Genomic DNA, 144,179 nt, shown 5'->3' on the forward strand with positions numbered 1-144,179 from the left:
CATTGTCAAAGGGAGATATTGTATAATGCTTTGTATGTTTGTCGAGGTATGATACGAAATTGTTGATTTCGAATGTCTCGGCTGGGTGTAACTAGTAATTAAATTTTTATTCAAACTGTTTTTTTGCAATTCATATGATTTAAAATTGAATGAATTATTAATAAGTCGAGTATTGAAATAAATATTCTGTTTTCAAAATTGTTCTGATGTGACGTATTCTGTGTATGTTTATATAAATACTTGATAATTCCTTTTTCTCATTACACCTATTAAACTAAGGGTGTTTTATACAAATTTTGTTCAAAAGATTAAGTACATAAAATCAAATTATATTTTCTCATATACCGTGGTGGTTTAATATCTTCTCAAGTGTTTTTATTATATATTTGTGCAAGCATGACATATGAAGACCATAATTATTGATTTCACTCAGAAAAGTAAAAACGTATGAAAGCCATCCAACTTCGGCTTGGATAAACATAAATATCTTATTTCAAACTTAACATTTTTACCTTTCAAGTTGCAATTTCTCAGTTTTAGGATCACATGTACATTTATCTTTTCTAACTTAACATTTCTCTATTCCAAGGTGATATGTTTTCAGTTCTATATTGACATTTTTCAGCAACATGACATTTCCCGATGCCGGCTAACTATTTCTTAGATCCAAGTTTTCATTTCTCATTTCTAATGTGGATGAACCATGTTCTGAATTATTAACTTATCATGTGCAACGGAGGAATATTTCATGTTCAAACTCTGAACTGTATATTTTAGCAATTCATAACAATAACACGGATAGAACAAGAAATATTTTTTAAATGTTCCTACAGTGTTTTAAAAAATTGACAAATACACAGAATATCAAGACAATTTTAAACAAGAGGAAGTCCATAATAACTGACACAATTAAACACTAAAAATCAAGAGAGAAAAAATGCCAAACTGTGTATTCCTGACCTGATATAGGCATTTCCTAAAGGGGAGAGATCCGTTTGCGCCAAAAATACATCCTTTTGTGCCACAACCTTTTTTACCCAAATGCTACGTTTGCGCCACATGTTTTGAAATTACATGGTATCATTTGCGCCAAAAAAACAACAACATACAAGAAGAAGAAAAATGACTTCCCGACTCCTTTTTTCGGACTTGCAACTGGCGGTTACATGTACCACGGCAACTGTTTCCTTTTTTGAAACATATCTTCTTCTTACTGCTGCTGCATGTGTACTTCCCAATTTAATGTATGAAGTAGATTGTAACTTTATTTTATTGTCCAAAAACACAAACATTGAAGATTGAAATGCATATTAAAACAGTTCATGATAATTCCTAATAATAAAAAAGGCCATACGCATTGTGAGAACAAAGCACTGTGTCATCAACATATGTTAGTAAAACATAATCAGCAAAAGCTTCTATGTTCTTTCGATTAGTATATCTTTATTGAATATTTAACAAAGCAATATTTTTTTATTCTCACTCTTTACATTGACTGTCTAATGCATTTTAAGTAATTTTTCTTCAGATGATCATCTTCATGGTGAAATATCTCCGAACATATGATACTTTTTAAGCCAAAAATATATGTTGATCGTTAATATTTATGATAGATATATGTACAGGTAAATTGGCGCAAATGAGTTCCGAATATTGGCGCAATTGATACATTTGGGAAACAAAATTCGGCGCAAATGATATCCCTGAAAAACACAATTGACACAAAAGTACTGCTGCCAAAAGTGATTGATGACACGTGGTTTTAATGTTAGTTAAACCCCTACTTGTATGACAGTAGTTTATAGTTAAGTCATATATAAAGCAACATTTGCACACAATTTCAGATTACGGAAAATTCGATGTCATGATTTGGTTCAGTAGTATTCTGGTTTAGTTTATGTTCGACATGGTTTAGTTATGTGATTTCTGTATGATGGAAGAATAACGATAAAAATAATAATTAATTGTAGTTTTATTAAAATACTGTTAAAAATTATTTTGCATATATTTATTTTCGCGTTTAACCCATTCTAATCAATTTTGAGGCAATAATAAATTGCTGTTTTGTTACCATGCGAGTAGACCTGAGTTTCACTTATCAACGTTGATCTTCTACCAGCGAAAATACATCGCTCTAGAAAATAAGTTGTTTACAGTAAATTTAGAATATCATTATTATAGTTATCATTATAGAACACGCATGTACAAAGAAAGCAGAGGAGAGTATACTTATGCATTTCAATAGCAAAAATTAAAATAAAAAAAAATACGAATATTCATTAAAAGTAGTTTTATTTGGAATACAAAAGAACTTAAGGAAGCACATATCAATATGTAATACGTAGATGCAGTATGATTGCCAATCAGACATCTATCTAACCGAGACCAAACGACGTCCTTGTATTTCTTAAATTGCGTTTTAAATCAAATAAACACTAGAAAATATCGTCCTGTAAATATTTGATTTCATTCCATGTTATTTCGTTATTGATTGTTGCTAATTTTATTGATAGTTCATGGCCAAATATTGCATTATTGAAACAAGACTCGTCGTTATCATCGGCAAGTTTTCGGACAATTTTCAAGAGATCTTCAACTTGATCTTGCTTGTCAATTTTGTTGTCAAACAAAATAAACCGACGACTTGATATATTTAACAATTCACTGAGTTCTTTACTACTTTCTATTTTTCTTTTTGTTTCAGTTCTGTCTTTGTCTATCATATGAGTCTTTGTAAAAACTACTATCCCATATTTTGATATAGATTCCAAACATCTGAGATTACATATGAAAATACGGCTTTCTTTGTTAATTCCATCTAATTGGAAAACAATAATAATAACATGTGGACCTGGTTTTAAAAGATCTATGCCCTTGCTTATCGCTTAGAACCGTTCAATTGCAGAGGTTCCAGTTTCTTCCACAACCAAACCTGGAGCATCTACAATGTTCAATATACTACCGAAGCGTTTGCAAGTTCCTGATTGACAGGTTTTAGTAGTACCATCAAAGGATATGCCTGTTTCAAATCGGTTTTCTCCTAAGATCGTATTGGCGGTGGAACTAACACCAGAAGATGGTAAACCATGAACTATCATTCTGTATTCAGGCGAATCTAAAATAGATTAAATAAAAGCGTTTTTTTTTATTATTAAATACCTTAAAATTTAAAACATATGCTCCATATATAGTAATGTAGCAATGCATATATAGGTCGTTTAAATCCTTTCATTTTACTGGCAAAATTATGCATGCATTGCATTGAACATATCCTTATACCTTCAAAGAACTTGACAGCTTAGTACAAGAACAAACATTATATCATATTAAACTATATGCAATACCTTTTCTATCTTGTTAGAAAATGAAGTGAATGGTATATAAGGAAATAAACGGTATATATAATAATAATCTGTGATAGTTAATTCTAAAAATTGATATACTGATATACTGGCTAGATATGTGAAAATCTATTCAATCTGTCTTCGTGTGTAACCATTGAAATTTTCTAACCTTGTATTGACGTGCGTTTCTCGAAAGAAAGTGTTAGGTTGAACTTATGATAGTTCGTATGCGACAAATGATCGTCTCGGTAATTCCAATTAAATTCATGCATTGTCGTGTATTCACATGCTGACTGATCAGGTAATTATCGTAAACTTGAGTTGTTTTTCATAGAGAGAACCTGGTATGTTGTAATAATTGAATTTTTCTTTTAGTTTTCATAACGGATTCTTTAAAATTCCCCGTACTTGTTTTACACCATTATATAACTGTGATCATACTGCATATATGTTTTTATATCTTTAAGATATTGTTTTGACACATTCTATTTAATTTGTGCTCATTCTGTCTTTTGTGCCTATCGAAATTGTTAATGCGGTTCATTTTAATTCTTCGTTTTCTTTTTTATGCTTATCGTATTTGTTCATTTAATTCATTTTAATTCTTTACTTTTTGTTCATGTTCCCGAAACGTATCTTATCGAGGGTCATTTCAATATATTCAAGATTTACAACCGATTTTGTCCATTTAACAGCACAACACATCACCTTTGAAAATTATTATAAGCGCAAATTTCAGAAATTTGATAAGGTATTTTTTTCATGCCTTGTTGTTAGGAAGAAAGTGATCGTGGTTTTGCGTAAATAAAATGCTCTGCTAACAAAACATAAACCCTCACCTCACTGCAAGTTTAACAAGACACCTAGCACCGGCTTAAGTGGTATTGTATTATAAAGACGATACTTTCTCAAAAAGTCAAAGTAGAAAAGTATATTAAATATTATAATATCTTACCGTTCTACCCACATTCGGCTTATAATTACATTGTTTACAACTCATCTAAAATGCATTAATTGGTACATGTAACATAAATATTAATGAGCGCGATGTCGAACAAAAATATGACAAAATTATAATAAGTCTAGAATGATCCTCTGGCTCTATATAGACACACATTAAACTTGAACTATTTCTATATAATATTACATTCATCTTTGCAAGTATAACAAGTAAGGCGTCAAAAGAGAAAAAAAACTGGATATTCAGAATATGACTTTTAAATGTACTCAGTCTGGTAAATAAATAGAAAACTGTAACAACAGATTGTCTTTTAGTTGTGATTTTACTAGAAAATGACATTTAACATAAATACAGAATCACAAAAATATCAAATAAATTGATGTTTTTAAAAGATTTCATACACAACTAACAACAGTACACATAAACTTTTATTATCTTAAAATACAATATGTATGTGTGATCTTACATTATGTATCTATATAATTGTCCGATAACATGCATATTATTTTATTAATACATTTTTTCCGAATACGTTGTTTGTCTTATTTAGACATTTTTACAATAGAGAAAAACACTTACACTAAAAATACACACACATTGTTTATATATAACAAATGCTGTACCTGTGGGTAATGTACAAGGTTATTTAAATACGCATACTGCGTATAAAAATCAAGTTTGAAAAGAAGTCGTTTGACTGATTGAAGATAACATTTTAATAAATTGCATACAATTGATAGATAGAAAGAAACAAATTTACCGCTAAATAGTTAGTCGTAATAACCTGAGAGTGAATATTCTCAGATGTACTTTTCGTCTATTAATATTTGAAATCTGTTAAAATGTCAGTCAAAGGTAAAAAAAAAAGGCGGGGATTTAACAGTCGAATAACCATCACTGAGTACAACCTTACATGCGTTTTTTCCCCGTTGTATAACAGAACCGTTATCAACCTATATTATAATTTTAAGTGTTAGAACTTAGCTATAAGTCAAATAATCTGCGTGAATTCACATTTTGTCTTGCAAACAACTTTGATTCTGTCATGTCCTGGCAATGCTTTGTCGTATTATGCAATTTATTGAGCTTTGTCATAAACGAGTCAGAAAAAGAAATAGCAATATGATTAATGCGGTTACTTCCAAAAGGGAAAAGTGTAGAAAATCTCCCAATTTGTGTGCAGCATACATGTACAAATAAAATGAATTCAATTTAGACGACAATTCTCATGAAAAATTACTATTTAATTTGTAGTAGTTTACAGTCATTGATTGAGGGAGTAATAAGTTGATTTCAACTACATATTGTTCGATCCGGGATTCTTTTTCTCGCTCTTTTTGGTGAGTCCAAAAAAGGATTTATACGATTAGTCACCAAATGGTACGTTGAACTTGTTATTCGGAATCAACGGTATTGTTTAAATGCTTGAAGTCGAAGGTTAAATAGTCCAGCTGTTTTGGAATTTTCTATTATATGTAAGAAATTGTCAGTGTTTAACAGATATCTGTCTTCTTTTCTTTAAATTTTGTATGCATTAATTTGTTATTCACATGTTCATTTCTGTCATAGTTAATGTATGAAATAAATTATATGTTACATATTATGACCTCTTGTAACACATTGTTAATGTGTGTGAGTCCTTTTCTAATACATTTTGTAAATCTTGAAATCTTGAATCAATATGCTTTTTGTTCTTAAAAAAAGCAAACAATACCAAATTTACAAAATTGACACGAAAAAGCAACAAAATTTTATGAAAGTTAACTTTCTTATATTACATCAACCTTTTTTTGTAAGTTAATTTTATTCATGAAAATGAGTAAAAATTGATGAAAAATGGAAAAATCATTAAAAATTGGGTACTTTCAAGTGACCGTGAAAAAAAACAGAAATACAGCATCATAGTTTTTTTACAGTCATACGACAATGTACGAGTCATGTAAAACTCAAAATTCAGGTTGAGAAACACAATTAAGTTTTTAATTCTTAAATCAAATTTAATTGGATTGGACAGTCGGTTTTAAATTGTTTAATATTAGGTGAGTTATGTTGAAGGTGTGTATTAAGATGAGCCCGAGAAGTCTACACACTGATAAACACACACATTTGTATCACTTAACTTCATGTATTTATGTCTCTTTCTTATTTCTGGCAAAAAAACCGACAGACAATAGCATCACTGATTCAATTGGAAGCTATTACACTGTGAACATGGTGAATGGCAATAGAAAACAAGGCAAGGTTTTCATTTGAACACTCTTCTTCTGTTGTTAACTGTATAAGCATAAGAAATAAAAAAACCCAGCTTAATCTTAAATGTTCATTCGCTTATGTTGTTACAATCGCTATATAGAACATTCATTAACTTAACTATTTTGTAAATCTTTTATAGTGCACTACCAATTACTAACCATGGTAATACATTTTTTCATATTAACAAAACCAAGAAAAGTATCAGTATAAGATACATCCATAACGCATGTAAAATTTATATAAAAATCATATAATTATTAAACAACAAAAAGAGCAAAATATATATTGTATCAAAATGGAAAAATATTTTTTTTAATCAAAGTATATGAACCACTGAAAGGTGTATATAATTCATGTTTACGGAAACATTCTTTTTTTCTTTCTTTTTTTGCAGGTCATATTCTTTAAAAAAAATGTTACACGTGATTGATTGTTTCTCATTTTATATACAGTTGCCATATTATATTCATATTTGGAACGAGCAAAGATTCACAATTAAGAAAAGATGTAGATTTTGCACAGCGAGTTGATTAAGGCTACAGGCCAGATTTTTTAAAGGATGGTTGAAAGTGTTCTCCAAATACAGAGAGAAATGGGCGTATCGCCAAAACTCTACTAGGTGTTATACCATAAAAACTTATCACATTGCAAAATTTGGGGTACTTTGCTAATTTGCATAGCGGCCATTTTGTTTTACCATGACTGCAGCCATTAAAATAGGATTATATATGCCCCTTCAATACAAATGCCATATACCAAATCCTTTGCTGTATCAATAGTTTGTCCGCATATAGGTGAATTGTTCATGTTTTTAGGGTTCTGTTCGTGTACCAATGAACATTGTCTACTTTGAAAGCTTTCGGCCTTTTTAGCATGAAAATCGGAAGCGTAACTGTAGAATAATTGCTGTATAAAATAGCGAAAAATCGTAGAAAAGCAAGGTTCAAAACAGAAATCAAGATACAAGAAGATATTTTTTATGGTTTGTCCGCATATGAGGAAACACCTTGTAGGTTGTAATAGTTGAATAACTTTTAACTTTCTTAAGTTTTCGGCCAAATTCTTTTAAAAGCATGATGATTTCAACCTTCCCATTTCGCAAAAAGTCAAATTTGTAGCATTTCCTTTAGAATTACACAACATTTTTTTTAATGCCCGCCAAAGGAAGTTTTGAAAGACACATTAGTTTAAGATCCATGACGGAAAAGAACTGGATAATCCGCAAATTTGAGAAATTTTATATTTTTAATCTAAGACTAAGGGAAGTAATCTAATCAAAAAGGACAAAGGCACGTGGTGCAAATCATATGAATAAAGTACCCTTGATTTTGACATATGTTACGTCACATCCGGTTTCAAAAGGATCGAAAAAATGATCCTTTGAATTCACAGTTGTAAGATTCTGAAGCTAACCTTGCATTTCATTGCAGAAAAAAACATTCTAAGTCAGAAACATATATCTTGGGTGTAACAAAGCATCATTCCTTTTCATTTGTTGTTTTTATTAAATAGTTTTAGAAACTTCAGGTGACTTTGTGCTAGTAAACAGGAAAAAGGGGGTTAACATGTTATTGATTTATTTCCGGTGATTGTTGTTATCTTATATGCCAAAAAATAATTTTCTGATGTAGCAACGGACAGGATAAATCTTTACACGTGACACTAACTGGACATCTGAGTTAACGTCATCATTTAAACCAGACATAACAGCATATTTGTGAATCAAACACAACCACACTGACATCCTTTTGAAATATCAGTGAAAATTATTATATATACTTTGAATTTCATTTGTCATGAATTTGTACATGAATTACACGATAATTTTACTTCCCAATACGTTATCATATAAAGATGTATTTTATTAATTGGGGAATGGGAGGTAATTCAGATTAAATTTATATAACTTTTCAGAAGTCGATGACCTTTTTTTCGGTATACAACACGAGTTTCAAGAAATCGGCCAAAAAATGGGAACGAATATTGTTCCAATTGTTCGATTGCCGATTTTTTTCTTCCATACTAATTTAGTATATTACTCTGCACAAAACAGTTTAAAAAATTACAGAAATTTTTAAATTCAAAAGTTGAGGATAGATTTATTCATGTGTAGTTGAGATGCACTCAAATATCAATGTCATATTTTGATATGACATATCGCTATTTTACGAAATTTTCTCTTGATCTTTCTGACTAAAAAAAATTCTTTCTCATCCCAGCAGAGTGTGATACGTGCCTGTTGTCAATGCAATTAAAATTGACAACGTCGTCATAGGTAAAATAGCGATAAACAGATTATCATTGCTCATCTCAACTCGATTGCTTTTATAACGTTCACCCTTCCGGCTCAAGCGAGAAAATCAATCTCATTGAGATGATCAACGATAATTTAAAAGTACATGTATCTTTAAAATCCAATCTTCACTTCTTTTTTATACTTGATTCTTTAAAAAGTTGTCTTCACCTACTCCACTGAAAACTAAGCTTTTGTTCTGTTCCATCTCTAATTTTATACATAAATCAAAAATATTACTCAGCTATGTCGAAAAATTTATAATTAAATTATTCTACAGATAAGAATAATAAACTCATCATAGATACCAGGACTAAATTTTGTATATACGCCAGACGCGCGTTTCATCTACAAAAAACTCATCAGTGACGCTCGAATAAACTATTGATGTCAGCTGGTAATATTAAAAAAATGCAACATGCTTCACTGTAATGTATTTTCAGTCCTGTCAATATTAACGTCAGTAAGTTAATTTCGATTGTTATCTCCACTCTTTCTTTTAAAAAAGAGACTGATGTAATATTGGGACATTCCTGAACAAATTAAATTGGGGACCTTCAAAACTCATAATTCAAAGGAAAAATGACAATAATGTGGCAAAAGACAAAAAACATTTATATATTTGTTCCCAATTTTAATTGTACATAGCATTGCAGTACGATTTTTCCACTTTTGGATCTCATTCGAATTGATGTGGGCCAACCCATCTATTTAACGCTGACTCCTCGTATGATTCAAAGAAGGTGTATTGACCATGACGGCAAGTAGAGTATCATCAAAATTAGAAAAAAAGAGAAAATATGAAGACATTCATCCGTCTAGTAAACTTAAACAGTTTCCTAGGTTGTTATAATGATTTTGCAGTGTTAGAGTGTTTAGAATATGATCAACTATTATGCACAAAAATTCTGCAGAGAGGAAGTTTAATAGAAACTATAGTTAGTTTATATGCCAAAAAAATGACTGGAGGGGCAAAGTAGAATAGTCTAAGGACTAAGACTTCGCTTGAAAAGAAATTCCGTCGTATAAATTTGATTTTGAATTATTTGAAAAATAACGTCACTCTGTAGAAGAAAATCATTTCGACTCTGAAAAAATCAAATAAAAAAAATGACTAGCTCTCTTGCGCCTCTTTTTCAAAGGTAACGAGTACGAAAAAGTAGACAATGATTCGTTGTGGTCGTATGCTATCGAATAGTACTTTTTATCCTGTTGTTGTATTTTATGTTTAAATATTTAAATGTGTACATGTATATGTTGGAATAACTGTGCACCACTTATTGCAGACCTGTTCCTGTATTGTTACGAGTTACAATTTTTGGCTTAAATCAGCACAAATCAATAGAAACAATATCTGATACAAAAATTTAACAACACTTTTAGATATAAGGATGACTTCAGTATGTACACTGAAAAGATTTACAACAAAACAAAAAGTATCCGGATGAACTGACTGAAAATAAAGCTTATACTAACAAAGAACACTGCCCTTTTCTTAATCTTGATATCTATATCTTTAACGGGAAGCTTAATACCAAACTTCACGATAAAAAAATGACTTTTCATTTCCTATTGTTAATTATTTATTTTTAAATGGTGATGATGACGATCCCTTGTTATTATCTTATCGTGTTTATATATCTTAACTTGTTCGATTAGCTCGTGTATGTAACAACATACATGTATTTGTTTTCACGAAAGCAATCTCTGTATTACTGAAAAATTATTACACTAGGGTTTTCCATATCACAAACTTGTCAAATAATTTACCAAATATTATCATCGGGACAAAGACATCATTCGGACATATTAATCAACGTGCAGACATCTTATACGTTCAGGTATTTCACATCATTTGTTATCGTTATATTCTATACAAAGCACACAAATGTCGTCATTCACCTCAAAAGCTAACAAAATCTTTAAACAGGCTTATTCATAAGGATATATTTACGATACTGTTGTAAGGTCATTAAAGACTTTTTTTTTAATTAATATTGATTCACATGGTCTTTGCATCGGAAGTAAACCCATCCATTCCAAAACCAGTTGTTTGCATGATACGGGTTATGCTCTTCTCGTATACTTTTTGATAGTATGATAATAAAACCATAATGGGAGGGATTATGCTTGATTTTCATATGATGACGATATAATCTTTCAATCAGATTAATTGAGGTCTGGAGCTGGCACGATAGTAACTGCTTAGTTTCTTCTGTTACCTATTCTAAAATCGGTCTTTGACTTCATTTAAACTGAGTTTCACTGTGCGTATTGCTGAGTGTTTGTTTATTCTAGATTGGATAGAGGTATAGGGAAGGGTTGAGATATCACAAAACATGTTTAACCACGTCTCATTTTTGCGCCTGTCCCAAGTAAGGAACCTCTGGCCTATGTTAGTCTAGTATGTTGTTTTTTTTAAATTGGTTCATTGATATGTTTTGGAGTTTAGTGTTTCATCAATTTTCTCTGAAACAGTATACATTTTCTCGTTGTGTTGAGACCAATTGATAGCCTTGAGCTGTGTTATGCTTTTTGGTTGAATTGTTTTCTCTTTGACACATTCCTCGTTTCCATTCTCGATTTTATGGAATATATGTATCATATATTTACTTAAAACATGTATGGCTTGTCTTGTATATTTTATATTTGACGTGAAATGTAACTTCGATAAATACCAGCCCGAGACATCTGAAGAATGTTGATTGCATAAGAATGTTAATAAACACTCAAATTTCAAAGCAAACTATCTTTAAGCAATTACAATATGACCAAAGAACAAAATATGAAAATAAGTTTACATTTAATGATTGAACTAAGACAATTATCTACTCATTGTCATTTTGACCAAATGAATTAAAAGGTGAAAAAATAAAACATCTCAAGATCAATGTAGTCTATTTGTCAAAAGGTTACGATTCAAACATTATTAACGAAAAAATGCAACTAAAGACATAAATTGAAGAAAAAAACGCCAGACGAACACAGCGACGCCTTTTCAGGCTTCTTCATGGGGATAGATACAATTAAAGTAATATAGAGGTATTTCACATAAATATGTACGCTTAATCAGCAAGCTATCATGGACATTATTACCAAAACCAAAGACAAAACAAAACAACTTACAATATTCTCTGAAATATATCCAATTAAATTATTTGTTGTAACATTTATGAAAATCTATCCAAAGCACCAGGTCGAGGATCAGAAAAAATGACGAGTATGCTGGCATGGTCTGATCTGGGACATACATTTCCACGAATTTTAGAAGATATTTCAATTAACATTTGGTTTAGTTGTATGTTAACTCAAAGATTTACCCTTTTTCGTCTCAATGTTTGAAAATTTGATTGACTCTGGGTATTTAACGCCACATTTAAATACAGTAGGCAATACCGTGATGACCGTTGTTCAATGGTGGTTGAAGCCGGAGTGCCGGGAGAGAACCAATGACCATCGTCAGGTAAAAAGTAATCCTAGTCAATAAAGATCAGTGTCAAATGCGCCTACAACTTGTGAGGTTTGAAGTCACTATTTCAGTGTTGACAGGCTACTGACGCAGTAGATGAACTACTTACACTACTCAATATATAAATTAAGAGTAAGTATAATTATATAAATATGAAATAAATACAAACAAAGAGCATTTTTTAAAAAGAAATACTGAGTTGCTTGATTAATTAAGTTATTATAGAAATCACATCATCGATTCTGTTGACAAATTACAATAGAAAAGATTTTATCTTTTTGCATAAAATAATTATGAAAAGTTTAAGCTATATTTTGATTTCCATGTAACATCTATTTTTCGATTCCTAACAGATTAATAAAAGTACTTCAGTACAACAGCCACCCAAACACTCAAATAATCGTTGACATACAGAGGACAACATACATGTACAGTATCTAACTATAAAACACGTGCATGTCTGTATCTATAGACACAGCAATGTTTTTCATGAGGACGATTATGTAATTTGGTTATCCAGTTGAGGAAGATCTAATTAATTTGTGTTGGTAATCCAGTTCGGGAAATTTTAAGTTCCAAAAAGTGATTCTCAATTATAATAACCTTTTTTAGTTCATAATTTCACGGTTATCGACCTGTATGTGACGGGTACGTTTTTATACTGTTAAATTCGCTGATTATAACATGAAAGTGGCTTCCCAGATTTTTTATGAATGGGGAACCTTCATGTGCTTTTAGTCATAATCTTGGTTGAAAAGTATGTTGCAAGTTTCAGAGATGATCGGAAAAGAATAACCTTAAACAGATTGCCTTCAATGGTCAGTGACACACAAAAATCAAAGAAAGTTGAAGAAGGGTTTCGTTGTTTATCTTTTGAAATGGTATTAACGTATTATAATTTTGTATATTGACAACTGTTTGATCTGTTAAAGTATTATTGCATGTTACCTAAACACCATAACAATATCTTCTAAGGAATGTATCATGGATTATGTAAAGATATTTAAAGCTTGGTTCTGTATATTTACGTTATTGATTAAAATCTATTTAAGTTCATCATACGTTTGAACTGTCAAAACTGTATTTGATTATGGATTTTAATGATCTTCCATTTTCAACAGATCAAATGAATTTTTATATATACCAGGGAACACAACTTTTACATATTGTTGAGCTTGTACGAGAATCAAAATGTGCACTACAAGCATGTATGTGAAGTTAGCAGCCGGTTCGTTATTCGATATTCGATATTCAATATCCAACCGGCTGCTAACAGTCGGTTGGATATTCAAAATTTAGTTGAAAATCATAAAAAAATAAATACCTAATAACATTAAATGCATGATTTTTATAGTTAAGAGGACTGATAAGATACGTAGGAAATGGTTCCATGACCTCGTCAAGCTATCGTAAATTCTCGTTGTTCTCGAATATAAACCCTTTTCTAACTTGCACATTTGTCTGTGTGTAATATAGATTTTTGTCAATGAAAAAACCCAAAGATGTACTTTTATACATGATATTTCTTAGAACATAAAGAAAAACCGATAACTCTGGAAACAGTTAGGAATATAAATAGAAATATTTATGAAAAGCCACAAAAAGAAATATATACTAGTGAAAACCCACATGAGACCTAAATAAAGGTGATACCCCCCTGGTCTTTCAATGTCCATAAAATTCAACTAATTCATAGACTCCATATATTTAAAGGTTGTATTAGAAGGATTTTCCAGAATAATGTCATATTCGATATCTACGGAGGGCTTAGATTGTCACTTGGCTCTCACCATTGCCCTGTGTCCTTTGTCTTAAAATTTTGACAATTTTTAGCTGAAAAGTGACAATCTAAGCCCTCAGTAGATATCGAAGATGACAATATTCTCAAAAATCGTTTTGATACAATCTTGATATATATTCAGAAGACTTTAAAAGAACAGGGGGTCTGACCGTCATTTAAGCGGTCTCAGGTCGGTTTTCGCTATAGATTTTGAATATCCAACAGGCACTTTGAAACTTACGCAAAGATAGACTACAGGAAGTGTACACAAATGTCTTTTAGTCTCGTTTGTATCTACCTATTAACTTACTGTCTGCTTAATATTAGACAGATTGAGAGATCAGGGGCTCTCTCCATTGCCCTGTGCCCTTTGTCTTAAAATTTTGACAATTTTAAGCTAAAAGTGACAATCTAAGCCCTCTGTAGGTATCGAAGATGACAGTATTCTCAAAAATCCTTTTAATACAATCATTATATAGACAGAGTTTATGCATTCGTCCAATTTTATGTTTATTGAAAGAACAGGGGGATTTGATCGTCATTTAAGTGGTCTCAGGTAGGTTTTTGCTATATATTTTGAATATTCAACTGGCACTTTGGGCCATCCGTAAACATAGAAAACAAAAAGTTTACCCAAATTTCTTTTAGTCTCGTTTGTATCTACCTATTGAACGACTGTCTGCTTAATATTAGAAAGATTGAGACACCAGGGGGCTCTCTCCATTGCCCTGTGCCCTTTGTCCTGATATTGTGACATTTTTTAGCTGAAAAGTGACAATATAAGCCCTCCGTAGATATCGAAGATGACAATATTCTCGGAACAAATTCGTTTTGATACAATCGTTATATATACAGAGTCTATGAATTTGTCCAATTTTATGTATATTGAAAGAACAGGGAGGGGGGGGGGGGGGTCTTATCGTCATTTAAGCGGTCTAAGTTAGGAGAACACTATATATTTCTGTTTTTGGGGCTTTCCATATTTATTTCTATTTCTTTTTCTAAATGTTTCTAAAGTCATCTGTTTTTTGATTTAAGAAATATAAGTTATAAAATAACATTTTTTAAGTCGTTTTTTTTTTTATAAAATTCTATATATCATAAAGACAAATATGCAATATATTTAAACATTTATAAGTGTTTATATTTGTGGACAGCGAGAGTGTAAGACTACTTGATGGGGTCATTTCCTACGTATCTTTTTCCTACTTTCAACTATGAAAATCATGCTTTTAATGTTATCAAATATTACATTTTTTTTATGATTTTCAAATAAATTTGAACATCCAACCGACTGCTAGCAGACGGTTTAAAATTGAATATCGAATATCGAATAACAAACCGGCTGCTAACTTCACATCCATACTACAAGCATCATATCGCACAATAAATACAATTCATTCGACTCATGTAAATGCATGATTCATCGTAAATCAATTCAACTAAAGTGCACATATATATGGTACTATAGGGACATTAAAAACAAATATATTTAAACATAATTTTACATATGATATATGATAAATAAAATATGTTGGCGTAAAGAAAATAGAGTGAGATTATAGTAACAGGGCAACAAAAAACTGTTCATCAATGATAAATATACAACGTCATTGCAAAAGAAAAATACGAACGGACAAAAAGATTCCCGTAAAAAACATTTAAACAATTAAAGATTAATCAACCCCTAAACAACCGGATTTTTTTTTAACGAAACACAAAAACGAAACAAAATACAGAACACAAAACCGCAATGAAGCTTTTGACTACCAGAAGTTTCTGCTCAAATGGTAATACCCGCCATGTTTTTAATTACATCATTGAAAGACAATCGGAGTCTGACAATCGAGGCTAATGTTGACAAAACATTTGAATTACAGTTACGTAACAAACTTTTCATCAGCAGCAATTCAAAGCGATGTAAAAGTTTGAGGAATAGTCTCCAAGTATATTAATTGGCTCTTATTTATTTTTAAGTATTTAAGACAATTTGGCATACATTCTAAAAGTTGCAAAAAACATACTTTGTGTATTTGTACTGCTAAATGTATATTACTATTTTTTTGTTCAGTCAGTACACGTATGAATTATGTAGAAGAACTTTCTTTTTCTTTATTGATGCAATCATACGACATGTACGATTACCTTTTAAATGACGTTGCGATTTCTCAAAAAAAAGTATCTATCACTTTTTAACGAAAGCGATAAGACCCTTAATTGTTAAGCTAATGCATGAAAATAGTTGAATGGTGATTTAAATCGTAAAATCACGTAAGGGAATAAACTGAACAACAGGTAAGAAAGAACATTATTTCGTTTATAGAATCAAACAGAATACTTTTAACACAATTGACGCTCAAGAATCTAAGAATACAAATACCAACCCAAAGAAACATAATATATAAGAATGCATCAGTACACAAACATAAACATAATATTGAAATTCGTTGATTAAAATTGACACTAGAAAATGTAAAATAACACAAAGACCCAGGTTCAGACAATATGTTAAAGTAATTAGAGAATTGATAAGAAGCTGTGGATTCGTAAATGATAATCAAGTTGATTATTGTTTCCAAATCCACGACTTCTTATCAATTATCTAGCTTAATCAATTTCTAGTTATAGACTGTGTGTTTTACGTTTTGACAATACATCAACGGAATTAAAACTCTAATTTCGTTTTTTGTCTTTTTTATTCTTTAATTGCTAGAAATGATTATATCCCAACGGCTCAAACTATATTTAGACATTTGACAAGTTAATATAATTTTAATATAACTTAAGTTGGGTGTTAGTTCCCCTTTTTCAGTCCGAATTTCATATTGGTAAATACATATTTCATTAAATGTTTAATCATTAGAAATGATTAAAATTGAATAGATTTTGCTATTTATGATTTGTTAAAGGGGCACTAGCTGTCAAATTCATGGTCGCCGATTTGACTCAAATTCTCAGTTTTGATTTATAACAATGTAAAACATTTATCCAAACTATCAAAAGTCTAAAATAAACAGTTTACATAGCATGGGGTAGATAGTATATAGGTTCGTTTCGTGTGTATTTTAGTCCAGACCCCATCTAATTAACTATCGATTTGACCTCAGATGACCATATAAGCGATGTAAACATAAATAAAGATATGAATAGATTAAACCAACACGTGCAATTGGATTTTTATAGGTCTGTTTGATTTTATTTTATAGATTGAAAATAGATGTTTCTCATGGTTTTAACCGTATAAGAATGATTTTATGTACATCGAATTAGTAATCAAATGATTTACCGTAGTTTCACTTTCATTGTTGACATTCTTTTTCTTTAAATAACCAGTACACGTACAATGCATGTGTTGTCAATCTCTAGCTAGGGGTTAAATTTAAGTTCGCATGAATACGGATTTAAAGAGGTCGACTCATTCACTTGCAAGTGAATGACTAATTATCAATGTTTCTTAGCGTAATTTGACAAAATTGAACCTTTTTGGCTGCAAAAAGCGAATTGTTATTTCACTATTTTACTTTCATTATTGATTGAACAGAAAAAAATCAAACTTTAGATTTTTTATATATCTCGTTGCTAGTGCCCCTTTAAATAAGATATATAATGATATACAGAATTAATATGTCTTGTTTTTGAAAGTTTAAAAATTCTAATTGCCGAAATTCAGAACTTTTGAAATTTATATATAAAATGTATGGTATTGAGTAGCATGTAGTCTTTAGCGACCTTGACTGGCTTTACAGTCCTTGCCGTGACGGTCGACGAGCAGACCGTGCAAGGGCTGTAAAGCAAGTCAAGGTCGTTAAAAATTTCCATCATCAGCATATTATACTATAAAGGTGTCTACGGGCTTGCTATCATTCAAAGTCGTCCTAATCCAAATATGACAGATTATCGAAATTGCTAAATGCCTACCAATTCATGAAGCTCCTGTTATGATGCTCTCCATAATAAATAAAAGACTGTGCTGAAGGTTTTATTTTAACAATTATATATTAATTTTCTTTAAACTGTTTCAGTTTCATTTAGTTTTGATTATTTTAGCGTTATAACATTTGGAATCCATCATAAGTCAATTAACTAGTATTATCTGTGGTACTCATATCCGAATCCAAAACAGCATTGCTCGGCTACAGATGTTTAATTATGTTCATTTTATAATAATATAATCATGCTGTTCATAGCCGTGATCGTCTAGGCCTTGGTCATGTTGGTAACGAAAGTCGTAACGTTAAATTAACAGTACGAAGTTCAAACCTTGTACCCTAAATAAAATGTTTGCATCTTAATGTTTTTCTCGACCAAAATATTGTTTTAATTTTAGAGGTATTATATACATTGATTTATATCAGCACTCGTGGTATAGTGGTATCATTCATAGACTGAAGAATCTACTGATCCACGATGAACATACGCGCAAGTTCAAACTCGTTTATGAGACGATCAAACATCGTTTTTATTTTACTAAGTTAAAAGTTTAAAGTTATAAAATTAGTTAACTTAAGATAACACAGAGGTAAGTGGATTCTTAAGATATAATCTACAATTAGAACAATTGACTGACGTCAGAGAAATGGGTGAAGCTAAAGGAATTCAGAGTGTATAAAGTGTGTCGTTTTTGTTTGGATGATGAGCTCCCTGAAAGGAAGTTACAATTATTCGAAAAATACCTATATGGCCTAAATACACGAATGCGTTAACCCAAACATAACACACATTTCTTTGCAGATGTGTAAATACGATTATACAGATTATTCGTTGAAAGACCTTCAAATTTCTGAAACCATATACTTTTTCCACGAAAGATAAAGAGATAAGATTTTTATATGTTTACCGAATACATTTTGTTAGTAAATCGATTCTCCTATTTGCACATCAAATAATGGGGGAAAAGGAAAACAGGTAAGAGACTTCAGTAAATTAAGACTTGTCAAAATACTTTCAACACGCTTGATGCTGATATAAAATATTGAATCACAAATGCAAGCAGCACTAAAAACGTCAATTCAAAGAAAACATTTTAATATTCAAATAATCAAATGATCGTAAAATTCCCTGACTATTCGCCATGTTCACTGCGAGCACGCAGCATTTTTTGTTGACAAATATTGGGGGAAAAGGCATCCATAATTACCATTCCATTATATAAACTGTAGACAGTTTAATATTTATTACAAAATAGAATCTGCAATTGTAACTCAGAGAAACAGAAAACAAATAGATTATTTCGAATATTCATTACTATATCTGTAAGTGACATAGACGAAAATTAAAAACGATGTTGTTTGACTGAAATTGAACAGATTCTCAAAAAAAAATATTTCTATTTTGTTATTTTCTTTAGAAAAAGGCAGATCATCAAAAAGTCTCGGTTCAAAGATTCTGGTGTTAATAAATACCTTAGACCTATTAAAAATAATTTGAGTTTTACATATACATGTATATACTTTAGCGTGATACAAGGGATATACTGTGCTGGTTCTGGCTTACATTGTGTTACTTCTGGTTTCAAATGATTATAGGTAACTTCACACTGATTCTAAAACGAAATGGCTTCTGGTTACTTTCATATGAAATAAACGCAAATAGGGCTTCTTCCGGCTTATACAAGGTAACTTGCGATTAACGTTTCATTTGATAGATTGATGGATGACAGTATTTTAGTTGAATATGGCAAAGCTTTTCGGATTTTCGGTTCCTCAATGCTCATCATCTTCGTACTTTATTTTGTGTTTTAAATGTATTGATTCTAGTAATACAGGTGAAAATCTTACAGAAGAAATGCAAATTTGGCGTACATATTTAACCCGACTCGTATGTATATTGTATTAGTGTTGCGTCATGTCGCAACTTACTTTTTGACAGAAACATAATGTCGATTACTTTTACTTTTTATATAGAAGGGAGATAATACGAAACTTCCATTCAAAAAAAGTTACTTCCGGTTTTGCATGATTTTACAATAGTGAAATATATATGGCTTTTATGTACTTTTTCCAAAATAAATAAAATAGTTAGGAACTTCCGGCTACGAAATATCACTGTTTGGTGCAATATGATAGATTTTTTTTACACTGATACCAAAGTCACACCCTTTTAAGGTGCTTACACCTGAACTAAGTGCAACACAAAGCTACTTTAAAACACCTTTTTATTGTCAATTTTGTTTTTCCCCAGCGCAATGCAAATGATCGTATGCCTTATCATATACCATTGTATACCAGTAGGAAGGTTTAGTAGAGTCAACATTTATAGATCGTCAGATATGCCTTTGATTTTAATTTCAAATTCAAGGTTTAAGGTCATAGATATTCTATGTATCTATAATAAGCTGTTTTGAAGTTGACTGTACATGTTATACTGACAGACAGCTTATTCAAAATATATACGGGTTGCAAACTTTTATGAAATATCACCAAGTATACATATACACCATATATAGATACAAAGATTAACATTGTGTACATCATTCGCGCGTTTCGTCAACAAAAGATTTAACGGTGACGTTTAAATAAAAAAGTTTAAAAAAGGCAAATAAATTACGAAATTGAAGAGTATTGAAGACCTTAATTTCGAACGAATTTCCCAAATATAGCTTATGAAATCTTCTCAAGTAAGAGGTTTAGCTAGCTTTAAAATCAGGTTTAATCCACCATTTTCTACATAAAAAATGCCTGTACCAAGTCAGGAATATAACAGTTGTTGTCCATCCGTTTGATGTGTTTGAGTTTTTTTATTGTGCTATTTGATTAGGGACTTTCCGTTTTTGAATTTTCCTCGGAGTTCAGTATTTCTGTGATTTTACTTTTTCCATGTGTAGCAAATTCTTATTATTTCGACAAGATCAATGTTTTCTAAACAATCATTTCATGATAATAACAATATCAATGATAAATAATGACAACACAGACGTGCTGACTACTATGCTAGTGATACCCTAGGGGAATACGCTTCCACCAGCAATATTGGCATTGACTAAATAAACTCATCATGTAGTACCAGCATTACCATTTTTTCCCAATCGCGCGTTTTTTCTACAAAAGACTCATCAGTGACGCTCTACTGAAACTAGGTTTTACCAAAAACAGCAAATATAATGTACTAAACAATGTATTTTTGAAGTATAAATTTATAAGCGTTAGAAAGCACTTCCACGAATACAAAGTAAGGTTGCTACAAGGTATAATTAACAATCAGGCACAATTCCTCTGTCGATAAATCTAACGAATTGAAGACGAGAAGAGGTACCAAGCAAAATTGATTACATGACCTTGACGTTTTCCTTTTAGTTTACGAAGGACCCCACATTTCTAGTGTAAAACCATTCAAACGGGAAAACCAACGGTCTAATCTATATGAACAAATGAGAAACGAGAAACACTTATGAACCACATCAACAAACGACAACTACTGAACTTCAGATTCCTGACTAAGGACAGGTGCAAACAATTGCAGCGGGTTTAAACGTTTTAATGGTATCAAACCTTCACCCTTATCTGAAACAATAGTGAAACATCACAACATATAAAGACATACTATGAAACATCAATTGAAATGGCTATAGGTATACATATATATGAATATTTGTCAGAAAAAAGTGAGTGTGCTCAATTTTTAGAAATTTCAGACTTTAAGTCTAACAAGGGGCATTTAAATATGTATAAAAAGACATTACAATTGATGTTTTTAAAAAAGTCTTCCTAGATATATAAAGAACAAAATACATGTAACTTGTTGAAACATTCACGTGCACATCATGGTAAATGTTCAAGACAAAGTACACTCCTTCAACCTTAGCTTCCCATTCTTTATTTGGAATATTCCGTAAATCTGTAAAATGAGAGAAAGCGAAAACAATGACAACCAACCCACAAACCATTACAACTTCAAAAGACGCCATCATTTTTTTTTATCTAAAGTACAACAATTGTATCATGGAGCTTTACTTTGTATAGGTGACCATCAGCAAATAGTTAACGTTCTGCGATGATTTCGTTTCACCTCTTAATCTGGCATGTTTTTGTGAGTTTTCAATTTCTTTTATTGAACTTAATTTATACAAAATACAGACCTTACAATTTGATTCAGGCATTTGCTATTTCAGAGAAACATACTGTAGTAAGCATTCATTTTCATTGGGTTAAATGTGTTCGGTTTGATCTCAAAATTTGATTTCACGGGGATTATTTTTGAAAGATAAAAGACTTATTCATGTTATTATACCTTACATATATTTTATTACAAACAATTCTATTGAGTATCACGTTATTATTTGACCTGGAACAATTCAGTTAATTTTCTTTCAATTGCAAGGAAGGACGAATAACCCTAAAAATTTACACCAGTGGGGAATAACCCTATTATTTACCGGCGAATAACCTTTTTAGTTTCTTGATTTGTACTCATGAAAATGACGTCACAGACTTACATAAAAAAATAGCAACGTTCAAGTTACAGGAAGTCCATGGATCAAGAGAAGAGGAAAATAAGGCTTTGGACGTGCATCTTGTCACATCTCTAATAAACGGTCCTTTTCAGGGCCATCAATATTATCTTACATAAAGAATCTACCTTTGTTGTACATACGAGAATTCTAAAACACAAATGACGTATTTTTGAACGTCAACTTGTGTTTGTAACTGACTCAAGTAAGGTTAAGTGCTTTTACAATGATTCAAAATGCCCTTCCACTGTTAGCTCGGTATAATAAAACAATTGTGGCCCCTTAGAAGCGATGAATATCCAAGATTGTCAAACCTGAAAAGTAATTTTATTCGGGCTGCGCCCTCAGTGAAATAACCTTCTCGTGTTGACAATTTTGGATATTCACCTTTTCACCGGAGGACTTTTAATATCAATATTAACTTATCATTGAACTTTTACTATTACTTAATATATATAACAAATATAACAAAGTAAAATAAATAAAATACTAAACTCCAAGGAAAATTCGAAACGAAAAATCCTTTAACAAATGGCAAAATTAAAAAGCTCAAACACACCAAACGAATGGAAAACAACTGTCATAATCCTGACTTGGTACAGGCATTTCCTTATGACTACCCATGAAAGAAACAACATTAAAATCCCAACCTAAATTTCTTGTTTACAGTATTCTAGTTTACTATAACGAACTGCACATGAATGTTTATCAGACTGTGGTTTTTGAACTTAGGTTAACACAAATACACATAACATAATCTTTCATGTTGGTAGATTTTACTAGACAGAAAATAATACAGTACAATGGTTTAGTGAAGAGGACGTTGTGCTATTTATATCTAAATCTTAAGCTTCAATTTGAAGTCTTGTATTTTAATGCATTCAATAAAAAAAAGAACACACCAAATAATAGACACCAACAACACAAGCAATAATAAAAACTACGATAGATTAATATTTTCCATTCCTATTTTTTCCGCCATCCAACAAAACTTTTGAAAAGGCACATGATGAAAGCAGGGTCATACACATGTACTATACTCTGTAACTTGTAAAACTGGGGATTCTTAACAACCAACAGACAAATATAAGTTGATATTGAGATTTTCACAGCTATTATTATTTGATTGAGAGTGAATGATATTCTTCATTACATGCACATACACACGATGACGAATAAGATATATATATATATATATATATCTTATACATGCATTCCGTGTGCACTTTGTGATTATTCTATGTTTTGTGATATACACGCATTATCGGTTTCATATTTCTTTCTTTTTAGAATATAGCAATTCTGTTCTAGATAATTGCACTATTGAACTGTATCATGGACGGGAATAAGCACTTGTCAGCCAGAAGATTATCATTTGTTATTCTCATTTCCGGTAAGTTTTATAATACAACTGTTTAATGTTGCATTTCTGTAAATATAGACAATGCAGTTTCCCATATGGACGTCAAGTTGGTTACCTATTCCCTATTCCCTATTCGTTACCTATTCCCTATTCCCTATTCGTTACCTATTCGTTACCTATTCCCTATTCCCTATTCGTTACCTATTCGTTACCTATTCCATATTCCCTATTCGTTACCTATTCGTTACCTATTCCCTATTCCCTATTCGTTACCTATTCGTTACCTATTCGTTACCTATTCCCTATTCGTTACCTATTCGTTACCTATTCGTTACCTATTCCCTATTCCCAATTCGTTACCTATTCGTTACCTATTCCCTATTCGTTACCTATTCGTTACCTATTCCCTAGCTATTCCCTTTGGAACTTAAAAATGGCTGCCATCACCATGGAAACAGAAAAATGGTGAAAAAATATAATTTTGGAGTTAGGTGAATTGTTTGAGATTGCTTAAGCTTAAAATCTTTAGATTTTAATACAGTGTAGGTGCCCACTATATACTGCTTTGGGATGATTTGGGGAATCATTGGAACTGCTATGTTGCCACGGATACTACACCAAAAATTTCCAAAACATGGAAATGCTCCAAATTTTTTTAAACTTCACAGTAACGATGAGCAACATTAGTAGATAGGGAATTTGGCGTTGGAATTTCCAAAATGTCTGCCGTTACCATGGAAACAATGCAAAACACGTCAAAATGCTCCAAAAACTTCAGGGTTTGGTGAATAATTTTGGTATGCCTTAATTTAGAATCATCTAATTTTTATACAATATAGTTTTTAACTATTTACAGCTTTTGAATGATTTTGACAATCATTGGAACTATAATGTTACCATGGATACAGCAGCAAAAATTTCAAAAAATTTCAAAATGCTTTAAACTTAATGAAACTTCACAATAATGTTGACTGTCATGTGTTGAAGCAGAATTTGGCGTTGGAATTTCCAAAATGGCTGCTGTTGCCATGGAAACATAAAAAATTTCAAAAATTTCAAAATGCTTCAAATGTTCTGAAAATTTGTAGAAAAATGAATTGCCATGCATATATGTAAAATCACTGTTTAAAATTTTTAAAATGGCTGCCACTTAGTGGCAATGGGGGAAGGGTGACATCCGCTTTTGCTTGCAATGGCAAATCTAGTTATTCTTCTTCTTCCTCTTCTTCCTCTTCTTCCTCTTCTTCTTCCGCCACTTTAAAAATGAACTTGTCCGCAGCATTTCTCCAAAACTACTTGTCAGATTTACTTAGGGTTTCATAAAATGTTAGACTAATATGTCTAGGTGAGCCACCAATCGTTCATTTGTGCATTGGGGTCTATTAAGGGGTATTTGGGGGGGGGGGGGGGGGGAGAAAGAAGGGAGGGATTTACTATAGAACCCTATGGGATTTTATTTTCTAAAATTTTCAAATGAATATAACTTGAAAACTGTAAGTCATAGGTACATGCAGTCTTCAGAAATGACTAAAGGACAATAAAACAAATCACATGAAATATAGGAGAGTCCCTGGGGGTCATCCCTACACCCTTCAATTCGAGAATATGCTTTTAACTTGTAAACGGTCCAGATCCCCACCCCTAAACCACATATATTCTTGTATGGGACAATAAAACTAATCAAATGAAATTAAATAAAAGTTCCTGAGGGTCACCCCCACCCCGTTCAATTTGAGAATGTACTATTATCTTGTAAACGGTCCAGGACCCCAACCCCTAAACCATATATATTCTTGAATAAGACGATAAAACAAATCAAATGAAATTAAATGAAGTCCCCGGGGGTCATCCCCACCCCGTTCAATTTTAGAATGTGCTATTATCTTGTAAACGGTCCAGATCCCCATCCCTAAACCATATATATTCTTGTAGGGGACAATAAAACTAATCAAATGAAATTAAATGGAAGTTCCTGGGGGTCACCCCCACCCCCTTCAATTTGAGAATGTACTATTATCTTGTAAATGGTCCAGATCCCCACCCCTAAACCATATATTTTCTTGTAGGGGACAATAAAACAAATGAAATGAAATAAAAGGAAAGTCCCTAGGGGGTCACCCAACCCCCTCTTGTTTGAAAACTTATAAACAGTCAACATCCCCACCCCTAAACTATATATATTCTTGTAAGGGACAATAAAACTAATCAAATTAAATTAAACGGAAGTTCCTGGGGGGTCACCTCCACCCCGTTCAATTTGAGAATGTACTATTATCTTATAAATGGTCCAGATTCCCACCCCTAAACCATATATTTTCTTGTAGGGGACAATAAAACAAATGAAATGAAATAAAAGGAAAGTCCCTAGGGGGTCAGCCCACCCCCTCTTGTTTGAAAACTTGTAAACGGTCAACATCCCCACCCCTAAACTATATATATTCTTGTAAGGGACAATAAAACTAATCAAATGAAATTAAATGGAAGTTACTTGGGGTCACCCCCACCCCGTTCAATTTGAGAATGTACTATTATCTTGTAAATGGTCCAGATCCCCACCCCTAAACCATATATGTTCTTGTAGGGGACAATAAAACAAATAAAATGAGATAAAAGGGAAGTCCTGAGGGGGTCATCCCACTCCCTCTTATTTGAAACCGATCCTTTTACTTTATGTTCGATACTCATTTGTTCCTTATTTGATTTTTATATGTTCTACTTTTTAACTGCTTTATGTCCGTATGTTTGAAGATGGATCTTGGTTCGAAGGGATGAAATCACCGTGTTAGCGCTTGCATAAAAAAAAAGATGTGGTATGATTGCCAATGAGACAACAACCCACAATAGACCAAAATGACACAGAAACTATCAACTATAGGTCAATGTACGGCCTTCAACAATGAGCATAGCCCAAACCGTGTAGTCACCTATAAAAGGCACAGATATGACAATTTCAAACAATTTAAACAACAAAACTAAGCCGTATTTCATATACAAAAAAAATAAACGGAAAACAAATATGTAACACAAAAACAAACGATAACTACTTAATTTCAGGCTCTTGTCTAGGGACAGGCACATACTAACATAATGTGGTGGGTTTAAACATGTAAGCAGGGTGTACATCGTTTCGGAGCATGCTATTACCTTGTTTAATTCGTTCCATCACTCGCTTATAATTCGCTTATAATACGTGTATCATACGTTGCACCTTTTAAAACATGATTTTCAATTGTTTTGTTGTCTCTGGTGGAAGATTTGGGTTCTTAGAGGTGATATAACTCTTTAAGCGCATATGTACCTGTTCCAGCGCTCGGATAATACCCTGTTAAATATTCGTTACTTATTCGCTTTTAATACGTTTGTTGTACGTTGCACCTTTTAGAAAAGGACTTTCAATTGTGTTCATATCTCTGGTGGTAATAATGTGTTCTTATAGATGAAATATCCCTATTAGCGCGTATGTACCCGTTCCAGCGCTCGGATAATACCCTGTTACTTATTCGTTCCTTATTCGCTTTTAATGCGCGGGGTAAGTATACGTTGCACCTAAAATAAATCGTTTTTTAATTGTGTTCATGTCTCTAGTGGTAACAATGTGTTCTTAGAGACGAAATGACCCTATCAGGGCGCATGTACCCGTTCCAGCGCTCGGTTAATACCCTGTTACCTATTCGTTACCTATTCGTTACCTATTCACTTATAATACGTTTGTTGTACGTTGCACCTTTTAGAAAAGGATTTTCACTTGTGTTCATGTCTCTGGTGGTAACAATGTGTAATTAGAGATGAAATGACCCTATTAGCGCACATGTACCCGTTCCAGCGCTCGGTTAATACCCTGTTACCTATTCGTTACCTATTCGTTACCTATTCGTTACTAATTCGCTTTTAATACGTTTGTTGTACGTTGCACCTTTAAGAAAAGGATTTTCAATTGTGTTCATATCTCTTGTGGTAATAATGTGTTTTTATAAATGAAATACCCCTATTAGCGCATATTACCCGTTCCAGCGCTTGAATAATACCCGCTTACTTATTCGTTCCTTATTCGCTTTTAATGAGCAGGGTATACGTTGCACCTTGAAATAAATCGTTTTTTAATTGTGTTCGTGTCTCTGGTGGTAACAATGTCTTCTGAGAGATGAAATGACCCTATTAGTGCGCATGTACCCATTCCAGCGCTCGGTTAATAACCTGTTACCTATTCGTTACCTATTCACTTATAATACGTTTGTTGTACGTTGTACCTTTTAGAAAAGGATTTTCAATTGTGTTCATGTCTCTGGTGGTAACAATGTGTTCTTAGAGATGAAATGACCCTATTAGCGCATATGTACCCGTTCCAGCGCTCGGTTAATACCCTGTTACCTATTCGTTACCTATTCGTTACTTATTCGCTTTAAATACGTTTGTTGTACGTTGCACCTTTTAGAAAAGGATTTTCACTTGTGTTCATGTCTCTGGTGGTAACAATATGTAATTAGAGATGAAATGACCCTATTAGCGTGCATGTACCCGATCCAGCGCTCAGTTAATACCCTGTTACCTATTCGTTACCTATTCACTTATAATACGTTGGTTGTACGTTGCTCCTTTTAGAAAAGGATTTTCACTTGTGTTCATGTCTCTGGTGGTAACAATGTGTAATAAGGGATGAAATGACCCTTTTAGCGTGCATGTACCCATTCCAGCGCTCGGTTAATACCCTGTTACCTATTCGTTACCTATTCACTTATAATACGTTTGTTGTACGTTGCACCTTTTAGAAAAGGATTTTCAATTGTGTTCATGTCTCTGGTGGTAATAATGTGTTCTTAGAGATGAAATGACCCTATTAGCCCATATGTACCCGTTCCAGCGCTCGGTTAATACCTTGTTACCTATTCGTTACCTATTCGTTACTTATTCGCTTTAAATACGTTTGTTGTACGTTGCACCTTTAAAAAAAAGGATTTTCACTTGTGTTCATGTCTCTGGTGGTAACAATGTGTAATAAGGGATGAAATGACCCTATTAGCGTGCATGTATCCGTTCCAGCGCTCAGTTAATACCCTGTTACCTATTCGTTACCTATTCGTTACCTATTCACTTATAATACGTTTGTTGAACGTTGCACCTTTTAGAAAAGGATTTTTAATTGTGTTCATGTCTCTGGTGGTAACAATGTGTTCTTAGAGATTAAATGACCCTATTAGCGCGCATGTACCCGTTCCAGCGCTCAGTTAATACCCTGTTACCTATTCGTTACCTATTCGTTACTTATTCGCTTTTCATACGTTTGTTGTACGTTGCACCTTTTAGAAAAGGATTTTCAATTGTGTCCATGTCTCTGGTGGTAACAATGTCTTCTCAGAGATAAAATGACTCTATTAGCGTGCATGTACCCGTTCCAGCGAGCGGATAATACCCTGTTACTTATTCGTTCCTTATTCGCTTTTAATGCAAAGGGTAAGTATACGTTGCACCTTGAAATAAATCGTTTTTTTAATTGTGTTCATGTCTCTGGTGGTAACAATATGTTCTTAGAGACGAAATGACCCTATTAGAGCGCATGTACCCGTTCCAGCGCTCGGTTAATACCCTGTTACCTATTCGTTACCTATTCACTTATAATAGGTTTGTTGTACGTTGCACCTTTTAGAAAAGGATTTTCACTTGTGTTCATGTCTCTGGTGGTAACCATGTGTTCTTAGAGATTAAATGACCCTATTACCGCACATGTACCCGTTCCAGCGCTCGGTTAATATCCTTTTACCTATTCGTTACCTATTCGTTACTTATTCGCTTTAAATACGTTTATTGTACGTTGCACCTTTGAGAAAAGGATTTTCACTTGTGTTCATGTCTCTGGTGGTAACAATGTGTAATTAGAGATGAAGTGACCCTATTTGCGTGCATGTACCCGTTCCAGCGCTCGGTTAATATCCTGTTACCTGTTCGTTGCCTATTCGTTACCTATTCGTTACCTTTTCACTTATAATACGTTTGTTGTACGTTGCACCTTTTAGAAAAGGATTTTCACTTGTGGTCATGTCTCTGGTGGTACAAATGTGTTCTTAGAGATGAAATGACCCTATTAGCGCATATGTACCCGTTCCAGCGCTCGGTTAATACCCTGTTACCTATTCGTTACCTATTCGTTACTTATTCGCTTTAAATACGTTTGTTGTACGTTGCACCTTTTAGAAAAGGATTTTCAATTGTGTTCATGTCTCTGGTGGTAACAATGTGTTCTTAGAGATGAAATGACCCTATTAGCCCATATGTACTCGTTCCAGCGCTCGGTTAATACCCTGTTACCTATTCGTTACCTATTCGTTACCTATTCACTTATAATACGTTTGTTGTACGTTGTACCTTTTAGAAAAAGATTTTTAATTGTGTCCATGTCTCTGGTGGTAACAATGTGTTCTTAGAGATTAAATGACCCTATTAGCGCGCATGTACCCGTTCCAGCGCTCGGTTAATACCCTGTTATCTATTCGTTACCTATTCGTTACTTATTCGCTTTTCATACGTTTGTTGTACGTTGCACCTTTTAGAAAAGGATTTTCAATTGTGTCCATGTCTCTGGTGGTAACAATGTCTTCTCAGAGATAAAATGACTCTATTAGCGTGCATGTACCCGTTCCAGCGCGCGGATAATACCCTTTTACTTATTCGTTCCTTATTAGCTTTTAATGCAAGGGGTAAGTATACCTTGCACCTTGAAATAAATCGTTTTTTTAATTGTGTTCATGTCTCTGGTGGTAACAATATGTTCTTAGAGACGAAATGACCCTATGAGAGCGCATGTACCCGTTCCAGCGCTCGGTTAATACCCTGTTACCTCTTCGTTACCTATTCACTTATAATACGTTTGTTGTACGTTGCACCTTTTAGAAAAGAATTTTCACTTGTGTTCATGTCTCTGGTGGTAACCATGTGTTTTTAGAGATGAAATGACCCTATTAGCGCATATGTACCTGTTCCAGCGCTCGGTTAATACCCTTTTACCTATTCGTTACTTATTCGCTTTAAATACGTTTGTTGTACGTTGCACCTTTGAGAAAAGGATTTTCACTTGTGTTCATGTCTCTGGTGGTAACAATGTGTTCTTAGAGATGAAATGACCCTATTAGCGCATATGTACCCGTTCCAGAGCTCGGTTAATACCCTGTTACCTATTCGTTACCTATTCCTTACTTATTCGCTTTAAATACGTTTGTTGTAAGTTACACCTTTTAGAAAAGGATTTTCACTTGTGTTCATGTCTCTGGTGGTAACAATGTGTAATAAGAGATGAAGTGACCCTATTAGCGTGCATGTACCCGTTCCAGCGCTCGGTTAATATCCTGTTACCTGTTCGTTGCGTATTCATTACCTATTCGTTACCTATTCACTTATAATACGTTTGTTGTACGTTGCACCTTTTAGAAAAGGATTTTCACTTGTGGTCATGTCTCTGGTGGTAACAATATGTAATTAGAGATGAAATGACCCTATTAGCGTGCATGTATCCGTTCCAGCGCTCGGTTAATACCCTGTTACCTATTCGTTACCTATTCGTTACCTATTCACTTATAATACGTTTGTTGTACGTTGCACCTTTTAGAAAAGGATTTTCAATTGTGTTCATGTCTCTGGTGGTAACAATGTGTTCTTAGAGATGAAATGATCCTATTAACCGGTATGTACCCGTTCAAGCGCTTGGTTAATACCCTGTTACCTATTCGTTACCTATTCGTTACCTATTCACTTATAATACGTTTGTTGTACGTTGCACCTTTTAGAAAAGGATTTTCAATTGTGTTCATGTCTCTGGTGGTAACAATGTGTTCTTAGAGATGAAATGACCCTATTAGCGCATATGTACCCGTTCCAGAGCTCGATTAATACCCTGTTACCTATTCGTTACTTATTCGCTTTAAATACGTTTGTTGTACGTTGCACCTTTTAGAAAAGGATTTTCACTTGTGTTCATGTCTCTGGTGGTAACAATGTGTAATTAGAGATGAAATTACCCTATTAGCGTGCATATACCCATTCCAGCGCTCGGTTAATACCCTGTTACCTATTCGTTACCTATTCGTTACTTATTCGCTTTTAATACGTTTGTTGTACGTTGCACCTTTAAGAAACGGATTTTCAATTGTGTTCATATCTCTTGTGGTAATAATGTGTTCTTATAGATGAAATACAGCTTTTAGCGCATATTACCCCTTCCAGCGCTCGGATAATACCCGGTTACTTATTCGTTCCTTATTCGCTTTTAATGCGCAGGGTATACGTTGCACCTTGAAATTAATCGTTTTTTAATTGTGTTCGTGTCTCTGGTGGTAACAATGTGTTCTTAGAGATAAAATGACCCTATTAGCGCATATGTACCCGTTCCAGCGCTCGGTTAAAACGCTGTTACCTATTCGTTACTTATTCGCTTTAAATATGTTTGTTGTACGTTGCACTTTTAGAAAAGGATTTTCACTTGTGTTCATGTCTCTGGTGGTAACAATGTGTAATTAGAGATGAAATGACCCTATAAGCGTGCATGTACCCGTTCCAGCGCTCGGTTAATACCCTCTTACCTATTCGTTACCTATTCGTTACCTATTCACTTATAATATGTTTGTTGTACGTTGCACCTTTTAGAAAAGGATTTTCAATTGTGTCCATGTCTCTGGTGGTAACAATGTGTTCTTAGAGATGAAATGACCCTATTAGCGCGCATGTACCCGTTCCACCGCTCGGTTAATACCCTGTTACCTATTCGTTACCTATTCGTTACCTATACATTTATAATACGTCTGTTGTACGTTGCACCTTTCAGAAAAAGGATTTTCAATTTTGTCCATGTCTCTGGTGGTAACAATGTCATCTTAGAGATGAAATGACTTGATTACCGTGCATGTACCCGTTCAAGCGCTCGGTTAATACCCTGTTACCTATTCGTTACCTATTCGTTACTTATTCGCTTTAAATACGTTTGTTGTACGTTGCACCTTTTAGAAAAGAATTTTCACTTGTGCTCATGTCTCTGGTGGTAACAATGTGTAATTAGAGATGAAATGACCCTATTAGCGCGCATGTACCCGTTCCAGCGCTCGGTTAATACCCTGTTACCTATTCGTTACCTATTCGTTACCTATTCACTTATAATATGTTTGTTGTACGTTGCACCTTTTAGAAAAAGATTTTCAATTGTGTTCATATCTCTGGTGGTAACAATGTGTTCTTAGAGATGAAATGACCCTATTAGCGCGCATGTACCCGTTCCACAATTGAAAATCCTTTTCTAAAAGGTGCAACGTACAACAAACGTATGAAAAGCGAATAAGTAACGAATAGGTAACGAATAGGTAACAGGGTATTAACCGAGCGCTGGAACGGGTACATGCGCGCTAATAGGGTCATTTAATCTCTAAGAACACATTGTTACCACCAGAGACATAAACACAATTGAAAATCCTTTTCTAAAAGGTGCAACGTACAACAAACGTATTATAAGTGAATAAGTAACGAATAGGTAACAGGGTATTAACCGAGCGCTGGAACGGGTACATGCGCGCTAAAAGGGTCATTTCATCTCTTACAACACATTGTTACCACCAGAGACATGGACACAATTGAAAATCCTTTTCTAAAAGGTGCAACGTACAAAAAACGTATTATAAGTGAATAGGTAACGAATAGGTAACAGGGTATTAACCGAGTGCTGGAAAGGGTACATGCGCGCTAATAGGGTCATTTCATCTCTAATTACACATTGTTACCACCAGAGACATGAACACAAGTGAAAATCCTTTTGTAAAAGGTGCAACATACAACAAACGTATTTAAAGCGAATAAGTAACGAATAGGTAACGAATAGGTAACAGGGTATTAACTGAGCGCTGGAACGGGTACATATTCGCTAATAGGGTCATTTCATCTCTAAGAACATATTGTTACCACCAGAGACATGAACACAATTGAAAATCCTTTTCTAAAAGATGCAACGTACAACAAACGTATTATAATTGAATAGGTAACAAATAGGTAATGAATAGGTAACAGGATATTAACCGAGCGCTGGAACGGATACATGCACGCTAATAGGGTCATTTCATCCCTTATTACACATTGTTACCACCAGAGACATGAACACAAGTGAAAATCCTTTTCTAAAAGGTGCAACGTACAACAAACGTATCTAAAGCGAATAAGTAACGAATAGGTAACGAATAGGTAACAGGGTATTAACCGAGCGCTGGAACGGGTCCATATGCGCTAATAGGGTTCTTTCATCTCTAAGAACATATTGTTACCACCAGAGACATAAACACAATTGAAAATCCTTTTCTAAAAGGTGCAACGTACAACAAACGTATTATAAGTGAATAGGTAACGAATAGGTAAAGAATAGGTAACAGGATATTAACCGAGCGCTGGAACGGGTACATATGGGCTAATAGGGTCATTTCATCTCTAAGAAGACATTGTTACCACCAGAGACACGAACACAACTGAAAATCCTTTTCTAAAAGGTGCAACGTACAACAAACGTATTATAAGTGAATAGGTAACGAATAGGTAAAGAATAGGTAACAGGGTATTAACCGAGCGCTGGAACGGATACATGCACGCTAATAGGGTCATTTCATCTCTAATTACATATTGTTACAACCAGAGACATGAACACAAGTGAAAATCCTTTTCTAAAAGGTGCAACGTACAACAAACGTATTTAAAGCGAATAAGTAACGAATAGGTAACGAATAGGTAACAGGGCATCAACCGAGCGCTGGAACGGGTACATATGCGCTAATAGGGTCATTTCATCTCTAAGAACACATTGTTACCACCAGAGACATGAACACAATTGAGAATCCTTTTCTAAAAGGTGCAACGTACAACAAACGTATTATAAGTGAGTAAGTAACGAATAGGTAACGAATAGGTAACAGGGTATTAACCGAGCGCTGAAACGGGTACATGCGCGCTAATAGGGTCATTTCATCTCTAAGAACATATTGTTACCACCAGAGACATAGACACAATTGAAACTCCGTTTCTAAAAGGTGCAACGTACAACAAACGTATTTAAAGCGAATAAGTAACGAATAGGTAACGAATAGGTAACAGGGTTTAAACCGAGCGCTGGAACGGGTACATATGCGCTAATAGGGTCATTTCATCTCTAAGAACACATTGTTACCACCAGAGACATGAACACAATTGAAAATCCTTTTCTAAAAGGTGCAACGTACAACAAACGTATTATAAGTGAATAAGTAACGAATAGGTAACGAATAGGTAACGAATAGGTAACAGGGTATTAACCGAGCGCTGGAACGGGTACATGCACGCTAATAGGATCATTTCATCTCTAATTACACATTAGTACCACCAGAGACATGAACACAAGTGAAAATCTTTTTTCTAAAAGGTGCAACGTACAACAAACGTATTATAAGTGAATAGGTAACGAATAGGTAATAGGGTATTAACCGAGCGCTGGAACGGGTACATGCGCGCTAATAGGGTCATTTCATCTCTAATTACACATTGTTACCACCAGAGACATGAACACAAGTGAAAATCCTTTTCTAAAAGGTGCAACATACAACAAACGTATTTAAAGCGAATAAGTAACGAATAGGTAACAGGGTATTAACCGAGCGCTGGAACGGGTACATATGCGCTAATAAGGTCATTTCATCTCTAAGAACATATTGTTACCACCAGAGACATGAACACAATTGAAAATCCTTTCCTAAAAGGTGCAACGTACAACAAACGTATTATAAGTGAATAGGTAACGAATAGGTAAAGAATAGGTAACAGGATATTAACCGAGCGCTGGAACGGATACATGCACGCTAATAGGGTCATTTCATCCCTTATTACGCATTGTTACCACCAAAGACATGAACACAAGTGAAAATCCTTTTCTTCAAGGTGCAACGTACAACAAACGTATTTAAAGCGAATAAGTAACGAATAGGTAACGAATAGGTAACAGGGTATTAACCGAGCGCTGGAACGGGTACATCACGCTAATAGGGTCATTTCATCTCTAATTACACATTGGTACCACCAGAGACATGAACACAAGTGAAAATCTTTTTCTAAAAGCTGCAACGTACAACAAACGTATTTAAAGCGAATAAGTAACGAATAGGTAACGAATAGGTAACAGGGTTTAAACCGAGCGCTGGAACGGGTACATATGCGCTAATAGGGTCATTTCATCTCTAAGAACACATTGTTACCACCAGAGACATGAACACAATTGAAAATCCTTTTCTAAAAGGTGCAACGTACAACAAACGTATTATAAGTGAATAAGTAACGAATAGGTAACAGGGTATTAACCGAGCGCTGGAACGGGTACATGCACGCTAATAGGGTCATTTCATCTCTAATTACACATTGTTACCACCAGAGACATGAACACAAGTGAAAATCCTTTTCTTCAAGGTGCAACGTACAACAAACGTATTTAAAGCGAATAAGTAACGAATAGGTAACGAATAGGTAACAGGGTATTAACCGAGCGTTGGAACGGGTACATATGCGCTAATAGGGTCATTTCATCTCTAAGAACACATTGTTACCACCAGAGATATGAACACAATTGAAAATCCTTTTCTAAAAGGTGCAACGTACAACAAACGTATTAAAAGCGAATAAGTAACGAATATTTAACAGGGTATTATCCGAGCGCTGGAACAGGTACATATGCGCTTATAGAGTTATATCACCTCTAAGAACCCAAATCTACCACCAGAGACAACAAAACAATTGAAAATCATGTTTTAAAAGGTGCAATGTATGATACACGTATTATAAGCGAATTATAAGCGAGTGATGGAACGAATTAAACAAGGTAATAGCATGCTCCGAAACGATGTACACCCTGCTAACATGTTTAACCCCACCACATTATGTTAGTATGTGCCTGTCCCTAGACAAGAGCCTGAAATTAAGTAGTTATCGTTTGTTTTTGTGTTACATATTTGTTTTCCGTTTAATTTTTTGTATATGAAATACGGCCGTTAGTTTTGTTGTTTGAATTGTTTGAAATTGTCATATCTGGGCCTTTTATAGGTGACTACACGGTTTGGGCTATGCTCATTGTTGAAGGCCGTACATTGACCTATAGTTGATAGTTTCTGTGTCATTTTGGTCTATTGTGGGTTGTTGTCTCATTGGCAATCATACCACATCTTTTTTTTTATGCAAGCGCTAACACGGTGATTGCATCCCTTCGAACCAAGATCCATCTTCAAACATACGGACATAAAGCAGTTAAAAAGTAGAACGTATAAAAATCAAATAAGGAACAAATGAGTATCGAACATAAAGTAAAAGGATCGGTTTCAAACAAGAGGGGGTAGGATGACCCCCTCAGGACTTCCCTTTTATCTCGTTTTATTTGTTTTATTGTCCCCTACAAGAACATATATAGTTTAGGGGTGGGGATCTGGACCATTTACAAGATAATAGTACATTCTCAAATTGAACGGGGTGGGGGTGGCCCCAAGGAACTTCCATTTAATTTCATTTGATTAGTTTTATTGTCCCTTACAAGAATATATATAGTTTAGGGGTGGGTATCTGAACCATTTACAAGATAATAGTACATTCTCAAATTGAAGGGGGTGGGGTGACCCCCAGGAACTTCCATTTAATTTCATTTGATTAGTTTTATTGTCACCTACAAGAATATATATGGTTTAGGGGTGGGGATCTGGACCGTTTACAAGATAATAGCACATTCTAAAATTGAACGGGGTGGGGATGACCCCCGGGGACTTCCATTTAATTCATTTGATTTGTTTTATCGTCCTATCCAAGAATATATATGGTTTAGGGGTGGGGATCTGGACCGTTTACAAGATAATAGTACATTCTCAAATTGAACGGGGTGGGGGTGACCCCCAGGAACTTTTATTTAATTTCATTTGATTAGTTTTATTGTCCCATACAAGAATATATATGGTTTAGGGGTGGGGATCTGCACCGTTTACAAGTTAAAAGCATATTCTCGAATTGAAGGGTGTAGGGATGACCCCCAGGGACTCCCCTATATTTCATGTGATTTGTTTTATTGTCATTTAATCATTTCTGAAGACTGCATGTATCTATGACTTACAGTTTTCAAGTTATATGCATTTGAAAATTTTAGAAAATAAAATCCCATAGGGTTCTATAGTAAATCCCTCCCTTCTTTCTGCCCCCCAAAATACCCCTTAATAGACCCCAATGCACAATTGAACGATTGAGGGCTCACCTAGACATATTAGTCTAACATTTTATGAAACCCTAAGTAAATCTGACAAGTAATTTTGGAGAAATGCAGCGGACAAGTTCATTTTTAAAGTGGCGTAAGAAGAAGAGGAAGAAGAGGAAGAAGAAGAATAACTAGATTTGCCATTGCAAGCAATAGCGGATGTCACCCTTCCCCCCATTGCCACTAAGTGGCAGCCATTTCAAAAATTTTAAACAGTGATTTTACATATATGCATGGCAATTCATCTTTCTACAAATTTTCAGAACATTTGAAGCATTTTGAAATTTTTGAATTTTTTTATGTTTCCATGGCAACAGCAGCCATTTTGGAAATTCCAACGCCAAATTCTGCTTCAACACATGACAGTCAACATTATTGTGAAGTTTCATTAAGTTTAAAGCATTTTGAAATTTTTTGAAATTTTTGCTGCTGTATCCATGGTAACATTATAGTTCCAATGATTGTCATAATCATTCAAAAGCTGTAAATAGTTAAAAACTATGTTGTATGAAAATTAAATGATTCTAAATTAAGGCATACCAAAATTATTCACCAAACCCTGAAGTTTTTGGAGCATTTTGACGTGTTTTGCATTGTTTCCATGGTAACGGCAGACATTTTGGAAATTCCAACGCAAAATTCCCTATCTACTAATGTTGCTCATCGTTACTGTGAAGTTTCAAAAAATTTGGAGCATTTCCATATTTTGGAAATTTTTGGTGTAGTATCCGTGGCAACATAGCAGTTCCAATGATTCCCAAAATCATCCCAAAGCAGTATATAGTGGGCACCTACACTGTATTAAAATCTAAAGATTTTAAGCTTAAGCAATCTCAAACAATTCACCTAACTCCAAAATTATATTTTTTCACCATTTTTCTGTTTCCATGGTGATGGCAGCCATTTTTAAGTTCCAAAGGGAATGGGGAATAGGTAACGAATAGGGAATAGGGAATATGTAACGAATAGGTAACGAATAGGGAATAGGGAATAGGTAACGTATAGGGAATAGGGAATAGGTAACGAATAGGTAACGAATAAGGAATAGGGAATAGGTAACGAATAGGTAACGAATAGGGAATAGGGAATAGGTAACGAATAGGTAACGAATAGGGAATAGGGAATAGGTAACGAATAGGTAACGAATAGGGAATAGGTAACGAATAGGTAACGAATAAGGAATAGGGAATAGGTAACGAATAGGTAACGAATAGGGAATAGGGAATAGGTAACGAATAGGTAACGAATAGGGATTAGGGAATAGGTAACGAATAGGTAACGAATAGGGAATAGGGAATAGGTAACGAATAGGTAACGAATAGGGAATAGGGAATAGGTAACGAATAGGTAACGAATAGGGAATAGGGAATAGGTTACGAATAGGGAATAGGGAATAGGTAACCAACTTGACGTCCATGTTTCCCATAGAAACTCCCTTTGTGGCTAAAACTGTGACACTTTTTTGAAGTTTCGTGAACAATTATATCCTAGAATGGAAAGTTGATATGCACTACTATTTTATTCATAAGTCAAAACATAGGGCTGTGCGGCTTATTTTAAACACATTTATATGCCCTGAACTTGTTGGAGTTTAAACTTATAATAAAATTATGTACTACCCATACCTTTACCTTGTGCCTACTTCAGAATTCATTTTTCACCAAAATAGTATGTTTTTATACTGGTAACAGTCCCAAGTTATGTCTCTATGAGATGAAATATAGAGATCATATCTGGGAACCAGTATGTTAACATATCATATTATCTATGAATATTATATATCTCCCAAAAAGAGGCTTTGTTTGAGAAACAGCTGTATTTACATAGTGCAACCTATACTTACATTTATTCAAATAGAAAACTCTTTAAAACACCTTTTTCTCGCAACAATACTTATTTATCAGAATTATAGCCTTAAAAAAATCACTGCATATACTCTAAGATTCCCTTTACTGTTTATTTTATACCCCCACCCCTGTGTCAATGTTTTAAAGATTTGAAAACAAGACGTTAATTATTGCCAGCTTACCCTATGTGTATGTTTTCTGAAATGAAATGTCTAGAACCTGTTTGAAACTATTCTGATAACAAATTGAAAGCATTTCAGAATACTATACATGTTATGTTTAGTAGTAATTAATCATTCCAACATTCAAGATTATAGAAAGTATATCCATTACTGCCTCTGTCTCCAGTCCACATCTTACTGTATGCCTATTTGTCAAGGAAAGTTCACAATTTCTGCCTCAAATTGTCAGTTTATAATTCTTGTCACTACAGTATCATCTTTTATCATATATCGAACATTATTTAGCTAATATATGTCGAACTAGAAGTGTTTAAACAAAGCCATATTTGCAAAAGTTGTTGGTATGAAGGTACCAGTCTGGTGTATGAATTCACTAAAAGTTTCATAGAAATGACTGCTATAATCTGATTTTTGCATAACTTCCAAGCAGTTATTGTTTTCTATACAAAATACCTTAAAAATAATAAAATCATTGCATTTTCAAGTTAACTTATCTGTTTTATGAACCAAGGGTTAGTAATTTTTCTCTGTTTTTTTTTTTGCCCCTGGGGCCTCAAATTTCCGAAATTATTCAACTGTCTCTAGCAATGTGGAATATTTAGTACATATTCAGGGTAGAACACACTATTGTAAGTTTTATGGAGGTATTTTTGTATTTCTAGCTTGTAATTTTTTATGCCGTGGTCGCAAAAAAGAACACTAAGGTGTTACGGCTAGCTTTTAGGTTGTCGACAGCAAAAATACAACCCACAAATAATATTCATGAAAGATCAATGAGTTTCAATGATTGCGAAGAGTAAATATAAGCACTTCTAAACAATTTGAATTACAAATATGTATATATTATGAATTTATTTTGAAATCAGGGCTTTAATTAAACTATGCATACTGTAAACTGTGAATTTATGCTGAGTCATCATAGTTACATGTAAGGTCTAGGATTTTCTCAATCTTCATGAAATATTTATAAAACTCACTATTTGAGTTTATTTCTTTAAAATCTCTTAGATATACACCAGATTTTGTAAAATTCTGTATGTTCTTTTTTTTAACCAAATAAAGGTTGCATTTCTGAAAATAAAGACAATGCATATTTCCATAGGAACTCCCTTTGTGGCTAAAACTGTGACACTTTTAATATGAAGTTTCGAGAACAATTATATCTTAGAATGGAAAGTTGATATGCACTACTATTTTATTCAAAGGTCAAAACATAGGGCTGTGCAGATTATTTTAAACACATTTATATGCCCTGAACTTGTTAGAGTTTAAACTTATACTCAAATTATGTACTACCCCTACCTTTACTTTTTGCCTACTTCAGATTTTATTTTTCACCGCAATACTAGTAGTTTGTTTTTATACTGGTAACAGTCCCAAGTTATATCTCTATGAGATGAAACATAGAGATCATATATGGGTACCAGTATGTCAACATATCTAATCATCTATGAATATTATATAAGAGGTGTGGTTTGAAAAAGCAGCTGTATTTACAAAGTGCAACCTATAGCTATATTTCTACTTGCTTGGTATAACGTACCATCTCTCTCTCTCTCTCTCTCTCTCTCTCTCTCTCCAATTGAGATCTATAATGTATTTTAGAGTACTACATGTAATTTTTTGTGAAATTTGTGAGTAAAAATAAGTATCATCTTAAAAAGAATTTCAGTAAAAAAGAAAATGTATGAAAAATATTTGACAGAGATAGACTGTGTTCCAAATCATTGTTCATAATGAAATACGTTTTTATGTTTCAGTGATATTTTTAGTGAAGGTAACAGGACAAAGTAAGTATTTGAAAATATCGAAATAACCCTTTTCCTCACGGCACTGTTAAAGAATAAGCATTGGTTTTCTGGTTTAATAGCACACACTTCTGTGAAGGGCATTACTCTTCTTAAGGTATACAGTAGCAAGCTTTATACATGCTATATATATAAACCAAATTAAAAGAGGTATAACAAACCATAATTACATACCATTTAAGTTTTATTATAATCTGCTATTTTGATTGGCTGACAAAAATCACGAGAAACTCCAATATCATATGTGTGCCTTTTTCCCCCAACACCTGTTACTCATAATAGAGAAATTCTGAGCTGATATTTTTCATGAAAGGAGGTAGGATTTGATGTAATGACACAGACACTCGGAACAATATATTTTGTTTTTGTCAATGTTCACTTAGTGTATGCATCTTTGATCAGTTTCTTTTTTATAGATAAAAACAAAAACTGGATCGATGCCACTGCTACTTGAGGTGTCCTGTTCGAGGGTATTTCAGTAGTCAGCACTTCTGTGTTGGTAGGAATCATCACTGAAATCTAACTAGTTACAAGAAAATTAAGGAATTAAGATTTGCTACCCCAGGAAAAGATTTATACTGTAAACTATCTTATTGTCGCGGATATGTTATTTCGCGTTTAGTCCTTTCTAGTCCACCTCGCTGCGATTTAATATTGCGGTTTTCAATATGTTTGACGTAATTCATTACGGTAAGATCCAAGTTTTATATATTTGCAACAAGTTGTATTCGCGTTATTTTTTTACTCGAGAAAGTTGCAAAAAACAAATAGCTCGCGTACATAAGCTCTGTTTGTCAAAACCTTTCGGAATTGTTGGTCCCCAATGCTGACCAAATCCGTACTTCATTTGGCCTATTAATTGTTTTACATCGAGCGTTATTGATATCAAATTTGCTCTTCATCTCCATAAGTTAAATGACATTTGAAGTTTTTATCACTAACTTATAACTCTTTTGTAGAAGAAACCTGCGTCTGGTGTACACAATTATATGCCTGGTAACTTATAAGTTGATGAGTTTTGTCGTATGATATTTTAAATAAAAATTAATCATTCGTTTCTGACTTATTCAATTGAGAAATTTTGGTTTTCAACATGTTTAACTGTCATGTAAAACGCATTGATGTTTGCGTTTCTCATAACTAAGGCTGTAAGTTTGCAACATGTAATTGATTGTTTTTTAAAAGTTAAGCCATAAATATAAATTAACTGTTTATATCTGTACATGTAAAACATGATTTTGCATTTTTTTCTAGGTTGCCAGAACAAAGTGGATATTGTCATCCTACTTGATTCCTCAGGATCGGTTGGTTTAGAAAATTTCAATAAGATGAAGCAATTTCTTGTGAAGTCTATCAATGGATTTTCAGTCGGGCCAAATTCGATTCAAATTGGTCTGGTAACATTTTCACCTGTCAGAACACATTTCAATTTAAATACGTTTTCGAGCTCTTCCGACGTTGAGAATGCAATCAATAATGTCCCTTATAATAGTGGTCCCACTCAAACGTATCTGGCCTTGAGTTACATTGGTAATAGCTTTAAAACATCAGCAGGAGACAGACCTAATGCACAAGATCTGTTAGTAGTGATAACTGACGGGCAGTCTGGAAATACCTTTTCAACAATACAAGAGGCTAACAAATTGAAACGACGACATGTAAAAATCATGGCAATAGGAATTGGCAGTAACATTTATAGGAACGAACTTATTGGTATGGCATCTGATTCATCGCTTGTGTTTGAGGTCAAAGATTTCGATGCTTTGTCTAGATTTACTAATGATATAAATTCAATATCCTGCTTAGCTGGTGAGTTACTACATTACTGTCAGACGGTATTTTCAATCCAACTGACACAAAATCGCATCGTAGATATTGGTTTAGATTATGATTCTGATTTCACACATAAACAGTCCCTGTATCAGTAGTAAATTACAATTGTATTTTTGATATGTCATAACATAAGCGATAAGTTTATTTTTGAAAGGAAATATAATGGTTACGAGTTGGTTCGTAAACAAGACACTTGTGGACGAATGCCCTTTTTTTTATAGCTAGGAACCAACGCTAATTCATTTTGTCTTTTATTTAACCTATTAATATGACGTCTTTTAAAAATTATAGTTCTTCTCTTATTATCAATCTTTTTTATCAGTGACCTCAAATAACCACATTATAGTTTTGAAAGATAAATGATTTGATTGTTGGTTGCTTAACGTTCAGTGACAAATATGTCATGCATATTCAGTACGAGAACAGGTTAACAATAAATACAATAGGTAGGTCTTGTCATAATAGAGGCCATTTGGGATGATGGTCGAGGAAATTTGGACTGCCACTCGAAAATGAGGGTAAATTGGATAGGAACAGACATGTTGCCTTGCAACAGGCCATTTTCGGGCCCTCAAAGAGGTGTTGCAAGGGTTCTTAACGTGCAAAGAGCGTGGCACTCTCTTTACACGAGACATCGGATTTAACATCCCAATTCTGATCGAACGTGACTGCGTACTTAATATTTTCCGCACAGCCAAACGGACGCCCCGTTCGGCCAGCGTTTTACTGCCGGTCGGGAGAAGACCAAGTGACCATATTTTGTTTCCCCAGTCACCCTTGGGGGGAGATCAATGAAATTGTAACGTATTGTTATTTTTTCTTTTTTGTATGCACTAGAACAAACCCATAATTACATTTATACCATTAGAAATATATAAAAAATAAAGTCGTGCTCACTGTAAGTATACTTTTCTGAAATAACCATTTAATGGTTATGAATCATAAAGTTATCCTTAACTTTAAAAATGAGGTAAAGTCGAACTTATTCTAAGTATCCAATGTATGTTGTTGAGTTAGAACACAACAAAACTCAGAAGAAAACAAAATTATCTTAATCTGGTTTCAAACTATAAATCAGCGAATTGGTATTAAATTTAAAAAAAAAATGAGGAAATGGTTTTAAAACAATATGAAAGACATTAATATAAAATATATCAAAATAAAATCCAAAAAAAAAAAAAACTATTTTATATTAAATTTAAGATAAATGAAACAGTTAGAGTCTATATTTGAAATACATGTATAGAACAGTATTATCCGTATTTCTGTTTAAAGTAAAAACAATTCTTTTATTGAAATTTTCAAGATGACCCCATATACGTGCTTATCGAGTTATTTATATTCATATCCATACGATGTTAATTCATTTTTGCAGGAGGAATTATTACTTCAACTGAAATGATCACGGTGAACACATTGAATGTTCCGTCAACTTCGACTCATAAAACCACGATTGATATTACAACCTCAACAACAGTCACCAGTTCAACCCCTGCTACATATTTAACACCAACTACTAGACCAATGATATCTCATACCTCTCCGACAACTCCCACAACTAAGACAATGCCTATAATTCTACCTATCACATCAATGTTTACTAAAATGACTGCCATGGGTAGGTAATATGTTAAATATACAATGTATACTTATCATTCTGATGCAAATAATTTCTTAAATTTTGTATTGGTTAATATGTTTCCTTTGTATTGATATTTCTTTTTAAACGTTATAAATGTTAAATTATGAAATATCTGACTTGAACTACAATTTTCAATAAAAAAAAGTTTATATTACTGTAAGGCAACATATTTTTAAAGATACTTTTATCGTTATTTGGCCTTTCTTAGGGCTTTCGGGCAACTTATATTGTTGTGGTTTTGTCTTCTTTGTGGTATATTCATATAAGATCTAAGTAAATATTTTCGCGATTATTTATTAGTTTGCGAATTAATAAATACTATTAATTGGCATGAGAACACTATTTGGTTTACATGACTATAACCAGCTCGGAAATGTTTAAAACTGAAAATGAAAAGACATCCAATAGTCATTTATCTGTATGATGTAATGTCATTAACTATCTATACAGATGTAATATATGAAGTCAATTTGAAATGCATATATCTTTTAGAACTACCTGTTGTCATTGTTTCTCATTCCCGTTATTCAACTAAATATGGAAAACCAGTTTCCATTGACTGCAAGGTGATATCGTCTAGGTATCCACTTCTAGATGTATTTTGGGAAAAATTTGACGGCGGTATTATCACAAAAATTAACAATGAAACCGCAGGCATAGAAGGTGTTACAGTAGCTAATCCTTCGTTGACAATTAAGCACCCAATGGCAAACAGCACGTACACATGTAAAGCAAGAAATACAATGGGAACTCAAAACAGTACTGATGTTCAACTGATTGTCATTGGAGGTAATATAAGATATAAATAAGGTTTAAAATATTTCTTTAAGCATGTGATTGTCTTATTCTCCAAAATACATTACCTTGCTGTATAAAATTTGCCCCGAGGTCCAAACATCGAAACAAGATGTTAAGGTTTCATGCTTGTTTAGATCTTTGTTTTTTCGGTAAATGTATCCGACCATTCTTAGATACGGTCTTATCTAAAGTAATATTTTGTTAACGTTTGTTTGTGCCCTGTCAAAATACAGGTTTTATAAAGGTATGTGCATTTTAGAGTATTTTTTTACTGGCCACACCTTTTGCATAAAACCGATGAAGATTAGAAATAGCCTGTACTCTAGAGAGCTGTAATGCTGAAAAAAGATAAAAAAAATTTATGCAATTCCAATTGCAAATACCGATACATATATGGAAGATTTTTTGTACACTTATGAATTGAAAAACGGAAGTAACTTGAAAACCGTGATGTAGTTTTTTTTCAATTTTCTAAAAGTTGTTCTATATTTGCTAAGCGGAAACATGCCTACGGGATCAGTGACCTGTTAATGATATGAATAAATCGTAACGTTTGGGTTTTCGGCTAAAATCAAGCAACCTGATTATGCAGTAAAATCAAAATGAAAAATCCTGAATGTGTAGTTCATTGTAATGCATTATGATTGCTTTTAAGAATCATATTTTAAGTTCATGAACCATTTATGAACTGAGTTTTTCTGATTTCTTTTTTTGCATGTTTAATTCATGGACTTTTCCAGTTTCAATATAGCCAGACCTTATGTTAGAACATAGAATTTTAAATAAATAAGTATATGAAAACTTCTTTTTTTCCTTTAATCTTAAGCATAGTATCATTAAAGGCTCTCATCTAGAATTAGGGGATTCAGTTAATGCCCTAAAGTTACAAGCCCAGATGCACCCCTTCACCTTGCAAAAAATATAGTCCATAATCCCGATTTCAAAAAAGTGATAACATGTATACAGAGTCAAGGATGTTTATACATTTTCTAAATTGAATATACATATTAAGCTATCAAACTGTACAAATCACAGGATTAACTTTCTCTTTATATGTAAAAATATTAAAATAATATTAATTCACCCGAAGTGTTCCTTGTCCGAAATCGCTTCACACCATCAATTCTATTATAACAACAGTTATTCGAGATCAAGGTAACGGAAGTACGTTGTATTACATTTATAGCACACTAAGCACTTCAATTGGATCATATCGGAATACTTCATTTCGAAGCAAAAGGTGAGTCAAAAACAAAGCCTCATTACATAGAGTTAAAGAAAAAAATTCTGCCTGTTTATAATTGTTCATATACGTTTAGCAACGTTCGTAGAAAGAATTTTGAGATCGGCACCACCAATTGTCTAGTCTTTTAAATTTAAGGTTTACATGATCTTTCACAAATCATATGCAAGTGAGCATTACATGGCTTTAAAATAATTTATTTATTTGAACTTACAATGTAGTAGAACGAAATCTTATTTATTCATTCAACACTTTATGCCTTGTTTAAAAGGCGTAATCATTTACTTTTATTGTTTAACGAATAGGTTCGCCTACAGTAACCGTGCAATCGTCGAGATATTCAACAATTTATGGCAGTCCAGTCGTACTAAACTGTACAGTGCACTCATTTTTACCTTTATCAGTGGTATATTGGAAAGTATTTTATGATCATGAGAAGGACATAGCTCGATTTATACATAAGGGAGATTTTCTAACAGCTGGAATTACAACAGATGAGCCATCTTTAACATTAGAGTCGCCGATGATTCATGACGCTGGAGAGTATTATTGTTACGCTAGAAACGAAGCTGGATCAACTCTCAGCACAGCAATATCGTTAAAAGTCCATGGTGGTGAGATCATGAATTTATTTTTAAACATTGCAAGATCTGTAAATGGAAAATGACATTAGGAGCGCCAGACTTATTTACATTTGTCAACTGAAATAGAAAGGTTCAGACCCTACAGGTACCACAAGTCGAGCAGGATCTACTTACCCTTCTGCAGCATCTGCGATCACCGCCAGTTTTTGTTGGGGTTCGTGTTGCTCAGTCCTTGTTTTTTATATTAAGTTGCGTTGTTAGTTTATTTCCGACTTACGAGGTTGATTGTCTCTCTGATATATTTAGCCTCTCTTTAAGAGGTAATATTTCGTTCTTTACTTTTGTTTCATGAATAGAAGTATTTAAATATAATAACTAAAACTGTAGAATGTATTGTTTAGCAGACAATGTACTAGTATGATTGTCAATAAGACAAATATTACCGAAAGATAAAATGACTTGATTTTAGGTAATACAATTGAATTAAATATAAGCTTGACAGACTCAACAGAAAAATACAACCACAGGGACTTCAGTTCCCGACTTAAGACAGGAACATAATTGTTAGGACGGGTTAAACATTTTGTTTATCTTAAATCTCCTTTAACCTTGGAAAATGGGGAACAAGACTATATCAAAATAAACTGTAAAACTCAGTTGATCAAATTGGTTCTAAGCACAAACACAAATAACAAAAAGACAAGAACCACATAGTATCAATCCATAGAACACTCAGTTCATAGTACAATTTCAACTAATAACTATACCATAATTTTAAAATATCGATCAGTACATCAAAAACAAATCTAGTGTAAAGGTACCATAATCAGTGTGAATAAATATGGCTTTATGCTATGACAAAATGGGAGAAAGGAGGAATATACGCATTGATCTTGTTGATACTTGAATGCCATATATGTCATAGTTACGAAATGACATAGAAGTTTACAAATATGGGTGACGCACCTTACCGTATAGGTAATCGCAAGGAATGTCTAGAAACCGAGACGTCGAGATGTGTCATCACAATATTAACTTTAAATTTAAGTATACTCGGTTGAGTCCATATTTTGCAAGTGTTTAACTTAATGTTTAAATTGTATATTGATAAGCCAATGTGTTGTGCTGATAAACATACTGCACGTTTTGTTTAGGTAAAAAAAACATAAACCATGTGAATTGTACCGATGTTACTCCTACAAATTTGCTTTTCAACAATATACCGTTATACGTCTCTTTGGTGATTCCCACGACCAATAGCCAAACATCAGGTCTCATGTAACCGCTCACTTCCAAGCTTATTTCGCCATCTCTAACTCCTGTCACCCCTTCGCTCCATTAAACGCACCGATGTCAGAAAAGTCTATAATTCAATTTGCTTTGTTCGTTCAGGTAAATAACAACTCAATAAATGAACTTCATTAATGCAATAGGCTTTAAAGAACTAATGTCATGTTGAAGGTCTTTTATAGCTGAATATTAAGTATACATTCTACTCATTGACGACGTCCGTACAACAACCTATAATTACTTACATCCACGTCACTTGGACTTTAGTGGATAGTTGTCTTATTTGCAATCAAACCACATATTCTTTATTTGATATTCATTCAACGCAGGGAAATCATGGAAAACAGTACAGAATCATTGCAGCTTATATGTCTAATATTTCTGAAGACTGATGATAGTCCACTAATTTGGTATTTTGGTTTACGATTTTATCTAATCCACGATTCCATTTAATTTTTAAATCTAGTTACAAGAAGTTGTTATGATATCTTTTAAATCATTGAAATGTCTATTTGAAAGGCGTTCCAGAAGTCTTCATCGGATCAGTTATTTACACTGTTAAATATGGCCAAGGAGTTATTTTGAATTGTACAGTAGTATCAAGTCCTCCTCATTCGGAAGTTTTTTGGGAAAAGAAAAGAACATTAAATGATGGTATAACCATTATCAGACAAGGTGAATCAGGAACCAGCGGCAGTACCACTAGCATACCGGCTCTTACAATCAAAGCCACGAGAACTACAGATCCAGGACATTATTATTGTGGCGCAAAAAATATGGTAGGAACCGGATTAAGTCAAGGAACAGTTCTGAAAGTTATAGGAGGTAAGGTAAAACAGTAACATTAACCACAGCACTGCAGATGAAATATTATTACGGTCTCTTATTCACAATAAAGCTCTAGTTTTCTGAAGATGAACATTGATATGATAAAAGGTATCAACTATTGAAGTGATGTTCCTTCCCAGCACTCCGCCTTCTTCCATAATTAAAACTGACAACCACGAAATATAAAAATAGGGCTGAAAGTGACGTTAATCACCAATCAATCAATCAATGTATATCAAATTATGTAAAATTTATGTAAGAAAAGAAAAAAAAAAAGACTCTGTAATTCGTAATATCTAAATAGAAATATAATCATTTTTATTTATGTAATGAGTAAAAATTAAGTAATAATTATTGCAGTACATGTAATTTATAAATTGTGTAAACAGAAAGAAGAGTCATTTCACAAACCTGTATTTGATATAGAATATGTTTCAATGGATTTAATACTTATTTACAATATATCAATTATTTGTTTTTGAATAATGAGCTGGTAAAAGCTCCAACTTTAACAAATAGATGTTTACACTTGTGTTGGAAAGTTTTAGTGTGAATTCCCATGGGGGTTAATGCATACCTGGTAGGATAGGCTTTCGCTATTAATGCATCTGGTCTAGGTTCTTTTGAAATTCGTGCAATTCCCTCAGCTTAAGTTAATAGTCCTAGCTTGGGGTTTATTAAGGAATTCGTTAAGGGCAATACTGGCATTTTAAAGATAAATATAGTTTTGAATGTAATTAGGATCACTTGTTCTAATTCCCGGATTAATTCGAAAATGATTGTTGTCATGGCGTTGTCAGTTTATATTTGACTAATGAGTTTGAATGTCACTTTGGTTTCTTTAGTCTCTCTTTTGCTAATACAAATCACACACTAAATAGATTCCATATTTCTGATAAACTACATTATTTTACAAAATGAAACCCATTTAAAAGATGGTATTTTTTTTTAAAGGACTTCATTCTCAACATGGATACTGGACTCGCATTATGTCAATTTTTCATTTTCCATTTAGACGTAGCTTGAGCATAATATTGAATTAAAATTGGATCCGTTCCATGACGCAGAATTTAAAATGTAAGGTCAAAACTACAAAGGTAGCATAAGGTTACAAAAAAAAAACTCAATTCATATCAAAATGAAATGAATGAAATTTTTAAGAAAAAGAAAAACAACTTACTTTTTATATTTCATGTGTTTCATTTTACAGGTATTAATACAATATTGCAATACATGACATATGTAAAAAAAATTATTGCAGGTGTTCCACAAGTGCAAATACATTCCAGAAATTACAGTTCTATCTATGGGGAAAAAATAACACTTCAGTGTTCTGTACAATCAGATCCAACTCATTCCAACGTTTATTGGCAGTATTCAAAGGATGGGACAAATCCATGGAATCTGAATAAGAAAGCTACAGGAACACAAGGCATTTCCATACAAAATCCTTCCTTGACTATTGTGTCAACAAACTTCGCTCACACAGGTTATTACACCTGCTACGCTTCAAATGAGATAGGTTTCGGAAAAAGTGAAGATACATTTTTAAAAGTCACAGGAGGTAATTATAATTAAGGCATGCCTCTTAACAATGTTCTTTGTTGGATTAATTCTGTACACTCCATTGCAATATGAGGAAACACAATTTCGGTTAAAACAAGCATACAAAAAAAACCAAAATGAACATGAATTAAAATTTGAAGAGGCTATTGTGATAAAATGGAATTCAGCAATTCATGGAATGTTTATCACTACAACCGAAATAAGTAGATAATAATGTAAAACATTCTTTATTGAAAGCAAGGTCAAATATACTTGACAAATAATGAATATACTTTATGGTTTCCAATACTATTTTGAATCAGAACATCTGTGTCATATTGAGGGTTAAGATGTCATAATGAGTCTTAAGAAAAAAGTACACCAAAACTGAATTCGAAGGTAAATTCAAATAGGGGAAGTCAATTAAACTAGACAAAATCAAACGCCCGACTATATCAACCTTAGAAACTAATGGAAAACAACTGTAATATTGCTTGTATACATGGTATAAAAAGTATTCTATTATATTGTCAAACTATAAAAGGTAAAGCAAACCAGGCAGCAGTACCATAGCTATAAAAGAGGGACGAAAGATACCAAAGGGACAGTCAAACGCATAAATCTAAAACAAACTGACAACGCCATGGCTAAAAATGAAAAAGACAAACAGAAAAACAATAGTACACATGACACAACATAGAAAACTAAAGAATAAACAACACGAACCCCACCAAAAACTAGGGGTGATCTCAGGTGCTCCGGAAGGGTAAGCAGATCCTGCTCCACATGCGGCACCCGTCGTGTTGCTTATGTGATAACAAATCCGATAAATAGTCTAATTCGGTAGGTCACATTCAGGAAAGGGAAGGGGATTGTAGTTACGACGTAAGGAACATATCCGATATCATTTGTGATACGGTTATTCCATAACGGTCAACCAACTCGTGATGGCGTCCGTAAAATTTACGAAGGGATGATTTCAACTTTACCATTTGGAACTCTTGGTTTAATAGTTTCCTTGTGAGCAGCAAGCCTCTATCAAGAAAATCATGATAGGAAATGCAAGCACGGGAATATCGTATCAATTGGGAGATATATACCCCGTATGCAGGTGCTGCTGGAATGTTGCTACTTAGAAATGGAAAGTTCACAATTATAACTATTTGAATAGCAGCTGATGCCGTTGTAGTTTAAAATCTGTTGAAAATTGAATCCATCTAAGTAACATTACAGACATTATTCTAAGATCTTGCTTCATTATTTAAATGATATCCGCTTAGAATGAATTAGAACAAATGATTCATAACATTAACATGGATCGTATCTTAATTCCCTAGCTATAGAAAAGCACTACTGCATGATTAAAACAGTAAGAATTCAAATCCCGTTTGTTTTCAGATTTCTTCAGGAACTACCAAACTTTAACATCAAATACTTGTAGCTTTGCAAATATTTTGTAAGGTTTAAAGTAAATTTTAAAACAAAATCACTGTCTAAAGGATTAGCGCTGTATACGTAGATAACGTTAAAGATATCAAATACGTCACTACAAACTATTGCATATCAAACTTATCAAAATTATTCAAATATTTTGGATTTCCCCTGTTTACACAATATCTAAAACGGGATTAACAATCGTCTGTGAAAACCACGCTACAGACACATTTTTTAAATTTATTGTCAAGCATGAACGACAGTCTTATCCTTTTTCACACTTTGCGTATGCAAATGGTATATACATTGATCTCGGTATCAAAGGTAAAATTACACATTGTCATTTTGAAAGATCATTAATTTTCCCTGCCGTATGATGTATCTAACATGTCTTACATACAACTGAACATCGAATCTTCGGATTTGTATATGCGATAAAAGAGCTCATAGCGACAGAAAATCTTATCATACACGTACACCCATAGAGTGGAATACAACTACATATTTTATCACGCATTTATGACTATTTGAGGTTACCAAGTTTGCATACTAATTGATATTTACCATTATCGTTTACTTTAGATTTTTATTGCAAAATTAGTCCAATGTTTTAATCGTGTATTTTGGTAGATATGTTTACAATTAAGACTCATGATTACGTTGTCTTTAACCGGCAACATAGAATATTAGGAAAATAGTTCAGCGAAAATGAAAAACCCTAAAAAATAATTTTAAAACAATAAATTAAAAACAAAATAATAATAATTGGTTCTGGTCATTTTTAGCTGAATACACATTATTGTTTCTGATTGTTGTTGTAATTGTTACAAGGAACTATAGGTATAAGCTAAGGACAATCATGTTATTGAGACTACGATGGCCATTATCTCATATAATTTCTTCTTATTTTTATATGAATGACTCCAAGCGAAGTATCTTAACAGTTCCAAATTTTATTCCAGCGCATGTCACTGACAAAAATGGAGACTCCTCATAATTTCGAACTTATCAACTATCCAACACATAAGATAAGGTCGGATATTGATGTATGAGGCCGTTTCATTTTTATATTTGTTTATAAGTGAAGTTTTCTGTATTTTTTTCTTCTATATTATGCAAATATATTTTCAAGGCATTCCAGAAGTCCATATAGAATCAGTTAATTACACTGTTAAATATGGACAAAGAGTAACTTTGAATTGTACAGTAGTATCCAGTCCTCATCTTTCAGAAGTTTTTTGGGAAAAGAAAGGACAATTTAATGACGGTATAACCATAATCAGACACGGTGAATCCGGAACAAGCGGCAGTACCACTAGCATCCCATCACTCACAATCCATACTTCAAGAATAAATGATAGAGGACATTATATGTGTGTCGCTAAGAATATAGTAGGAACTGGATTAAGCCAAGAAACGATTCTGGAAGTAGTAGGAGGTAAGGGAAAAAGTAAAAATGCAGATAAAATATCTGTACGCTTACATCGCTTATTCTCAATGTGGCTCAAGTTTTCTGAAGATAAACGTGTATCAATAGACAACTGTAAAATAAGATATTATTGCGTTCTCTTATTATTGCGATTTTTCATTTTAGACTAAAATGCGATTTAAATTTCTACATCCGTTTCTACATGTTATGTTTGCTTTACAAGTTTGATGTAGGTGCATTGTCTATGATTTTATGCATTTTATATACGTGTGTCACTTAAAAGAGAGCCGAAGGATATCAAAGGAGCTTTCAAACTCAAAAGTAAAAACAATTTCGACAACGCCATGGCTAAAAACAAAAAAGACAAACAGATATTAACAGCTAACACAACACAAAATAGAAAACCAATTATCAAATGAAGCTCTAAATATTTGTAAACTTTAATTAATGACAAATTCTCACAAAACAGTCGATTGTGGTAATTGAAAATACATGCGGCTCTTTTTTTGTGCATAACTATATGCATTCCAACGAAAACAATTCCACAGAACAAAAGATTGATAAGTTTAAAGCTTCAATATATTTTTTTGCCTAGGGCGACACTTTTTTCTTGAAATGGGCAATATTTTCATCGAAAAGAAAAATACCAGTACACACTTTTATGTCCAGGCGTGTTAAAGTCTTAAAACCGTATACAGCTTAAATATTAGATAATCATCTTAATTCAGATTATATTTATATATTAAGGCTAAAGGTTGATATAGTAGGTGTGCTTGAATACCATGTTTGACCTAAAAGTATTTGACGACATACTTTACTGGTGGAAATTTGTGGTGCATAACTTAAAAAAAATCATTGTTTGTGTGTGTGTTATGTAGGGTTATTAGTCTTCAACTTCTTCTAAGTTTTAGTCTGCCCCTTCAACGAATTATTTAATTATAATTATGAATTTCGAAAATTTCTCCTGGCAACCGATTAGATAGTAGTTTAAAGTTGACTAAATGCCCAAAACTACATTATATAATGCTTTATAGGTAATAGGTTAATTCGTCTTTTAAAATTTAACTGTCATGTAATGATCGTAATGATGCTCTGTGGATAAATGTATCGGTATTTGATAGACTAAATTGTTAGCGATGGCTTCCAATTTTAGGTGGCATAATGGGGATATGATTTTGACTAAAAATAAAGTAGAATCCTGACTGTGATAACATCATGTAAATAAGTTGCCTTTAAATCAAAGCTTCCGAACAGGGAATTTAATCAATCAAAATAATTTCATAAGCATTCCTCACTGTGACCTTGAGATAAAAAAAAACAGCAGTAAAGCGCTTTTCCTTTGCTTTGTATATTTTTTGTATGTACTGAATTTGTGTCATGGATGGATACCCCGTATCCTTTGGTTTCTACTATTTGGTTTCCTAATGCTTTATTATATGATCTTCTGTAGTTTTTAAGTTATAGCGTTGTTATTCTTGAAATTTAAGGCCAGTCAGTGTACTGAAATTTTGACAAGACGCAAACCACTTGTTCTTGTTCTGTTTCTCCATATGCCGAAAAAAAAGGCTCTAAAATCTCTATATAACATGCAAACCAATTGAATGACCTTCACAAGTAAGCACAGAAAGGTAACAAAAATATCCAAGTAAGAATTTTGATCGGACATGTTCAGGAAAATATGTACATCTCTCAAGTTTAAAGAAAAAATATTACATATATTGAATTTTATGATTATACAAATAAAATATTATGCATATAAATATATTGTAATTGCTTAATGTTTCAAAGGAGAATATTAAATGTCATGAATTATTCTAGTTCCAAAGCACTAATTACTAAGTTGGTGATACCCTCGGGAACGAACAGTCCATTCTCGTAAGTTTTGACCAAGTGTATGTAGATGAACAAAAAGCACAACTGATGATATAAATTCATTTGGTTTCATCCGAATAGAAGTCACTGTTTCGAAACTACTATGACTAAAATTACTTTCTTCAATTGTCCCTTCATCAATTTATAATCTATCAACTAAACTAAGGTTCCAAATCGCTTAAACAAAGGTAACTTTAAATGGATTTAAATGTATTATATGAAGGTTCATTTTGATCATGAAGCCCGTTAATTTGACATCATTAGTTTTCATAGTTTTATCTTGCACAGTTCCTTTACAAGATGAAGTCAAATCTATTTCGGACGCATAAAACTTTTCAAGTGTTGTTTTCACTTTTTTCACATCTTTTTTCTTATTGAACGATCATACAATAGAAAGCCAGCAATTTATAAATGCATATGCTTACGCAGAAACAAAAGTAGCAATATTAACAAAAAGGACCTTCAGAATATCACAACCAGTATATTAATCTTTTCGTCATCTTATACTGAAGGAGATTGGAACTTTAGTTCATTACAGAGATGGGTCCGATTACTTTCTTTGTAATAAATTATATTACAATTACTTTTTCCATTGTACGATTAAATTACATTAATGATAACATCATTTCTCAAAGTAGCTGATTAAATTAATGATTACATTGGCAAGTTATCATCTGATTACAAAGAATTTCAAAATAACCCAGATATAACACCTGTACAACTTAAAAATTTTTTTTTTTGTTTATGATTTTTTACATTGTTATCAGAATGTAATCAAAAAGTAATCAGGATTACAAGGTATTTTGAAAAGTAATTGATTAAATTAAATAACTTGTAATCAGATTTTTGACTGATAAATGATTACAATGATTACTTGAAAAACTTGGAGCGATTACAGCTGATTAATGATTACAATTACAAGTTCTAGGCTTAAATTTTCTAGACTAAAACTGTTTGAAACATATTATGGAGAAAGCTTTAGAGGGAGGTTAGAACTGATCCTCATTGTACGCTACAGCTTATATTTGTTTCAAAAAGTATCATTATAAGATTGCAAGAAACCTGACATCTGTTAATCATTATTCTAGGTGTCCCTCAAGTGCGAATAGACTCCAGCAATTACAGTTCTGTTTTTGGAGAGCATAACACTTTATTGTTCTGTACAATCAGAACCGCCTCATTCCAAAGTTTACTGGCAGTATTCAAAAGATGGAACAAATCCATTGCATCTGAATAATCAAGCTATAGGAACACAAGGCATTACCGTGCAAAATCCATCCTTGACAATTGTGTCAACAAATTTCGCTCACACAGGTTATTACACCTGCTACGCATCAAACGAAATAGGTTATGGAAAAAGTAAAGATACATTTTTAAAAGTGACCGGAGGTAATTATGATTAAGGAATGTCTCTTATTGGTGTTCTCCGTTTGCTAATATCTCAACTATATATGTAACGTACAAATGTAAGCCGAAACCATACCTTTACAACAAAGTTGAAGAGACGTCATCTATCCTACTAGGGCATCTCGTGGGGGAGTCATATATATATCAGTTTGTGTTAAAAGGTGACATCCCCCTTGAGAAGTAAAACTGCAGGGTGTATGGTCAACCCTTTACGTGACACCACGCCGAAGTTATGGTAAACACTGTATGATATATGGTTAGTTTTACCAGAGTAGCTATTACTGTCTATTGACATATACAGGACGCCTCATATACACCTGTTGTAGAAAACGTTTCAATATCTGTACAACATAAAATCTTTGAAATTAAAAAAATCGACATTGGCTTAACAAGAAGAAAAAAGGAAAAAAAAAAACAGAAATGATTCAATCTGAAAAAAAAATTCCGAGAACAAATTTCCGTCATCAGTATGATGTTAAGGAAGTCTTATATATAAAAACAATATTTTAATTGTAATATAAGTTATTTGAAAAAGAAAAACAACGTTAAAAGAAAAGTAACTTTATAATTCCTAACTTTGAAACTTCACGTTAATCAAACATCTACATTAAATAAAATAGTTCTGTATGCAAGTATCCACCATAATAAACAACAGATTCAGTTGCTATGGTTAGCCCTGCAAGATTTGAACTACATATGTCAACGTTTTCCACTTTTTTAAATATAAAATCTTTTCCGAGTGAACTTTTTCCCCCAGACCAAGCTGTGTTTATGCAATGATGATTATAGTCGATAGCGATCTACCTAGAAATGTATTTATGGGATGTCAAATATCCTGAATATGTACAGAGAGAAAAGTTTGGATTACAGTCATAGTCATTATAAACGCGATTCATATTTTGTTAAATATCCGTTCGATCTGACTCACCAACATACTGCTTACCACATTTATACCAAAGGAGATACAAAATTGATGCAAAAGATTTAAAAGGGACATTCAAAATCATAAGTCGAAAACAAACTGACAACGCCACGGCAAAAAAAAGACAAACAACAGTACATAAAACACAACATAGAAAACTAAAGACTGAGCAACACAAAACAGACCAGAAAACAGGGTGATCTCAGGTGATCTAGAATAGAAGCAAATCCTGCTCCACATATGGCAACCGTCGTGTTAAATATGCTAGTACAAAGCCGCTGATAAGTCTAATTCGGAAGGTCATATTCGGAGAAAAGGAGACAGGATTGTAGTAACGACAATTGGAACAAATTCGTTCTTAGCAGTGACACGGATATATTCCATAACGATCAACCAACTTGTGATGGCGTCCGTAAATTTGACGAAGGTTTATTTTCAACTTCACCACTTTGAACTCTTGATTTATATCTTTCTTGTTAGCAGCAGACCTCTATCAAGGAAATCATGAAGGTTAGGCGTCTCTATGTGACTTTGCCGCGACTTCAATCGCAACTTTTTTTTTATCTTGGAACAATTTACATAACGGAAGAGGCAAATTTTAATGTGCATGGCAATTTATTGAAGTTTAATACAGCTGTCAGCACAATAAACATTTCACCATAAACGGTTATATTAATTAAAAAATATTTTAATAAAAAAAATAATATTAACTGAAATGGATTGGATAGGATGTAAACGTCTATACATATCCTATCTAATACAAATCAACAATCAACATAAAGCAAATATACATGTGTAAAAACACACATTAATTCTAATGGAATTGACTACAATTATATGTAGCATTTCACACAAGGGATATTCAACAATGACCATTATATAATAATGATGGATACATGAATGTTTTTTGGGAAAATTTTAACAAGAGATGACATGAATCTTATTAACAATGACTAGATAATATATAAAATAAAAATCATAATAAGTGAGATAATTAATAACATGTATCTAAATTAATTGCTAGATACTGTCCTTGTTGTTAGGTTGTGTGTTTGTTACTATCTCAACCACGGAAAATATTTAACCATTTGAGATTTACATTATTCGACAATCTAACTATCTTAGTTGAACAATATTTAGTTATTATCAAATTTTCATATAATCAATATCTAGAGTGAAAAAGAAATACAAATAAAGGTTGACCGCTCACAAATATGTTTAACCCTGCCATATTCGTTATATTAAAGGTCGCCAATAATTGTTTACATCCACTTCATCTGAACTCTCGTGTATAGTTGTCTGATTGGCAATCAAACCACATTTTCTTACTTGTATTATAAATAGACTTGTTTTCATAAAATAAATGACCTTGTAATATATATCAAAGTTCAAATCATATTGACATTGAATGTAATTGCCTATGTTTTATTTTTATAACTGTTATAGACGAACCGAGAGTGACAACTGGTATGATTGAATATACAGTTGACTATGGGAAAGAAGTAAAATTGGACTGTGAAATTCTTTCCACTCCATTACATAACGAAGTATATTGGGTCAAAACGATCACAAGTAATGACACTAGGAAAATAACGTCTAGTTCACGAATGATAAACATCACTCCTAATGGTTCAACACTCAATATAAAGGAGGCTAGATCATCCGATGCAGCTAAGTATAGATGTGTTGCAGTAAACTCTGTTGGAGAAGGCTATAGTAGCGAAATAACTCTTATAGTAAGAGGAGGTAAATGCATTATGCTATACATTTGAAAAAAATTGTACTCACAAAATACTTAAGGACTGCAAATTAATATTTTCCATAAAAAATACAAGTTCTGGTCTAAAAGTCTTTTGCATGACAACTGATTATTAAACTTTTTTTTTTTTAAATGGCATGATTTTAAAAACGTTACATTTCAAATCATTGAGAAAAACCAAAATTGGGACAAATGCAATACAAGGAAGGCAAGAAAGAAAGAGATATTTGATGAACCAGTTACGGACTCTTGAACTTGATGGACTCAATACATGCAATAAGAGAGACGAAAAAAAAAAATTTAAAGGCAATTCAAAACAATAATCTTGAAATTCATACAATTTATACAATATCAATAAATATGTTATTCTTTTATTCCAACTGTGTGTAGTTTAAGCACAAACATATTTTTTGTCATGCAATCGATGAAGCTAGTTTTTCTAGCGAAATATTGGGTATATCTATTTAGAAACTAATTGAACTTAATAAATGTATCAATTAGCGTGTTTAAGGTGGCTCGGGCCTATTCGAAGTTTCTATCAGAAGTGCCGTTTTTTTTTTGTTATTTTATTCTTAACAGAAAGTGAATGAAATTAGTCAAAAAAAAAATAGGGGGTCACGTACCATTTAAGCTCAATATTTTACTTTCAAACAGGTATATAAGGCAGCAACCATTTGATTTTTCTGGGGGGGGGGGGGTGGGGGCTATGGGTTTTTTTTGGAAAAAAAAGTTTGTTTCCAGTTTTTGGAGAAAAAAAATTTGTTTTGAATTCTGAGAAAAAAAATTGTTTGTTACCCCCTAAGCTGCCACTATATGTAATGCTAAAATTGAAAGAAAAAAATTGTTTTCGACTTGTCGCGAAAAAAATAGATTGTTTTTCGCCGCAGGCGAAAAAAAAAGTTTGTACAGACAAAAAAACCATAGCCCCCCCCCCCCCCCAGAAAATCAAATGGTTGTTGCCTAATAGGGACCATTTTTGAATGAAATGATAGGGAAAACAGAGGTATTGACATTTTTTTTATCGGAATTTAAAAAAAAAAGTTCTATGACACTTGGTCCAAAACTGTAATATATAAAACTGAAATATAGATTCAAAGAATGAGCAAAAAAATAACATAGGTCACCGATAAGGAAAAAAAAATATTTTGCATTAAAACTCAAATTTTGGCGGGAAAATTGTAAAAATGGGTGAAATGTCAGTATTTAGCCTTTAACATATACACATAATAACGAAAATATTTTTTTAGTGACAAAACTACAATAATTTAACGTTTCTAATCATTCAAAATATTTAAAAAAAAAAAATATCGAATTTACGACGAATAATTTTCGTGTGCTTTGCAATTCCTGCGTGAAATTATTTGCAGTCGAATAGTCCAGATCCACCTTAAATTATATTCTTATACATTTATGTGATTTTAATTCAGTAACTGAATCAGTTTATTTTCACAAGCTGATCCACGCCTAAATAGATTAGATGTTGATTGTTGCTATTTTAGACATTATATACATATTGTTTATTTCTTCTAATGTTCATCTATTTGTAAATTGTCTATGTACTAGAAAAGACATTATTAAGTTGTAAAACGTGTGTCTCATTCGTTTGTTAAAAGGGCATTAGCTGTCAAATTCATGTCCACCGATTTGACTCAAATTCTCATATTTGATTTATAACATATTAAAAGGTATAACCAAATTACAAAAAAGTCTAAAATAAACTATCAACAATGCATGTACTAGATAATATGTATCAATAGTCTGTTTGTATTTTGTCTAGACGTCATCTAATCAATCATCAAGATAACCTCCGAAAATTTCCGACGGTCTTAAAACGTGATATAAACATAAACATAAATATGATAGACATGAATATAAATAGATTGCGACCAGCTAAGGGGTTGAGTTGAGAGTTACATGAATACGGATCAATGAGGTCGAATTATTCACTAGCAAGTGCATAATTTATCAGCGATGTTTCTTTGCTTATTTTGACAAAATTAAACCAAAGTGGCTGCTAAAAGCAAATTATTATTCTATTATTTCACTTTCATTAATGATTGAAAAAATATATATATTTCTCGTTTCTAATGCCCATTTAAGTTTCTGAACAATACAATACGTTTAAAACTATTAAAAGATTTCAGGAATTGGTGATGGGATGAAAATTTTTAAAACTAAAATGTTTATTGATTGCTAAACCTATACAGTGACAATTATCGTATTAATAAAATCATTTGAAATATTTTTAACTTCCATTACCTCGTTTTATAACATTTTCAAATTCAAATCTAAATTATCTAATTAAACGGACAAAGTTGAAATACATACCCCAATACTCAGTTAATTGAAAACATTAAATTTATATTAAAATGGTACTGACTGTTGCCAAAAAATTAACATTCGGTTCACTTTTTTTTTATCTCTTAAAAAAGGTATTCCCATTGTCAAGCGAACACACGAAAAGTACAAAACAGCAAAAGGATATTCTGTAACAATCAACTGTATGATAGAAAGTGAAATTCTTAAAATTCAAACCGTGTATTGGAAAGTGTATACCTCTCGTACAGCAAAACCCCACTTAATCAGAAATGGTGAAGTAGGAATTGATGGAGTCAATGCCAATTATCCTTCACTAATCATAAATGAGGTTAGTGTATCCATGGAGGGCGAATACAGATGCTGTGCAATAAACATAGCAGGAGATGCATGTGCCTTACCTTCAAATTTAATAGGTAGGTTACGAAATTTATTTTTGTGCAAAGCTTTCATTCATGTCGTTATATCTAAAAAAAAAAAAAAAAAAAGTAGCACACCATTCTAATTAATTGGTTGCTGAGTTTTAATTACTTAATAATAAACGATTCTTAAAATTTCATAAATCATTTTTATATTGAAAATACTAAATATAATCATCACAAAAATATATTCAGCTTGTTGATTAAAAACAGTCCAGTCCAAAACAAATATTTAAACAAGACTTTTTAATTTTTGTTTTCTTTTTCTTTTTCAGTTGAACCTATCTTAGATCAATCACAAGGTATGACGTTCTTTGTACATGTGGGTATGATATGAATACTCTATACTGAAAACGCATAACGTTGTGATTGACATGAATGTCAATATATCTACAAGTTATATTGTTTTCTTTGACACTTTATTTTCCTTTTTAACTAGGAATATAATTTATATTCAGACTCTTCTGACGATTTTACAAATGAACAATGCAACACAATGTTTAGGGTACAATTGGAGTAGAAATGTGTTTTCAATTGCTTCATCTAGAAATATCCACCAACAGAAAGACTAAGTTACCCTTCGCTCCATCTATCTGTCTCGTGAATCTTGTTCTTAACTTGGGGCAAAATTACGTTTCCAAGCTTATGGATTTAAATGCAGGAGACACATACATTGTAGAGGTAACCGGACTGGCTCCTTTTTAAGTTCATGTAATAATCTTACCATTTGTTGGTTATCTTGATTTGTCTCTTTTCCATCGATTTAGGACATTTGACCTTGGCCTACATTTATTATATATGCGTCTATTAATTGGTTAGATGGTGAAAATAATACTGTCAAAGCCATGGTGTATTCGACCCGTCAAGAATATGTCGAGACAAACACATTGAGGTACTTGCGTGCAATGATGACAAGTTCTATTGATAAAAATTTAGTAGAGATACCAATGTGTAATCAAAAATCGTAAACCGAAGAGAAACAACACAATGGACAAAAGTCAAAAGAAAAATATAATATAGATACAACTTTATTGGTCAGATAATCGGTTAACTTTATCAATGTTTCATTCGTTGTTTGAAAGACCCATTTTAAATAAAAAGTTTGTGTAACGTTTTTGATTTGTTGATATCTTTCGCAATTTGGATGACTGGATATCGATTTAATATGTAACTTTGAAAAACAAAAAAAACTAGAATTAGAACCTTAAAAAAGGTAGGAACTACATGTATACCTCTGTCATCTTTGACATGTTTTGTGTAATATTGACGAGAGTGTTTTCCTAAAATCAATCATATCCCTCATAACCTGGGTATGTACAAAACGTACAAAACTTTTTTTAAAATTTTATCAAAAATTGTATTTGATGGTTTTACTGACGAGTGACTGTTGGTACTATATATTCAAAATACGGGATTAGCATGTAACATTGAATTTTTTTATTCGCTTTCTGTGAATAATAGTTTTAGTCTAAAGTATATTAAGCAGTAATAAATAAAACGTTGTTTGCTATATTGATCATGCTGATGGCAAATATAAGCAGCTACTGAAAAAAACATCCCTTTTATGATACCAAACTTATAATTAAACACACCAAACGCGTGCTTCGTCTACAGGATTTTTTTCATTGGTTCTCTAGTAAAAACCTTTCGTATGTAAACAAAAAATAATAAAAAAAGATATTGGAGTAATTGAAAAGTAAAAAGCAAAATTCAAAAATACTTACTAAAATTTAGATGAGGACATTTATTTCAATAACAACACATCAATTCAGGCAAATTACAAAAACAATAATTATTTCTTTGTCTATTATATTCATGTTTAAGTGTGGCTTATTCATTTACAGTTTGATTTGTCGTTAATAGTTTGCTTCTAAACGTCAGACTTTTTCCTAAACTGTAAGCATGCAGATTGAATCGGAATGTGCAATGACAATTTTTCGCTGTTCTTCTTTCTTTTGTTCAGTACTTACGATTTTTATCTTGATTTTTTGTGTTTTTTCGTGTTGTCAATCTTATGTTTTCATTGTTGCTAGTGTTGTAAATGCGCCTGTTGTTTGAACGTTATGCTAAGTATTTTCTGTTGTCAAGGAACCGGTTTAAACCCAGACTTATCATTTGTCACGCTAGATGCACGATTCGTGAACATTTTACTCGACCGTGGGGCTCGAATTAAAACTATGTTAGGTCAAATAAAATACAAATTTGATCAACATTTAAAAAGTTAGTAATCCTTTATAGTATCGATTAACTTAAACTTTTCCCGTTTAACCTTTGACTATGAGTTTGTTATTTTTGTTATATTTTTTTTATGAGCATTACATTTAAAAAAAATTAAGATATCAATAACCTTCAATGATAAACACTTGACTGGCAATACTCATGGTTTAGCCTGCTTTAAAATTCAATCTTTGTCTTGTCCCTCTTCAGATCTTATTTTAAATTCGAAATTCTTCTTCAATAAAGTTGCTTTTCTTTACTTGCGTTTCATTCATTCCAGCAGTTGATAATTTAGCTGCATGTTTTTTTTTTCTCTGTTTCAGACGAAAATGGAAACACGTCAGGTAATTTATTCTTTTATTTTAAATAAAATAGCATAGACACAGTATTACTTTAACAATCGTTCGAGAAGAATGAAACTAAAACTGCAAAATGCCAATTAACATGCATAAAGAATGAAACATCAGTTACAGTTTTACTTATCAGGTTCTGATTGTAAAGATAGAATTAATTTTTCAATTCTGTTTACAAAGACACCAACATCGATTCCAAACAAATAGAACAAATTCGTAACGTGTGTTCGGATGTTCTTCCTTTTATACGAAATACTTTCATTATTCAAATAATTCGTGGTAGCAATTCGGATATAACTTTCAACCCCGTTTTGGGTAAACAATTGAGGAATGATATTACGTCATCCAAATTCATATTTTTACCTGTATATATTATCTATATATCCGCATGTAACCAACCTTACATTGGAATTATAACTCTTAAATAGTCTTCTGAATGTCCTATTTGATTGGTTTTGGGTGGTTTTATAAAAGTTATTTATGAATATTTCTTGTCGTTCGTCATACATGACTCAAGGTGTAATACCACCATTGATTTTTCCCTATTAGTCTTTGTTAAATTGGTACTTTAAAAAAAAATGTACAGAATTTACCTTTATTTCAACCAAAGAAATACTTTGCATGAATAAAGTTTAATCCTTTCCAGTGCTACAGTGAAAATTTCACACTACATTTCATTGCATATAAGAAAGTAACCTGCACCGGAAGTAAACAATCACATTTTTACCAGGTTATTTACTGGTTACCTGCTTTGGCAACTATGTAACCTTAACTTTCCAAAATATTTTATAAGACCATCAAATAAAAAAAGAATGATGCTTTCAGACACCCAACATACATGTTTATGACTCAGAAAAATTTAAGTGCATTGAAATGCAGGGTTAGTTTTCTACAACTGTCAAATTCAAGGGAATATTTTTTTAGACCTACTTTCGTATGCAACCGGATGTGGCGTATCATGATTTGGTGGTATTACACCTAAAGAACACCTAAATGTCAAATAAACTTAATGTAATTTTTTTCCCTCCAATTGCAAGTTATTTCAAGCATAACTGCCAAGTTTTGTCTCAGTCAGATCTATAGTTTCAGAGAAAATCACTATAATGTAAGGCCATATCCTACGGCAATTTCAGTCTTATTTCTTCGACAAATCCAAATTTCAGTGTATCATTATAAAATGCAGTGTTGACTAATATCTGATCAAAAACTCATGATCTATGCATTCAAACAATTAAATAGAATACAAAAGACAACTTTTAGATGATAAACAATTTTATTGCACCTTTTAGAGTTCATTTGAAGGTCTGTTTTGGTCTGTTTTGGTCCATTTTTCCTCCTTCCTTCCTTTTTCATCAAAACTTGATATCTTTTGTCTAAAAAATAAAACAAATGTGATTATTTCCCCACAAAAATGATATAAATGTAATGTTAAATCAATAATTAAAGTGTTTTAGCTGAAAGAACTGTCTCTATAAATGTTAACAGTCTACACGGAAGTTTCTAGAAGCCCTTATGTGTAACTCGAGTTTTTAGTCTGTTCGCCTAGTGTGACAAATAACGGTTCCCTTTCAGTCAACCATTTATTGTTACTGGTATCAAAGTCTTTTTATTTACTCATAACAGTATATTTCTAATAGATTTACACAAAGTGTCCACTTTCTTGTATTTTACATTAGAAAATGGGGAGAAAGAGTAATAAAAAATACCTCAAAATGTTTTTAAAAAGGGTTATGTCCCTTGGAATGCTGGTACAAAAAATAATTGGTAAGAATTATAAAGTTTAAGTATGTGAGACTGGATTCTGATGTGTATAAATCCAGGGCAAATAAGTGTTTAGATGATTTATTGTCTGTGCAAAATGTAGATGGCACAATGGCAAATTGTAAACTTTTGCGGCCAAAAAAAACACAAAAAACATGATGATAGTTGATACTTACTTTAATGCTGAAGTGTCATCTGCAGACCAATTCACATATAAGATTTTTCAACAGAATGCTCTTCAGAACATGTGAACACTGAAATAAAAAATTCACATGTTGTATAAACAAAACTGTTAGGGTATTATTTAAAATTTAACACAGTAAACTAAATACAGCTTTGTCTGTCCACCCATTTGACTTAGAAAACACCCGTAAACCCCCATTTCAAGGCAATTTTACCTCAAACGTGCTTTCTGTGTCTCAATCCATTCCGAATAGTCCATGTTTACAATGTATGAACTGGTTTATTAATAACTTTTAAAAATGAAAGTACAATAAGGTCACGAGTGCACATGTAGTTTCCCTAAATAGGTGTAATACCACCATTGATTTTTCCCTATTAGTCTTTGTTAAATTGGTACTTTAAAAAAAATGTACAGAATTTACCTTTATTTCAACCAAAGAAATACTTTGCATGAATAAAGTTTAATCCTTTCCAGTGCTACAGTGAAAATTTCACACTACATTTCATTGCATATAAGAAAGTAACCTGCACCGGAAGTAAACAATCACATTTTTACCAGGTTATTTACTGGTTACCTGCTTTGGCAACTATGTAACCTTAACTTTCCAAAATATTTTATAAGACCATCAAATAAAAAAAGAATGATGCTTTCAGACACCCAACATACATGTTTATGACTCAGAAAAATTTAAGTGCATTGAAATGCAGGGTTAATTTTCTACAACTGTCAAATTCAAGGGAATATTTTTTTAGAACTACTTTCGTATGCAACCGGATGTGGCGTATCATGATTTGGTGGTATTACACCTCAATATATTAGAGGTCTCTAAGAGAGTAACAACTGTTACGAGGTTTTTGATATACTTTAGTTTGCGAACCTCTCAAATAGTCTGAAATGATTTGTGGACTTCTGTACGTCTATTATCTTCTACATGTTGATGCAATAGTGTTGTCTGTATTCAGAACAGAGTTTCGTGTCTCTTTCTATGTTCATTGCTACCATTATACCATACATGTATGTATACCCATGATATTTTTAATGTATAGTCTTCGTGGGGTTAATAATAGTCGAATTGCAGTAACGTATCTATTCATTTTAATTTTAGTTGAAATGACTGAATCGGTGGTTGGAATAATTGGTGGTATTTTGGCTATTATTGGGACATTAATAATGGCCTATAAAAAAAGTAGGTAAAAGCTTCATTTGAAATATGATATGAGAACGTTTATCTGATATCCAAAATTTATATATTCTTAATCCAAATAACATACCTCAGCTTACGATCCGGTAAAAACAACCACTTCATTATGTAAAATATGCAAATTAATATAATTTATCATAATTTTATAACAAATAAGTCAAAATGGTACGTACAGAACGAAGTGTATTTTTTCCAATAGAAACCCTTCTTTTGTTTCAGAAACGTTACACACTTTACATGAAGTGTTCCCATATAGTCTGTACAACAGAATTAAACGCCTTTCTGGTTAAGTATTATACCTTTGTCCAGATCAGGAAACTAAAGATGTAGATAGAAGATAATTATTTGAACAATAAGTAAAGATTATCGGGTTTTCTACTCATTGATATCGTAAAATATCTGCCGCGAGCCACAATGTAAACCTTTTTGGCGAGTGAGCGAAGCGAAGGAGCTAAAGACTTCACATTGTGTCTAGCGGCTGATATTTTACGATATCTATGCGAAGTAGACCCGATTATCTGTTTATCGTTCTATTACTGGTCGTTTTTTCTTCCCTAAGAGAGTTTTATGCTTGACGAAAGCAAGCTTGATAACGTCTTTTCATACATTGTGACGTCACTGATACCTTCTCCTCAAACATTGTGACGTCGCTGATAATGTATGCTCTCGTCTCTAGCTGTGATACGAGAATGAAGGAACGACTGAGCAGCGTGATACAGGCGTAGACGGAAAATAAGATTATTTTATTGTATTACTCTTCATTGTTCGTGAAGATATTGTATACATATACCTACCTTTAATTACAAGTATAATCAAAATCAAAATCAACTATAGTTTACTTTTTTCTGACCAGCAAAAAATCTTTGTTACTCCTCTGATAGATATCATAAAAAAGGTTGAGTGCTTTTTAATTTTGAATTAGTAAACTTCAGCCGTATGTATATGTCCCTAGTATTGAAAGTCGTTCGTAGTTAAATACGCACGTTAACGCCGCGTGCATAAATTGCGTTGTTAACTCAAAAACAAAATCAGACTAACAAAACATTATTACTTCACGTAGTTCATTGGTTATATCATTAGGAAAAGTATATCATTGGTCGATATGTATATACATGATATAAACAAAACATCTCACAACACAAGTTTTAGATCTCACAAAACATGTTTAACCCCACCTGTCCCAAGTCAGGAGCCTCTGGCCTTCGTTAGTCTTGTATGTTTTTTTTTAATTTTAGTTCATTTATATGTTTTTGAGTTTAGTATTACGTCCACTTTCTCTGAACTAGTACACATTTGTATATATGTCAAACTGAATCCCAACTCCAGGTGTGGGATTTTGTCGCTGCGTTGAAGACCCATTGGTGGCAGACGACTGTTATCTGCTCGTTGGTCGGGTTGTCGTCTCTTTGACATATTCCCCATTTCTATTCTCAATTTTATATATTGTATACGTATGTAGTTTCTAATTTGTTAACCTGTTCATACCTGCAGACCAACCACTCTGCTTTTTTATAACAAAAAGCAACGGTTTGAAACTAGTGAACAAATACATGTACATATACATTTAACAATTGAAATGAGTCAGTTATAATCAAAATGTAATTTAAAACTCATGTCAAACGTGCGCGAAACTGTAAACTCAATCGGAGCGCCTCAGAAGAATATAAACTAAAATATTGTATCAAAACATAAACAAATGATAAACAAAACGCTTTTTTTTTTACAATAATTGGTTTTTCATATATCTTTGGTTGAATATAACCAAAACATGTTACGTAGTTACTTTTTTTTCAAAAATAATCCATAAATAAACAATGATAATTTAAACATCTCTCCTTCAACTGTGACAATTTATCAAGAAATAATCTCAATTTTGTTTTTTTATTGAAATTACATGAACAATCGTAATGGTCACTGACTGCACGTCATTTTAGTAATTTATTATATTACTTGATATGTTTTTGTATTCGTGTTGCATAGAGAATAATACATGTCAAAATCCGTATCATATGCCGTATCATCCCGAGACACCAATATCAGCCAAAGGGCCTTTAGGTCCGAGGGATGATATTTGTCGAGGGTGATACGGCATGTGATACGGATTTTGCCATGTTTTATACGCTTTATCATATATTTCAACAGGAGAGTTATATTATATGAACTGTTCACTGGGTTACCTTCAGTTCTACTTTTGTCTTGTTTTAAAAGCCTTAAAAGAACTGCCCAATTACTTATCCAAAGCACCTGGGTTACCTTAAAATTTGCGGGCTGTTGTTTTAAAAATATTTTGTTTATTATTGTATTTTTTCGTGTGTTTTGTATTTTTTATAGTTGCATTTAGTGTCCCAAAAAATATGAAAACTTGACGTTTTTGACTTCACATGTACATACCAAACAATGACGTCATTCAATAAATTGCGTCACGCCCGAATGACCGTACCTATTTTGAGGGGAAATATTTCTTAAGAAAAAAATAAAATAAATAAAATAAATAAAAACTGACTATGTAAAAAAAAAAAAAAAAAGTAGGGGTGTGATTAAGGGTAAAGGTGTGATAAAGGGTATGCAATAAAAGGTAGGGATGTGATCAAGGGTATGCGATAAAGGGTGCGCATCAAAGTTGCGCAATATGGATTAAACAGCAGGCTATTTATCAAATATTCAAAACTACTGTATTTACTACTAAATGTATCATAAATGTAGATATCCAAATCTAAAACAATACACAACGTTGTTATGTACGTATATATAGTCATCGCAAGCTGTTCACTTTTTTTCCATGAAAAGGGGAGAATACAAATTTGGTACATCACGTCGTGAACTGTAGGGTGTTTAATTGTTGGAACTGGCTAGTTGAATTGTTGAAGCTAGAAGTATTCTCGATTTGTCACGTATGCTTTGGACAATTAATGAAAACTGACTAAGAAATTTAAATATACTACATATTTGATAATAAGCAGCGTCTGATACATTTATATATGCTGAATGACATAAGATATTGTAAATCCCAAAAAGCTCTCAGAATATAGAAAGCATTTTTGTTTATTCTAGATAGATACATTGTTAGTTTTAATACATTATGGAAAATAGAGAAAAAAAATATGAAAACAAAGTAAAATTCACTTGTGCTTGATTATATCGAATTTTGAAATCTTGGAAAACTTTTTTGGAACATTTTGAAAAAAACAGGTATTATGAAAGAAAAGTCTGTTTTGTTAATATTTAGCCATCAATCTTAAAAAAAAATACCCCTGTTATCATTAATTTAGTTGAGAACTAAAACAGGTGAATTACATGTAAATATCAAGATGCCAGTCCTAAAGTGGACCCCTAATCATTAATGTTGTTTTAGTCTAATTATCAAATGTTTGAGAAATGTGAACACACCGAATATGCACATACAAATTAATGTTCCCATTAATATCATAAGGTCACAAGAGCGCAATTATTTGTTTACATGTAAGCGGCAAGTTGTTTAACCCCAAAATGGTACTCTTTTAATTGATGATACAGGATTGGGATTTCTTGTAATAGAAAGTTTATCCATTTTAGGTTTAAAAAATCTAGAAAAATCAAATTCATATATTACAAAGTATAGAAAATATATTCAATTTATACATGTGCACGTACAGTTAGATGCAGACCAAGCATTTTATAAAGTAAACGCACGTTAACGCCGCGTGCGCATATTTCGTAAGTTACCTTCAATTTTTGCGTTTACTATAATTACGTTAACGCGGTCAAAATGAAAATGTCTCATGTCTACCCGAGTAAACGCGCGTTTACTCTGTGTCCGTTTAGTCAATAGTAAACGGGCGTTTACTTCAGATTTCACAGGTTTATTTTTACGTGCACTTGAAACAAAACGGACTTTTACTACAGATTTCACAAGTGTATTTCTACGGGCACTTAATAGAAAACGGGCGTTTTCTACAGATTTCACAAGTGTATTTTTACGTGCACTTGAAAGTAAATGCGGGTTTACTTTTCGCGTTAACTTATTGTGTAAATTATAAAATAAACTTCGTGTACCTTTTTTATTTTGTTAAAACGACTGTTATCTTAATATTTTACGTATTCTACAAGTTCTAAAACCGTAACAAATCAAACACACTTTTCATTCGAAATATTAACTTTTATTAATAATAAAAAAATCGGTTCAAAAGCTTTAAATAGCAGATCTTATGTTTTTTTTTCAAAAGTTACATGGAAAAATATCGATTCACATAAAAAATTTCCCCTCTGACGGAAAAGTCGTAGAAATGCATTAAAACCCTTTCTAGAAACTGGAACATTATCTGATCGTATTAACTCATTTCTAACTTCAGTAATGTTTTTGCGAGATCTTCTTACACTTATCCTTTCACGAATATAAACTGAAAGTCTTGTAGGTTTTACAGTTCCAGAAGGAATATCCATTTTGTACTTATGTAGTAGTGTCATTTTTGCGCCTATTAAATAATAGTAAAAATATCTTTAAAGTACTTTAAATAAATTGTATATATTATAAACGTTTAACTCTTGAGTTTTGATAAAGGACATTATTATTTATATCCAAATCTACACTTTACTTTATATATTTAGTTCATGAATATTCAAAGGGTTCTTATTTTAAATTACATATCTGATTGGTCATTGTGTTTTCGCGGTCAATTTATATTTTGTATTGACCAGGTAGATATGCACGAGATTGAAAATTACAGTCGCATTATATTGTATCCCGAATTTATATACCTGTGTTATTGTTTTCATTCAATGTGGACTCAACATATAAGGCCGTGTTCACATCAAACGCCATGTACAGTAAACTTGTTTTCAATTAGTATAATGTACTGGACATTGGTTTCACATTAAATTTGTTCACATCTATACACCTTGTTTAATTACCTGTACATAAGATTTGTTCACACTTGTAAACTCTATGTCATTTAAATGTTCATTACGTAGAACCGAATGCAAAAGTTTTCGGACAACTTTTCTAGCAGTAAGAGAACGACAATTTGACTTAAAATGGGGGGGGGGGCGGCGGGGGGTTAGATCGATGGAAATATTCCGAACCCAATTGGATAAAAAAAAGGTCCTACAGATGATACAAAAATATTCTAAAAGAAGAGTTTCCCCATACATTATAGTGGTAAATGTTGAAGAAAAAAAATGATTACCAGCATCGAAAAAAAACCCCGGAATAAAACGTTTTCCGCGGAAACATTTCTGGCTCAAATAAATTAACAAAATACACCCCCTCCCCTCCTTTTTAAGGTAAGTGGTTACTTCTTTATAAAAGCCATTTTGATGATTTGCAGTAGTTTAAAAATAATAAAGATGTCTCAATTAGGCATTAGAAAACTTACGCTGCAGCAGCGTGCTTACAGGCGAATAATACATATTTTTATTCTCATAAAGCCAATGCATTACATCGGTACAGAGATTGATTGAGAAGAAGGAATGATATATTAGGGATCACTATAAATACCTATCTTTTCTGTTTGTTTCAAATGGTATTTCTTCTCCAAGAAGTATTTGGCAAAGGGGGGTAATGTTTTGGTTTTTTTTTAGTTTTCAGGGTAATCTAACGGATCCGAGATACATTTACTAGACAAACAATACATTTCCCTCACACTTTTTAAGTAATGCATTTATGAATGAATCGTTGTTTAAGTAAAGACCAGTGGCAAACATTTCTGTCAAGTCAAGTCGATTCGGAAAGACCTTAATTTTCAAATGAATTATGTGTTCGGCAATGATGCTGCTTTGAGTCTTGATCAGGGCTTAATAAAGCTACATTAAGTTAAAAAAAAAAACAAATAAATATATCAAGTTTTATTAGACAAATATTTCTGTAAAGAACTTTATCAATAATTGTTATAAATATCAATTTTATTCAAAAATTGTTTCTTCCTTAAATATACACGGTGAAACTAATGTTTTAAATGCCTAGTTTTGTGTACACTTAATCTACACAAGGCCTACATCGAGTATCGACTGCATATAGACAAAACATGTTTTACACTACATGTAAACATTGAGTTTTATCAATGGGAACGTAATTTTGTATAGTTTACGTGTGAGTTACACTTACACAACACCGAGTTTAGGTTAATGTGAACACGGCTTAACCTGATTAATGTAAGTTAACTTCTTTGTTATATAATTAATGTTTTCACATGTAAATGATAAATTTAGTAAAGTTTCTATTGTATGACTTCGTTCTCTTCGTAAAGTTTAGTTATTGCATAAGTATGATAGATGTACCCGGGAATATTTTGATTAGCCTCGTGCTACATGTATTTTATTATCTACCGCTAATTTGTCACGATAGAATATAGTACAAGATAATTTGCATAGCTTTTTGATTATTGACATAGATAATTGATATTTCATAAATGGCGGCATATTAGACAAAATAAGGAAAAGTGTTAAAGTTGATATTTATTAGTACACTTATATTATGCATTGTAATGATATAAGTATACCTAAGAATGATCTTGAGTTATTTTGTCATATTGTATATTTTAATATTTTACGAGTCCGAATGTTTATGATTGCATTTTGGTTTTAGAACTCCATTGATGTAATTATGTAGAGAATGTATTAGTGAACTGTGCCTTGTCCTTGCCAGTAAAAACTCACTCCAAAAGTGGTAAGAGTCAATGAATTTTTAATTATGTAATGTTGTGAACAAAACGTTATGGATTATTTCCCTTTAAATATGCGGTTTTAGGCATATGTAATATATTGGCTTAACTAGTCTTTATAAAAATAGTATTTACAATTTAAAGATTGCTGTAATGTAATTGTATGTAAAGAACAAACAATATATTATGTTCCGATTAGTTTATTGTTATGTTTGCAGTTTTAACTTTAGTTTTGTACCGTACACAAAGTAAACCAGTAAACACTATATAGTATATTATTTACAGTCAAGGGTTCCATTCTTAAGTAGTGTACACAATTAGATATAAAAGTACACATGACATCAACTCATTGATTGCCTAATATATCTAATCGTAGTGCAGTACACAGTAAAAAAGATCATTGTATTTTACTATTACCAAATATGTGATAATGTGTAATTTAAGATACTTGTGTTTTATAAAATAGAACTGTTATTTATAATTGTGATATTGTTATTTCAGAGTTTATTTCTTATACTGGTATTAAATCATCCGAACCCTAAACAGAGTTGTTATATCTTTATCCAAGAATCGACCCTGTTACAAAATGGCGCCCAACGTAGTTTTTTAGATTGATGGCACAGTCGGATTAGGGTACTAGTATGTGTGTTTGACCACCGAAGCAGACGACAGATGAGACCACGTGGTGTTTGTTTATCTGTCATGCGCAGATGTCCGAAGATGCAAGTGCCATTTTTTACATCCGTTGATTTCCACATGTGTTTATTTACATTAACATTTTATACTGTTTTCCAGTTATGGTGATTTGTGAAACCGGAACTTACTTTAAGTAACTTAGACTTTTTGATTTTCTTAATTTAAAATAGAACATTTGTTGTTTAAATTAATTATTATTTATTGAGATTGGAATTGGAAAAGTAACTTAGCTTTAATATGAGGTAGGCATTACCTGTGAATGGGGACGAAGTCTGTATGAATTTTTTAAAAAAATCAAACATGTAAAAAAGAGAAACAGAAATAGCGTAACGTTTCCGATTTTGGTTCTGTTGTTAGGGATTATAGTTGTGACGTTATTTAAGTTATGACGTCATATTCAATGTAAACAAAGAAACGCTGTCATCAGATAACGTTTTATTTTATAACAAACAATTTTTTTAAAATGAATTAGTATTAAGTTTCTTTCTTCGACTGATAAATATACATTCTATTCAAAGTCTCATGCAAACAATACCGGAAACGGAAGTAGATTTCTTCGCAAACCGAAAATTCAAAAGCGCGACAAAAAAAATTGAACGATTTTGAGTTCATTAGTACAAAAATTCGGGAAAATTTTCCCGATTTTTTATTTTTTTTTTATTGAAAATTCTACTGTTATTGGGGACTTCGTCCCCATATAAGGTAGGCTTTTTACTTATATATATATTATAATTGTATACTGGAATAGTTTGCTTACACACTTTAAAAAATTTTTTTTACACATACATTAATTTGTTTACATAAAGAAGACTTTAGTTAGATAGCATATATTGGTCGATTACTATATCGTATTGCTACACCAACACTTACTTATTGCAGCAACACACATTGATAGATAGCAAACATACATATGTTATTGGTATATCACAGTTTGACTTGAACTTAGTTACACTTAAACATTTTTTTACACATTGACATTGTTCATACATACATTTCTGAACTTTGAATTTTTTTTGTGGACGTCCGACATATTGACCTTTTCACACTTTAACATTAACATTGGAACATTGATTTTTTGTTTGTTATTTGAACATTAACATTACTTGGTGATTGATTGTTTACATTTATAAGAATGCAGATGTACTTGTAGCATTTATTGACTTATATGTTTACACATTAACAGTACAGTTTATACAAAAAGCAACACTATCGTATACAGTTTTAGTATATAGTACCTTTACTCTGTGTTGAACTTAGACAGAGTTTAAAAATCTTTAATTTGATTAAATAGATTTGAAATTAGTGACTGTTGAATTATTTTAATTTATTCAATTACAAATAAAATTTGATTGAGGTGCACTCATTTGCATATGATGCTCTATCATTTTAATATTTGGTAGTACATGTACTTATTGATCAATGCACACTCATGTGTATTTGATTTAATTTGTGCGTATTTCAGTAATTATAGAATTGAGTATTAGTTATTGATTACAATTTACCATTTTGATTTATTTTAATTATGACACTCTAGTGTGGTGGTTATGTAGTGTATAGTTGTATTATAACATTTTTGTTTTGAAACACCTTTTATAGACATAGGTTTCTGGAAGTGAAAGTATTTAGTTTTTTATTTTCTGTTTTGTTGTTGGCATTTTTTAAGTAAGGGGGCTACTACATTCTTCTAATCAGTCATGGAACAGTATTGTCCAAAGAAGAAACGCCATCTTCGTAGACATAGACAACGACCCTACTGGGACAACGGCTTTGACAACAAAGCCAACAAAAACTACTCGCCTGCATCGACTCCTAGTCCAACAAGAGATCCTATCGTATGTTTTCGATGCGGAGGACTTGATCACATAGCCATTGGTTGCCGTATTCGATTATACCATTCACGACAAGCCTTTAACTTCCAGCAGATCAACACTGAAGATAGAACATATGCATACCAACAGCAACAGTCAACACAAGATGTCACTGACCAACTACTAGGTAACACCAATGAATTTACTGTTAGGATAAATGGTATTCAAGCTACAGCTGTATTAGATACAGGTTCCACATTTAGCACTGTCAGCGAGTCATTTCATCGAAAATACTTACCTGAGCATGCTATACAGACACTTAACTGTATTCTACACATTGAAAGTGTTGATGGAGAGAACTTACCGTATCATTTTTACATGACTGTCGACCTACAATTACCTGGAGCATCACCATCAGATTTACCACAACCTTGTTTTCTACTGGTAGTCCCTGATAGCAACTACAACAAGACTGTACCTTTGATACTTTGAACTAACGTATTGCATAGAGCAATGGATGATGTAAAACAACGCATTGGTCAGAGATTTTTGCAAAACGCCAACTTGATCACTCCATGGTATATGACGTTTCGATGCCTTTTACTCAGAGACAAAGAACTCAACAAGAGAAACAACAGGCTAGCATTGAGTATATGCGCAGAGGGAAAGACTGTCATGCTTCAAGGCTATATGGACCATGAGTTGCCGTACCACCCTGTTTGTGTAATACTTCAACCAACACACAAGGCAGCAGTACCTACAGACTTAGACATAGCTCCAACACTTGCCAACTACCAATACAGAGATAACAGATTATTACCTGTACATATCAGTAATGTTACAACGAGAACCATAACGGTTTCACCGAACGCTATCCTATTTGAGCTGCAACCTGTCTCAATTGCTGATATAGAAACACCAGATGGTACAGATTATGATGTTTTGAACGACGTTCACTTACCAACAAACGTACTCAGTAACGAACAGTTAGAAAAAGGCAAACAACTACTTAGACAGTATAGAGATGTATTTTGTATGTCAGACACCGACATACAGATGTAGTTCGTCATAGAATAGATCTAACTGATGATACACTTTTTAAGCAGAGACGTAGGCGTATACCACCAGCCATGTTTGATGAAGTTCGTACACATCTACAACAACTACTCACAGCTGGAATAATACGACGTTCTCACTCACCTGGGTCATCTAATGTGGTACTTTGTCGAAAGAAGGATGGGAATGTGTATTGATTACAGACAACTGAATCAAAGGTCCGTGAAGGATTCCTAAGCTTTGCCACGCAGCGATGAGATACTAGACGCTCTGGGAGGTTACACGCTATAAACTGTACTTGATATGAAGAGTGGGAACCATCAGGTAGAGATAGAAGAGTCCCACAAGCAGAGAACAGCCTTCACTGTCGGCCCACTAGGTTTTTACGAATTCAATCGCCTGCCGTTTGGATTAGTCAACAGTCCAGAGACGTATCAGAGGCTTATGGAAGAGATACTAGGAGATCTCCATCTTGATATCTGTTTTATCTATCTGGACGATCTTATCATATTCTCCGATACTTACGAGGAACATCTGGTCAGATTAGAGAAAGTACTACAGAGGTTAAGAGAAAGCAATCTTAAACTATCACCAAAGAAATGCTCATTCCTTCCAGAGAAAGTCAAATATATTGGTCATATTGTATCCAAAGATGGTTTACAACCAGATCCTGCAACGATAGACACGGTAACCTCTGGCCACGTCCGACAACACCAGAAGAAGTCCGATGCTTCCTTGACTTTGTAGGATACTACCGAAAGTTCGTTAAAGATTTTTCGAAAATAGCAAGACCGCTCACCGACTTAATGCCTCCACCGAAAAGTTCATCAAAGCTCCGAGATACAAACAGTCAATTATGGATATGGCAAGATCTTCAAGAAAAGGCTTTCCAAACACTCAAAACAGCACTAGCTTCACCACCTATACTTGGTTTTCCACGGTACAACAAACAATTTGAGTTACATACTGATGCATCCATGCAAGGCTTAGGAGCTGTATTATACCAAGAACAGGAAAACAAGAAGCGTGTTATAGCTGACGCCAGTAGAGGACTCAGTAAGACTGAGCGAAATTACCCAGTACATAAGTTAGAATTTTTGGCATTAAAATGGGCTGTCACCGAGAAAGTCCACGACTACTTATATGGAAACACCTTTACAGTATTAACAGACAACTATCCTCTAACATACGTGCTAACATCAGCCAACTTAGATGCAACTGGTCACCGTTGGATTGCAGCATTAGCATCGTACAACTTTAACATCATGTACAGACCAGGTTCCAAGAATGCCCATGCTGATTTTTTATCGAGATTGCCTGAATTACTTGGACGTAAACCATCCAACTTAGATCCTTCTTCTGTAAAAGCCATCTGCAATCTTCAGCATACTCAACCTTTCGTTGATACTCTATCATTGAATACTACTGCAATCGTAGATGATACATCTTTACCAGCACAGCACTTGGCTGACATCAAATCAGAACAAAATAGTGATTACAGAGTGAAAGAATGGATTTACTGGGTATCCGAACACCGCAAGCCAACTAAAGAACAACTAGAAAGATCATCAGAGAATACATGGTTCATCAGTAACTTCGATAAGTTACAACTGAAAGATGGTGATCTATTCAGAGAAGCTACACTTGATTGCCAAACAGTTAAGCAACTTGTTTTACCAGAAACTTGCGTTCAGAGAGTACTGAAAGCACTTCACGATGACATGGGCCACCAAGGACGAGATAAAACACTGTCATTTATAAAAGATAGATTTGTACGGTATGGGATGACAAGAGATGTAGATCAGTGGATTACACAATGCAACAGATGCATAAGACGAAAAACACCAACAAATAAAAGGGCACCACTAGTTAGCATTGAAACATACCAACCACTTGAACTAGTATGTATGGACTACTTGTCACTGGAAAGATCAAAAGGAGGTTTTGAAAATGTTCTTGTCATTACTGATCACTTTTCACGGTATGCCTTAGCGATTCCATCAAAAAAACCAAACAGCAAAGACTACTGCCGAATCATTTTTCAACAACTTTGTTGTACATTACGGATTGTCAGAACGTATTCACAGCGACCAAGGTGCCAACTTTGAATCGAATATCATTAAAGAACTATGTAACATAACAGGCATGTAGAAATCACGTACTACACCTTACCATCCTATGGACAACGGGAATACAGAGCGTTTCAATCGAACATTACTGAGTATTTTAGATACGCTGGAAACAACGTAGAAGAAAGACTGGAAAGCACACTGGATTGGTACACGCTTACAACTGCACCAGACAGACAACTACCAGATACTCGCCCTACTTCCTTATGTTTGGTAGAGAACCAAGATTATCTATTGACATCGCATTCAACCTTCCTGGTAATGCACACAAGCAACCAGTAACGAAGTATATTGAAACCGCACAGAAAAGATTGAAAGATATACGAGTTGGCATCAAAACACTCACGAATTGTCTAATAAAGATAGACAAACATACAACTATAATAAGAGAGCTAGATCAGCCATCTTACAAACCGGCGACAGAGTCCTAGTAAAGATACTGGCCTTCCACGGGAAACATAAGCTACCTGACAAGTGGGAAGAAGATCCATACCAGAATCTAACAAAGACAAACCAGTGTATGTGGTCCAGGAAGTAAACGGAACTGGAAGAAAGAAGACACTTCATCGCAATATTTTACTTCCAATTGGATTTCTGCCAAAACGGATGAGTCTGAGAACACTCCTGCACATAGACAGAGGCGTAAACCGCAGAGGTCTAGACGACCACCGACCAAGTCTGTATTGGATAATAGAGACAGGAAGGAGTACACCTAGCAACACTGACAGTGAAGCAGATATGGTGGAAAGACTTAATATAGATGATGTAACTATCAGCGACATGGGTGACGATCATGATGACGTTGGTAGTAGCCAGGTTAATGGTTTTGTAGAGGACGATGATTTACCTTCAGACAGTAAATGCCGAAGAACCTATCCCTAGAACAGAGGATGTTGAACCCACAGCGACTTGTCAGAATATTGAAGCTTACGCTTTAGAATCAGATAATGGCAGTGCGTTGACGGATGATCCATCTCTAGATGAAATGGCAGATGAACCCACAGATGATGAAACTACAACAGTACAACCAGTTAGGGAAAGAAGACGTAGATACTTACCTACACCACCACGTCACCTACCACACTTGCTAGACCTCAGAGAAACCGACAACCACCGAAGTACCTGCAAGATAATGTTACTACAGCAAAGCAGGCTACTACTAAACCTGATTGGTTAGAAAAAAATACATTGGTTAGAAAGACAGGCAGAAACAGGACGTTTTAGAAGTCTAAAGATGGAATTGTCCAGGGCTATCATCAAGATTATTGAAAACAGTTGATAATGTAAACAGCTTGACGAGGATGAAAAGGTCATAAGAGTGGAGAAAGACACAATGACATGGAAGTCATTTTCTTCGACAGAGGGGATAATGTAGTAGTGTCATTTTTACGTATTTTAAATAATAGTAAAAATATCTTTAAAGTACTTTAAATAAATTGTATATATTATAAACATTTAACTCTTGAATTTTGATAAAGGAACATTATAGTCTATATCCAAATCTACGCTTTACTCTATATATTCAGTTAATGAATATTCAAAAGGTTCTTACTTTAAATTACGTATCTGATTGGCCATTGTGTTTTCGCGGTCAATTCATATTTTGTATTGACCAGGTAGATTTGCACGAGATTGAACATTACAGTCGCATTATATTGTATCCCAAATTTATATACCTGTATTATTGTTTTCTTTCAATGTGGACTCAACATATAACCTGATTAATGTAAAATAACGTCTTTGTTATATAACTAATATTTTTACATGTAAATGATAAATTTAGTAAAGTTTCTATTGTATGACTTCGTTCTCCTCGTAAATTTTAGTTATTACATAAGTATGATAGATTTACCCGGGAATATTCTATTTAGCTTTGTGCTACATGTATTTTATTATCTATCGTTAATTTGTCACGATATAATACACGGGTAGTAAGGTCGTCATATCGAGGAGCGTTTAGTACAGTGATTTTGTCATAGTTTGGATAAGTTTGACATGACGGTGTTAAGTCTTTTTGATGACAATCAATGCAAAAATGTAAACATTGGGATATTTTGTAAACGGAACTTCTGATCATTAATTCAAGCTGGTAAGTACCTTTGTATGAAGTAAATATGTTAGTACATCACAAGTTGTATCATATGGTTAATGATTTAACACAGAACAAAGCTTGCGTATGTCAAAATTTAAAACTTGCTAATTGGTTTATCGTGCATCAAAAAAGTTATTTTCTTACAGTCTGTTTCATCACATATATCTTCGTGATATAACACTGCGGTCAATTATTCTGAAAATTACCTACTTTTGCAATCAATTCAAAATTACTGAAATATCTGTGTCATGGTTTGGTTCATTCGTGTCATGGTTAAGTTCATGTTCGACATGGTTCAGTTATGTAGTTCTTGTCGTGTATAATGAAGAGTTAATATCAAAATTAACAAAAATCGTTCCATTTGAAACACAAAAGGACATAAGAACGCACATACAATGTAGTAATATGTTAAAATACGATGCAATATGATTGCCAATGATATAACTATCCACCTGAGATCAAATGACGTCGATGTTAGCAGCTATTTGTCATCAAGAGGCCTTCAACATTCAACAATGAGCAAAGCCATATTTCTTAGCAAGATATAAAAGGCTGCGACAAAATTCAATGTATAGGAATTCCAATTAGAAAAACATCACCCTAATTTCTGTCCAAAATAAATAGCAAAATATGATACACAGTTACATACGATATTCACGGCATTACAGACACTTAACGTGAGACAGTATAAACAAAATATTGCGGAGTAAAACATGTTTGCGGGCTCCCCAACCTCTTCTTCGCCTTAACCATGCCACACATGTAAAACTCACCAGATCGGGTTTAAACAAGAAAATCAAGTAACAGAAACACTAAAAACACAAATAAAGTACTGATAATTAGTGTGACCTAGTTTCAAACAAATAACAAATGATAAAAAGTCATGATTCTTAGATAGCTTCTTTTAAATATCAGGATGGAATTCTGCTGCCAATATTAATATTGTGAGCATCTTTGGATTATGTCTAGCAATAAATAATGATATATATTTAACACTGTAGTTTCATTAAATAGCATTATATGAAACAATATTGAGAGGATCCTATTTTTCAATATTTGTTTCTTAATTTTTAAATCTTTTATTACCGCAGTCATATTATAAACTTGAATCCTAAAGAACTAATTAAACAATACTAGGTTTTTTTATTTCAGCAGCCATGCAATGTTTGACCAACCCCGAAGATCTACTGCTAAACGTAAAAGTGCAATCGTGAACCCATATGATGGATTTGCACATGGTGCTCAAGGAATTCGTCAGTACCATAAAAGAGCATGTTATGATATCTAAAAATCTCATTATCTTGAAAATGAGACAATATATCATTTAAACTTTATGAATGCTAGAAATGAATCAGTATCACCAACAGCTTAATTCAAATGACCCGTCTAAAGGAGCAATAGATGCATTTGTGTAAAATTTGGAGCCTTAGTTATCGTGTAAATAAATAAATTAAAAAAACAATTATGAATCTGACTGCGTTGTTTTTATGCTAAACATATTTAGTTACACAAATTGAAAAGAAGTTATAAACTACGAAATCATGAAAATATAAGTTTTCAACACAGACACCAAACAGGCATTCATAAGTGCTAACTATTGTGAAAGGAAGGGTTTTACACATTTAATTTCAAAAACACATTTACTGAATTCCGAAGTTGCGACAAACCAAAAATGTCCAGAACCTAACGACGCGAGAAGTTGTCCTATGTCATACCTTACTGTTTTACGCTATACTGAGAATAGTTTGATGGTTTCAGATCTCTAGTTGTCTCTGTCCAATTTATTTACCCATTTTATAGAAACAGGCAGATACAGAGTTTGGCCTATTTAATTTATCCTATTGTTGAAGAATTCATGTTTGTGTTGTTGGTTTGCTGTCTCATTTATGTATTTCCTGCGTCATCTTACATTTGATATTACCTAGTAAATTGAAAATCAAATACTAGTAAGCAAAAATGATAAACGGCAAATATAGATAGCATAACAATATCATTGAATGTTCTAAGAAGTTCAAATGAAGTGTACTTGTAATATATATCATCAAACTTCCCATCTGTTTCATCTTTGTTCATCTTATAATGCGTTCTGTCCTATTACAAACGATGATTTCTTGTCTAGCCAGGTCATAATTAACAGTTAAATGTACATGTAGTAGACAATATAACACGTGTTTCTTTGATTTTCAATCACATTTAATAATATACCACCTCATACTTAAAACTAGATAGCAGGAGTTTTTTTCAGATAGTATAGAAACTATATTACATAAAAAAGTAAAAATATTTGAAATAATTTAATGATACTATACACGATGCATTTATACAATATTACAAAGATTTTTATTGATTCGTAATAATAATTGATAAACTTGAACAATATATCGGCTTAAATCCAAAATTGGAGTTGTGATCTTTCATATTTTAAATTCTAACTTTGAATGTACTTTTTATTGTAATTTCACCTATTATAGTTTTAAAACCAATAAGTTTTAAAACTTTTGTCCATGTCACGCGTAACTATTCGGTTTCGTAAATGGTTGAAGACTTATGATGTCCTGTTAATATCTTTTGGTTAGTTTTGTAGTTGGGTTACTGTATCATGAACCTATAACCCCACATCTCCTTTTATTCATCATAAACTGGTTCAAAATTTAAAATAAAGAAAAACCAACAAATGTATAGTTTTCTAGAAAAGAAAATGAAAAACAAGAATTACTTTTTGACTGGCTGCCACTTTTGAGTAGAAGTCTTTAGCTATTTGACTAGTGATGCCGCTCATGATATCCTAGGCAGAGTCAAGCATGGACATATGGAGAAAAGATTATATGTGAAACAGAAGCAACGCTTTGTCTTTTTTTTTTTGTAAAATTATATCGAAAGCTACTTTAAAAGAGCAGTGAATTTTAAATTTGTATTTTAGAAAACATACGAAAAGTAACATGACATGTTTAATTTACGCTTTGACGATTACACCCACTAAATTTGGTTAAACAGGCTTTTTTTCTTCTCAGGCAGTTAATATATAGTGTAACTTCGTTCAATAACAGGCGCTATCAATCAAATTTTCAGTATTAAAGTGAAACACATATATATTTATTTCGATCTAAACCATGACAATCTTGACCAAAACCATGACGAATTTCTAGACTCTTAACCGAACCATGTCAATCGCTTAACCAAACCATAGCAATTCCGATATCTTGCTTATTCTGCGTTCATTTCGTGAAATAACAATTCCAATATAGATCGTTTGACCTCCAATACAGAATCAAGCATCTTATTTGCTTTTTATCTGCTCGTGTGAATAGAACTGAGTCAATAGTTTGGGGAAGCAACATAAATTAACCCATGTCAAACTTATCCAAACTATGACAAAATCACTGTACTAAACGCTCCTCGATATGACGACCTTACTACCCGTGTAATATAGTACAAGATAATTTGCATAGCTTTTTGATTATTGACACACTTAATTGATATTTCATAAATGGCGGCATATTAGACAAAATAAGGAAAAGTGTTACAGTTGATATTTATTAGTACACTTATATTATGCATTGTAATGATATAAGTATACCTAAGAATGATCTTGAGTTATTTTGTCATATTGTATATTTTAATATTTTACGAGTCCGAATGTTTATGATTGCATTTTGGTTTTAGGACTCCATTGATGTAATTATATATAGAATGTATTAGTGAACTGTGCCTTGTCCTTGCCAGTAAAAACTCACTCAACAAGTGGTAAGAGTCAATCAATTTTTAATTATGTAATGTTGTAAACAAAACGTTATGGATTATTTCCCTTTAAATATGCGGTTTTAAGCATATTTAATATATTGGCTTAATTAGTCTTTATAAAAATAGTATTTACAATTTAATGATTGTTGTAAAGAACAAACAATATATAATGTTCCGATTAGTTTAATGTTATATTTGCAGTTTTAACTTTAGTTTTGTACCGTACACAAAGTAAACCAGTAAACACTATATAGTATATTATTTACGTTCAAGGATTCTATTCTTGTGTAGTGTATCACAATGACATATAAAAGTACACGTGACATCAACTCACTGAATGCCTAATATATTTAATCGTAGTGTAGTACACAGTAATAAAGAGCATTGTATTTAACTATTACCATATATGTGATAATGTGTAATTTAAGATACTTGTGTTTTATAAAATAGAACTGTTATTTATAATTGTGATATTGTTATTTCAGAGTTTATTTCTTATACTGGTATTAAATCATCCGAACCCTAAACAGAGTTTGTTATATCTTTATCCAAGAATAGACCCTGATACACTTATATACTTTAATGATTGATTTTCAATTCATTAAAGAGGTGTAATATCATTAACTGTAATCGTCAATCTGTCAATCCAGGATACGATGACAATCTGCATTAACTACTCGTTTTAATTTTTTACAAAAATAGAAGACGCGCCTTTTTTCACGTTAACGCGGAAGTAAACAAGTAAACAAGAAAGTAAACGCCCGTTTACTCTTTACATTTTCAGAAGACGCGCCGTTTTCGCGTTTGCGCCCGTCTACTTTTTATGTCTACTGAAATTTCAGAGTTAACGCTGAGTTAAGGATGTACACCTCTATCTGAGGAGCCAAAAATTTCTAAAATTAAACTTTTTTTCTTAACCTGATTTTTGGGTTTATAAGACTGTAACAAACTAACTGGTGAAGAAAAATTCATATGGTGGTGCACTTCTTTTTTTTGCTACGGCCCTTTAAAAATGCCCAATTTTGATGATTTTCCAATTTTTCATCGATTTTTACCTATTTTTGGGCTATTATCGTGAAAAAAAATCACAGTTACACAATTAAACTTTTTTTCAAACTTTCTATGAAAATGAAGTGGACCAATCTATATAAATCTTACTTAAAAAAAACTATAGGTAGGTGTTAATATAAGAAAGTTTTATCATATTTTGACGCTTACATGTTGAAATACACATCTAAAAATTGGAAAAGACCAAAATGATATTGGATGTACATGATTCTTGTTATGTTTGATTATGATATTTTTAAAATTCATTGATATTTTCTACTTCTATCACATGTTTTGTAAATGATTCAAGAACGAGATTTCAACGAGACTGAACGAGACTGAAAAGTCAGAGGAATACATCCTTAAGGGCATAGGATGCAGTTACAGGGGAGGTAATGACGTTGCTAACGTAAATTGTTATTTTCTCGACGTCAAAATATGACTTATCGAGAAAATATTCAGTTTTCGACTGATTTTTGTCATTCAAACTTATTTAACTTGAAAACGAGGTCATGGACCACTCGTTTTTAAAACGCCTTTTGGTTTGATTACGTAAGAAGATTATGTGTGCCAATTTTCATGAAAACGTAAATAGTTCATTTTTTTTAAATTTGATAAATATATGTAGCAAAAAATTACGTTTTTTTTCTACATTCATGAACATTTGATAAATATGAGTTATTTCTGAATAAAAAATGTATAACTTCTTAGAATACAGAAATGACAAATTATTTTACCAAAAAAAAAATGTGTTTATCTTTTAAAACAAAAAAAGTTATGTCTTTCTTTCGAAAGACAAAATACGGCCACAAATACGAATTTTTAGCAAATATACAAAATTTTGACCTCATTTTACTCAAAAAGTAGTACATGAAGGTATATGTTTTATTACATATTTGATTTAATCAGGTAAAATATAGTCTATATGGAAATTTTTATCAAACTGTAAATACGGGATAAAAACTGTATCGTATCACCTTAACGGGGCGTTTACATAAAGTGCACACACGTTAACGCCGCGTTTACTTTCCGCCCGTCTTTTTGTAATGCTTGGTCTGCACCCAACTGTAGGAGCCATAAACAATTGCCTTTTTCATTAAGCGAAAAAATAGACGTTGTTTCACGTCAACTTTCGCCACATGACATATACATTTTGTTGGCTTATATACAGCGCTGACAAAACTCCTACCTATTTTGTTCTAGTTTGTGTAGTCTTTTAGAAATAAGATATACAACACCACTGGTACCCTATTGAAAATGCATTACGAATAATTTCGCTCTTAAGCTTGTAACCATAACCACTACACTTAAAATAATTTGCTATCCAAAATGTCGTGAATCTCAACATGTATTTGTCAATCAGTTTCCATATGATTGAATTCATTATTTTTCATTCTTTTTTACATTTATATAGCTTGTATTTATTTATAGTAAACAATAGACCAACACATATTTTATCTCTCACAAAAGTTTTATTCATTTATAGTAAGCAATAGACCAACACATATATTATCTCTCACAAAGCTTTTTTTTTCATTTAAAGTAAGCAAAAGACCAACACATACTGTGAATTCATTTTTATTCGTTGGATATCAATTTTCGTGGAGTTCGTGGGTACAGGTAAACCACGAAATTAAATGTTCAACGAATAGTAACTTTTCTATAGGCTGGTATGCAGATTTTTAGCAAAACCACGAAATTAAATATTATCTCTCACAAAACTCTGCATTCAATAATTAGACCCTGCGTCGGTGGTCTCATCATTACATGTTCGCCTAGAGTGCGGGCGGTCTTGGGTTTAAACCAAAGACTTTAAAATTGGTATTTGCTGCTTCCCGCTAAGCACGCGGCATTAAGGAGTAATAGCAAATACTGGTTGGCTCGAAGTCAGAATAATGTGTCCGGGTATGGTGACATGTCTTCCTGTGGACTGTTACCTTGTGAACTAGCACGTTGAAAATCCGGCTTAACATGTCGCCGGTCTAGTCCAACGGAGGGTCAATATTCCTCGTCCTGAATAGGCATATATCATATATTAAGTAGCCGCTGAACGTTAGGCAGCCATCAATCATCATTATCAATAATTACACAAATAAAACTGTAACATTATATCGAAGTAATGTTTAACGAAACAAATAGCAAGAGAAGTAAAAGCTTATACATGTTATATCTCATAGTACTAAATAAAATAAAGGTGCACAATATGTTACTTTAAAACAAAAATGTGTCAATAGTACACGGATGCTCTACTCGCATTATCATTTTCTATGTTCAATGGATCGTGAAATTATGGTCAAAACTCTAATTTGGCATTAAAATTAGAAAGATATTAGCATAGGGAGCATGTGTACTAAGTTTCAAGTTGATTAAACTTCAACTTTATCATAAAATACCTTGAACAAAAAATTTACCTGAAAAACTTTAACATGAGGCGGGACAAACGGACGAATGGGCGGGCAAACGAACGGAGGAAGGACGAACAGACCGAAAAACATAATGCCCATAAATGGGGCATAAAAATAATGACAACTTTAATAATTGCAAAAAAGGTTTAAAGTTACCCTGGACTGATAGTGTTCATAATTTGTGAGAAACCATTCATCCCGAAAGTAATGACTTTTAATGTCAGGAGGACATATAAGAATCATTGATACATCGATTCATGTTGCTCATATTTTATCTGATTTTATGAAAAACAATCCATCCTTATATATACCAAAAACATTGTATAACAATGAAGGTATTAAATGATTCCCCACCCCCAAAAAAGAACTATTGACACTTTAAATTACTAATTCTACACTACTTCTCCTAATATTTTATATTTTAGCTTTTCAGGTGATATGGGTGCAACTTAAATATGGAATCAAACTAATTAAAGTGACGTTACAATGGACCGTTGACGTTCTACACAATCAACAAGATTTGTGTGTAGAAGCCATAAATTTCCCTTTGGCAGCAAGAGGGTTAAAAGATGTTTTTTTATTTTAATAAATATTAATTTTGTTTGTCTAACAGTATTGTCTAATCATATAATGTAGTCAATATGTTAAAAAAAACTTGCTGTGGTCAGTATAATTTCTATGATAAATGTAACTATCTAGATTAATTTGAAAAAACTGCGGTAATGCGCGTTTGTTACAAACGGTAAACGTGTTCCATTTAAAATTAAAAAAAAATGCATTATTTTTTCGATTTTTAGTTATAGTTCACCGAGCCAAGTTGTTTTCAAATTTATATCAAAATCTTTGACATAGCTCATTTACTGTTACTTGTCGACCTTAACAATTTAGTGGTGTAAACATGGTCATATTTTTCATTTCCTTTAAATTAAGTTCACAGTAACCAGTACCTCAATACCAATACAATAGTTTTTTAAGAAAATAACCACAGTATACATAATAACCCAGAAAATTACTCTAATAATAATGTACCTTTTAAACAATCAAAAAACATGTTAAAATGTAATATAAAAAAGTGTGTTTCAGAGGAATATGAAAAAAATACTTTAATTAAACTTTCAAAAATGGATTCCTCATCCAAACTATGTCTTTATGGGAAATTAAAAAATAATTGTCAGTCTGAGGAATATTTAAATTGCAATAATTTTATACATAGGCAGTTACTCTCAAAATTTAGACTAAGTGATCATTCCCTAGGCATTGAATTAGGAAGGTACAGAAACATTCCAAGAGCACAAAAATTATGTAAAAAATGTGAAGTCCTAGATGATGAATTTCATTTCTTTTTGTATTGTGACATTAACTTATCTTTGCGTTCTAATCTTTTTGCTTATCTAAAAGACTATGTACCATTATTTCGACATCTTGATGCATTCAATAAACTTAAACGCATTCTAAACCCCATCCCTGAACTTGTTTGTCATATTGGAGTCTTCATAAAACAGTCTTTAGAACTGAGGGAGTCAGACCCGTGTCAGGCAAGGTTATGATGGTGTTTTTTACATACATTTATAATTGAACTCTAATGTTCTATTATTCTATATATTGTATTGTATTATTTTGTATTTCATTCTATTACATTGTATTTCATTGTATTGCATTGTATAGTATAAAATTATTGTTTGATTGTATTGCTTGACCCTCATGGGTGTAATTTTGCAATAAAGATTATTATTAAAACATAATAAACCATGTAAATTCATACTTCAGATAGAGCTGAATCAGATGATATATATATTTCAAGAGGACATTTTTTTCTCATAAGCTGAGAAAAATCAGACTTAAGTCACTGGTATATAGATTCCTACACTGCAACAAGTGTATTACGATATTTCTCTACTCGAGACCGTTTAATTTTATTATTTAAAGCGCGATTAATAAAATAAATTTAAATTTAACTGTCGAGAGTGGAGAAATATCGTAATACACGAGTTATAGCGTCAGAATCTGTTTCTCTGATGGCTTTTATCATTCTTTTTCAAAGATTTTTAGAGACTTGTGAACTTACATGTAATATACGACGTCATCAGGCAAGGTCGCCATTTTTCATGACGTCACAATAGGACAATTCAGAAGAAAGCAAAACATTTTGACGTCATAATCAAATTTAGACATCATTTGCCGAGAACAGATTTTTCACTAGTGAGGTGAAATATTTTTCTCACACCGGACAGGAAATGTGAAGATAGCACAAAAATTAAATTTATATGAATATGCCTATAACATGAGTATCTGCTTTTTCAGGGAATGCTTTTACTTGTAAAGAAGACAAATACACTGTCTAGAAAGAGAAAGACACTGCATCGACAGCTCAACCTTAAAAAGTATGGTTTATACAATGTAATACTTAATCATATATCAGAAGTTATTGTATAGTTGTAAAAATAAGGAGTGTATATTCAATTATATTCAGACAATTAGTTTATATAGCTATGTTTTGTGTTTTAATTTTGTATTTTCGTGTTAAATTTTTTTTGCAATAAAATTATTGAATCTAGCACTTAGTTAATGATTTTGGATATGGATTAAAATGAATACAACACACGCGACATATAACTGTTGACAAAATAGTAAAGGGAAAAGATGACAAGAGAATGCGAGCCCATGTATTTTCGATCTGTTTTTATATTAATGAATTTAAAGTTTTTTTTTGTCTTTCATCTAAATATCTTTTTTAATTATGTGTAAAATTAATGATCAAAATTAAAGAATTCGTTTTTAATGCGGTTAGATATACATCTTTATCGAATTGCATTCACCTCAAACAGAATTACACTTCGTGATTCAACGAGAAAATTGTCCCCTGCTATGCGTACATTACTCGCAATGTCACTTTTGTGCAATATTTAACATGCAAATAAACTCATCATAGATACCAGGATTTAAATTTTGCGTCAGACGCGCGTTTCGTCTACAAAAGACTCATTGGTGACGCTCAATTCAAAAAAAGTTAAAAGGTCAAATAAAGTACGAAGTTGAAGAGCAATGAGGACCAAAATTCCTAAAATTTTGTTAAATACAGAAAAGGTAATCTATTCCTGATGTAGAAAAGCCTTAGTATTTCAAAATTCTAAATTTTGTAAACAGTTAATTTGTAGATATTGCCATATCAATGATAATTCATGTCAGCACAGAACAGAAGTGCTGACTACTGGGCTGGTGATACCCTCGGGGAATTAAAACTCCACCAGCCGTGGCATCGACCTAGGGGTTGTAAATAAACTCATCATAGATACCGGGATTTAATACAAACTAATGATATTTTCAGTTTTGCTGTTACCAAAGCAATGGAGATTTTTTTGGAGATTCCAAACTCAAAAGTCTTATTTATACTTGCAAGTTAACATTTATATTAAGTTTCATTACGTTTGGAGCATTTAAAAAAAATGCCATCTTGAAAATTCCGAAGTCAAATAGCAACTGTGCCATTAACATTTTTAAATATTTTTGGTTCTTCCACACATTTCACATAACATTTCAACAAAGTGTCATAATATTTTGTACACTTTCATATTTTTCGCATATGTACGGTTTCCATGGTACCGGTGGCCATTTAAATAGTTTTAAAGTCTAACTGAACATGTGCAAGTGGTGCTTCTTATTGTGCTGATGTGTCATCAAAATTGGTCTTAAAACCTCCAAGGAATACCCCGGACTTTTTAAGTGGAAGAATAGTAATAGGGAAAAACGGGGGGAAAGCAATAGATCACCCTACATTTGTTTGGGATGACATAATAACTAGATTTGCCATTGCGAGCAATAGTGAATGTCCCCCCGGTCCGCCAATTGTCACTATAACGGCAACCACTTCAAAACTTGTAGACAGTTTATGCACATAGATACATCACAACACATATTTCTGTAAATTTTGAAGACGTTTCGAGAATATTTCATTTATTCACTGTTTCGATTGTAACATCATTTTGGGAAAAAAAAAAACAAAAGTCAAATCCCAAATCTGCACATGTTATTAAACATTTCCGCAAATTTCAATCAATCATGAAGACTTTTGGATTTTTTTAATTCTTTCTGTTTCTATGTCAACGGCAGCCATCTTGAAAATTTCAATCCTGTAAGTTAAATGCACATCTGCACATGGTGGTTTACATTATTGTATAGTTCCATTAAAAGTGGTCCAAGCAATTCTGAGAAAACAGCTGGACCCAAAAGATGAAGAATAATTAGAAAAAAAAGAAACGTAAAATAACTATATGTCACCCAAACTCCGTTCGGGGTGACATAATAAGAAGAAAAGAAAGTAGAATAACAAAGCATCACCCGAACTACGTTGACGGTGTCAAACTATGACACTTTACATACTTACTCGCATGATAACATTATACATTACAACACGTTTTTCAATTGTTGAATATAGTTACATCATCAATACACGTGGCATTCTTTAATCATCCGATCATATCAACTTTCACGTGAACTTGTTTTGATCAAGATTAAGTTCAACGATTATGCCAATTAAAATTAATTTATAGATTTTCATCCCCGCCCGCCACTCTGAAAACATCCGGCCCAATTTTTTTTATTTTTACAAATTTACGATTTCGAGATTTTGTTCATTACCGTTTCCGGTAACCGTCAATATTTCGTTTCAATTTTAACTTCCTGTTTCAAATTTCGGTTTTCATATTTCTTCGAGTAATTCAAAATGATTCTGCAGCTCTATGATGACAAAATCATCTACCGAGAATAGAGATTGATTATGAGAAGGGCATGACATAATAGGCTTTCAAGTAATACTCTGTGTCCATGCAAGAACGCAAATCACGGTATGACACAAAATGTTGTGATTAGAAAACCGTTGATTTATTCATTAATTAAATGAATTTGTGTCAGGAATGAGTTTTCATTTTCTTCTGTACTCAATTCTTGTGTTGCGTACAAATGCATATTTGCTTCATTTTATGGAGACAAAAAACATGGCTTAGAACAGGTTGGGAACAAACCCTCTGAACGGTGGTTATACCTTGATATGGGGTTTATCCCTCTATAGAAGGGTAAATTTGTCCTTGAACTCGTGGGTATTTGTTTTCATGTGTAAAATAAAGCATAAAAATCATGGATCCGCATGTTACCCGTGCATTGGCGGAAAACCTGAGAACTTACCCTCTATATAAACGTACTTTTTGAACTATTTCAATACCCAGATAGACGCCAAAGTGGATGTACAAGTACCGGAAGTAAGTATCTTTGTAATTTTCGCCATTAATTAGTATCAAATTGTTAAAAATAATGCAAATATGAGAAAAAAACTCATCGCCATCAAACGTACTTCTTCTTGGTATGAATATCCACCATTTTAATAAACATCGATGTGCACATGATCAATGAACTGACCAATCAATGTTGATCTTGCAAAATAGATCACCTGCTTCATTTTTTATATGGAAAGCCATTATTGTCCAAATTCATCGGTACCGTTGTGGTATAAATTATTTTACGAATTAAAAGTACGCGAATACTAGTGAAAGATTAGCAAGGGTCATATGGTTAATCAATTTCCCAAAAAGGGGGGTTCCCAAACCATCTTAAAAAAAAAAATTAAGAAATCATTGTTATATCGAATGAGTATAAAATAAACGTGTAACTTTGTTGTTGGTAAATATAGTTTATACAAATCACATGAAATATTAAAGCCGACACTTTTTCAGTGATATAAGAGTCCTATAGAATATGACATGCCTTCTTCCGTATAGCCACTATTTATTGTCTTAGCTAAAACTATTATGTTATATTAGTGTCATGTCTTAAATACAATCCTATAATTTCGAATTTTAAATCAATGACATATCTTATCTTCCCTACATTAAACAAATAAATTATCAATATTTTTTACACAATTTTAAGATGGCTTCAAGAAGAAAATGCAGTTGTAAAAATCATGTCCTGTATTGTGCTGATAACACCATCCAACGCGTAATCACTATAGAAGGGAAAACGATAAGAAGAGGTATAATCGATGAATTCATATAGAGAGGGGACCTGATACCATATTCCAAATATTTGTGTAATATCTGCCATGAATACGGAAAAGCCAACTTTGAAATACAAGAGCCACCTACCAAAAAAAACAAAAACAGACCAGGTGACCAGCCTCACACAGTGTGTGGATACTGTTATTTCTGCTCTTGACAGCGGTATTTTGGAAGAGGGGGGACATGGTTAAACTTCAAAGGGCACTTGGAAGATCACAAAATAAGTTGGTATTCGACGATTCATCCACAATCAGTCAACAATACAAGAATGATGACTTCTTGAAAACTTTAAACCTAAAAGGTATTACATTTATAATGTACTATGAAAGAATTATGATATATAATATTGGTCGAATGCTTTTAAAAAAATTATAAACGGTGACTTAAAGTTGTTAATGTCTGTCATTTGGTCTCTTTTGGAGAGTCGTCTCAATGGCAATCATACCACATCTTCTTTACATATTCAAAGTGTCAAGGGAGGATATTAAGATATTTATCGATTAGCAATGAGACCACTCACAATCCAAACAAGATTGAATTATGCAATTAAGGACAATCGTGTGGCATTTTACGAGGAGTCTTGGTCCGTACCGCAAAGCAACCTCTGTTCGGTAAAACAATTCAAACGCCAAAAAAAAAAACAATAAGTGCAGTTCGAATAGACAAATTTATCTGATAAACTACTAATAATATTATTTATATTAAGTATGACGTAAATAAAAAACACGTAGTAACTGTAGAAAAAAATGTCAAACTGTTTAAACAAATGGTAATTTACAACTGATTTTTTTTTATAGATTGGCTGTCAAACAGAAACTAAAAGTATAATCCATTTTTTGGAAGGAATAGCAGGAAATAATATTGCTACAATCAGCTTAGTCCAATGTGTTGAGCACATCTACCACCTCCGAAATGAGAAATTTATTTCCCCACTGGCATTTTCAAAGAATCTTTTGATAGTTTATAAGACAGGCAGCAAAGGCTCAGTGTTGGTCAATTCTGCAGGATCGCCATCTTATACTTCACTGCAGAATTGGATCAAAAGCTACAGCAAACAATCTCTTGCTTGCTCTGAGGATAAAGATGTTGTAACTTTTTTCGACAATAATCAGGTTTGTAAATTTCAACAGTTTACAATAGATATTCAGCAGTTTATTATTTTGCAATATCTACATATCGTATACTGAAAAAATGTGTTAAAAGAAGGTTATGTATTCAATTGTATAACATCTGACACAATTTCATGATTTATTTTTGTGTTTTTTCTTCCTTGTTTTTTGGAGGGGGAGCTGATTTCTTTTTCAATGTTTTCAAAATCATTTTTAAATATTTATTGTCAAATTATTAAAACAAGTAAATACGAGATAGATACAATTAATGAACGTCAGCAATTTCAGTCGTCCAAAATTAATCCCACTTTATCTATTGTCTTGCAGCGTAAATGGAGGGTTCAGAGATATTTCAAATCACAAACTAGTGTTATAACTATGCTTGCTCATGTCTTTCCTGACCAGTCATCCAAGCTACAAGAAAGAATCGATTTGTCCCCAAGCAATGGTTCAAGATAGACCGTCAATCAAAAGAAACTGCCAAACAAAAATAATGAACGATTTTGACAAACAAGATGATATTTTTAGAGAATTCAGGTACATGCTATACATATAAAAATGAGTTTCATAAAGTATTAGTATAATATCATGCATTATAAATATGTTGTTCGTGGAACGCTATGGATTGATTGATTGATTGTTGGTTGCTTAACGTCCAGTGGCAAATATTTAATGCATATTCAGGAACGCTATGGAATAAATTAAATAAAATAGTTTCACCCAATAACTTAATTCAAATAGCGTAATCGTTTTTCAGGAATCAATTTATTGTCAGACAGATGGAAATTGTGTGGAAGCAACATGAACATGGAACCGATCAACTAACAGACTTACTGGATAAAGATGATTATCAAGCTGCTACTTTGGAAATTAAGAAAGAAGAAAGGTGAATATTTACGTGTATTTTATAATTATTTAAAAAAAAAATATGCATAATATACATACATGTAGTCCTTTATACTTCGATTATTTTATTGTACTATTTGCATATTTTTTTGATTTCAAAATTGTATTCAATTTGGTCACTTAGGGACATTCAAGAATTGCAAGCAAACTTTTATGGTTCCTTTTCTTAGGAGTAAGAATACCTGTTCAACTTAATTATTTAGTAATGTGCCGGAATATTTTGAAATAGTGGCTGCTGCACATCATGCAAAAACCTTTTATCAATACATATTTACATTTAGGTACAACTTTGTCAGTTTTAACCTCCCAGACGAAAAATTCAATGTAACAGTTGGAGACCCATGCTTTGAGAACCCGTGCTCGTATGAATCTGTGGAAAAGGTAATGATTTTAAGGTTTTTTTTTAAATAAAATGACTTCGTTTTTCTTACAATTGACTTTTCTTACATAGTTTTTGCTCTTCCTAATTTAGTTTTGTTCATACCGTTTCTATGTCAATATATTTATACCGCAGTGGCGGATCTAAAAAGAAATATAAGTTGGTGCCCACTGACTGCATAAGCGGGGTCCGCTACGGTCATGCTTCAGTTATTCCCAATATAATTAACCAATTGATTCTCAGAAAAAGGGGGGATGTAAAAATCATTTAAATCCGCCTGCCCTCTGTACCTGTTTGGATTTAAGTATCCTTTTTTAGTTGAATGTTCCAAAATAGATGGTTATTTATATAATGTATGCAGGTATATATAGTCTGAATATTTTTGTGTGTTTTTAATAATTTGTTATATAACATATGAATATTTTAATTCAAATAGGTGTTTGGTCATATCAGAGACCTGACAGGTTTGACAGACAACAGCAAGGTCAGGCAGTGGACAATGCTAGGGTGTGATGGATTGCCATACACCTTAGGCAGCAGAACTATAGAAAACGTGTCGGTGTGCCAAGACTGTACAATGGAGTTTGATGATGAAGGTGACTTCAAAGACCACATAAAGCAGAAAGACCATTGTAAAGAATTGAGTGCAAACGATTGCAGAAAATAAAACAATATTGTTATGATACCTGGTAAATATATATAAAGGGTTCAATTAAATTCAATATATATATATATATATATATGTGTTGATACTGCACGTAACACTAATTGTCAAACTTTATCTATAAAATACCTTTTTACCTATTTTCCAAACTCCTAGTATTGTTGTTTTAGGTCTGGGACATTATGAGATAAATATGGTGAAAGTGCTAATGAAATTGCTATGGGACATTGCTATGTTTGATCTTGCAAAGATGCTAGGTTTTCACAGCCCAAGGCCTTGCAGAGCTTTCAGAATGCTGGAGGTAATAACATTAATGTATAATTAGATTTGTTGTAATTGAAAATCATCCATTTATAATTCAGAATAATAGTAATTAAAATTATATTTTACAATAATAGTCCAAATTACACAGAAGCCCCACTCCACTGTATAAAAAGTTTCAAGTTGATAAAACCTCAATTAAACCAAAACTGCATGATCAAAACTTACAAACACCTTAACCCGAAGCTCAGACGGAAGAACGAACAGACGGGCCAACTGGTGGACAACCCTAATGTCATAAGTCCCCTAAGTGTGGCCTTAAAAATGAAATGTATACAAGTTAATGTCCAAATTTCGATTTCTAATGACTACATACAAATAGCGTAGTTTCATTTGATCTATTATTTTGTTTTATATATTTCTTTAGACCATCACAAAAGCTGGCAGAGTCTAATGATTTTTATGCATTCCAAAGCACAAGAACTGCTTGTCCCTTACTGCCGTCAAAAAGCGATGACAAATTCAAGACCTAGCTTAACCGGATACTTCTCCTATTTGAATGGTGCCACTTCTAGAAACTATAAGTTTATGTCAGAAGTAGTTTTCACTTACTGCCTGGCACTCCATGTATTTAGAGCTGGAATCAGGCGTAACAACTCTACTGCCATTCAAGCAGGAAAAGTAAAGTTTTCGCCATTATTCTTCGGTTTCAATATGCCTTTTTATATGGAGACATTTATCAGAGATTCATTTGTCAGAGTGCAATGTCCGCCAGAAGTCTTGGCGTTCATTGAAGCAAATGAATCTTACAGTACTAGTGGTCATGATTCCAAAGGAGAAGGTGGTGATTTTGTACTAGAGAACATTAACCGCAAAAGCAAGATGTGGATGCCATCTGGCCTACCTGATAAGAAAAAATGGCTTGAAGTTTGTCGCAATATAGATAGACTAGATGAGGTGAGCTATAAATAATTTATTTCATCAACATCCATGCACTTCCAATGTGTTTTGGACACTGGAATTTTATTTTGCTCAACGAAGATTTGGTTTTGGAGCCTATGCCCCGACACATCGCATGCACCCAGAAATTGCAGTTTTTAAAGGAGCAGCCAACCCAGAGCCTCCTTTGATCGCTTTGGTCCTCCCCACAAACTCGGCAGCTGCTGGATCAACAGTCAGCTGCTCCTTTAAAAAACTTTCCTGGGTTTGTGTGGCCATTTCTGCACTCATCCTGGCCGGTTGGTGTCTTGGGGACAATAGGGTAGATGATGTTTTGGTGCTAGTACCTGGCTGCTGAGTGGTATCTATTTCAATACTCTGAAAAAGGAAATAAAAACATTCGAAAATTAAAAGTTATAAAATTACATAAATGTGGAAAATGATTGAATGAGATATATATTGAACACAGATATTAATACAAATACCGAACGATGAACTTATTAGTAAATACAGAAACAAACATTTTTTGAACTAAAAAAATACATCATAACTTCGTAAAATAATTCTATCATGCAGCACCTCTGTTGGTGTATTTATATTACATGTTGCAGACAATAATATAGTGATTAGAACAAATACCTCATTCACCTTCACTGATGGTGCTTCTGGTTGCTCTATTCATGTGTGCTCTTAAAGCGAAATGAGGATCCATTGGTCCTGGTTACAGAGAGTGCAACAGTGGCAGAAGTTGCCACTTCTAGTTCTAAAGCCTATTAAAAAAAACTTATATTACAAACAAATTTCAAATCTTTTTGCATTTTTAATAGGTTAAGCTCTGACGATGGATAAATTTTAACTAAGGTATGTTTGCATTTTTTTCTTAAATTGAACAATAGGTTTTTATATTGATTGGCACTCATACCACATCTTCCTATACTTATTTATTTTCATACTAATTTCAGCTACAAGATCACATGTACAACATACTGCACTTACAACCTGCTGACGATGATTACGTATTTTCCTATGATCTATCTGAAGAAATTTTTAACTTTAGAAAAATAATTCGTAATTCGTCATACTTTGACCAAAAAGAGCTAACAACACTCCAAGGCAAACCATTAGATCGAGAGCTAATTAATTTCACAAACAAAAGTAGAGATCATAGGAATGACTTTCTATCACAAGTGGTGGAGAATAACCTAGCAACAAAAAAAAATTATGAGCCGGTATTCATCACCCCAGCTGACCGGAATGAATATTTTGATATATCACGAAGAACAAAAACAGATATAGTGAAAGCTGTGGAGTTAGAACTTGAAGGGCTTGATGACGAGAAATTAACAAAAAGGTGGATGAAAATTAAGGGAAAGAACAAAATAGACCTATTAACTTTTCTCAAAGAGATAGAAGATATAAAAACCGCAGATAATAGTGTTTAATTACCATTAATACATATATACATGTGTAACATATCAATATTTTGTATTACAATGTTAAATCATAATACTTATTAAGCATTACTATTTGTGATAACCCTGCAATAATTAAACATTAACCAATTTGTGATTCCGAAAGAGATATAATTAACTCTAAATTTGACCGAATATATTAAGTACTACAATTCCAAATTCCTTTGGCATTTTAATAGGTTAAGCTTTGACAATTGATAAATTCTAGTTGAGGTATGGTTGCATTTTCTTTTTCTTGAATTGAACAATAGCTTTTTCTATTGATTAAGCATGCTAAATAAATGAAAAACATATAATTAACTACATTCTAATATTTTATATTTGTTATTATTTCATACCTTTTGGAACAATGTGTCTTTTCTTCCTGAAAAGCACTTGCTGATATCTTTAGACGCCACCATCGTTCTTAGTCCCCTTTTCTTACTGTTGGTGGGTTTTGGTGGCACCTTGATGGTATGCAAACTCTTTTTGCCACCTTTGCTGACTTTTTCCTGTTAAATAAAATTTATGCCAACTCTGAGTATCAATGATTGCAGTATTTGTTGATATTATCTAACAATGTTAAGACACATATTTCTAATTTCTTTCAGTTTTGATAAGTTTTATTTTAAATTTTCATTACTATTATACTATAAATGAAGAAGACATGCATTCGTTTTGGGAAACTAACAAAGTGAATGTAAGAATTATAAATTGTATTTGTTTGATATGTAAAAGTAGCAATTATTAAAAATATGGATATTAAATTACACAAATTAAACTTGTGATTCATTATTTATTTAAATATTTATTTTCGTTTCATTCTTCGTGGTTTTGAGATTTCATGATGAGACCACCTCAATAAAAGTTACCCAATAAGATACTGGCAATTAATTAAAACAAACCGTAAAAAAAGAAATCAGCTGAATGTATACGCAGACACTCAGTTTATCAAAATGCAAAATCAAAACCAAAAGTAGTGAAGTATATCTAATATACTTAGTTAGTTTGAAGATATGAGTAATCTCCGTTGTGGCTATTTTTTTTTTTTAATGTATCTTGCAGCATTTATGATACAGATATCATTTATTCAAAGGAGAAAACTGATATTCAATGTTCCCACGACTATGTGCAATGATTATTTGGTGTATACATCTATAGTTTCATTATTGAAATTATGATATTTGATTCAACAACAAATTAAACCATAAAAATTGATGTAAAGATTCACTGGATAAAACTTTATTCATAAAGTTCATGATTCAAGTGAGTGTATTCTTGTGAAATTGACGGTCCATACTTTTGCTTGCGCCTTTGTTTTAAAAGGTGAATTTTGATTGGTTATATTGATCTCGTGATCTCCAGATTGTTCAAAATGGTAGAAGACAACGAAACAAAAGTGGCTGTGCAAAATTTTCCCGAAAAAATGTTGAAAAATACACATTTGTGAAGAAATTGAAGCTTATAAAACAGCTTCCAGTTGAAGTGAGTGTATTATTCTTAACGTTCAATGACTATATGGTTAATATTATGGAATATTATTTACAGAATTAGAAAGATAAAGTTCACATTTACATACCACATGAGTTGACATGGTGCGGATCTGTGTTACTTTCAAGTACCAAGCTTCCAAATGAAAAAAATCCTCGATTCGCGGTCTTTTTTTATACCCGTGCAGGTGGATAAACCCCATATAGAGGTATAATCACCGTTCAGAGGGTTTGTTCCCAACCTGTAGAAAGGCAAATATATTTGGTGAAGGTAGTCCTACTGAAAAGACATTTCTCTTTGTTTTGGATGTTTTCTAAAAATAGGGTTTTAAAGCAGCAATTACATGTAGAACAGTGGTTGCCAATCAGAGATTTTTATTTAAGATTTGAACAATTCTGTACGATTCCTTATACATGCCGTGCATTGACTTATAATCATGATAATGGTTTACTTTTATAAATTGTTATTTTGATGGACAGTTGTCTCATCGGCACTCATACCACATCTTCCTATATCTATATCTATATATGTATGATATTATTATACCCCGCTTTTAAAAAATGGTTTTACCTCTGTTTTTCCATCCGTCAGTCCGTCCGTTTTTTCAGGAACTAGTTGACAAGGATTTCTGAAATTTGGTTTCAAGTTTCCATGATATAAGTCAGCTATACCCTGTGATGGGTTTTCAGATTCATCACTCAACAACTTCCTGTTTACCAAAATATTGAGACAGGCGTATTACTCAGTGAAAAGTAGCTCACAATTTTTACTTGTTACACTTGCATATATGAAGAACAAGTCACCAGAGGGTTTCACAAGAAATAATAATTAAAAAATAAAATCTTCCCAACCATCCTATTTTTTTCAAAATTTTGGATCAAAATCTATTAATTAATTTTAATTGGCCTTAACTTATAAACAATATCGGACAATAGATATTACAAATTCCGTAATTACGTAATATGAGGAAACTGTAAAAGACAAATTGTCAAAATTAATGTATTTATATATTATTTTTGTATAACTAATCATATTTAATAGATAATAATTTTACTATATAATCTCCCTGGTTAAACAGTCACTAATTTAAAGGGATACCCGACTGAATGCTGTGAGTCGAGTAAGTTTTAAACAGCAGAGAAATGTGCAATAAAAGGTTAATTTAAAAAAAAAAAAAGTATATAATTACATACATTATTATATACATTTATATAGGCTTGTTCAGTCGAGTTACGCACGTTAGTTCGTCATTACGGCAGAAATTATGATTCACACCAGTTTCTTAAAACTCGTCTTTTTATATAAAACATAATAACTTTTCCAGGCGTGATTATGAAATTCGTGAAACTAGCATGACTGTTCTACGTCATATGAATTTATGATATCATTAACGAACAGTCATTGATTTAACAGCCAAAACAGATATTTTGCCATTTTTTGTCAAGCCTGCGACTTTAGTTGCAGAAAGCTCGACACAGGGATAGTGATCCGGCGGCGGCGGCGGTGTTAGCTCACTTCTTAAAAGCTTTATATTTTAGAAGGTGGAAGACCTGGATGTTTCATACTTTGTATATAGATGCCTCATGTTACGAAGTTTCCGTTAGTCACATGTCCAATGTCCTTGACCTCATTTTCATGGTTCAGTGACTACTTGAAAAAAGAGTTAAGATTTTTTGTAATATTAAATTCTCTCTTATTATAAGTAATAGGATAACTATATTTGGTATGTGCGTACCTTACAAGGTCCTCCTGCCTGTCAGACAGTTTTCACTTGACCTCAACCTCATTTCATGGATCAGTGAACAAGGTTAAGTTTTGGTGGTCAAGTCCATAACTCAGATACTATAAGCAATAGGTCTTGTATATTCGGTTTATGGACGCACTGTATGGGGTGCATGTCCAACTGGCAGGTGTCATCTGACCTTGACCTAATTTTCATGGTTCAGTGGTTATAGTTAAGTTTTTGTGTTTTGATCGGTTTTTCTTATACTGTATGCAATAGGTTTACTATATTTGGTGTATGGAATGATTGTAAGGTGTACATGTCTAGCAGGCAGATGTCATCTGACCTTGGCCTCATTTTCATGGTTCAGTGGTCAAAGTGAAGTTTTTGAGTTTTGGTCTTTTTTCTAATTCTATATGCAATACGTCAACTATATTTGATAGGGTTGAGATCTCACAAACATGTTTAACCCCGCCGCATTTTTGCGCCTGTCCCAAGTCAGGAGCCTCTGGCCTTTGTTAGTCTTGTATTATTTTAATTTTAGTTTCTTGTGTACAATTTGGAAATTAGTATGGCGTTCATTATCACTGGACTAGTATATATTTTTAGGGGCCAGCTGAAGGACGCCTCCGGGTGCGGGAATTTCTCGCTACATTGAAGACCTGTTGGTGACCCTCTGCTGTTGTTTTTTTTTTTTTTTTTTTTTTTTTTGGTCGGGTTGTTGTCTCTTTGACACATTCCCCATTTCCATTCTCAATTTTATTGATGAATGGAAATATTTTATGATCTATAAACAGTCTCCGGGACAAGTTTGCAATTCCGCTGAGTGCAAAAGTTGTCACCTTAATTTTTGGAGTTAAGTCAAAATGAAGTTGATAACTTGGTTGGTATTGGTTCCCTGATATTTGTCCTAAATATTTTTGGCTCTAGCACCACTGTTGAAAAAGTTATGCCCCTTTTTCAACAATTTCCTCAGAGGAAAAGTAGTTTTCCTCAAGGGAAATCAAATTTCCCTAAGGGAAAAAGATTTTTCCTCAAGGGAAATTGTTTTTTCCTCAAGGGAAAAAGATTTCCCTTAGGGAATTTGCTGCATAAATATTTCCTTTGAGGAAATTCTATTTCCTTACAGGAAATTCTATTTCCTTTGAGGAAATTCTTTTTCCTTTGAGGAAATTCTATTTCCTTTGAGGAAATTTGCGGCTTCAAATTTTCCTTTGAGGAAATACTTTTTCCTGTGAGGAAATTTGCAGCTTCAAATTTTCCTTGGAGGAAATACTTTTTCCTGTGAGGAAATTTTTGACAAACACTTTTCCTTGAGGGAAAATTCAAAACAACAAATTTCCTCTAAGGAAATCATTGTTCTTCAAATTTCCTCTAAGGAAATTTCTGAACATCAAATTTCCCTTAAGGAAATGATTTCCCCTATTTTTCCTCTATGTCATGTATTCATATGATGAAATCATAATCTTTCAGTCAGTTTGGTTGAAGTCTGGAGCTGGCATGTCAGTTAACTGCTAGTAGTCTGTTGTTATTTATGTATTATTGTCATTTTGTTTATTTTCTTTGGTTACATCTTCTGACATCAGACTCGGATTTCTCTTGAACTGAATTTTAATGTGCGTATTGTTATGCGTTTACTTTACTACATTGGTTAGAGGTATAGGGGGAGGGTTGAGATCTCACAAACATGTTTAACCCCGCCGCATTTTAGCGCCTGTCCCAAGTCAGGAGCCTCTGGCCTTTGTTAGTCTTGTATTATTTTAATTTTAGTTTCTTGTGTACAATTTGGAAATTAGTATGGCGTTCATTATCACTGGACTGGTATATATTTGTTTAGGGGCCAGCTGAAGGACGCCTCCGGGTGCGGGAATTTCTCGCTACATTGAAGACCTGTTGGTGACCCTCTGCTGTTGTTTTTTAATTGGGCGGGTTGTTGTCTCTTTGACACATTCCCCATTTCCATTCTCAATTTTATGTAAACTTCATAACAGTACAAACAGTATAAATATAATTTTTCATAGACTGAATTATTGATACAAAAGATAATTAAAACTTTAATACAAATTTTCATGGTGAGTATTAAATATACAAAAACAAAAGGTTGACTGTTTAACATGTTTAAGACAAAACAATAATAAGCAAAACGCTATGAATATCATACCATTTGTATTGTTATAAATATTGTGCTCATATTTGCATATTAAATAAAATAAACACTTTTCATGTTAAATTAACTTGTCTTTTGTTTCAGATGCTGTGTACAATTATTCGACCCCCTACATAACAGTTCAGTGCATAAATAATTCCATCCACAAGACATCTTCCTTCAATTGGCTGAATAAATTTTTGCAACTTGTTCTTCAAACATCTTCTCTGTATATTTGATATGATGGAGCCATGTACATGAATGGATAAGGCAGGTGTTTATTTCGACAACAAACATGACAAAGATACTTTTTTTTCTTAATTTCTCCATAATCCATCAGTGAATATGTAGGTTGTTACATTTTACACAATTGTGTTCTTGCGCATCTTTGATAGTACTCCATTTTGTTTATAGCAATTTTGTAGAATTTTTTCTATTTCTTTTTCCAGAAAAACACACAGTTCATTTCACATTAATTAATCTAATTAGCACATTATCATGATTATGTAGAAAAGTATTAACAATTAAGTTTCCTCTTCAGTATAGACCTGCAGGACCTGTTGATGATCATAAAAAGATATCTGACCTATAAATACACAAAATTTAAAAAAAAATGTTATAAATGGAGAAAAAAACAGCAATATAAATAAGCTTATTTTATCATGTTTTAATGAAAATTTTGAGAAACTTTCATTTGATATTCTTACTTATGAGTTCTCTTATTTCAGTGCTTTGTGTCCAAGACTTAATATTCGTTGTTTAGTGCCTTGCAGTGATATTTAAAGTTGAGCCACTTGCAATAGTTGTTATAGAATGTTCATATGTTGTGTTATTTGAACCACTGTCCTATTTTATGGTAAGGTTGATTGTTATTGACTTTGAATATGTTGAACTTCACAAATAATACACGATGTCTTGATGTATAGATTCTGCGTACTGATGTTGTCTATCGTCTTAACAACGTGTTTTATAGTTCTTTCATTTGTCTTTGTTCTATTATTAATATTACTTTTACTGTTGAATGGTTTTATGTGATATCTGTTTGACGTGGCTCGGTACTTATACATCTCATCAATGTGTTTGTATTGTCTTTCATTTTTTGGTGGCATGTTTTGTATATATATGCGACTTTTTGTATTTCTTTGGTTCTTATAACGTGACTCTGTACTTTAAAAGATCCCGACAGTATGATATTGTTCTATTTTATGTCATTATGATATATTTCTATTATGAATTACAAAATACGTTGAACCATAAAGGTCAAAATCATTCAATCGCGTAGTGGAATTAACTATTTGTGGATTCTTATAAATTCTATATATAACTTTTGGACAACTTTCAATCTCGGTCTATATTTCTGAAATTTATTCTTACATACTTTTGATTTTTTATCCCTATATGCTAACATTGCCTATGTAAATTTTAAAATTGTTTGTATGCACATTGAACGACAAATCTATGTGACGTATAAAATTTTCTGACGTCAGACACACAAATCAATGAATGTGTTTGTAGATAGAGGTGTTTGTGTTCTGTAAAATTGTTCATTTTAAAATTGTTATACGATGATGACTGATGTACCCATATTTGTACTATTTTATTTATTGTGTATGTTTAGTTAATGCAACAATGTAAATATAATGGAATTTGATGAGACTGTCATCAAAGTGAGAGGGTTAGCGCTATAAAACCAGGTTTAATCCACCATTTTCTACATTTGAAAGTGCCTGTACCAAGTCAGGAATATGACAGTTCTTGTCCATTTTTTTTTGATGCGTTTTGTTATTTGATTTTGCCATGTGATTATGGACTTTCGGAATTGATTTTCCTCTAAGTTCAGTATTTGTATGATTTTACTTTTTCTTTTGGATTGTTTAAATCTTTTCATGTTGGGATCTTTATTGGCTGACCTATAAAGGAAGTGTTTTCTCATTATTGAAGGTCGGCCCATCATTGGCCTTTAATTTCTTGCATTTACTTCATTGAACTCTGGTGGATAAGTCACTCATTTACCATACCACATCTTCTTATTTTTATATATGTCATCATTCAAAGGCAATTACTTTTATTACTGTAATTCAGAAATTATCGAGAGGTTTTTAGTAATGCGAATAATGTGACTGGGTGAGTATCGCAAAAATAAGAACTCATATTTTGTTAACAAGTATATATATATATATATATAGATCTTTATGCAGATTTTTTTTGTAATCACAATAAGTTGTCCATTTGTGAAAAATCACAATAATAAATGCAATCAACATATCAATAATTTCTGAATTTACATGTGCAGTATATATAGAAGTGGTCTTACCATTTTGGCCTTGTTGTATTCTGTTTTTCTTGTTTTGCCACTCATTTCTATTTTAAGTTAACTGTTTATATTTTTCATATTTCTTGTCCTAAACATAAAAAGGGTAAAAACTATTATTAAACATCAGTATGTGTTTTTCTTTATATACAATAATATATTAATATAATAATAAAAAGAATGGAATATTTGTGCTATTTCATTTCACAGACTTTTTGCCAGTCATCACTTTCAAAGACTTTCACCCTGGTCAATAGTTTAAAAAACAAACATTCCCATACTTTTTCTTCGTGTTCGTACTAACTTTTCATTGGACAACAAAGACATGATTTAACTATTTTTCTATGATTTGTTCGCTTGACTGCGTTAAACTCTGAAATATTGTTTACAGTATAATCTGTATGTGTCTCACTCGTAAAAATTTCAAATTAATATATATTACTTACAGAAGCAATTAAACAAGAGGCTCTCAAGAGCCTGAAGTGCTCACCTGACATTTTTTGCATCAATCTTCCATTTGTGATCATTTTACCCCTATGTTCCATTTTAGCCATTTTACTATAAACATGATAAAGTGACTATGTTCTTGACGTAAAAGAAAATAAAATACGAACTTTATACTAGTTACTTTGAAACTCATTCAGTCTAAGTTTGGCTGTAATCATGGTAATAGATTCCGCAATGTCAAAGGAGAAGATTCTTTAGAGTATTAAGCAAACTAGATGAACAAATTGTGAAAAATTGTCTTTGAAAGGCAATAACTCCTTATGGGGTCAATTGACAATTTTGGTTGTATTAATATCATATTTGTAGACCTTACTTTGCTAATTATATTTGCTGTTTACAGTATATCTTTATCAGAAATAAGATTCAAGATAATAACCAATAAAAATGCTATGCATGGCTAAGCTTGATACGACCGTACAGGTTGAACCCTGAACAGTTGGGGCAAGTATGGACACAACATTCAAGCTTGATACAGCTCTGAATTTTAAATTTGGATTGTGATTCAATAGTTGACCCAACATAGGTTTCTGACACAAAATGAATGTGGTCCAAGTACTTAAAAAAGTTAAATTGAAAATTAACCTCTAATATGGTCCAATATTCAAAATCTTAATACATGGTTAGATGCAGCATATCAACATGATCAAAGAACCCCAATAATTCACGTTTTGATGAAATCAAATAAAGTTCAATTTTGGACCCTTTAGACCTCAATGTGGACCAATTTGATAACGGGTCAAAATATCAAAAATCTAAATGAATGGTTAGATTCAGACTATCAAAGAATCCCATATATTCAATTTTTGTTGAAATCAAATAAAGTAAAATTTTGGACCCCGATTTGGACCAACTTGAAAACTGGGCCCATTATAAATAAAGGGCTGCGCTTTAGCGCATGATACGCCCGTTGCTCTTTTAACTTGTCTTTTATGCTTTAAATGAATTTATATGATCAACTAGAAATATATATACAAATCAAAAGGGATGTTACATTAATATATTCACCAAAGTTTCATAAAATCCCCCTTTTTTAAGTATAAAAATTCATTACTTAAGAAAATGTAAAATCTAAAATTTATAAAATAGATATAAACAATTTATCAAAGTTGCATAAAATTTTGTGAAAGTGTTAGTTATTGTCCCAAAATTGGAAAATCCTCCATTTTTTAAGCATAAAAATTCATAACACGGAAATGTAAAATCTGAAATTTATAAAAATTGAAAGGGAGCTTACATCAATAGATATAAACAATTCACCAAAGTTTCATGGACATAGGTGAAAGCCTTTTTGAGTTATTGTCTGAAGTGTTGAAAATCCCCTTTTTTTTATGAATAAAGCCCCATAAATCCAAAACTTAAAATCTGAAATTTATAAAAATTGAAAGGGAGCTTACATCAATAGATATAAACAATTCAACAAAGTTTCATGGACATTGGTGAAAGCCTTTTTGAGTTATTGTCCGAAGTGTTGAAAATCCCCCTTTTTTTATGAATAAAGCCCCATAAATCCAAAACTTAAAATCTGAAATTTACAAAAAAACGAAAGGGAGCTTACGTCAATAGATATAAACAATTCACTTAAGTTTCATGGACAGTGGTGAAAGCCTTTTTGAGTTATTGTCCGAAGTGTTGAAAATCCCCCTTTTTTTATGAATAAAGCCCCATAAATCCAAAATTTAATATCTGAAATTCATAAAAATTGAAAGGGAGCTTACATCAATAGATATAAACAATTCACCAAAGTTTCATGGACATTGGTGAAAGCCTTTTTGAGTTATTGTCCGAAGTGTTGAAAATCCCCCTTTTTTTATGAATAAAGCCCCATAAATCCAAAACTTAAAATCTGAAATTAAAAAAAAACGAAAGGGAGCTTACGTCAATAGATATAAACAATTTACTTAAGTTTCATGGACATTGGTGAAAGCCTTTTTGAGTTATTGTCCGAAGTGTTGAAAACCCCCCTTTTTTATGAATAAAGCCCCATAAATCCAAAACTTAAAATCTGAAATTAAAAAAAAACGAAAGGGAGCTTACGTCAATAGATATAAACAATTCACTTAAGTTTCATGGAAATTGGTGAAAGTGTTTTTGAGTTATTGTCCGAAGTGTGGACGACGGACGGACGGACGGACGGACGGACGGACAGACGGACGGACGGACGGACAACGGTATACCATAATACGTCCCGTCTAAAAGACGACGGGCGTATAAAAATGTAAGTAAATATTCAGATTCAGCATATTAAAGAATACCAAGAATTTAAATATTGTTAAACTCAAAATAAGTTTAATTTTGGACCCTTTGGACCTTAAGGTAGACCAATTTAAACAGGACCAAAAAAATTAAGAATTTAAATACACAGTTAGATTTGGCATATCAAAGAACCCCAATAATTCAATTTTCTATAAAATCAAACAAAGTTTAATTTTGGACCCTTTTGGCCCCTAATTCCTAAACTCTGGACAAAAACTCCCAAAATAAATCCCAACATTCCTTTTTGAGGTCACAAACCTTGTGTCTGAATTTCAAAGATTTCCATTAACTTATACTTAGTTATTATGCGAAAACAAAATGTCTTCGGACAACGACGACTACAGCATACCAATATATATGATGACAAAAAACGTTTTGCAGTTGTATAAAAACTGCAATGTTTCCTTAAAATTACCAATCTAGTGGCAGCAACCCAACAATGGGTTGTTACATTTGTCTGAAAATTTATTGTTGATAGAACTTCACCTATAATGAACAATTAACTCAGTGTCAGATTTGCTCTAAACGCTTTAGTTTGGGTTTTGAGATAAAAGCCAAAACTACCTTTACTCCTATGTTTTTATTTAGCCATGATCACAATGTTTTTTGACGAAACAGAAAGCAAAACAAAAACTTGGTTCAGTAGTTTTAGAGGAGAACACCAGACAGACGACGAACAATGACAGACACCAAGTGGTGGCAAAATCTTACTGTTCCACTAGAACAGTGAGGTAAAATTGCACTGGCTCTATCTAAAAAAAGACTTTTACAGTGCAGTGTACTACTTTTGGGACAGAACCACATCAACATTGGCGGATCCAAGGGGGGTCCAGGGGTTAGAACCACCCCTTTTCTTTTGCAGAGCAATGCATTTGAATGGGAGCATATAGTTGGAACCCCCCCCTCCTTTTACTCTGGTTTGGGACCCCTCCCTGTTTAATAATGGCTGGATCCGCCCCTGATCAACATTATACATTATAGAAAAATCTATAAGCTATAACTCAAAATAAGGATAATTTTATTTTTAAAGGGTCTATAATTAAGTTTGACAACTTCAGACATACTAATATTTTACCTTTTCAAACTTTACCAAATTACTACTTTACCTAAAAAAAATTGCCACATTTCATCCATTTAATTTCATCCTCTTAATTACTTGCTATTTCATCCATAATATTTAAAGAAAGAAATTTGGAAGTAGTATGATGTTAATTTGCAAGTTAAACACTATCCAAACTAGAGACCTACCGGTAATAGAGTAGATATACTCGACTAATTTTAAACTTGGCGTGAACTAAGATTTAAGGGAATAGATGACAGTTTACCTACAATGACCTAGTTTCATGGCAATAGCATATATACATTAAATACTATATGGTCATTCTTATGTTTAACTTTAAACTTTGGGTGTTCATTTTTTAATGTTTAAAGCTAACAATTTCAACTACATGTATCAAGATTTGACTCTACATTATTTAAGTATTGCAAAAAATAGCTTTTTAAATGGCTCTATATATAATTGTGTATGTCACATGTATGTCTTTGATGTATTTTAATGTAAAGCAGCTGAAAACTCATTAGCCGTCTCATATTTATTTCAGTTCTACAAAAGGCAAATTTATATGAGCCTGTGCCTGAAAATAGAGATTTCTAATTAAGGGGAAGCCCTCCCCCCCCCATTCCCCTTCGTGTGAATTTTTTTGTTGATTATATAGGGAATCACTGAAGCATGAACTGGAGCAATTAAAAGCATCCCCCCCCCCCCCAAAAAAAATGAAAAGTTCTGGATCCCTCCCCGTCAATCTTACACTCAGAGTTGTCACACAAAATGAATGATACCAAATGTTCATATGAATATGTTTTAGGTCGTGTAGGTGTAAGGAGGCAACCATTTGATTTGTGATCATTTGTAGGGTGAAAAAGGTGAATAATCTTGCCTTGTAAACTTGTGCTATAAATAAAAATTACCAATCCATTAAAAATCCGTCAGCCCAATCTCATCCAGTAAAATAAAGTATTGTCTGTTTTCGAAGTTATATGGAAGTACTTATAGTAGTCCAAATAATTATGGCGCATTGCAAGGCATTTTTTCTAAGAAGCGTTGACTTATAATTTGGGGGAATGTATGGAAAGCCTCAGCTGTCATATATTAGAGATTTGCATCACGTTATGCTGAAGCTTACAATGTAAGGTTAATACAGCGTGATGATGAATTAAATCATCAAAATGAAAACTTTAAATAATAAAATGCAAAGTTGAATCTGCGTTGTGTTGACTTGCAACTTCAAGTGTTGATGTTGTGAAAGGATCGTGGTGAGCCACGGCGTTATGATGATATGCTTATTACACGTAACGTTGAGTTGAAACTACATGTTGTTAAGTTGACATTACACGATGTTAACTTGATACTGGATAATGTTTAGACGTACTCTTCGGCTGTTAGGATAACAAATGAAACGAAAAGTTGAATTTAATGATGTTGACTTATTATTAATAAATGTAAAGCTTAGATATCACTATGTTATATCATTATAATGTCACGATAGGTTTATCATAATGTATGTAGTCTTTAAACTACACTATGTAAAGCTAAACTAGCATACTGTTATATTACTTCAATGCCACGATAAGCTAACCATACAATATTGTCACTAGATATTACACGACGTACAGTTGAAAGTACGTGTTGTTGAGCTAGGATTGCACAATGTTAAATCAATATAATGTCACGATAAGCTAACCATACAATATGCTCACTAGAAATTACACGACGTACAGTTGAAAGTACGTGTTGTTGAGCTAGGATTGCACAATGTTAAATCAGTATTATGTCACGATAAGCTAACCATACAATATTCTCACTAGATATTACACGACGTACAGTTGAAAGTACGTGTTGTTGAGCTGGGATTGCACAATGTCAAATCAATATTATGTCACGATAAGCTAACCATACAATATGCTCACTAGAAATTACACGACGTACAGTTGAAAGTACGTGTTGTTGAGCTAGGATTGCACAATGTTGAATCAGTATTATGTCACGATAAGCTAACTATACTTTATACTCACTAGATATTACACGACGTACAGTTGAAAGTACGTGTTGTTGAGCTAGGATTGCACAATGTTAAATCAATATAATGTCACAATAAGCTAACCATACAATATGCTCACTAGAAATTACACGACGTACAGTTGAAAGTACGTGTTGTTGAGCTAGGATTGCACAATGTTAAATCAGTATTATGTCACGATAAGCTAACCATACAATATTCTCACTAGATATTACACGACGTGCAGTCGAAAGTACGTGTTTTTGAGCTAGGATTGCACAATGTTAAATCAATATTATGTCACGATAAGCTAACCATACAATATGCTCACTAGAAGTTACATGACGTACAGTTGAAAGTACGTGTTGTTAAGCTAGGATTGCACAATGTTAAATCAGTATTATGTCACGATAAGCTACCGATGCAATATGCTCACTAGAAATTACACGACGTACAGTTGAAAGTACGTGTTGTTGAGCTAGGATTGCACAATGTTATATCATAATTATGTCACGATAGGCTTATTAAACATTATTTTGACACAAAATGACACGAAGGTGGAAAAAGGACCACTGATGTAGGACCTGAGGTATCTTGCAAATAGTGCCGCATATGCGTAGTAGTTATATGATATAAAAAGAGAATGAATTAAAAATACATTATTCTAGTTTCTATTTACACTGTTACAGTACGGTCCGTATATCTTTTTAAAATAGTGAAAAGTTTTCCAATTGTAGAATTTTGGAATTTAAAAAGTTTAATTTTTCAACTTAAATTTTCAACAAATACTTGAAATTTTAAAATTATTAATATCGTTTTTAGATTTAATAGTTTAGATTTTTGATTAATCTTTAAAAGTACTAAACTTAACGTAAAGTTTTGATTATTTCGCCTTTTTAAAAGTTTGATTTTTTAAAGTTTCAAAATAAAAAAGGGGCTGCAAAAGTTTATGTATAGAATGAGACCAGAGGCAGGCAGTTGATAATATATTGCCTTGTATCATTGATTATTGATACGCAAGAAATTTTTAATCTATGGTGTCGCTATGAACGTAGTTCTAGCCGTGAATGTTGGAGGTTGTTGATATCTGTTTTACAGTGTTAGCCGCTTAGAGTAACTAAAAGATCAAATATTAGTAGCTTGGTGCCAGGAAACTGTTTTAATATATGTAAATAAACTTATCATAGATAGACGCCAGGTTGGAAATTTTGTATTTGCAGCAGCCTCGCGTTTCGTCTACAAAAATAACTAACCAGTCACGCTAATAAAATTAAAAAGACCAAATCAAATATAATCAAAAAGGCCAAATAAAGTAAACGTTACCATTCAACTAATCGTCGCACAAGTTTTATTTGACCTTGAACTCCTTTTCACGGTCCATTGAGTTAAGTTTTTTGGTTTGGTCTGTTTTTGGAATACGATTGTTTTCAAGCAATCTGTAGACTTATTACCAGTGGATCAGGTCCATGCCCTCACGTCAACTGTTTTATTCTAAACACTAAGGAACATCTCCGATTCGTATGATTGTCTTGCTTTAAAAGGTAGAAACAAACAAAGCGATTGAACTTAAACAACTTTGCTATAATGTTCTTTTCATAATCTTCATGTTTGATATTTCCCTTGACTTATATGCGTGTTTTTAACAACTTGCACGGAAAATCAGATTTGAGCAGTATTTATATTTATTGTTTTTATAAATTTAGAAACACGTCAGAGTTTTGATAAAAATGCGAGAGTTCAACTTCTCTGAATTCCGATAACTCTATTTCTGTCTTATAAAAACTGAAGTGGAGTTATGAAACTGATATTTGATATTGTACTTCAATAAAGAAATAGAGAACCATCTAGGTCGTTTAATTAACATTTAATACACGTTCTCGCTCTAGGGTTTGTTTAGGTAATTGTGTGCATGCGTATAGTTTTCCTGACATCAAGGGGTATTAGATTGAATGGTTGCTCTGGATTCCCCACTCAATTGATTAATTTACAACTCATGGGATATTTTCTATGTATGTCTGCTATTGAGGGTTATTGTTGTTGCATATTTTTAAATCATATGCATCATTTAAATTAAAATAAATGTAGTCCACATCGTAGAGCTTTACCTACAACACCCCTTCAGGCGTAATGGAGTCTTCCATGTTATCGTTTCGACTTGTCTCCCTTCCGGAAGTAAATTCCGTCAATTCTGAGAGATCAAAATATACGATACAAATAATCTCGTTTCTATTGATAAACGTCGTATTATATTAAAAACGATCGCAATTTAAACCGAGAAATGTGTACGAAAAGGAGTCATGACCACTGACCCAAACCGGGAAATTAAATATTTAAAGAGTTTGGAATGGGGTTCCTAGTAGAATTAACGTAGGAAAATAGGTATTAAGATACGAAGTGAAATACCTTCTCTCGTGACTGTGGAAAGTAAACTTGGAATTGATAGTACAAAAATAAAACACAATAGGCCTAAGTACATTGTTCATACACTTGTATCCGGGATTGGCTATTTTGTAACTATTCAGATTTCGTAAATTACATTTTACATGTGCAGTTGAATTAGTTTTGAAAATAATATTATTCAGCTACATGTATGTACATGTGTCAATGAAAACAATGGCAATCGTATCCCTCAGAGCAATCTGCTCTTTGATTCTTAATCTATAAGCAATATGTCAACTATAACTGTTGTATCATGGTGGAATTGTTAGCTATTCATATCTGCCTGGCATTGTCCGTCTGACCTTGACCTCATTTTCATATGGTTCATTTTGGGAATGTTTAGTTTTCTTAGTTAATGTTAAGTTTATGTAACAGTTGTAATAAAGCTTTATAGTTAGGACTATCAACATAATATCAATGATTAGTAAAGAAGGCGAGACACTTCAGCGTGTGCACTCTTGTTTTAAAAATAAAAAGTGTCATTATTGAACTATCTTTACTCAAAACTATGTTTTATGATAAGATGTTTTTATTTTCTTCTTAAGATGTGAATGTGAGTAAAATATATGTTTATGTAAAGTCTTGACTCATATCTATAAAAGTCCACGTGTAAAATTATTTTATTTTTTTTCTATCCAAGTCACATTGACATTCAAATTAATATTATATAAATAACACATAGCTGAGAGGATGATAGAGCAGATTGTTACCACGAGAAAACATTGTCAACTGAGGCGAAGCCAAGGTTGACAATGTTTTTTCGAGGGGTAACAATCTGCTCTATCACCCTCTCAGATATGTGTTATTTAATTTATTATACTGAATGTTCTGTTATTACTGTCGATTAAATTTAAAATTCAAAGTAATAAACTATGACAATTGTACATAAACATCCGTATTTAATAAAGCGCACACTTGATCAAACGTCTCCGTGAAGGGTAATAGAGTATTTGCCATAGAATAGAGTCGTATTTAATAAAGCGCACACTTGATCAAGCGTCTCTGTGAAGGGTAATAGAGTATTTGTCATAGGATAGAGTCGTATTTAATAAAGCGCATACTTGATCAAGCGTCTCCATGAAGGGTAATAGAGTAAATTGACACCCTCGTATTAGCCAATCAAAATCTGGCATTTTGACATGAAGTATAATAAAAGTCTTTGTTAAGCCTAGTTAAATTAAACAGAAATAATAACTTTTTAGCGAAAAGTAGAACCCTGAAGGGTTAAAATGCTAGCATAAACCGGATAATTATGGCTATTATCAGATAACATGTACACATATTTATGAAGTGCTATTCTATCTGGTGGAAAACTTTCTGAATGGTTTAAGCTTAACCGTTGTGTTTCATGGCAGTGCGTTGTCTGCCAAGTTATCTGATCTGATGTTTATCAACGATTTGATCAATGAACTTGTATCTAGCAACACTAGCATTCTTATATCACGTTGTCTGCCAAGTTATCTGATCTGATGTTTATCAACGATTTGATCAATGAACTTGTATCTAGCAACACAGGAGCATTCTTATATCACATTAGTAGTTCTTCCCTTCAGACTGATGACATTTGTCTCATTGCAACAAAGCAGAAATCCGCACAAGAAATGGTATCAATATGTGAACGGTACAGCGAATCAAGGACCTACTCGTTTTCACCCGTGAAAGTAGACCTCTTCAATTCAATGTCAAGGCCAGATATATTCGATTCTTATACAACGAACCCATTGTACCATTTAAAAGTGCAACACATGTTGGTATTTCACTGGACACTTCGATGAAAATCATTGATCGTACATTAAAAGCGTGTTGGACCTTAAGAGCAACCACTGCGTCTGTCATGTGCTCCGGTATACACCCCGCTGTACTCAATCATATATTGTGTGCATAGATTATTTGCTAAGTATGCTACCCAAACGGTTTTTCTGGATGCAAGATCTGTTGCAAGCTGTCATATGGCAATCTTTGGGTTATAATCCTGGTACCGTTGATAACTTTGTTAATTTGCATAGCGACCATATTACCTTAACACGAGGACAGCCATTACACTAGACATACAGTTTCCCCTATAATAAAAGTGCAAGTATGCCAATTCCCAATGGCAAAATTTGGGGTACTTTGCTAATCTGCATAGCAGCCATTTTGCCTTATCATGACGGCAGCCATTACAATATGATTATATATGCCCCTTAAATAAAAATGCCAATATGCCATTTCCTATGTCGAATCAACAATTTGTCCGCATATATAGGTGAATTAGGCGAGTGAAGGTAACCATAAAAATAAATTTTTAATGCACCTACCTAACACACGGCTAAATTATATATCATTTGAAAGCTACACATCTGTACTATCTGTTTTGCCCGGTCGTAAAAAAATCGTACGGTGCAATTTCCGTCAAATCAAGATCAAAGGCCAAGGACGATGAAGTGCATATTTTCTAAGATTTCAGCCTGATTGCATACTATGACTTTTATATACTAAATTCACACATGCAAACAATTTAAACTTTTAGCAGAGAGATTTACAGTCATTATTCAAATGCATTTTTTAATATTTAAAGCGTGTTTTTGACAGATAGCACATGTTTCCTGAAATTCGAGTAAAAGTTAACAAAATGTGTGAAAACCCAAATTTTTCTTTCTGGTGCAAATGCTAATCAATTAAAACTAAGTAAAACCCTGTAATGACTATCAAAGAAGTTTTTGACATCATAAAATTTCCTAAAATTATGCTTACTTCTAATCAAACAGCAAATCATAACAACTCATACAGTTGCCCAAAATACCGCCATCTGCGAAAAAACAGCTTTTAAGCATTTCTTCCTATTTAAACATTGTATGTGGTCAATATAAGATTTGATAAACAAATTCTTAAGAATCTGAAAAATTTAGAGAATAAAAAATATGTGCGCGAATCATCTTATTGCTTGAAATAAAGGGGGTGAAACTAAGAGATTGCAATCTGCATTGTAACTACCAGACTGAAATACACATATTTCGACTTTTCTAATTGTTTGATTTGTAGCTTCATTATAAATATTGATGTAGTGAAAATTTAGACCAAAATAAATAGAAAATAAATTGATGAAAATTGAAATTTCAAAGAATTTCAAAAACTAGTAAACACATTATAAAACTTGACTACTTGATAGCTTGAATTGCGTTGTTCATTGTTGACATGCATTAATTCGTCAAATAAGAATAATTTTGAAGAAAAAATATCAATTAATACGCAACGATTCTAGTTACAACTAGACTTCCTGAATAGCTTAAATGACTAGTTCATTTTTCATACGAGGATGACTTCATGCAAGAGTTTCTGATGACGACTGAAAAGAAGCTATCATTATCTTGAAACTTCACGTTCCATTATATAGATGATGTCATCTCACTGAATATCGCAAAATTTGTGACTATGTTGGACTCGTATTTTCAATAAAAATAAAAGACTCAAAAGATACAGTTTACTCTATCACGTATCTTGAAATCGATGATGAGGGTTGGTTGAGAACAAGTTTTACGACAAAAGAGATGAGCATAAAACAACCCATAAAAACACCCCTTACTACCAAATTATAAACTTTTCACTTCTATGTAACAACAGTATAGCAACGCCTGCATATCGATACTACTAAAGGAGAGACCGATATGAGCCTCAACCCCTCTGAAATAAAGGCAACTATAGTATACCGCTATTAAATAGTCATCAATCGATTTACTAGTAACTGAAATAAATCCGGGTCACAAAGCAAAAACTAGGAAAACGCATCAACTATAAGAGGAACACAACGATATAACAGAAACTCAGAACTGCTACAAAAACAAACGCCAACATACAAAGAAACAGATTATTCGATACCAACTGCCATATGCCTGACTTGGTACAGGACATTTGAAAAAAAATGGTGGTTTAAACATGTTTTAAACCAGAGTTCAAATGCAAAGTTGAAATCATCCCTTTGAAAATTTCATGGACCCCACTACGAGTTGGTTGCAATTATGAGATATCTGTTTCGCCAGATGACGACTGATAAGTTCCATCGACATAACCAAATTGCCGTCATTTCTGCCGTGAATGTCACTAACCGAATAAGGCTTGTCACCGAGCTAGGAAATACATGAGCCACAAGACGGGTAAAAGAGAGTCGTGGTGTAGTGGTTAGTGCATCGGACTACTAACACAAAGGTTCCTGGTTCGTTTCCGTTCCGTGATGAAAATTTCAGGGACTGAATTTTCGGATCTTCCTTGACACCATTTGTGAGTATGGTCTTGAGAAAACGATGGAAGTTCGTCGGAAGGGGACGATAAATGGCTGACCCGTGTTAAGAGAGAGAGCCATATCTCTTGCACGTTAAACACACCTTTGTAGATTTCGAAAAAGAGCAGGCTAATGCCGCTACAAGGCAGCACTCGCACCCGAAAAGTGGAAAGCGATTAATTTAAGTTGCAAAACTTGTTTCCAAATCCACTATAAATAAATATGTTTAAACTAAGACGGGTGTCACTTGTAGAACATGATCTGCCTACCCTTCGGGAGCCCCTGAGTTCACTCAAAAAATGTTTTGGGGGTTTGTGTTACTCAATCTGTAGTTTTATATGTTGTGTTTTGTATACTGTTGCTTGTCTTGTTCGTTTTTTGCCTGGCTTTGTCAGTTCGTTTTTAATTATGAGTTTGATGTCCCTTTGATATATTTCGTCACTATTCAAGTAGTAAAAGGTTTAAAAATTGTAGATCAGTGTAGTTAAATGTATCATGATAACGATTTGGTTCTATATATATATATATATATATATATCATCGTGAGCAAATGAATTTATTTTCGCGGATATTTGTCTTATTGCGTTAATCTTTTTCACTTTACTTTGAGGTGATTTTTTGGCTGATTTTCATTACTGCAAGTTAATGTGTTTAAAGTAAAATAATACCAAAGGGACAATCAACATCTCAAACCATGAATCAAAAAAAGTTAATTAAAACCATGAACAAAATAAGATTAAAGTCCAAGAGATTCATCAAAAAAAGTTAATTAAAACCATGAACAAAATAAGATTAAAGTCCAAGAGATGAACAACAGTCCAAAAAACACAGCATACCATGAAAACGAACACTCCTAAAACAGCGAATGATCTTATGAGGTCAAGAAGGGTATTTAACTTTTTCATTTTGTTATTTCACAACTGCTTATAGTGTTTTACATACACAATGACATGCATTTGTATTTTTAAAGTTTATGTAGAAAATACTCAAAGCATATTTTATTCAAATAATTAAAGCGATTAAACTTCTAAACACATTTAATATGACTTACTATAACACGATTTAAAACTAAATAAGAAGCAGCCGCATTTTATTTAGTTCGTTTACATCCCGCTTTAGACAACCAAGTGTTTCTAAACAAGGTTACTTATTTCAATGTTGCCTACGATTTAGTCGCAAAGTAATGTTTGCATTTAAACAAGATTACAAAAAGTAAAACAGTTTGACTTCGTAAAAAAACATATTTTAACCTCAATTACCTCGCATATATTCTTTTCTTACTTTAAATACCCCTTCTTTTATTATGGAAAATCATTCTCCTCCCTGATATTCACAATTAGCGATGTGCTATTTTAACATAGATTAACAAAATGATCGCTATTTGCAGATGGCAGATTTTTGGGCAACTGCAAACACTTCAATAGAAGGCTGTTCCATGAACAATAATTAATAATTGCATCTTAAAATTACAAAACAAATATTCCTTGACCTAAAACATATACATTTATCTATTTTTTTAGCATTCAAATGTCGATTCCCCAAGATATATTTTGCTTTTAGAATAATTTTTCATTTTTTTAGGATTTGTGATAAATTTCAATTTTCGGGAAATTTTGCGCATCGAATCTCTTATTTTCTGTTTGATTTGGAAATTATGTATCATGTTCCATAAAGTTCATATGATCTTCTGTAAAATTTTATGGTACAAGAATTAGAAAATGGCGTTTTATTTAGTAATCGCAAAAATTGGAATTTTTTTTCATGACCTTTGACCTTGATTTAACAAAAATTGCACCGTACGATTTTTTTACGACCGGTATCATATGGTATTTTGAACCCCCTAAAAAGTGAACCCGGGGTCAAAATACCATGCGGTAAAATGACCCCGGGGTCATTATACCGCATGGTGTTTTGACCCCGGGGTCATTTTTCACATATGGTATTTTGAACCCCCTGCGGTATATTGAACCCCCCTGTTTTTGATAAATAGTATTGCAGATATACATTTACAATTTATTGGCTATCATTTTTTTTAATTTGTGGTTTTAAGTAGGGGGTTCAATATACCGCAGGGGGGTCAAAATACCATGGCTAAGCAAAATTTTCAAAATATCTTTTCAGCATGTTTAACACATACAAACCACTTATTGGAGTATTATAACTATGTTAAGGAGTTAGAATAGCTTGAATTTTTGAAATTCAAGGTCTATAGTAGGGGGTTCAATATACCGCAGGGGGGTCAAAATACCATGGCTAAGTAAAATTTTCAAAATATCTTTTTCAGTATATTAAATACATACAAACTACTTACTGGAGTATTGTAACTCTGTTAAGGAGTTAGAATAGCTTGAATTTTTGAAATTCAAGGTCTATAGTAGGGGGTTCAATATACCGCAGGGGGGTCAAAATACCATGGCTAAGTAAAATTTTCAAAATATCTTTTTCAGTATATTAAATACATACAAACTACTGATTGGAGTATTATAACTATGTTAAGGAGTTAGAATAGCTTGAATTTTTGAAATTCAAGGTCTATTGTAGGGGGTTCAATATACCGCAGGGGGGTCAAAATACCATGGCTAAGTAAAATTTTGAAAACATCTTTTTCAGTATATTAAATACATACAAACTACTAACTGGAGTATTGTAACTATGTTAAGGAGTTAGAATAGCTTGAATTTTTGAAATTCAAGGTCTATAGTAGGGGTTCAATATACCGCAGGGGGGTCAAAATACCATGGCTAAGTAAAATTTTCAAAATATCTTTTTCAGTATATTAAATACATACAAACTTCTACTAGTATTGTAACTCTGTTAATGAGTTAGAATAGCTTGAATTTTTGAAATTCAAGGTCTATAGTAGGGGGTTCAAAATACCGCAGGGGGGTCAAAATACCATGGCTAAGTAAAATTTTTCAAAATATCTTTTCCAGTATATTAAATACATACAAACTACTTATTGGAGTATTATAACTACGTTAAGGAGTTAGAATAGCTTGAATTTTTGAAATTCAAGGTCTATTGTAGGGGGTTCAATATACCGCAGGGGGGTCAAAATACCATGGCTGAGTAAAATTTTATAAATATCGTTTTCAGTATATTAAATACATACAAACTACTTATTGGAGTATTGTAACTATGTGAAGGAGTTAGAATAGCTTGAATTTTTGTAATTCAAGGTCTATAGTAGGGGGTTCAATATACCGCAGGGGGGTCAAAATACCATGGCTAAGTAAAATTGTCAAAATATCTTTTTCAGTATATTAAATACATACAAACTACTTATTGGAGTATTGTAACTCTGTTAAGGAGTTAGAATAGCTTGAATTTTTGAAATTCAAGGTCTATAGTAGGGGGTTCAATATACCGCAGGGTGTTCAAAATACCATGGCTAAGTAAAATTTTCAAAATATCTTTTCCAGTATATTAAATACATACAAACTACTTATTGGAGTAATATAACTATGTTAAGGAGTTAGAATAGCTTGAATTTTTGAAATTCAAGGTCTATAGTAGGGGTTTCAATATACCACAGGGGGTCAAAATACCATGGCTAAGTAAAATTTTCAAAATATCTTTTTCAATATATTAAATACATATAAACTACTTATTGGAGTATTGTAACTCTGTTAAGGAGTTAGAATAGCTTGAATTTTTGAAATTCAAAGTCTATAGTAGGGGGTTCAATATACCGCAGGGGGTCAAAATACCATGGCTAAGTAAAATTTTCAAAATATCTTTTTCAGTATATTAAATACATATGAACTAATTACTGGAGTATTGTAATTATGTTAAGGAGTTAGAATAGCTTGAATTTTTGAAATTCAAGGTCTATTGTAGGGGGTTCAATATACCATGGCGAGGTATGTATTAAACTTGTTGGAAAAGATGTTTTGAAAATTTTACTTACATGTAGCCATGGTATTTTGACCCCCCTGCGTTATATTGAACCTGCTACTCTAGACCTTTAATTAAAAAAATTCTGGCAATTCTAACTTTTTATACGACCGCAAAATTTGAAAAATTTTTCGTCGTATATTGCTATCACGTTGGCGTCGTCGTCTGCGTCGTCGTCGTCGTCGGCGTCCGAATACTTTTAGTTTTCGCACTCTAACTTTAGTAAAAGTGAATAGAAATCTATGAAATTTTAACACAAGGTTTATGACCACAAAAGGAAGGTTGGGATTGATTTTGGGAGTTTTAGTCCCAACATTTTAGGAATTAGGGGCCAAAAAGGGCCCAAATAAGCATTTTCTTGGTTTTCGCACTATAACTTTAGTTTAAGTAAATAGAAATCTATGAAATTTTGACATAAGGTTTATGACCACAAAAGAAAGGTTGGGATTGATTTTGGGAGTTTTGGTTCCAACAGTTTAGGAATTAGGGGCCAAAAAAGGGCCCAAATAAGCATTATCCTTGGTTTTCGCACAATAACTTTAGTTTAAGTAAATAGAAATCAATGAAATTTGAACACAATGTTTATGACCACAAAAATCTGGCAATTCTTACTCTACTATGTAGTTAGAATTCACCAATAAGTAGTTTGTATGTATTTAACTTGCTGGAAAAGATAATTTTAAAATTTTACTTTGCCTTGGTATTTTGAACCCCTGCGATATATTGAACCCCTTACTCTAGACAATTCAAAAAAATCTGGCAATTTTAACTCTTATATGTAGTTAATATACACCAACAAGTAGTTTGTATGTATTAAACTTGATGGAAAAGATATTTTGAAAATTTTACTTTGCCATGGTATTTTGACCCCCCTGCGGTATATTGAACCCCTTACTCTAGACCTTTAATTAAAAAAATTCTGGCAATTCTAACTTTTTTATATAGTTAGAATACACAAATAAGCAGTTTGTATGTATTAAACTTGCTGGAAAAGTTATTTTGAAAATTTTACTCTGCCATGATATTTTGACCCCCCTGCAGTATATTGAACCCCCTACTCTAGGCCTTTTATTTCAGAAACTCTGGCAATTCCAACTCTTTTATGTAGTTAGAATACACAAATAAGTAGTTTGTATGTATTTAACTTGCTGGAAAAGATATTTTGAAAATTTTACTTTGCCATGGTATTTTGACCCCCCTGCGGTATACTGAACCCCCTACTCTAGGCCTTTAATTTCCAAAAATCTGGCAATTCTAACTCTTTTATGTAGTTAGAATTCACCAATAAGTAGTTTGTATGTATTTAACTTGCTGGAAAAGATATTTTTAAAATTTTACTTTGCCATGGTATTTTGACCCCTCCCCCTTTTTTTACCATGGAAAATCAAAACTACACAATTATATGTATATATATGTTATAATTACAAATAATTAAAGCATTCAAGCTACATATAGTCTAGTTATAATTTGTCAATAAGTATTTTGAATGACATTTTGTTGGTAAAGATTTCAGAGCACTTATACCAAGCAAAGATATTTCTTTTAATTAAGCATGGAAAATGTACCTCCCCTTCTTGTATGAATGATTTTTTAATCTATGATAAACTTTAGAATAATGTAAAATGTTCTAATATTCATCTAGGATGAAAAAAACAGGGGGGTTCAATTTACCATGGGGGTTCAATTTTCCATACAGGGGGGGGGGTCAATTTACCATGGGGGGGGGGGGGGGTTCAATTTACCATAGCGGTATTTTGACCCCGGGGTCAATTTACCATGGGGTTCAAAATACCATATGACACCGGGCAAAACAAAAAGTACAGATTAACAGCTTTCGAATGATATATAATACAGCCGTGTGTTAGGTGGGTGCATTAAAGTCGTTAACTAAGCGTCTTTTTGAAATAAGTCACTCGCCTAAATTGCACATGTTTTTAGGCTTCTGTTCGTGTACAAATGAACATTGTCTACTTTGAAATCTTTCGGCCTTTTTAGTTTGAAAAACGGGAGCGTAACCGTAGTATAAATGCCATATAAAAGCTCATAAAATGACGAAAAATCGTAAAAAAGCAAGATTCAAAACAGAAATTAAGATACAAGTAGATATTGTTCATGATTTGTCCGCAGATAGGGAAACACCTTGTAGGTTAAATTTTGAAGTAAAATAATTTTCACCTACCTGTTTTCCTAAGTTTTCGGCCAAATTCTTTAAAAAACATGATGATTTCAACCTTCGCATTTCGTAAAAAGTCAACTTTTAAGCATTTTCCCTTAGAATTGCACAACATTTTTGTAAATATCCACCAAAGGAAGTTTCAAATACACATTAGTTTAAGATCCATTGCGGAAAAGGACTGGTTTATCCCCAAATTTGATATAATTTATATTTTCAATCTCAAACTAAGGGAAGTAATGTAATCAAAAGGACCAAAGTCACGTGGTGCAAATCATATGAATAATGTACCTTTGATTTTGCCATATGCTAAGTCACATTAACAATTTGTTCGCATATAGGTAAAATGTACATGTTTTTGCCTTCTGTTCGTGTACAAATGAACATGGTCTACTTTGAAAACTTTAACAAAAATCGTAAAAAAGCAAGATTCAAAATAGAAATCAAGATACATGAAGACATTGTTCTTGATTTGCTCGCATATAGGGACACACTAAATCCATTTGATGTTGGATGCGTGCTGATTGCAGTAGCGGATCCAGAAATGTTCAGAAGGGGGCCCACTGACTGCACAAGAGGGGGCCCGCTCCAGTCATGCTTCAGTGATTCCTTGTATAATCAACCAAATATTTCCCACAAAAGGGGGGGGGGGGGTCCCTGATCCCCCTACATCCGCCTGTGGATTGATACTTTAGTCTAAGATACATATCTTTTTTATTAGTTGTAATTGGCTTTAAACTAGCTGTCAGCAACTGCAAGTACTCTCAGATCTGTACTTCTGTCTTTTTTTATGTAGGGATATGAAATACCCTGCCACGTCCTGTATGTGTTTTTGTGATCTGACGAGTTAAGCCCTATCAACTGATTTTTATAGTTTTTTCATATGTTGAACTGTTACACCGCTGTCTCAGGTTAGGGGAAGGTTGGGTGCCCGCTAACATGTTTTACCACGCCACATTCTGTTTGTGCCTGTCACAAGTCAGGAGTTGTCGTTTGTTGCTACATTTATATATCATATTTGTTTTTCATTCATTATTTTGGTATAAATCCGGCCGTTAGTTTTCTCGTTTAAATTTTTTTGCATTTTCATTTTGGGGCTTTTATAGCGAATTGTGCGTATGGGTTTTGATCATTGTTGGAGGCCGTACGGTAATTTCTATGTCATTTGGTCTCTAGTGAAGAGTTGTCTCATTGGCAATTATACCACCTTCTTATTTTTATAAACAGTGAAACACCTTGCATTTTGAATTTTCAGGTTAAATAACTTTTATCTCACCTGCTTTATTAAGTTTTCGGCCAAATTCTTTTAAAAACATAATGATTCGTCCTTCACATTTTGTCAATAGTCAAATTTTAAGCATTTGTCCCTAATTAATAGAATTACACAACATTTTAGTAAATATCCGCCAAAGGAAGTTTTTAGAGACACGCTAGTTTTAGACCCACGACGGAAAAATACTGAAAACGAGGTCAAGGTCAGATGAAACCTGCCAGTCTGACATGTTCCCTTTACAATCATTCCAATTTACAATATGCACGTTCAGCTTGCTTGAACATTCTTTTCTACTGTTTAAGTTTTAATATTGAAAATTAACAGACAAAGTCGTAGTCAATATGATTACAATATCTAATCATTGCATGTGCAGTAGGGACGGCGGCTAGTCTTGTTGTAAAAACAAGTATGTTTACTGTAAGCGACTTCAAAGGAAACACGCACTCATACCCTCTTAGTTTAAAATTGAGATGATTTTTCGAATTATGTCTTTAAATGAGAAAACGACAAGGCTTAGCCTTGTATCTATACTATTAAACGAGAAGACCTCATTTTGGGTGTCGCTTCTCCTCCTTCCACAATAAATTAATCATCATGCCTCTGTGTCCTATAGGTAACATGTATAGTCGCATTTGTCTTCCATTCTTATGATCATTCAGTTTGGGTTATTGTGTCCGGATATTTTTCCGTCATTGGACAAAACTTTAAGTCAGATTAAACTTCCGGTTTGTGTTTTTCTGTACTTTGAACATACAAAGACTGTGCATAAAGTATAAACATTTGCTTTCTGCTATCATTTTGAGTTCTAGCATGTATCATCCTTGCTTAACGTGTTTCAGTTTGGGTTATATTGGGATGAAAACGAAAATGAATAATATTTCCTATTTACTATCAATTAGTCTACAGTGGCGGATCCACAACTTTTCATAAGGGAGGGGGGTGCTGACTGACCTAAAAGGGGGGGGGGGTGGGCGTTCCTCTCATGTTCAGTGATTCCCCATACATGTATAATCAACAATTTTTTTTCAAAGAAATTGGGGGCAGGGCCCCCAGGCCCCTCCTGGGATCCACCTATGGTTTCCTATCAACGGCGGTCACTGCGGATATATTTCTGTATACTTACATACATTTACTATGAATAACTGAATTACTGTTATAATTTACTATAAATTCCAATGGTTATCTTTGGGGGGGGGGGAGGCTCTTTTCTATTCATGGCGTTCACTGATGTATATATATGTAAGTACCTTTGACTTTTGATACCTCTCCTGAAATTCTCTGTATATTAATTAAAGTATATATGCATGTTCATAGAGTACAGAAAAACAGAAGGTATACAAATCGGAATTTGGAAAATAGGGGGAGGGCAAAAAAATGTGCCTAGTACCTAAGTACCTTTGACTTTTGGTACCTCTCCTGGAATTTTCTGTATAGTTATTAAAGTATATATGCATGTTCATAGAGTACAGAAAAACAGAAGGTATAAAAATCGGTATTTGGAAAATAGGGGGAGGGCAAAAAAACGTGCCCAGTCCCTAAGTATCTTTGACTTTTGATACCTCTCATGAAATTCTCCAGTCAGTATATTTTTTTGCAGTTTACAAACGCTCTATTTCCCCGCGATTTCGCGGGGCGAGTGTGTTCTAGTTATTCTAAAAATTAGATGATCGGACCAAGGTTCCTTTAAAGCAACAAAGACAAATTAAAATACAACAGATGTACTGTTGGTCACTATACATATAATAGTTTAAAATTGCATTTTAAGGAGAGGTACCATATCAGTAAGATGTATACACAAATAATTATAATTGAGACATGAATATGAACACGCATTTCGCGGTACATCATGGAAGCATTAAGCTGGAAGGCAAAAAGGAAGGTTTGATTTGTAGTTTCTTAGAAAACATGAGAGAAAAATTTCATATATAGCCTTATGTGTAAAAAAATATTAGTATTTGGTTAACAGAGAGTTAATAAGCGTCTAACGTGAAAACGCATCACACAGAATAGCATGGTAGCTTGTAGAAGAGTCGTAGTAATTTGCAGGAAGGTCTGATTTGTATGTTTTTGGAAAAATGTAACGAACATACCATAGTATGTGCCCATAATGTGTGAGAGCATTTGGTTAACATGAAGTTGATTATCGTTGAATGTGAAATTTCCAACTATTACGACAAAAAAAATCAAATTTGACACACGGATAGACAGAGGCAAAACAGTATCCTTCGGAGTATGCGTTAATTAAAGCTGTGCCGTTGAATTCATTCTTCATTCAGTGTTTAGATATGGCCATAGAATATACAAAAAAAACGAGTTATGTAGTAAGGAAGTCATGTCTAGACAGGCAAAGTAAAATCAAGGTTTTGTTATATATTGCATTCACGAACATATAGTCAAGAAATGAGCCATGCTATTCGATAAAGGAGTAGGTCCGGTAAGGATCAATTTTGGCCTCAAATTTCAAGTTCATCTGACGAATGAATTTGACCTCTTTTTAAACACTTTTAAGTGTCTATTTCATTTGAATCAATTAGTTTATGTGAAAGATTTTTACTGATTTAGTCATTGAAAACGATCCGAATCCAGCTCAAATATGAAAAATCTACCAAATATGTCGAAAAATGTCACTTTTTAGATAGTTTTTGTCAAAAATGAAAGTGGCCTCATCCGTGTTCATCCAAAATCTTTATATATGTTATGTATTATCATAAAATACAACTTACATTTCAATATAAAGGATGAACACGAATGCGGCCACTTTCGTTTTACACGAAAACCGTCTAAAATTTAGCTAAAATTATAGAATTGTGAAGATTTCAGTAATTTAGCGTGACTTAATGGTGCTAGTACTCGGTATATGTGCATTGTATTGCCAAAAACAACCAATATTTATGTAGCAGAAGCATTCTACTGTCCAATATATATTTCAAAGTTTACATTTTAACAATTTTGTAAAACTGCTATATTTTGGGGCCAAAAAGGGGTCTTACCGGACCTACTCCTTTAAAGTGAATATCATAAATGAAATATCATATTCATTCACAATGAATGTTCCATTGCTGAACATCTTCCAAAAATCATTCTGACTCATTGTTTCCATTTAAAGACGAACTGTCTTCACTTTCGTCTGAACTTATAATCGGGTATACTTTCGCTGTAAAGTCTATGTCTGCATACGACGTTCTCTTGTCAGCTCCATGAATGCGAAATTCGCGTTTATTGGTTACAGGTCCAAAAGCGATCTCAATATAATTCAATTCCGTGGAATCCTACAAAATAAGAGATTTTTCTTTTTATAAATTATAAGTTATTTGTTAATAAAGACGTTCCAATAAAATGATAGATATGTACTAACAAGGTTGAACTACGTAGAAAAGGAAATATCAGTTTTCACTGTTTTTAAGATTGATACGTCAGGTAACTTTCCAATACATTAACATTACAATATATATATCATACTTTATAATGAATATGTAAATAAAATCCTTTCCGATTATTATAATATTATATTTATAAATACATTCGTGTAATGCAAACTAATTGAACGTCTAGTTTTTGACATTGTTAAACACCATAATTTAAGAAAATCTTATTGGTTAATTTCAGTAGATGATATGAAACGAAAAATCATTCCTAACTGCGCAAATGGTATAAAAAGTAGTGGCTAAAGATACCAGTTGGAAATTCGAACTCATTAGTCGAAAACCAAAAAGACTGCACAAGAAGAACCCCTCCAAAACCATTTGTTATTTGTATAGGTACCCTGGAAGAGTAAGACGATCCTGTTCCAAATGTGGCACCTATTGTGTTGCTTTTTTTTTAGTTAAAGGATAATTTATGGTAAGTGTAATATAATGAAGTGATTTATGCAAACGGATTTAAACGCAAGTTTATCTTCCTGTTCTGTTTTATAGAAGCTACGAAAATATGATCTCAATTAATAGACATTTAAAATTTAGTTTGCGCTATGTAGTATGTACAAACATGGAATCCGACAACGTAAAAATTCAACTGGGAAAAAAGTGGTCACTTGGATTGAATGCTTGGAGAGTATGTTAAATGTTTGATATTCCCATAGACAAAGGTGAGCAACACTTTCATTTTATTCTCATATTCAATGCCGTAGTATAAAAGAATTTGGGTACACTTTCTGTCTTCTATGTTTACGGAGGGCCCAAAGTGACAGTTTGATATTCAAAATATATAGTGAAAACCTACCGAAGACCGCTGAAATGGCGATGAAACCACCCTGGTCTTTCAATGTCCATAAAATTTAATGAAATCATAGACTCTATATATATATAAAGGTTGTATCAAAAGGATTTCCCAGAATAATGTCATCTTCGATATCTACGGAGGGCTTAGATTGTCACTTTTCAGCTAAAAATTGTCAAAATTTCAGGACAAAGGGCACAGAGCAATGGCGAGAGCCCCCTGATCTCTCAATCTGCCTAATATTAAGCAGACAGTTCATTAATAGGTAGATACAAACGTGACTGAAAAGAATTTGGGTACACTTCCTGTCTTCTATGTTTACGGAGGGCCCAAAGAGCCGGTTTGATATTCAAAATATATAGTGATAACCTACCGAAGACCGCTGAAATGGCGATGAGACCACCTTGGTCTTTCAATGTCCATAAAATAAAAAAAAATTATAGACTCTGTATATATATAAAGGTTGTATCAAAAGGTTTTCCCAGAATAATGTCATCTTCGATATCTACGGAGGGCTTAGATTGTCACTTTTCAGATAAAAATTGTCAAAATTTCAGGACAAAGAGCACAGAGCAATGGCGAGTGGCCCCTCATCTTTCAATCTGCCTAATATTAAGCAGACAGTTCGTTAATAGGTAGATACAAACGTGACTGAAAAGAATTTGGGTACGCTTCCTGTCTTCTATGTTTACGGAGGGCTAAAAGTAACAGTTTGATATTAAAAATATATAGTGAAAACCTACCGAAGACCACTGAAATGGCGATTAGACCACCCTGGTATTTGCAATGTCCATAAAATTAAAAAAAATCATAGACTCTGTATTTATAAAGGTTGTATCAAAAGGATTTCCCAGAATAATGTCATATTCGATATCGACGGAGGGTTTAGATTGTTACTTTTCAGCTAAAAATTGTCAAAATTTCAGGACAAAGGGCACAGAGCAATGGCGAGAGCCCCCTGATCTCTCGATCTGCCTAATATTAAGCAGACAGTTAGTTAAAAAAAGAGGGACGAAAGATACCAAAGGGACAGTCAAACTCATAAATCTAAAACAAACTGACAACTCCATGGCTAAAAATGAAAAAGACAAACAGAAAAACAATAGTACACACGACACAACATAGAAAACTAAAGAATAAACAACACGAACCCCTCCAAAAACTAGGGGTGATCTCAGGTGCTCCGGAAGGGTAAGCAGATCCTGCTCCACATGTGGCACCCGTCGTGTTGCTTATGTGATTACAAATTAAAAGGTAGATACAAACGTGACTGAAAAGAATTAGGGTACACTTCCTGTCTTCTATGTTTACGAAGGGCCCAAAGTGACAGTTTGATATTCAAAATATATAGTGAAAACCTACCGAATACGGCTGAAATGGCGATGAGACCTCCCTGGTCTTTCAATGTCCATACAATTATAAGAAATTATAGACTCTGTATATATAAAGGTTGTATCAAAAGGATTTCCCAGATTAATGTCATCTTCGATATCTACGGAGCCTATTTACATTAATTTCCGAACCTATGGCCAGTCTAGCTATGAAAATACGGAGAGTCAAACAGTAAATAGGCCATACAACATGTAAAAAACAATCTTTATGTTCTTATTAAACGTATTTGAAGGCTAAATTAGTACTCTGAGTCAGTTGTCTAAAAATGAATGTTATTGCACTATAACTTTCATATCCACAGGGGCCAAAATACGAAACCAAACTCCTTACTGTGTATTGCTACCTTATACGTTATTCAAAAGCGTTCCAACAGAGAAACAAGAGGTATATAGCGTATAGCTATACAAAGAGGAATAAAATGGTTATGAACAGTATGTCCCGCAATGACCATTAGAGGTGCCAAAATACACGTTGTTAAAAACAGTTTTGTTACTCTTTCAAGGTTTCAAATGGTGTATTAAGGTTTCTTGAATTAGAGCCTGACTGGTTGCAGCAGTCCATTCCATTATTCAAAATAAGCTATGTCTTTTAATAGTCACATGTATTTCGATATTTAGGTCCTTCGTTTCTCCTCTAATAGGCGACGAGGAACACACTGACTATATACCTTTTGCTCCTCTATTAATAAGCTTTCGAATGAGGTATAAGGTATAAGTGTAAATAGGGGTTGAAGGGCCGCAGCAGCCATTCTATTATTCAAATTATCCATTTCATTATTCAAAATTGGCTATTTCTTAATTTTCACGCGTATTTTGGTATTTTGGTCCTCTCAGTAACCCCCCTAATGGTCATTGCTGTACAATTGGCATGTCATATCTATAATCAAGGGATGAAGAATAGCAAAGGTCCAGTGATAATAATAAAAGACAACGTAAAGTATTTGAATTTTTATATATTTATGGTATTCAGGTCGTCCATACATTAAACCAAGAAATTTCTGTTAAAAATAGTTAGGGAAACCCTCTAGTTTTTCCTCCGAAACTAGATAAATAAACAAAGTTTAAAATTTCAAAGAGTGTTTGGATTTTTTTGTCTGATATTAATTTGAATATTTGTAAGATCAAAATTACGAATTCTGTAATACGGGATATAGTGTCACAGTCAAAAAATATTATTCTATTTCATTATTCTGACAGGGGCGTAGCTAGGTATTCATTCAACTGTAGGCACACATCGGCAGGGGGTCTGTGGGCCGCTCATGGCCCCCAGCAGGTCCAGGGCAGAGCCCTGGTAGGGGGTTCAAGGGGGGGGGGGGGGCAAACCCTCCCGATTAAAAACAGATTTCAGCGTTTTGGCTGCAAAATTTTTTGCACAAAAATATTAAATTTTCTGGTTATTTAATGAAATGAATAATTTACCAATACATCTGAATGGTGAATTAAATAACGCAGTACAATTGGAAAATCAAATATTAAAAAAAAAATATTTACAATATGTACTGCCCAGCATAGATCCGCGTATCCCTTTAATTAAGCAGTATACCCTGTTTGATATTTTCAAAACTATTCCGTTATGATCGATATATACTTAATTGATAGTACATATTGACGATCCTTCATTAAAAAAAATAGGCACGTGCACGTAAACACTGATAATTATTACTATATAATAACACTATCCTTTTAGCTAGAAAGACATCAACCATCAATCTTTTGATTCTTAAACCTTCACCCTAGTCACACAAACACATACACACATAGTCGATGCCTAATGCAAACGTTCTGTTCTGTTCATACTAACGTAACAAAATTCAAGAAATTCGTATTTCTTTATATCCCGCTCTACTGTAAAATCCCTACCTGCTTAGGAATTTGAATAATTGTGGTCATTACACGTAGATCTGAGAGTACTCAAAACTACTGGAAGCTAGTTGATAGATTGATTTTTAATCATCCAGTGTAAACTATTTATGCAAGTTTAGAACAAAAAAACAAAAAACAAATTGATTATTTACAATAAACACAACAGAGAGCTTAGTCCTGTAATAGGTGTTGTACAGGACGAAGGTCTGGAAATTTGAAAATGCCATGCATTGGAAAATGAGGGATTATTGGACAGGAGCAGAAAATTTGCCTTTCAGTAGACCAACTACGAACTCCTCAAAGAGTGGCATTCTCTCTACAACTAGGCATAAGATTAAATGTCCCCATTCTAACCAGACGGAACTACGTATTTATACATCCTGCACAGCCAAACGGACGACCAACATTGGCAAGTCGGGTGAAGACAAAGTGGAAAGCTAGTTGAAAACTAACAACAACTAATTAAAAATTCATGTGTCTAAGTTGAGGTTCATTCAAGTTTTTGTTGATAGAATTGAAATGATCTGAACCAAAGTTCTAGTTTATAGTTTCTATATAAGGTACACACATAAAAAAAAACATTCAATTCTATCCAATATTCCATTCACTAAGGACGAGAGTCTAGTGTACACATGACATTCGATAATTAGAGTTGTGACAACTTCACTGGAGTTCATCTACATATAACGTTGTTTATTATTTTTTTTAAGAAAAAATAAATATTTGTGAAAAAATTATGTGTAGGCACGTGCCTAAAGTGCCTAACGGCAGCTACGCCGTGAATTTCACTTTTCAACTTGAATACTGAAACAAAAACTAATTCACTATTCATTATTCATCACTTAACGTGTAGTGATTAATGAAATAAAATATTTCATTATTCATTATTGAATTTTGAATAATGTAATATGAATAATGGACGTACTTCAGAGCTGTCATACAAATTGTGTCATTTTGTCACAACCTGTAGCTTGCGAAAAATGCTCGGTGACCTATCATATTTATTAAATTTTTGAACATTTATTTACACAGTTCATATATATACATTTTTGTACTACGTTTTGGCACATTCTAGCCTTTTTAATCTAAACTTCCATACCACCTTAAAGAAGATTTTCATCTATCTTTTTTTAAGTTTTGTCATATATTATAGAAAATTATTATAGATTAAGATACACTTTAAATCACAAAAATGATCAGCAAGTCAAAATCTACTGACAAGTAAATGTTGTCGACAAAGTTAAGTAGACTGTGAATCTTTATAGAAGTAATTGCACTTAAATGCGGATTTTTTTTTATCCTCTTTTGTGTTTTGAGCAAAACTAATCAAGAAAGAAGGAATCGAAACACTACATGATCAGCAATACAAGATCAACAAAACAGATTTTGTCATGAATTATATTCTTGTGTATAATGTTGGAGAGTGTCCTTTGTTGAATATGCACATAGACCCAGGTGATCACAAAGGCTATTTGGAGCTTCTAGTTTATTTTTATTAGAACTATGCATAGTTGGTTAAACCTGACTGTTAAGACTAATGTCTAATACTTTTCGCTTAATAGATTTTTGAAACATATGTGAAGGACATGGGTTATTTGAACGGACGTAATTCGAGTTCGAACGTTTTCTAACTCAAGTATGACTTTTTTCTTGCTTTTACTTTCGACATGTAAAGTTTAGCTTATGTCATGAATGTCACGCCCTTATTGTAAAAACACTTCAATAAACAGCAGACTATATGCCAGGTCTTTCTAACAACTAATGACAAACAATTTGGGGCGTAATTTAAGGAGGCTTTTCCAAGGATGCAATTGCTTGTAGACTGTATAATTACCCTCTACAGTATACCAAATAATCCACAAGTCCTCAAAGGGACCTTTTAATGATAGGCCATGTCAAGGGAGATATAAAGGAACAAACGCCCAGCAGGATCGATGCATTTGTCTTAAACATCTCCGGTATTGATTCCGCGTGGCTTTCAAATTGACATGAGTATCCATTGGTGTTCATGTAAAACCTTTGGGCTATATCAGTTTCATAGAAATTAACAAAGAGCATGGCAACCTTTCCTTGGTGATGTTTTAATGGCTGTCCGGCATATTAAAAAAATATCTGTTAACCAACAAAATAAAATATCTTATGTGTACCAAAAGCCGCCAGCGATGGTCACACAGACAATTTGCTACCTTCGTGGACCAAAGTCAGACTTTTCGCGGGATCCTATTAAACATCTAGTGGTGTCACTACATGTACCATGTGCTATAGAGATTTCGTTGCACAACATGACAGAAACATTCTTTGTTAAGAATCAATGTTGATAATTCGACATTGGATGTTTCATATACCCATTGTAGCCGAAAAATGATAATGAAATACTTTTGTTTGATATCGATCTATTGTTTGAATTGTAAACTTTCATATTCATTTTTTTTTTTTTTTTTTTTATTTTTTTTTTTTTTATATACATTATCATTTTGAATATAGATTTTGTTTTTGAAAAAGCAAGTGTTGGACTCACTCTTTTATTGGCACTTATTTCATGTTAGCTGTCATTTTTAAATGTGCTTATCTGAGACCAGGAGTGCATTCCAGCGGCTTTTTTCGTTTACTTTTATACAGACCAGTGTTTTTTCGTATTTGTTTCACCACTCTTAACTGCATGTAACATCTTGAACACTCAGAACAGCGAAACAAGATTTAGATTTCAGAAATAAATATCATTTAGCCATCAACGAATAACTTTTCAAGAGATGTTTTCGTTAAAGTATAAATCCATTATTTTTGTGCAATTCTAAGTCTTAACGACAAAAAAAAAAGAAAGAAAGATAAACAGCACATTACGTAAAGCATTAAGTATTACCTATAGTATTTTACAACCTTCAATGGTGGTAGTTCATATTTATTGCTGCTGTTATTTTTGGATATAAGTTATTGTCCTGAATAAACATCTTTATGCGTTAGTGCGTTTTTCCGCATGCGTTTCAATTTTATGATGAAAATTTCTTCTATTAACCAAGACAAAACTTTAAATTCGGCCGTTATAAATGTTTTCGCCAGAAATCCATGCTTAAACTAAATGAACTAGCCAAGGAATTTGTTTTTGTCCCGGCTGATATATCTACTATTAATATCATTATTGTTTGACGTAAATTTTACATTGAGGTTCTGCAAAAGGAAATCACGAATTCACCAGCATTCCAACTGACTTCATTTTCAGAAAACGACATCTGTAACAAACACAAACTTTTATCTACATCTTTACAAGCAGAACCAAATACAATGAAAGTCCCAACTATGTACTGGCTTCCGAAGCTACACAAAACACATTACAAGTATATATTTATTTCATCTTCAAGCCATTGTTGCATTACTAAATTGTCTATTCTACTTACAGGTACACTTGGTACATCAAAAACCTGATAATAAATTGTTCAAATAAGGCCTTTGAAAATAGTGGAATTAATTACTTTTGGAGTGTCAAAAACTCGTTGGAAGTACTTGATAAATTGCATGCATATATTGGTGATTTTGAATCTGTTCAAAGTTATGATTTTTCTACCCTATATACCACTTTGCCTCATATTCTTATTAAGAAAAAAAATCACATCCCTAATTAATTGGGCATTTAAAAAGTCAGAATGCCAATACATATGTTCAAACTCTTTTCGGTCTTTTTTTAGTAGCAACAAACAAATGAACTACTAGTATGTCAATTGGACATGCTTTGATACTATATTTGCGCTTGAATTTGTACTTGATAACAATTTTGTTCGCTTTGAAGATTCCGTATATCGTCAAGTTATTGGAATTCCAATGGGGACTAACTGTGCACCACTTATTGCGGACCTGTTTTTGTATTGTTATGAGTTACAAACTATGACTTAAACCTGCAAAGATCCATCGAAACAACATTTGAAACAAAAATTTAACAATACTTTTAAATTTTTGGATGATATATTGGCTCTCAATAATGACGACTTCAGTATGTATACTAAAGAAATTTATCCTGTTGAACTTTCTTTAAATATAGCTAATACTACATTTAACAATGACCACTGTCCTTTCCTCGATCTTGATATCTATATCATTAACGGGAAGCTTAATACAAAAATTTATGATAAAAGAGATGATTTTTCATTTCCTATTGTTAATTATCCATTTTTAGATGGTGACGTTCCCTTGTCACCATCTTATGGTGTTTATATATCTAAACTTGTACGATTCGCTCGTGTATGTAACAACGTATTAGATTTTAGCGAGAGAAATTTATGTATTACTGAAAAATTATTACACCAGGGTTTTCGATATCACAAACTAGTCAAAACATTTACTTAATTTATCATCGGTACAAGGAAATAATTCGTAAATATAACTCAACATGCAGATATCTTATACGTTCAGGTATTTCACATCCAATCTTTTATGGTAATATTCTTTACAAAGCACAACAATGTCAGTATTCACCTCAAAAGCTAACAAAACCTTTAAACAGACTTATTAAGGTAGTATGGGTGTCTTCCTCCATCTTGGATTGTAAAAAACAGAGAATCAAAGGTCCAGATTTTCTATCAAGTCAGCAAAGTTTTATGCAGGAATGCAGATATTTAATGTGAATTTTCATTTAAAAGAATCAATTTATAAGAATATAACTTATAAATATTAACTTTTTTGCAAATGTTTATTAATTTTTGTTGTTTTTATTTTTTTTTAAATTGGCATTTTAAGGGGAGGGAACTCTAAAACAGTGTATTTTCTGAAGGAATCTACATGGAATTTTCCTATTTTGTGTTTTAGCCGTGAAAAACGTACGGTGACCCTATCTTTTCTTTTGATATTCTCAAAGCATTGTCTGAAAGCTATCTTTTCCTTAAGTATTTAACAGTTCTATCATTTTGTTTAGTTTCTAATCCCAAAATGGTGTTTTTTCCTGTATAATCCATACAAAATGTGTCATTTTGTCACGTCCTGTAGCTTGAGAAAATGCGCGGTGACCTATCATTTTTATTATATTTTTCAACATATATCAATAGATACTACGTTTTGGCAAAGTATGAACAAATTCTATCATTTTTATTTTAGACTCTCATACCACCTTAAGAAGGGATATAGTTACGATACTGTTGTCAGGTCATTAAAGATTGCATATTTTGGCTTTAATATTGATTCACTTATAGGGTCTTTGCAATTTTGCGCCTGTCCCAAGTCAGGAGACCCTGGCCTTTGTTAGTCTAGTATCCTTTTTAATTTTAGTTTCTTTGTATAATTCAGAGTTTAGTATGACGTCCATTATCACTGAACTAGTATGCATGTTTGTTTAGGGAGCTGAAGGACGCCTCCGGGTGCGGGAGTTTCTCGCTACATTGAAGACCCATTGGTGGCCTACGGCTGTTGTCTGCTCTATGGTCGGGTTGTTGTCGCATTGACTCATATCCCATTTCCATTCTCAATTTTATTTATTATCTAATAGCAACAAATTTAATCATTATATTATTATCAAACATCACATAAAAATTGTGTATTCACAATAAGTAGTTTTTAAGTAAACAAGTTAGTCAAGTGGTTTAAACGAGTTAGTTAAGTCGTTAAAACAAGTAAGCTGTGTTGTTAGTTAAGTCGTTATAACGGCAAAACGGACAAAAAGCAACGGACAAAAAGCAAAAGTGTCGGACAAAAAGCAAAATTATCGGACAAAAAGCAAAACGGACAAAAAGCAACGGACAAAAAGCAAAAGTGTCGGACAAAAAGCGAAATTATCGGACAAAAAGCGAAACGGACAAAAAGCAACGGACAAAAAGCAAAAATGTCGGACAAAAAGCAAATTTATCGGACAAAAAGCAAAAGCGGACAAAAAGCAAATTGCGGACAAAAAGCACCGTATCACATGTATATAGAAGTAGTTTTACATCTTCTGTTACTTACATGTACTATACTGTATAATGTTTTGCTCATTATTAAAGGTTATTAAGAACTATTTCATATAGCTTTTTTTTTAAATCTAGTCCATAATGCAAAATTTCTCGTCGACAATCAAAACACATTTGTGTGTCCGATCCACACGTATATTTCAACCTAGCTACAGCTTGAAATCAAATAAATGAAACACGGGGAAAAAAGAAAATAAATCTATTTTACTAAAACTTCTCCTACATAATTCAGATAATTATCACAAACGATACGATACAATCGAAACAAATAATTAGGATTCAGAAACAAGCAAATTTGCTTTTACAGATCTGTCTTCTTCTTCTTCACAAATAAAACACGTAATGAAAAATACAGACTAAGTTATGAAGTACTGTTTCATGTAGCTCATTTTTTTATTCTAGTCTAATATGAAGTTTTCTCACAGACAATCAAACACATTTACTTTAGTGATCCGATCCATATAGGCATTTCAACCATTTTTTAGTTACTAATTTTCGTTTTAGGTTTTACAATTTCTTATGTGTTTTGAATATCGTTGAAGGTAGAATAGAAGTGATTATCAAGTAGGGTAACATGTAGTTGTTCACATTCTTGTTCCTTAATGAATAGTTTTCCTAACGGGAATCATATTGAATCTCCTTTTTTTCAAACAGAGTTACAAAATTATACGGATATTTTAATCTGAATGTAGCTAAAGCAACCAAAGAAACGTAACTCAAGAAAAAAAGAGAGAAAAAGTCGTCATATATTATGCTGATTTATGTATATTCCTGATAAACCGTACTTTAGCAACCTTTTTTCTTTAAATTTAAGATCAAATTTCATATTTCTTTCACCCAGCGGCGGTGCGTAGACTGCT

At 32.8% G+C, this 144,179-nt stretch overlaps 1 protein-coding gene and 3 long non-coding RNA genes across 6 annotated transcripts; 3 read left to right on the forward strand and 1 right to left on the reverse strand.

The window, feature by feature from the left end:
• The first annotated feature begins 23,834 nt into the window (after positions 1 to 23,834).
• On the forward strand, positions 23,835 to 93,090 carry LOC143074571 (neuroglian-like). Of its 3 annotated transcripts, none has more exons than XR_012977940.1 (15): positions 23,835 to 23,939; positions 41,953 to 41,982; positions 43,255 to 43,809; positions 45,209 to 45,451; positions 45,968 to 46,264; positions 47,822 to 48,130; positions 49,910 to 50,215; positions 51,480 to 51,782; positions 54,330 to 54,635; positions 57,587 to 57,887; positions 60,274 to 60,573; positions 63,019 to 63,318; positions 63,597 to 63,623; positions 65,862 to 65,882; positions 92,948 to 93,076. XR_012977940.1 is itself a non-coding variant. In XM_076249963.1 (7 exons), exons 2-7 carry the CDS (start codon positions 60,297 to 60,299, stop codon positions 92,986 to 92,988), a joined length of 747 nt encoding a protein of 248 aa, XP_076106078.1. In that variant the 5' UTR covers positions 57,738 to 57,887; positions 60,274 to 60,296; the 3' UTR covers positions 92,989 to 93,090. The 3 variants fall into 3 exon arrangements, 1 of the variants encoding a protein (XP_076106078.1); XR_012977939.1 differs by lacking the exon at positions 92,948 to 93,076 and adding an exon at positions 68,942 to 69,022; XM_076249963.1 differs by lacking the exons at positions 23,835 to 23,939; positions 41,953 to 41,982; positions 43,255 to 43,809; ... (4 more) ...; positions 51,480 to 51,782; positions 54,330 to 54,635 and adding an exon at positions 68,942 to 69,022 and having other exon boundaries at positions 57,738 to 57,887; positions 92,948 to 93,090.
• On the reverse strand, positions 67,146 to 68,450 carry LOC143074569 (uncharacterized). Its single transcript, XR_012977937.1, has 3 exons — positions 68,258 to 68,450; positions 67,829 to 67,906; positions 67,146 to 67,264 (listed from the first exon to the last, which is right to left on the reverse strand). It is a non-coding gene; the product is annotated as an uncharacterized LOC143074569 (long non-coding RNA).
• LOC143074570 (uncharacterized) lies at positions 83,283 to 84,922 on the forward strand. The gene is made up of 2 exons (XR_012977938.1): positions 83,283 to 83,450; positions 84,606 to 84,922. It is a non-coding gene; the product is annotated as an uncharacterized LOC143074570 (long non-coding RNA).
• A 6,830-nt stretch (positions 93,091 to 99,920) lies between the features above and the next one.
• LOC143074572 (uncharacterized) lies at positions 99,921 to 102,100 on the forward strand. Its single transcript, XR_012977941.1, has 3 exons — positions 99,921 to 100,052; positions 100,440 to 100,969; positions 101,914 to 102,100. It is a non-coding gene; the product is annotated as an uncharacterized LOC143074572 (long non-coding RNA).
• The last annotated feature ends 42,079 nt before the right edge of the window (positions 102,101 to 144,179 follow it).

This window comes from Mytilus galloprovincialis, chromosome 5 (genome assembly GCF_965363235.1).
Source record: "Mytilus galloprovincialis chromosome 5, xbMytGall1.hap1.1, whole genome shotgun sequence".
NCBI lineage: Eukaryota > Metazoa > Mollusca > Bivalvia > Mytilida > Mytilidae > Mytilus > Mytilus galloprovincialis.

Bases quoted from the DNA above. Each gene is read 5' to 3' on its own strand.
- LOC143074571 (XM_076249963.1), top strand. From the start codon at position 60,297: ATGATTGAATATACAGTTGACTATGGGAAAGAAGTAAAATTGGACTGT. The intron at 63,319-63,596 runs GTAGGTTACGAA...TTTCTTTTTCAG, and splicing joins CTTACCTTCAAATTTAATAG to TTGAACCTATCTTAGATCAA. The intron at 65,883-68,941 runs GTAATTTATTCT...TTTTAATTTTAG, and splicing joins CGAAAATGGAAACACGTCAG to TTGAAATGACTGAATCGGTG.